The 143,879-nt window shown below is 46.2% G+C and overlaps 2 protein-coding genes across 4 annotated transcripts; one reads left to right on the top strand and one right to left on the bottom strand.

Moving 5' to 3' along the window:
- Positions 1-73,384: 73,384 nt before the first annotated feature.
- Positions 73,385-79,642, bottom strand: SOWAHC (sosondowah ankyrin repeat domain family member C; the record flags this gene model as incomplete). Its single annotated transcript, XM_081253878.1, has 4 exons — positions 73,385-76,214; positions 76,315-78,879; positions 79,009-79,198; positions 79,451-79,642. 3 exons carry the CDS (start codon positions 79,640-79,642, stop codon positions 77,585-77,587), a joined length of 1,677 nt encoding a protein of 558 aa, XP_081110004.1. The 3' UTR covers positions 73,385-76,214; positions 76,315-77,584.
- On the top strand, positions 79,531-135,295 carry SEPTIN10 (septin 10). Of its 3 annotated transcripts, XM_081253701.1 has the most exons (12): positions 79,531-79,667; positions 92,009-92,161; positions 98,149-98,217; positions 104,193-104,313; positions 104,729-104,924; positions 111,994-112,180; positions 115,949-116,110; positions 117,910-118,006; positions 119,126-119,294; positions 125,731-125,863; positions 131,074-131,261; positions 133,094-135,292. In XM_081253701.1, the coding sequence occupies exons 1-12, from the start codon at positions 79,641-79,643 to the stop codon at positions 133,107-133,109; spliced, it is 1,518 nt and encodes a 505-aa protein (XP_081109827.1). In that variant the 5' UTR covers positions 79,531-79,640; the 3' UTR covers positions 133,110-135,292. The 3 variants fall into 3 exon arrangements, with proteins under 3 accessions (XP_081109827.1, XP_081109829.1, XP_081109828.1); XM_081253703.1 differs by lacking the exon at positions 115,949-116,110 and having other exon boundaries at positions 133,094-135,295; XM_081253702.1 differs by lacking the exon at positions 92,009-92,161.
- Positions 135,296-143,879: the final 8,584 nt, after the last annotated feature.

Below are 143,879 nucleotides of genomic sequence, written 5' to 3'. Positions count from 1 at the left end.
AGGGATGGTTTGATTCTCATAACAGAAAACTGTGCGTCACAGATACCTTTTGGGATTTTTTGGCAATCTGGCTTCTGAACCCCTTTTTCTGTTTGGAGTATCCTCACTGCGGGAGCTGAACAAAATCAGATACCACCTTCCCCCCTTTCCTTGCCACCAGAGGACGGGCAGCTGAGCTGGGCCAGTCAGATGCTCCCAGCCCAGGTTCTGCATCAAGAGCCAGGGAGGTGAGGAATCAGGATAGGAGGATCTTCTCTGGTGACGGTGCTGATAAAGCAGCAACACCAGTTCCTGTGGTGGAAGCCGCAGCTGGGGAGGCCCAGCGCCCGATGTGGGGTCATTGGGCCTTTGCTGCTTAAATCAGCCAGTCTGTTCCTGTTGCTCTCAGCCAAGAACATTCCCTGGAGCATATCACTGGACATGGGAGGAAACGCAGCCTGACGTGGAGGAGCTGGAAGGGTGTCTGGGAGCCTCCAGGGCTGCGTGCCTCTGCAGGACTCACAGTCCCTGAATCGGCTTCTCTCTCTACATAGACTTTATTCCCTAAAAAATGAAGTTATCTAATCGTAACCATCACATTGGTTAAGCATAAAAAATCCCAGCCATTCAGAGCTATACTGAGTCAAAAGTACAGTCCCCGGCATCCTTCCAGCTCCCTCTCCCCACTTTGGGGGGTGCTTCTGGCTCTTAGCCAGGTCTTTGGAGCATCACACACCTGTATGTGCACTTGCCCATCAGGGCGGAGCTTAAGCTGGGCATCCTTCAGGGCAGTCCAGCCCTGCAGCGCCGGGCCAGTCCCTGCTGGGAGAGAAGATGGTGGCCAGTGTTCCCTGTGCAGCACCTGTGTCTGTGACCACCTTAGTTACTGGGTGCTCCATCTTCGTCACCCCAGGTGCTCCATCATAAAAACAGGATTATAGGCCACATTAGATGGGAACACGTGCCATGGGGGAGAGCAGAGAAGGGCAGAGGGGGAGTAGCGGTGCTGGAGTGTCAGGGAGGGCGGGTGGTCAGGGCAAGCCTAGTGGAAGACAAGACGGGAACCAAGTCCTAAGGGAGGGAAGCAGTCAGCCACGTAGTTTCTGAGCAAGGGCATTCCCAGCAGAGGAACAGCCAGTGCAAAAGCCCCGAGGCAAGGCTGGCATCTCCAAGGACCAGCAGGGGCCAGTCTATGGAGTGGAAGCCACACTGGAGAAGCCTGAGGGACCTTCCTTCCAGGTAAGACTTGGGCTCCTCATCTGAGGGAATGGGCACCAATACCGGGCGTGAGCAGGGGCAATGTCTGCTGTTCTGAGAACAGACTCTGGGCAGGGACAGGAGGGGCAGCCAGGAGGCCAAAGCGCAGCCCAGGCGAGTGGTGACAGCAGCTCCCCAGCGAGATGGGCTGGGATATCGGACACGTTCTAAGGAATAGTCTGATAGGCTGGGTGCGGGTCCAAGGAGCAGGCTCCTTGTTGTTGGTGTGTGTATGTGAGCAGCTGGCATTCCCTTTATCCGAGAAGGGCCAGGTGGTTAAGTGTTTCTTTCACAGGGGACTGACATTAGGATTTCTGTTTTAGAAGTGTGAATTTGAGGTGGCCATTAGGTAATTACTCCTAAAACCTTGGTCGGTAGAGCTGCAGGGCTGGTGGCCCTGTTTGTACAGTTCCTAGACCTCCCTGGGGACGGAGACTTCAATTCCTGCCCCCAAATTAAAATTTGGAAAAGCCTGCTGGTTTGGACCAGACTGGCTCTGCCTACATCCCAGGCAAGGTCAGGCACAGAAACGTCCCACACGGTGTGCCCTGAGGGTCCTGGAGCCACCCTGATGAGGTCCGTGCTTCAGAGAATGACGGCTGAGCACAGATGTGAACTGCAGGGGCTGTCACTTCAGAGTCTGGGCCTGGAACGGGGACCTGGAACCTCACCCTCGCAGGCAGGTGCACAGGTGTGAGCAGGAACAAGCTCCACAGCAACCCCAGGGCAGCAGCCGTGGGTCAAACCCTGCTGTCTCGGTGTCTGTCTGGTTACGTTTCTTCCTTCTCATCTGTGGTCCTCACCGCATACACTCCACTTTGCTTTTATCTGCTAATCTGACTGGCAGAAAATGAATGTCGTTTCATTTTGCATTTTCGTAATTCCTAGACGGGTTTGAGCATCTTATATGAGTAATGAATTATACCAAATTGTTGTTATTTCTTAGTGATGTTTTGATGCCCACTTTATTCTTTTCTCTCTGGAGGACAGTTCTCTGTGCTGTGTAACGCATGGCGTGCAAACGGGCACGACAGCTCAGTTCAATATGGACCGGGTGGGCTTTCTAAGCCCACTTCCAAGTGTGTCAGAGAGGCCATCCAGCTCACCTGACAGATCTACTTTCTACCCTGGGGCCAATAACTGCTGGTGAGCAGGGTCAGTCCCTGTGACCCACTGCCCTCAGCCGAGGTAGATCCCTGATAAAGAGGCATGGTGGGAGAAATGACTGGCAGCTCCATCACACTGTACAACAAGGATGTGCCCTCCAGATAATCCCAGTGATGCATGGTGCTCACCAGTCCTTACCCCAGAGTGGCCAGTAGGGACTTCACTGCTGGTCCAGTGGTAAAGAATCCTCCTTCTAATGCAGGGGATGCGGGTGCAATCCCTGATCGGGGAACTAAGATCCCACATGCCATGAGAGAGTGAGAGAGCACATGAGGCACAATGAGAGAGCCCATGTGCCGCAAACTACAGAGCCCATGCGCTGGGGAGCCCGCGTGCCACAACTAGAGAGAAGCCCGTGCACCGCAAAGAAGATCCTGCATGCCACAACTAAGATCCAACACAGCGAAAAAAAAAATGTTTTTAAGAAAAAAAATATACATACATACATACACATACACACACACACACACACACACACAAAAGTGGCCAGTTATGTGGCTTGGACTTAACCAACAGGTCATTAGAAACCTTTATGTGTTTTTGAGTGGGGGGAAGAATTTGCAAGGTGGTGTTTTAAGCATTTTATTCTGACAGTGTGTTAGATGGAGGGTGGAAGGTTCAGCTGGAAATACGCTCTAACAGCAAACCAGGAGGCAAAGGACAAGTGCCTTGTAGGAAGGAAAACAGACCCCCATCAGATACTGTAAGGTGGAGTCTGCACGAGTTGGACACATCCTGTTAGGTAACGGATGGGAATCAGAAGACAAGGTGTTGTTTTATCCACGTTCACCACGAGGCTCAGGGTGCAACAAGAAGCGCTAACACCCAAGCCCCAGCATCACCCACCCTCACTGACTAGTCTCCGCCCTGGGGACTCAGCAGGTCCATGTCTAGCCAACCACTCTGAACACTCGGGTCCTAGCTAGTCGCTGTTTGATTAATATGTAGCCACTTTTGCATCATTTTGGCTCTCAAGTTGTTATCTTTCCACAGCCCCAAAAGCCCTCTCTTCAGGATGACAGATCTTCTGCCCAATCCACTCCTAGCCCTGGCCCCAAACCTCATCAACATCGTTGCTGTTTTCCGGCTACAATGATTCTGCTGTTCTGTGGGAGCCTGGGGCGGGGGAGATCGGTAAACATGCTCACAGGGGGGCAGTGGTCTCCTGAAAGAGCCACACCTCTGCTGTCGTACCACAACAGGAGGAGGCGCCGTGCCCAGGACGCAGCCATGATAAAAAGCAACTGATGCAGAAGCCAGAGTACGTAGGGCTGACTTAAGGAAAGGTCGAGGGAAACAAACTGGCCGTGAACCTCAGCTTAGCACTTTCTGAAACCATGGAGCTGTAAAACCCTCTGAGACAGGACTGAGAGGAAGTCTCACAGGACATTCAGTGTCAGGGGAAGGGAAGGTCAAAGCAGGAGGGAGGGAAGCTCTGAAATGAACTGTCTCTTAGCTAAGTTAGGGGCTCATCTTACTGCACGGCTGGAGGTCTGTTATCTCTGTGTGGATGGGGAGAGGCAGGGTTGTGCCGAGGCAGTGTTTGTGCAGCCAGGTGGCATGGGATGCCTTGGCGTACTGCGTGCACCTTTGGCCAGGACGCCAGGTGGGTCAGAGGCAGTTCGGCCCGTGGATGCAGACCAGGCCCTGGACCGGCACCCACCCCCAGCAGGTGCATGGGTGGAGATTATTGCCTCTCTCACCTCTTCTTTCCTGTCTCCAGCTTTAACTCCTCCTACCCTGAGTTTTCAAAGCCTCCACGCTTGTCCCGAGTTGCACTCCTTTCATCCTCCCACCCAACGGGTATTTCTCCACAGCCTGGTCTGAGGCATCTGTCGTGGGGAAAGCAGCTGACATCACGTCCAGTAGAGTGTGACCTCTGGGCAGTGGTCCTCCTTCTGGAAGGCAGTGTGACAGATGCACAGAAGTCACCTTACAGCAAGATAGTCCTTCAGGACCCTCAGATTAAGCCCTTTAGGTGATTATTTCCTTTACTCCATGGAAGCTGCTCAAAGGTGTGACATGAAGTAGCACAGAGCACAGCCTTTAGGGAAACAAAAGAATCAGAAGATGTTCAGGGAACAACTGGCCTTGTGACTTCCCAAACGGAGAAGGTCATGCATCTTGGTCAGCACGAGTCAAGCCTCAGAGTTAAGACACTTGTTCTGGCCCCAAAGGCAAACTCCCTGGGAGAGAATCATTTGTTTCACTAATTTGCTTTCAATGAGAAGCTGCAGGGACTTCCCTGGCGGTCCAGTGGTTAAGACTCCACGCTCCCAATGCAGGGGGCCTGGATTTGATCCCTGGTCAGGGAACTAAGATCCCACATGCATGCCACAACTAAGTCCGCATGCTCTAGAGTCTGCACGCCGCACCTAGAGAAACCCACGCGTCACAACGAAGAGCCCATGTGGCCTAAATAAATAAATAAATAATAAATACATAAAAATACATTTTAAATGAGAAGCTGCATCGATGGCATGCGGAGTCCACGGGATCAGGCTGTATGTCCTGGCTGCAGAAGGTGACGGATTTTCCTGGCTTAGCTTCTTTCTGTAAAACAGGCAGCTATGCTAACCCTGGACCTGGGCCCCTGAGAACTCACCTCCTGCACATGGCTTCCGCAGCCTTCCCTCAGCCCCAAAGGCTGGGATCTAAGCCCATCCCCCTGGGTGGTTGCAAAGTTTCTGTTATACGTACACAAAACTCTTCTGCCGGAGCCTCTCCCAAACTCCCAGCCTTCCTCCTGCGTCACCTTCTGATTTGTTCTCTGCCACTTCTGTAAAGGAGAGGAGTCCTCCAGCATCTGCCCTCCAACTGAACCCACTCCCCTTTGGCTCTGATGGGCCTTTCTTTAACTTTCTGCTTACTGTGTCCTTATTAGCCATGACTACATTTCAGTATAGAAGGGTTTTATTTTCATGGGATGTACAAACAACAGTTAATCCCTCCAACATCCCCTCTGGATTGTCAGGTACTCACACTAGGTTGCAAGTAAGATAATTATTGTTTTTACTTTGACCTTGAACTTATTACAATATAGTCTGGACCCTGAATGCTATTAAACTTTAAATGCACTTGGTATTTTCTTTTGGTGAGAGCTTTGTAAAACAATATAATAGTAACAATTTAAAAAAATATCCAGAACATCTACCTCCATCCATGAAAGAAATTCCTACTACAGGAATTATCTTCCTGCCATCAAAACTAGAAAACAAACAAAATAAATGAAAGGCTATTTTTAGAGACTGAACAACAGGTGATGCATGAAAGCAATCTCTGAGCAAAGATAAGCTCCACAATTGTCTCAGCTCATTTCCTGGAGGCCGTGTTCAGGCTGCAGCACAGAGAAGGGAACCTAAAGCAATCCCAGAGGACTTGCTGACTTGAAAGAAAAAGATTAGTTTGGGAAGGCCAAGGCAGCTGGACTCTGGGGCAGAGTACTAAAATGAAAGGACCTGCAAAGAAAGAGTGCTTCCGAGATCCGCAGGAGCCCCCTTGAGTCTTCGACTACCTAGTGCGTGCATAGAATGAAATCCCATAAGGCATACAAAGAACCAGCAGAAGGTAGCAGATGAACACAACTGCTAGAACTCACCCAGGCAGATAGAGAGACTTCATAGGACACAGGACACTGGGCTGAGTCCTCAGAAGAGTCACACCTTAGTAGTGCAGTTAAAGTAGAAAAGCTACCTCACACCCGTCTAAACAAAGCTTTAAAACCAACCCATAAAATCATCAGCAGGAAACTTAACTTCTTGCCAAAACAAGATGCAACACTTTTTAAAGGAAAAAAACAAAATCCAGCATCCAACAATGTAAAATTGGCAATTAATACAAAGGGGCAATTAATACAAGCAAATCTTAATCAATACACACAAACCCAGAACCTAAACAGATGGTGGAATTAGCACACAAGAACCTTAAAACAGCTAATACAATTATTGTAAATATTGTCAATGATCTAAAAGAAGACATTATGAGGAGAGAAATGAATGATATATTTAAAAGACATAATGGAATATTTAGAGATGGAAAAGACAAGGTCTAGAATGAATAAGTACATTTTGGGTGAGATTAACAGCAGATTAAACATTGCCAAAAATTTGGTAGAGACATAGCATAGATCCAAAGCAATGCACAAAGAAAAAAAATGACTGAAAAAGAGTCAAAGGACCATCAATGACCTATTGGACAATAACAAGTGGTCTAACATATGCACAATTGGAGTCCCAGAAGGAGAGAAGTTGGGGGAAGAGTAAAAAATATTTGAAGAAATAATGGCCACATTTTTTTCAAATCTGATGGAAACCACAAATCTAGAGATGTAAGACCTTCAATGAAACCCAAGCAAAAGAAACAAAGAAAATCAAGGTATGTAAGGTTCTTATACATAAAGCAATATAACATTTGAAGGTTGACTGTGATGAGTTAAAAATGTATATCATAAACTCTAAAACAACCATTATAAAAAAGGTATACCTAATATACCAATAGTGTAGAGAAACCTCTAACCAGACAGATCAAGAAAACAAAATAAAGAACACACAAATTATCAGTATAAGCAATGATAGAGAAGTTATCCCTACAGATCTTAGATATTACAAAGATGATAAAGCAATATCATAAACAACTTTATGCCAATAAGCTCGACAAATTAGATGGCATGACATACTCCTTGAAAGACACAAACTACCGAAGCTCACTCAAGAAAAGGTAGATGAGCTGAATAGCTTTCTATCTAGTTTAAACACTGAATCTGCAGATGAAGACATTGCACCAAGAAAACTTCAGGCCCTAATGGCTTTATTGGTGAAATCTACCAAACATTTTAGGAGGAAATAATGCCAATTCTCTGCCAATGCTTCCAGAAAATAGAGGAGTTAATCCTTTCCAAATAATTTTATGAGGCCAATGTTTTGATACCAAAACATTTGATACCAAAACCAAAGATTTTAAAACAAAATTTAAAAGTACAGACCAATAAACCTCATGAAAATATCTGTAAAAATGCCTAACAAAATATTAGAAAATCAAATCTAGCAACATATATAACATGACCAAGTGGCGTTTGTACCAGAAATACAAGGTTGGGCTAACATTCAAAAGTCAATTAATATAATTTACCATATTATCAAACTAAAAAAAGAAGAAAAAACCCATATATTTAGATGGAGAAAAATTCAAAACATTCAACACCCATTCATGAAAGAAACTCAGCAAATGAGCAGTTGAAGGGAACTTCTTCAACCTGTTAAAAGGATATACAAAAAAAAACAACCTAGAGCTAACATCATATCTAATCATGAAATAATAAATGCTTTCCTCCTGAAATAAGGAGTATGGCAAGGTTGTCTACTCCCACTACTTCTAATTAATATTGTACTAAAGGTCCTAGCTAGTGCAATAAGGCAAAGAAAAGAAACAACAGATAACCACATCAGAAAGAAAGAAGTAAATTAGTTTCCATGTGGGAAATTTCAAAGAATCCAGAAAAAAAGCTAGTAAAACTACTGAGTTTAGCAAAGTCACAGGATACAAGGTCATTATACAAAAATTAATTACATTTCTATAAACTAACAGCAAACATTCAGAGGTTTAAGTTCAGGGGAAAAAATACATTTTATATTGGCATAGATAAATACAAAATGCTTAAGAATAAAATAAACAAAAGAAGTACAAGTCTTATATGCTGAACACTACAAAACACCACTGAGGAAAAATTTTTAAAGATTTATATAAATGGAAAGGTATACCATATCCATGAATCACAAAACTCACTATTGTTAAGATGTAAATTCTCCCCTAACTGACCTATAGATTCAATATAATTCTAATCAAATCTCAGCAGGTTTTAATTTAATTCTAAAATTCATATGGAAGTGCAAAAGACCAAGAATAGTCAAAACAAGTTTAAAAAAGAAATTTAGAGAACATTTTACTACTCAGTCTTGAGACTGCAAACTAAAGTAGCCGAGACTGGAACCGGCATAAAAATAGACATATAGATAAGTAGAACAGAATAAGCGTCCAGAAATGGGCCCACACATATTTAATTAATCTTTGATGTAAGGTGACAAGGTGATACAATAGGCAAAAGATCATCTTTTCAACAAACAGTAATGAAAAAATAAGATATCTATAAGGAAACAAAATGAATCTCAACCCTTCACACATGTAAAAAATTAACTTGAAATAGATCATAGACCTAAATATAAGAGCTAAAATTATACAACTGCTGAAGAAAATCCAAGAAAAAAATCTTTATGACCATGAGATGGGAAAGGATTTTTGCAGAGAGAACACACAAAGCAAGGATCACACTAAAAAATGGACAAATTGAACTTCATCAAAATTAAAACTTTTGGGGACTTCCCTGGTGGTGCAGGGGTTAAGAATCCACCTGCCAATGCAGGGGACATGGGCTCGAGCCCTGGTCCGGGAAGATCCCAAATGCTATGGAGCAACTAAGCCCGTGAGCCACAACTACTGAGCCTGTGCTCTAGAGCCCGTGAGCCACAACTACTGAGCCCACGTGCTATAACTACTTGAAGCCCACGCGCCTAGAGCCCGTGCTCCACAACAAAAGAAGCCACCGCAATGAGAAGCCTGCGCACCACAACGAAGAGAAGCCCCCGCTCGCCGCAACTAGAGAAAGCCCGCGTGCAGCAATGAAGACCCAATGCAGCGAAAAATAAATAAATAAAACTTTTCAAAAAAGATAAATATGTAAGCCTGAGGAAACATTTGCAAAGCATATATTTGAAAAAAGACTGGTATCCTGAATATATAAAGAACACTTACAACTCATTAATGAGAAGACTCACAACTTAAAAAAAATGAAATATTTCCATAGACACTTTGCCAAAGAAGATGTAGAAGTGGCAAATAAGTACATTAAAAGACTCGCAAATTAAAACCATAATAAGCTACCACGTCACACCCACTAGAATGGTTAAAATTTCAAAGACAGACAATACCGAATGCTGGCAAAGATGGTAAGCAGCCAGATTTCTCATACACTGGCTGTGAGACTAAATATGGTACAGTGAGTCTAGAAAACACTTTGGCAGTTTCTCACAAAATTAAACATGTGTTTACCTACCGTGAGTCCAGCAATCTGATGTTTATGTATTATATTTAGCCAAGAGAAATTAAAACATATCATACCAGAAAAAATACCGTTTACAGACATGTTTATAGAAGCTGTATTCAAAATAGCTGAAAGCTGGAAACAATTCAAATGTTCATCAAGTGGTGAATGAATAAAGAGATTGAGGTATATTCATGCAAAGAAATACTGATTATCAATAAAAGGCACAGAAAGGACAGATGCAACAACGTGGATAAATCTCAAAGGCATCAAGGTGAGTAAATGAAGCTGTAGTCAAAATGACCATACGCTGGGTAACCCCACATATGTGCGGTTCTGAAGGTTACAACAACAGCCAATCCATGGTTGCCAGGGGCTGTGGATGGGGGAGGGAATTGACAGAAAAGGAGCAGGAAGGAACTTTTCGGGTTGATGCAAATATTCCATATTTTAATTATGGTTGTAGTTACACAATTGTATGTGTCTGTTAAAAGTTATCAAGTCATACACTTTAAATGGGTGACATCGGTTGGATATAAATTATATATCAATAAAATTGATTAAATTTATTCACATCCTCACTATGCTATCACTGTAATACTTTTTTTTTTTTTTTTTGCGGTACGCAGGCCTCTCACTGTTGTGGCCTCTCCCGCCGCGGAGCACAGGCTCCGGACACGCAGGCTCAGCGGCCACGGCTCACAGGTCCAGCCGCTCCGCAGCATGTGGGATCTTCCCGGACCGGGGCACGAACCCGCAACCCCTGCATCGGCAGGTGGACTCTCAAACGCTGCGCCAGCAGGGAAGCCCAATACTTTTCATTTTTGCAAATTATCTTCCAAACACAAAAGAATGGCTGAGTGGCACATGATATGGCAGTAGATTTTAGGCTGGCAAGACTCATAATTTTTTTAAAAAAATAAGTTAAAAGTAATAAATTAAAAAGAAGTTTGTTGTCTAGTTCTGGATATGGTGGAGTGGCTCCATTCCTTCCAGGTCCTCTGTTTTGTAACTAAAAAACACTGGGCATGACACAACCAAAAAGCATAGGAAGACTGAACAGTGGAAGGTAGAGATGGCCTGCCTGGGGACCTCAGCACTTCAGGGGTAACATGCGGGGGAGTTCCCTGAGTTTCCGTATGCGTCCCATACACACTGGACAGAAAGCTACAGAAGCCTCCAACCTAGAACTAACAACAGTCATCGAAAAAAGGAAACCTTCAAGCAAAGCCTGTTATCCCTAACCAAAGTCTGAGAAAAAGATAGCTTAACAACAGAAAAGAACTTTTGGCAATACCCACCGTACTCCAGCCAAAATTCAATGGAAAACGTCCCTGCCAACTGCAGCTTCAGCAAGACTAAGTAGGAAGCTGGTCTTTCACTCCCCACCACCAACCCCCCACCTTTGGAAGCAGCAGCAATGCTCTGGTCTCCTGCAGGGTGGTGCCAGCAGCGCCGAGCAGGGCGCTAGGCTTCCATCTTCACCCAGCAGACACAGGTGGCATGCCTATCCCCTTCCAAGGTAGTGTCAGCAAGGCTGAACAAAGACTTGATGGCTGAAGTGAAAACCACTGATCTCTCCATCTCTCACCTGGAAGAGGCATATGTCACTCCAGTTTCCTCACCAACATAGTGTTAGTGGGGTCTGGCACTTGTTGGCTGTACTTTTGCTGAAATGGTGTCAGCAGGACCCACGGGAAGCTGAAACTACACACCCATCCAGCCCTCATGCTACATCTCAACAGGGGAACTGCTGGCTACAAATAAGAAAATCAAGTAGGATCCAGATTCTCATAATATAATGCCCAAAATATGCAGAATACAGTAAAAAATAATCATCCATCATACCAAGAAGTGGGAAAATGACAACCTGAGTGAGAAAAGTCAACAGACCTCAATAACAAGATGAATCTACTGTTGAAATTGCCTAACAAGGGTTTTAAAGCAGCTATCATTAAAAAAAAATGCTGCAAAAAGCAATTAGGAATACTCTTAGATGAAAAAAAAAACCAGAAAATCTCAGCAAAGAAATAGAAGTTACATATTTTTTTAAAGAACCAAGTGGAAATTACAGAACTGAAAAAACATAATAGGTAAAATTCTAAAACTCACTGGATGGACTCAGTTGTACAGGGGAGATGAGAGGGTAGAATCAGGGAAGTTGAGGACATCGCAAAAGAATTGACCCAATCTGAGTGACAGAAAGAAAACAGACTCAGCGCAGGCTAGGCTCACTGCAGTGATCATTCTGCAATATGTGCAAATATCGAATCATTATGCTATACACCTGAAACTAATCCAATGTCATATGTTAATTATATATCAATGAGAAAGATATGAGGAGTTATGTTATTTTGCAGACCTTTACAAGTTATTATTTTTTGTTATGAATTATATAGTAATAAGGAGTTCCATGACTTTAACTTTATTGTCACTGAGTTCAGAGGCTCTCCACAGGCACAGGCAAGACCCACAGGGTCACCTGTATGCAGTGAAGTGCCTGCTGAGGATACATTAAATAATACTGTGATTTATCTTTTCTTTCAATAGCACCTTCACGCAAGGGTCAGAAAGCCATTCACTGCTATAATAAATATTCACACTATTCCTTCAGAAGAAAGGAGGCGAAAGGCCGTCTCTATTTGGGGAGGGGGAGGGGGAGGGGGTGGTGTTTAGACTGAGAGGAAGGATGCTGGCCAGATGGTGGGAGTCTCCTGGGCGGTCCCTGTCTGTCACTGACACACGGAGAGTCCGTGGGTAAGACTCCTGGGCTTGGATTGCAATTCTTCATTCGTGACATAACGGTAAGCATCTTCCCAGTCCTTTCTTCATGAGGATGTTCAAAGAATCTTAGCAATTTGAATAGAGTGCTATTTCAGTACACTGCACACAGTGCTTGGTCTCGGAAGGACTTCAGGGCAAGTCCTGGCAATTCTCGTGAATCGATCATAACTTCTCCCTCATCCTGCAGTCACCGCTTCCCCATTTCTGTCCCTCAGTCCAGTCATGATTCCTCACTTGAAATCTCAGGACTGGATGATGGACTTTCCAAAACATACAGCTGGAGGCTTCCCTGGTGGCCCAGTGGTTAAGAATCCGCCTGCCAATGAAGGGGACACAGGTTCCATCCCTGGTCTGGGAAGATCCCACATGCCGCGTAGCAAATAAGCTCATGTGCCACATCTACTGTGCCTGTGCTCTAGAGTCCGTGAGCCACAACTACTGAGCCCGCGCGCCTAGAGCCCGTACTCCACAACAAGAGAAGCCACCGCAATGAGAAGCCCGCGCACTGCAAAGAAGAGTAGCCCCCGCTCGCCGCAACTAGAGAAAGCCCGCGTGCAGCAACAAAGACCCAACACAGCCAAGAATAAATAAATAAATGAATAAATAAATATACAGCCGACAATTAGCATCTCTGCATTCCTTTCTGCCTCTTGGAGATAGTCCTGGTAATTACGAGTCGTGAAAAGGCTGAAGCCTGAAAACCACTTGGAAGATCTTGAAGGAAAACACCAATTTTTCGTTTTGAATCATGACCAGAACACCCACTGAGAAAATACGTGTTTCTTGGTGGGGAGCACACTAACCGGTGGATTGAGGAGGAGGGGGAAACGCAGTAGCCAAAAGCAGGCAAAGGGGCAAGGGTGGAGGGTCAAGGAAGGGACAGAAGGGAGAGGGCAGGAGGGCGGCTCTCAGAGATGACAGGGCTCCTTCAGGCAAGGATACGCTGCACACGTGCTCATCTCGCATGGACCATCCTCCCCGTTCTCTGCAACGTGTTTGCCGCCTTTTGTCTCTGGTTTAAAATACCTTGGAAGAGTTGAACCCCTGTACCAGCAGAAAGACGATCAGAAGAGTGATTCCACAGCCAGGCTGAGGAAAAATTCCCTTCCTCCTTTCCTGGGCCTCACACTCACCAGAAATGGGCTGGGCACCCCAAGGACAGAGGCTGCCTTTGATTTCTCTGGGTCTTTATCTGCTTCCGTGATCTTGGGATGGCTGGAGTGTGACTGATTATCCCACTTTCTAACCAGAACAGTCACAAGTCAGGAAGGAACCTCCTCGATGAAACTGTCAGAATAGTCCCTCCATGGCCTCAGTCCATCATTCCTCAACCCTTACAACCCATTCATTTTCCTCTGGACAAAGTGAGCCTGGAAGGTAGAACAACACCCCAGCTATCCCGAGAGCCACCGGCTGAGTCACAGCCCCACCGAGTCCCAAGCTGGTACAGCTGTGGAGTCAAGTGGGTTCTTCTGGCTGGGAAGACCCGGGCAGGGCTTCTCACTCCAGACCATGATCCCTCCTCCTTGAAGCCCCAGCTCCGAGGCTCAGATTCTGCAGACATCACCCGGCCCCAGCGAGGTTCGCCCGTTTCCCCTGGGTCACCGGGTCTCTCCGAGGGCACACCTGTTCTGAGCTTTCAGGGCACGTGCGGGTGAGTCCTCCCACACCTGGTCCTCTCATTTCCTGCCATTTTTCTCCTCCAGCGACCTACTCAAAACAAGAGCCTGTGCGTTCCCAAATTTCATGGTCAGTTCTCAGTGCTCGCCCCTCAGCAGCATGTGACACAGGTGATCACACCTGGTTCCCTGATGCAGGTGGCCTCCTGACACTACACCCCAGTCCTCCTGGGCTGGCCTGGGGCTTCCCAGGGCCACCTCTCTTTCTCCCTGGGCAGTCTCCTCAGATCCCGTGGCTTGAAATACCTCCCACCTGCTGGCCACTCCCAAGTACACCCAGCTCAGTTTTTCCTCCACGCTCCAAACTCCTGTATCCAGCAGCTTACCTGACACCTCTGCTTGGAGAGCTTATATTCCTCTCCAAGGCAGCATTCCCAGAGCTAAGTTCCTCCCCAAACCTGCTGCATCTCAGTGCAGGCCAGTGCCATCCCTCCTTTGCTCAGGGCAAAACTTGGAGTCACCTGGACTCCTCTTTCTTCCACAGCTGACATTAACTGGGCAGGCTCTGCGCTCACGACGCATCTGATCTGTATCTCTCACCACCTCCGCTGCCCCTACCCTGGCCCAGCACCACTGTCATCACCAGGACAACGCAGCCCTGAGTTTCTTCTGAGCCCGGCAACCAGCATGTCCGCCACAGCCTCCCCTGCTCTGAACCACCCAGGGGTCGCATCTCTCTCAGGGCAGCAGCCAAAGACCCCATCTTCTAAGGGAACCCAGGATTTGTTTTCATCAGGCATGGTAAGACACATAGACATGGGAATCACTGTCATGAAGGAAGATTTTTTTTTAATTAATTTTATTTTTGGCTGTGTTGGGTCTTCTTTGCTGCACGCAGGCTTCCTCTAGTTGCGGCGAGCGGGGGCTACTCTTTCTTGTGGTGCACGGGCTTCTCATTGCCACGGCTTCTCTCGTTGCGGAGCACGGGCTCTAGGTGCGTGGGCTCAGTAGTTGTCGCTCGTGGGCTCAGTAGTTGTGGTGCACGGGCTTAGTTGCTTCGTGGCATGTGGGATCTTCCTGGACCAGGGCTCAATCCCGTGTCCCCTGCATTGGCAGGTGGACTCCCAACCACTGCGCCACCAGGGAAGCCCCATGAAGGAAGACTTTATATTGACAGCTCCCTAGAGTCAGGAGGCACACCACACAGTGCCATGCGAGGAAGCCCCAGGGCTAGTCCAGAGGCTCCCCCTACGCAAAAATGTGGCCAAGAGCCTTTACTGTGGTTCCCACAGGAAGGTGCAGGCAAGGCTGGTAATGGTGTAGGGACAGGGTGGTTTGAATAACTGAATAAGCTGCCCCTAGTTTTCTGGTTCCTGGCCTTAGGGTGAGCAGGGCAGGGGAGCAGTGGCCTGGACAGTGAGAGTCTATGCAGGAGGGGCTGGGAGTGGGCTCTGAATTGGGTGGTTCGCATATTTATTGTCTCTGGGGATTAGCTGACCTGGGAGGAGCAGTCCCTCCAGGGTCAGCAAGGCCCCAAGATGTCAAAGCATCAAAAACACAGAATAAGGAAGACACGGTTAATACCTGTGGTGCCTCCCTGAGCAGTGCCCCCCGCTAGCTTCCTGGCCTCCTTGCCTACTGGCTGCACCTCAGCCGCCGGGCGAGCTCCTGCCCTGGGGCCAAGCCTCGGCAGGCCAGCTCCTCCCCAGCTCCCTGCAGGGCTCTCTCGGGCCTCCTTGTGCTCTTTGCTCGGATGACACCTTCTCAGTGGGTCTGCTCCGACCACCCAGTGGTTTAAACTTGCACCCCTAGCCTGTGCTCCCAACCCCCTACCCTGCTCTGCTTTTCTCTTTTCTAGCACTTAACACCTTCTTATATGCCCCATGATTTACTTTCTTAAATGTTTACTGTGTTTCTGTCTTCTGGACTACGGTGGGAAGATCTGACGTATCCCAAGTGCCCAGAGCAGTGAGTCGCACACAGTTGGCCCAAACCTGGATGAACGATGGGAGTTAAAGGGCCTTGAAGGACAGACAGAGCCCCTGTGCTGCAGCTTTGGAGGCAAATTAACTCAGGCAGCCACTTCACAGCTTCTAAGAGACCCAGGTTCTGACTTAGGGAAGAAGAAAGGGCAAGGAGCCAGCACAGGGAGAGGGACCCCGTCCCTCCTGAGCTGTAGGCTTTTCTCCCACATGGCCAGTAGCCTCCAGCTGAGCCAAAAGCAAAAGCAAAACTCAGGGACTTTCCCACAAGGAGAGCACCATGAGGTGCTCGGCTTCTATTGTGTGTCTCTCGGTCCTGCTGTCACATTTGTTTTTTACTGAGATGCAATTCACATGCCATAAAGTTCACCCTCCTGAAGTGTGCAGTTCAGTGGGTCTTGGTCTATGCCCAGACTTGTGCACCCAACCCCAGGAAGACACTGCACACGCCTTCAACTGGAACCCCCAGCCTCAGGCACCCAGACTCTCTCTCCATCCCTGTGGATCTGCCTGTTCCGCATGCAAACAGAGGTGGGGCTGTACAACACCTGCCATTGTGCTGGCGTTTTTCTGTGGCCACATTTGACCAGCACCTGATCCAGAAGAGAAAGGCCACTTTCCCCGGGCAGTAAGCCTTCAGGAGGTGGATTTGGGCTTGAGAGGCGGAAATTGAAAACTGATCACAAACTCTCCAGGATGCTTGAGGTTGGGGGTGGATTTGTAAGTAAGCAAGGGCTCCTGTGCCTGCAGTGCAGAAAGCCAAACTGTGATGACAGGAGTTTGCAGCAAGGATTTATTAACAGGACACCAACCAAAAAGGAGCGGGAGACAAGCCTCAGTTCCACTCCAGCCTTGTCTTTGAGTTGGGGGTGTTTTAAAGGGGAAGAACAAAGAGGCTGGGATTGCTCATCATCTTGTGACATTGCTGTGACATTACTTAATCATGGTTTCAGGGGTCAAGATGTCTCCGATGGCTCATGGCTCAGGGGTGTGTTAGCTCATCTTGCCCTGGAGAAACAACGTGAGTGTGTATGTTAATGATGATATATCGACAGCAGCAGGGTTTTTTAAAATTTATTTATTTGGCTGCGCCGGGTCTTAGTTGCGGCAATCGGGATCTTCGTTGCCATGTGCGGGATCTTCATTGCAGCACGTGGGATCTTTAGTTGCGGCATGCAAACTTGTAGTTGTGGCATATGGGATCTAGTTCCCTGATGAGGGGTCGAACCCAGGCCCCTTGCACTGGGAGTGCAGAGCCTTAGCCACTGGACCACCAGGGAAGTCCCAGCAGTTTTCATTAGTACGATTGTTAGGTATGATCTTATCAACGCCAGCAACCTTAGTCACCTGACCTTGGTTGATTAGTGTTCAGTGAGCACAGGATTGAGGTCAGAGGGGACAAGAAAGGGAATAAAGTTATGGACAGAGAGATTAATCATAAACGCAGTAGGGGAACTCGGTTTTAGGGGGACTCAGTTCCAGAAATAAGGCTGTGTTCCCCAGGACACCCACCACGGCTCAGTTTCACGGTACAGATTTTCCTTGGGGCTGCTCTGGCCCCATCTCCACCCGCCCCCTGACCCAGGGGCAGGGGAAGCGCAGGAGGAGCCACAGGCTGGGACCCGACATCACTGAGGCAGCCACGAGTTCCACTTCCGGGGCTGGCAGCACTTGGAAAGTGCTCCACAAGGATTGCTCCAGACCTGAACTGGTCCCAGCCTAAGGCTCAGTAGCCCTGCCAAGTGTTAGGTCAACTGAGCTTTCCTGCTTTGGTCCAGCTCAGAGCAGAGCCTGGAAACCGGCCCCGCCTGGCGCGGTCCTGCAGGAGCCGCTCAGCTAATTTATGCCCTCGGCAGTGACTGATCACAGGACCACGCCCCTGGGTGGCTCTCTCCCAGGTTCCCACGTTTAGGCTGAAACCACCATTGTCAGGTGTTGTCTCAGGGAAATTTCTCTCCCGGTCATCGAGAGCTGACTGTGGCTGGTTCTGCTGCTGGACAGTAGGTCTGTTTTTCTTTAAACACATCTGCTGGGCTTCTGGCAGAGCTGCTGTAACGCTTAGACCCCAGGCCTCTGCTCGGCAGGACACTGCTGGTGGCTCAGAACATTGTAAAACTTGCAGAACCGGATGCCTTCTGCCCTGGGGAGGGGCCCCCGCTCTGGTGCAACAGTCAGGCAAAGAGCAAAGCCAAGGCTGAGCTGGGGAGGGACAGTCGCAAAAGCACTGGTGAGAACCCGCTGGTCACTGTGTGGGCAGGAAGGAGGAAGGTAGGTGAAGGGAGGAAAGCCAGGCGGGGTGGCACAGCTCCCGCACGGCGCTCAGGGCACAGTCCCCGATGGGTGCCCTGCTGCTGGGGAGCTGCAGGCGGCCGCCAGGCGGCCGGGCTTCGGAGGGGCTCAGTCGCCCGCTCGCTGCTTCACCCTTAGCTCATCGCCGGCCTCAAGTGCCGCTGAGGTTCTGACACCTGTGCCAGGACCTCCCTCAGCTCTATCATCGGCACATTTCTCTCCCTCATTAGCCTAATAACACCTGGAGACTGGGAACCAGACGGCTTTATGTTTATACCCCAATACGTCCCCGATACAGATTAGGACATTTTATAAATGCTGGTTAAATTGAACGAAATTTTAGGTCAGGGAGACAGGGTGAATTTTGGGAGTTCAGCTGTCACTTTTTCTTGGGAAAACATTTTATGGTTGTTCACAGACACTTGGCGGTGGGATAACTCTTCTAAAGGAGAAGTTTTTATGAGTTAAGTGTAGATGATCCAGCCCATATGGATCAAATTTCCCTGTAAGTACATACTTTTCGAAATGGAGCAGAGATGGGGGGAGGGGCGAAAGAGAGGGCTTTCAGGAGACCGAAGAGGCAGTGCCGCCAAGTCCAGGGTGTGGCTGGATTTTGTCACTGCTAATGAAAAGCAGGTTTGAAAATATGCTACAGCTACTTAAAAATCTCTCCACGAGTGATTTCCTGCTGACCCTTCCCCTCTTCCGGGCCTGTTGACCCCAGTGCTAGCACTGCAAGATAAAGATGAATAGCTTACATTTACGTTCTAACCCGTAGCTTTGTCCTAAATGGATTTGAAAAGAAATGTTAGAGACACTTAGACAGAGACACCATTCTCCACAAAACGGAACCAGGGCTTCTTGGAGAGGACCAGGGATGAGTCAAGGAAACGACCAGATGACCCTAAATAGCTGGTGCTGCTGAAAGGAAAGGTGAGGAGGGGTAGTCGACCTGAAGGAACCCCTGCCGGGGCAATGTAAGCAGCAAAGTAAATAATGATAATTCTGGATTGTGACCCCTGTAAAATAAGCATTCTGGAGTCCAAACCAATGTAAACAAACAGCAGAGCAAGTAACTTAAGGGCATGTGCTGAGCCTAAAGGGGGCCAGGCACACAGGCTGCACGTCCTTGGGCAGGAGGGGAGGCTGCTTCTAAAGAGTAGCCATTCTGACGGGTGTGAGATGATACCTCATTGTAGTTTTGATTTGCATTTCTCTAATGATTAATGATGTTGAGCATTCTTTCATGTGTTTGTTGGCAATCTGTATATCTTCTTTGGAGACATGTCTATTTAGGTCTGCCCATTTTTGGATTGGGTTGTTTGTTTTTTGTTATTGAGCTGCATGGGCTGCTTATAAATTTTGGAGATTAATCCTTTGTCAGTTGCTTCATTTGCAAATATTTTCTCCCATTCTGAGGGTTGTCTTTTGGTCTTGTTTATGGTTTCCTCAAAAAATCTAGAAACAATAAATGCTGGAAAGGGTGTGGAGAAAAGGGAACCCGCTTGCACTGTTGGTGGGAATGTAAATTGATACAGTCACTATGGAGAACAGTATGGAGGTTCCTTAAAAAACTACAAAGAGAACTACCATACGACCCAGCAATCCCACTACTGGGCATATACCCTGAGAAAACCATAATTCAGAAAAAGTCATGTACCGCAATGTTCATTGCAGCTCTATTTACAATAGCCAGGACATGGAAGCAACCTAAGTGTCCATCAACAGATGAATGGGTAAAGAAGATGTGGCCCATATATACAATGGAATATTACTCAGCCACAAAAAGAAACGAAATTGAGTTATTTGTAGTGAGGTGGATGGACCTAGAGTCTGTCATACAGAGTGAAGTAAGTCAAAAAGAGAAAAACAAATACCGTATGCTAACACATATATATGGAATCTAAAAAAAGAAGGGAAAAAAAAAGGTCAGAAGAACCTAGGGGTAAGACGGGAATAAAGACACAGACCTACTAGAGAATGGAGTTGAGGATACGGGGAGGGGGAAGGGTAAGCTGTGACAAAGCGAAAGAGAGGCATGGACATATATACACTACCAAACATAAGGCAGATAGCTAGTGGGAAGCAGCCACATAGCACAGGGAGAGCAGCTCGGTGCTTTGTGACCACCTAGAGGGGTGGGATAGGGAGGGTGGGAGGGAGGGAGACGCAGGAGGGAGGAGATATGGGAACATATGTATATGTATAACTGATTCACTTTGTTATAAAGCAGAAACAAACACACCATTGTAAAGCAACTATACTCCAATAAAGATGTTAAAAAAATAAAATTAAATAAATAAAGGGTAGCCCTCTGCTGCAAAACACTGAGGAGCCTGTGAGCAATTTTATTTACACAGGCGTAGCCCAGGTACAAGCTCTTTCCTGTTCAAACCAGCAGGTTTAAGGTTAGAAACAAAGCAGGCTTATTTGCATCACATATGGGTGTGTTTACATTTAAGCACTGAAACCAGTTTGCTTAATAAGATTTGAGCTTGATTCTGCGGATTTCTCCTAAAAAGCCATTCTGCCTCCTCACAACAGTCCAGAGGTCACTGGTTCAGGGCCTTGACTTGCTCTAGCAAAAATCCAGGGCCCCTGGAACCCCTGTCACAGGCTGCCTCTAACACTGCAAAAGCCCTGAGACAGACACCCAGTTACCACGGGACTGAGCAAAACTGGTGAAACCATCTAAAAACAAGTATTGAGATGTGAAGGCCAGAGGCTGGGAGACAAGGAAATTACAAAATTCACAAAATTAACCATGAATCCCTCTAAAAAATAACTCTTCTGTGATATTTCTTCAGGAATTTTAAAACGCCAAATTCCCCCCATGGTTTAGGTTTCCCCTGCCCCAGACTTGATCTGCTCTCCCGAGTTCCCCCCACCATGCCCCCCGCCGCTGGCCAGCACCCCTCATCCCTCTCCCATCCTCCTCCCTCCTTCACCGTCCCTTCCTGGCCCTGGGAACCGTTTCCCCGTTCTGTGACCCTGAGGTGACCCTTCCCACAAACAGATCAGAACCCAGAGCCCAGGCGCCCAGCCAGACAGGCCCCTAGGACCCATCGATGTGCGACTGCTGATCTCCGGGGTGGGGGAGGGGGCGTCCCGCCTGCTGGCCAGCCTGTCGAGCCACAGGGGCTTTCAGGGGTCCCACCCTCACAGCCCAAGCAGAGCGCTATGCGGGCCTGGTAAGACCAAAAACCCTGCCCGGCTTCTGCAAACCACACGTAACTTGGTGTGGCCTCTACAAAAGCAATGCAGCACTAACTGCCCAAATTTGAAAGAGACACATCCTGAGACCCAGGACTTCTCTTCAGTGATTATCCTTCGCTGGTGCAAGTACAAAACTATGTCTTAAAAGCTATTCAGTGTTACATCATCTGCCCTACAAGCTCACCAGTGGTCACCTGGTTGAATAAATCACGTGCCTCTGCACGTGGACCAGCGCACAGAAAAGCCGCAGGATGTCTGGTAAGTTACGAAAGCAACGCGCTGAGCGTCATGCCATTAGCGAGAAAAATACGTGCTCACAGAAGCCCATAAACACAGAATGTTTCTCGTAGCGTTCCCAAGAAGCCTAGTAGTGGTTGCCTGAGGGAACTAGATGGAAGGAAAAGCCGAGGAGAGAGGGAAACTTGCTTTTCTCTTTCTCCCCAAAACTGTAACTTTACAATTTTGTTCATGTACGTATTTACCTATTCAAAAAATTAAAGTATTAAAAATATGTATAGTTTTGTCTCTAATAAAGTTGGGGGAAGTGAAAGGTTACTGAATTTATTAACCCCGTGGGCCTGGCGCTTATCCCGAAGAAACACAGAGAAGAACACGAAGTGGTCTCTACTCAGAGGGAAAGGGCCGTTGTGGCCCCCAGCAGGGTCCCCCAGGGGTCAGGACGTGGACAGGAGCCGGAGGGCCCTGGGTGTGGCCCGGCCAGCTCAGCTGGACGCCAGCCAGCCGAGTTCTGCCTCGCAAGCCGTGCATTTATTTGCTCAATCTGGCAGCACTTTGGCAGGACGGTCACCGACTGCAGGGCTCGAGGCCAACAGCCTAACAGGACACAGAGGTGACCGGGTCAATGTTCTGGAAGCGATGTTGACTCTGCAGGTCAGGCTGGGCCACTCCCAGTCCTGACACAGCGGAGGGAGGAGCTGCCTGGCCTTGGGCGTGTGAGCTGGTGTCTGAACTTCCCTGGGGCCCCGGTTCTGGGCCCCCAAGTCCTCCGCATCCCGGCCACCCCACGCCCACCGCACCGCCCGTGGCCCTGCCGGCTGTCCGCCCGCTGTCCTCCCCTGCCCCAGCTCATCCCCCGCCCATCCCCTGGCCCAGGCCCTGCACCTGTCACCCCCCCAGTGTGGCCTGCTCAGGAAGGTGCCTCCCCCTCCAGGCCCCCCAGCTCAGGGGTTTTGTGCTGAGGGTCACACAGCTGGACCTCTAACCACTCCTGGTACCCTTCTCCACCTCAGTCCGCTTTCCCTAACGAGTTATGAGCTCTCTGAGGGCCGGGACGACATTATTCCACGTTTTACCAGACTCTCACTCAGGACTTTTCCAACAATCTAATGACTTCATCTCCCCTTCCTGATCATCACCATCCAAGTCAGGCTTGGCTATCCTCACCCAGGCCATCCCGTGGGCAACCCTTAAAGGGATATTTAAAGAGAAAGCACTGTTTGCTTCTTATTTAACTAGGAAAATAAAGGAGAGGGTGATCTGTCCTGGTCACAATCCTTAGAGGCAGTCTGCCAAGGAAATGAGACGGCCAGGTCCTCCCGATGACGACCCGCCTCTGACCTACAGGTCGACATCCCACTGACAGCAATAGCCACTGTCTAGACTGACAGTGAAAAGTCCACTCCCACCACACAGGGACAGGGAACCCCGCCCAGAGCTGTTTCTGGGATGTTGGTTTTTCCTGTCCCCAGTGTCCCATTGTGTGTCCCCATCCCTGCCGTGTCTGCAGGCGGCACATAGCCATCCCATGGTCTCAGAGTTAGGAGCGGAGCCCACCTCACTCCCCAGGTCGGGGGAGCCCTCAGTGCCCCTCCACGCACACACGACCCCACACCAGCCACCTGGGGTCAGGCTTGGTGCAGGCTCACACCACGGTCGGGCCTTCAGTCCCCTCTGGTTTTTCTTCCTGAAAGCCTGTGCTTCCCCAGTTCCAAATAAAGCGCAAACCCCATCTCCCCATCACCAGCACATGCACACACGCATATATGCACGCAATGCACATGTGTGGCACACACGCACACATATGCACGTGTGTATCACACACATGCACACGCGGAGCACACACACTGGCTCTTCCGACTGATGAGGAAATGAGGTCACTTTTATCCAGATCCTGGGTCCACACCTGCCCTAGGTAGCTCTGTGGCAGCTCCCTGTGGACTGCCCACCGCAGGGGCACAAGCTGTTCCTGCTCGGCCCTGACAGCAGCCCAGGACAAGAGGCACAGGCCCACCTTCTGTTTGGCCCCATCTTTGCTCAGCTTTCGGCTTGAAAGGTTCCGAGACAGCTTCTGGACCCCCATTCGTATAACTTTCCTGACGTCAGCGTAGTGGTTCTCAGCCCCATCCCACCTTTCAAATTCCCAGTGCCTTTACCTCCCTCCAGACCAATTAAATCAGGATCTCTGGAAGTGGAACTCAGAAATCAGTGGGATTTTGTTTCGTTCTGTTTTCTTCACAGCTACCAAGTGGGTGTAATTTTCAGCCGCTGTAACTGAGAACCACTGCCTGGCAGTAATTAGCTGTGTCAGGTTAGGACGCTCTGGACTGCAAGAAACAGAAGATCCCAGGTCAACAGTTTAAACACTAAGAAATGTCTTACGTCCTCTAACAACAAGTTCAAAGGTGGAGCAGTTCTGGGGCTGGTTTGGCTCCCTGACGTGATGGCATCACCACCTCTGCGCTGGAAGGGTCCGTCTCACCTCATCAGCCTCTGCCCCGATTCCTGGCACTACATCCTCACACGGACAGGTCCATGGGGCTCGGCAGCAATGGGACGGGGCAGGGGCACGCTGCCTGGGGTATGGCCTCCTCACCTCCCTTCTGGAAGTCAGCTCTGGGCTTGTCACGTGCCCTGGCTCTTTTCAGTGATGTCATTAGCTTATCTGAAACTCACTTATATTTTGATCACTCTGGCCTCAGGGAATTCGATCTGGTAACTCTGATTAAGAGCACGCTTCACTGAGCTCCTCCAAGACTGAATTCCAAACCGGGAGGAGATGACAAAACGGATTTAAAGACGCAGTGGGTGGGGTGACAGCTATAGCCCCTCGATTCCAACGGCCACCCTAAGCAGCACCACCCAGGCTCTCACTGGGGACACACCTGCTGGTTACAAAGTGCGGTTGCCTGCTGGTCCCTTGAGCCCACCTCCTGTGCCTGTCACCCTGTCATCCTGTGGGTCAGCGTACCTCAGCCTCAGCTGCACATCAGAATCATCTGTGGTTGAAAACACACTCATGTCCACCTCCAGAGATGCTGACTCAAGTGGCCTAAAATGCAGTTTGGACAGTGTTATGGGCTGAACTGTGTCCCCTGAAAATTCATATGTCAAAGCTGACCCCCAGGACCTCAGGATGTGACTGTATTTGGAGATGGAGCCTTTAAAGAGGTGACCAAGTTAAATGAGGTTTTTACGGCAGAATGTAATCCAGTAAAACAGGGGTCCTTATACGAGGAGGAGATTAGGACAGACACACAGAGGGAGGACCATTTGAAGACGCAGGGAGAGGACGGCTGTCTACAAACCGAGGAGAGGGTCCACAGAAGGAACCAACCCGGCCCCCACCTTGATCTTGGACTTCCAGCCTCCAGAATCATGAGAAAATAAATTTCTGTTTTTAAACCACCCAATCTGTGGTATTTTGTTACAGCCTCCCAAGCAGACTGATACAGATGATAATATGTCTCACTCGCTAAGTGATTCTCACATGCAGCTGGGTTGAGAGTCAAGTGTTCAAAATAGTGACACCTGGGCCCCACCCATGGGCTTACCTGATCAGGTGTGGTAACAGCTCATTAGTGGTTTTGAAGGTCCCCAGGTAACCCCACCCTGCAGCTGATCCCGGATTATTTGGATGCTCATCTGGGCACAAGTCACAGTGACACCAGCACCCAGGAAGGGGAGGGATGGGCCACATTCCCAAAATTCCCCCCGCTTTGGGATTCAGCACAGTTTATTGGGGTGACTGGGGGTTATTTATACTTTACTTCTTAGCTTGGGTTCCTTGGATTCCTTTCACTAGAATTGCTTTCCTCTTCCTACTAAGATGACATCAATCACCCTGAAAATTATAATTTTGATTGGGGGAGGAAGAAGAGAGTGCAGAAGTATGAAATAAAAAGAAAAATCATACCTCTCTTCCACCCCACCAGCTCTTCCCAAAGATAATAATAGTTACCACTATTAATAATTAACAATGGGGCTTCCCTGGTGGAGCAGTGGTTGAGAGTCCACCTGCTGATGCAGGGGACGCGGGTTCGTGCCCCGGTCTGGGAAGATCCCACATGCCAAAGAGCAGCTGGGCCCGTGAGCCATGGCCGCTGAGCCTGCATGTCCGGAGCCTGTGCTCCGCAAGAGAGGCCGCAGCAGTGAGAGGCCCGCGTACCGCAAAAAAAAAAAAAAAAAAAAAAAAAATTAACAATGGTTACCAATATTAATAATTTCTTATGTGTCCTTCCAGAAAATGTTTATGTATATACCATCATGACTAGCTTCTAAACTTTTACACAAATGGGATCAAACTATACATGCCCCATTACACTCTACAGATATGTGTGTATACACACATCTGTGGCTATTGTTTTTAACTTAATGGCACACTGCAGCTGAATTCTGCCCTTTGGCTTTTCCATATTCAAGTTTCTCCCATTCAAAATGGATCTTGCAGTCCCCTCACCCACCTCCATCCACCGCCTCACTTCTCTCAGTTTCCATAGTTTTCACGTTTCTCTAAACCTTCCTTGACTTTCCCGGTGTCTGCTTTTGAGGCTCTTGGGATTAACTGCTTCTTCCCCAGCACTGTGACCAGAACGTTGTAATTATGGTGACTGTGGGATGAATTCCTCAACGGCAGATGCAGAAAAGAAGAAAAGTGTCTTGGGGAGCTTTCTAGCTCATTCCTTTTAATAGTTAAGTGGAATTTGATTTTGCAAAGAAACTACAGACTATTTAATCATTTCCACATTGACAGACATTGAGGTTTATCGTTTCTGGCTTTTTTACTGTTACACCTAGTGCTGCAGTAAATATCCTTAGGCAGATAATTTGGGTTATGCCGTATGGTGACTTCCTCCAAGAGACCTGGGTCAAAGGGTGCATGTACTTTTACTTTTCACAAATGTTACCAAAATGCCCTCCAAAAATGTGTTCCAAGTCACCCTCTCGCGGGGTGTGAGAGTACCTGTCTCTCAAATCACTACCAGCACTGCCAGTCCTCACCTCTGGCATGCTCGTCAGTCTGACGTGTGAAAAACAGTCCCATGGTTGTGATTTGTGTTTCCTTCATTACGATCCTGTAAGAGTCATGTTTTAATGCTGTGCCTTCATTCACTGCCTGGATGGGGCTGGGGGGAGGGAGGGTGAAGGAAGACCAGTTTCTGTAAAGGCAGGGATGAAACTGGGAAGACCACCGCTGCCAGGAGGATGTCTCGCGTTTCTGAAAAGGTGGAAAGTCTACCCGGGGATGGGCAGTCTCCTGCTGGGCACCAAGTCCTCCCAGACATGCCTCTGCGCCAAACTGACACCCACTGTGAGGTCTACAGTGGGTTCCAGGGACCCTCCTCAGTCCTCAGACTGCCTGGGGGAGGGGGCTGGCCGATGCCTCTTGCTTCCCTGACCAAGTGCTGCTCTGAGTTCTCAGGTCAGTGGCAGGAGCACACGTGGGTGAGACACAGTGGGAGCCGACGGGAGGGTGGCCAGCCCTGGGCAAGGCAGCCGGAAGTTTGAGAAAGATCCGAGGAGAGAGGAGCCAGACCAGTGGGCCCTCACCTTCCACGGAGGGAGGGGAATTCAGGGATCAGAATCTCTGATGAAGTTCTAGAACCAGCACCCCCGTCCCACCACTGTGAGCCCTGGGCCAGCACACGGCAGGTACACAGTCCGTATTAGCCAAACACAGGACGGACGGGGCTGGGGCAGGGACCACCCACGGTGAAGAGCCCCATTTCTGAGAACCCTGGCCTCTCCCTGGTGGCGGCCAGGCTGGCAGCTGGTCCAAGGGCACGGATCACACTGCCTGGATTCCTCACTGCTGTGATTTGGGCCAAGTTACAGCTATCTGCCCCGTTTCCCATCTGTAAAAGGGGGATAAGGATAAACCTGACATCATAGGTTAGGGGAAGCGGTAAATCCACTATATAATGTGAAGTGCTTACGTAACAGTCAATCAATGTTCCCGTCATCATACGAGCCTCTGACTGCCCCTCGGACCCCACCCAACCTGCCGGTTCCCTTCTGCAATGGCCCCAGCAAACATCCTCGGGGTCCTCAACCCCCTCCTGGATGGTGGTCAGATCTAGCGAATAACAATACCGAGCATCCAGCTAAGTATGAATTTCAGATAAACAGTCTAAGAACATCTCATGCATACTTTACTATTATTCATCGTTTATCTGAAATTCAAGTTTTACTGGGCAGCCTGTATTCTTATGTAGAACTTTACTGCTGCACGCATTGGCACGCCTCCCGTTCTCCTTTTCCCCTACAGGAAATTGTAAAATCATCACAATATCTTGGACGATTTTCAAAACGTCATCTCACTATTTACAGTAATGTGTTTATTCTTTTCCAAAGAATGTCCTTTGCACCAGAGCACTGTTTCCTAAACTTGTCTGATTGGAAGAAGAGCCTGGGGTCCTGGATCCCACCCCAGACCAACCAAATCAGAGTCTCCAGGAAACGGCCTTCGGAGTATGTTTTTGGCAAGCACCTCGGTGATGCTAAGACCCAGGACAGGCAGGTCTGGGGAGCACTGGGAAAAAGGCCATCTCTGCTCAGAGAACAGAAGCGATCATCCCCCCAGGGATGTCTTGTCTCCACTGGGCTTGAGGTGGATGGAAGGAGTGAGGAGGAAGAGCTCCGTGAACCTCTGACGGTCAAACAAACGAAGACACGTCCCTGGGAAGCAGACCACAGCCAGGCGAGCCTCCCCGAGCACACGATGGAGGACGGCGGGGCCCCTGCGGTCACTCTGGGGCGCCAGGGCCCCGCACCCCTGCTGTGACTCTCCAGGTCAGCCTCTATGAGTTCCAGAGTTTCTGTGTTTCATCTTTCAAAATTGTCACAGTGAACAGTCCTTGACTTCCTCCCCTTCCTCTTTAATGCCACTTGATTTTTCTCCATCTTTGACATTGATCCCTGCTCCCAGACACACACTTCTTCACAGCCCTGCCTTTCTTTTCTGAGTAAACTTTTATAAGATGTAATACAGGGGCTTCCCTGGTGGCGCAGTGGTTAAGAATCTGCCTGCCAATGCAGGGGACACGGGTTTGTGCCCCGGTCCGGGAAGATCCCACATGCCGTGGAGCGGCTGGCCCTGTGAGCCATGGCCGCTGAGCCTGCGCGTCTGGAGCCTGTGCTCCGCAACGGGAGAGGCCACAGCAGTGAGAGGCCCGCGTACCGCAAAAAAAAAAAAAAAAAAAGCCAGTGAAAAACAGAAAAAAGAAGAGAGCTACTAATTAAAATTCACATAGTTGCATATTTGTGTATATATCTATCAAAAAGGTATTTATTCAGTGCTAACAACCTTGGGTATTATTTTATTCACAAATCCATTATAAAATCTGGTTCCTTATACAGTTTTTTACATTACACTTTAAAATAAATGTCTGGAGAACTCTCTAAAACAGGTTTTAAATAATTGTCACTTTGGTAGGTCAAGTGTAGTAAAAGTTGATGAATGAAAAACAATTTTCACAGTGTGTCTTTTAAAGGCCCATGTCTTCTTAGACTATGCCCAAGTCAGACAATTGGCCCAGTTCCTTAGGGAAGTGAATGTTAGCACCTGTGTGTGACACAGGTCACCCAGCTCCAAATGGAGCTGCGGCTGTCTTCCCAGTCCAAAGACATTCTTCTCTCCCGGAGCCAAATTCAGACTGGTTTCATCTGCTCACAATTTGGGAGTGGGGAGGAAGGGCTGTGGCTTGCCACTTGCCCCCGGCGTCAGGCAAAGTTTCCAGGCTGACGTCTCCCACTGTCTGGGAACCTTCACAGGTGATTCTCAAACTATGAACTTTGAAAACTGTAAAATCCGCCTTCACACTCCTGGGCTCTAGGACTTAGTGAAACCTGATTCTGTTTCACTAAGTCAGGATACAAGCAGGGTTAGTCTGATTGAGATGGTGTGGGACGGTTAGATTTGGAAATTTCTCTCGGAAAACCAAGTAACCAGAAGTTTGCTCCAATCAGCTGATGGAGGCCACCTTTAGGGCCATGCCTCCTCATCGTGAGGTGGGTGGTACAAAGAGTGTAAGCTTTACGTTTTAAAGACAGACAAACATATGCATACGGTTGTCACATGTACCCATGTGTGCGTATATGTCCCACTTTGATAGATACGCCACATACACCCGTACATATATACAGTCGATCCTGTTGTTCACAGAGTCTGTATTTGTGAATTCACCTGCTCTCCAAAACCAATTTGTAACACAAAATCAATGCTCACTGTGCGTTCGTGGGCATTTGTCCACACGCTCAGAGTGGAGAGAAATCTGTCACCTGTCTGCACGTTCCCAGCAGAGGTCAAACAAACAGGGCTCTGCTTTCTGTTTCATGTCACACTGTCAGCAAGTGCCCTTTCTGTGGCCTATTTAGTTTCCGCATGTTTTTCACATTTCATGCTGTTGGAAACGGCCCCAAGCATGCTGCTGGGGTGCTGTCTGGGCAGGAAGGCTGGGATGCGCTGCAGGGAGAATATGCACGTGTGGGATGAGTCTCGTTCAGGCCCGAGTTACGGGGCTGTCACTGAGAGTTCAGTGTTAATGAATCAACAATTTATATTAAATAAGGTGTCTTTAAACAGAAGCACAGGGACTTATCTGGTGGCGCCGTGGTTAAGAATCCACCTGCCAATGCAGGGGACATGGGTTCGATCCCTGGTCCAGGAAGATCCCACATGCCACAGAGCAACTAAGCCCATGCGCCACAACTACTGAAGCCGACACACCTAGAGCCCGTGCTCCGCAACAAGAGAAGCCACCGCAATGAGAAGCCTGCACACCGCAACGAAGAGTAGCCCCCGCTCGCCACGACTAGAGAAAGCCCGCGTGCAGTAACGAAGACCCAACGCAGCCAAAAATTAATTAACTAATTAATTCTTTTTAAAGTGTGAATTAAACAGAAGCGCACAAAACAAGGTTATGTGTTGATTCGCTGATGAAAGTGCTGTGTCACGGAACCTACCCTTGTACTTCCCTTGGGGCAACGAGCCAGTTCCCAGAACAGATGGGCCGCGGAGGCTGTGCGGCCGACCAGACCGAGTGTGGGAGGACCTCTGCCTTTGTCACTCCCGGGTCAGCAAAGGGTGGGCCCTCAGCAGCTGCTGGCTGAGAGCTGAGTGGTGGAAGGTTCCAGGTTTATTCACAGGCTGTGCTCCTACTGTGCGCCGGGTCCACCTAGGGGTCCCGCTCTCGGTGGGTTGCAGCTCCAGAGCTACGGGGCAGCGGGGCTTTCCCTGCACCCACAAGCCCGCAGAGCCCATTGGGTCCCACTCTGCAGCCTGAGTCCAGGCTCCCTTGGGAGCCCGAAGGAAAGAGGACAAGGAAAAACCAAGTGTTTACTGTGTCTCCGGCACCAGGGAAATCTGGTCATTCCTTACTACTATTTGAGTCATGTGCAACATTTTTGATGCAAATCTTCAAGGAACTTAAGTTCACAGGAAGGTCCTGGATGTTTTCTTCCTGGGCTGCGTAAGCCCATCCAGAAGGCATTTCTGTCCCGGTCCAGGCCAGACCACGTGAGCACTGAGTTCAATCCCAGGCCAGAAGCACACCCGCCCCCGCGGACGGGATTTGTCCCTCATGTAGCGGAAGACAGGCTGTGGGCCCCTGGATGGCCTCCCAATATCCTCTGACACAGTTAACCCTCTGATGAAGTAGATTCTTGGGTGTGAATATCTGAGATCCTCAATACTTTTCACCCCTGGGGTCCTTTAAGAATTATGGATTTTGAGCGGAGACAAAAGGAAAGATCGTACCTATTTTTAAGTGAGACCAAAGAGCTAGTCTTGCCCTAAGAATCGTTTGGTCTGTACGTTCTGAGTGACAGGAGAGTGAGGAAATGTTGCTAGGCAACGCTGCACATCCCCCCCAAAGCCCCTCATCCCCAGCCGCAGGCTCCTGCTGGACAGGAACCCCGTAGTGCATCCCCTGAGGGCTGTCCTCTGGTCAGCCATTCTCTCTCAGCAGCTGGACTTACTGGGTGCTTACGAGTCCCCCTGCCAGGTTCTGGGGATGCATGGATCGAAAGAGGAGAGTCCAGCCTGGTTTCAGAGGGAGACACAGAAATGGATGGTTATACGGTAGAGTAGCAGTTGCTCTAGTAAGGAAATAAAAGCTGCTTCATCTACACAGCTGACACCAGAGCTCTCCACTGGGAGGAAACTGACTTTATCTGGGAAGATGACTTGGTAAAACTTCTGGGTCAGGATTTGGAGCACGAGGCCATGGAGGCTGCCTGGGGAAGAGTCCAGGGGTGGGAGGGAGTTCGTGGAAAAGAGGAGAAGAAACGGGAGGGAGGACAGGGATTCAGCTGCGAAAGTCCTGGCTGAGGCCCAGCTCAAGAGCCATGTGGATTTAAGTGCTTTGCTTTTAAAGGCACTTCCTGAGACCCATAAACCTTCAGGAAACTTTCTGCTGCTCCTGGCAGGATTTGGTTCGCTGTTACCGTGGAGGAGTGATCGGAGAGGACAGGCCTTGACTCTTACACGCTGACATCAGGGCAGAGGTGAAGGATGAGCCACATCACAGAGAGAAAGAGCAGACCGCGGGGCCAAGGCTGGAAACCGGCTAGGTTTGACCTTGAGACGACCAATTCAGAGAAAGCTCGGGCGGGGCCCGGGTGCAGTCTGAAAGCTGGGTGACGGGACCTGAGTGCTCCAACCAGGTGTTGGGGTGGTGAGGGCCTGCCGTCCTGTGGGCCATCCTGCAGCACTGGTGAGGGATGAGTCAGGGAAGGTGCCCAGAGGGGCTGCCGCCCAGGAGAGCTCCCAACGGAGGAGCGCGGGGTGCCGATGAGAAGGGCGTGCGCAAAGGCCGTCTGCAAATCGGGGTGTTTGCCTCGGAAAACGGAGAATGTGCCGTAAAGGGATGGGGCCCCATTTAGTGAGGAGCAGAGCAGAGGTAAGGAAACTCAGAGATGACATCTTAGCTTCTGAAAGACAACTGCCCCCTCTGCTAGGATCCAGATCTCACAGAGAAGATGAGAGAGACTGACGCCAAAGAAATGAGGCTGCGTCTCCGCAAGCGCGAGTCCCCAGATGCCCAGAGGGCAGCCTCCACTGCGGGCGGTGAGTCCAGGGCTCACAGGAGAATCAGCCGCCCTGCAAAGACAGGATGAACACCGAGGGGCGTAAGGCAGTGTGCACGTGCTCGTGTTGGTAAAAGCTTGCTGGCTTCCTTATTTTAGGAGGAAAAATGCTTCCTTTTCTTTCCACAGGAAGGCTCACGACCTCTCCTTTGGCTGGAATTTCCTGAGCCTCTCATGTCATGTCAGTTCTCTGGCTTCTGCTCTGACAAAGGTAATTTCAGGGCTTAAGGCAAAACCGGTGCTTCCTCCCTGGCTGTGCTGAATAGGTAGAAAATTTGTCCTGTTGCGACGATGTTGCAGGGCCCAGACTCCGGGCAGGGTGTGTTGGATGTGCCTGCCCACACCCGCCCGCGGATCCCCTGCTTCGCTGTGAGAACCACAGCTAACCTGCGCTCAGCAGTTACTCACTGAATTGAGCAGGGAGGGCAGGGCAGAACACGCCCAGCAAGGAGGTGATGCTGGGGAAGGGCGTCCCGCAAAGGGCCTTGAGATGCTGAGGAAGAGCCTGCCCCGCTTTCACCCGAGCGCCCAGGGCCTCACGGGTGGGAGGAGGAAGGTGGAGGGGGGACCAGGGCTGGAAGGGAGACGGAGCGCCATCCGGCGTGGTCCCTGCAGGGCACGCCGCACAAGAAGCAGGACTCTGACGGTTGTTCCGTGGAGGAACCTCTTCGTTTGTAAATGTTTGTGGAAGGAGAAGCAGCCTGTAATCTTCCTCCTCGGCCCCTGTGGTCCCCCTGCCCCGCCCAGACGCCTGCGTTCCCATAGGAACGAAGCAGTCCGCTCCCAGTGACGCGGAACGGCTGCTGCCTGGAGCCTGAGGGGTGCCCGAGGGCCAGCGATCCGCGGGACCGTTTTCCTACACAGCCTTCAAAGCCCTCGCAGAGGCGCGCAGGCTGCGCCCCGTGCTGGTGGGCAGACGCTGCAGGACGTACTCGGGTCACGGCTTCGCCACCTCATCCTTCGAGTTTGAAGGTAGCAGACATTCTCCAGCATCAGAGGAAATCGACACCTGAGGGCACTTTAAAATGTCACTGAAAATGAAGTGTAAACAACCAAGAGATGAATCAAAATAGAAAATTAAGGGAGGCAGGGGCCACTGTAAAAAGACTGGCAAAGAGGATGACTCCACGTAAACAAAGAGTGAAGCCTGTTCCACGGTACAAAGTGTGGTTTCAGAATAAAACGTAAACCTCGACAGCATAAAGCTGGCAAACTCAGGAGGTTGGGAGAGAGGAGGAAAGGAAATGTGAGAAGTTAATCTCCTTATTCAAATCAAGGCGTTAGTAGATACTATCCAAAGTTATAACAAAGTTATTTTAAAATAAATGCTGGGACTTCCCTGGCAGTCCAGTGGTTAAGACTTTGAGCTTCCAGTGCAGGGGGCGGAGGTTCCATCCCTGGTCGGGGACCTAGGATCCCTCATGCCTCGTGGTGCAGCCAAAGCAAGCAAACAAACAAACAAAAATAACCGCTGCCTATTAATGCTTTCCATAAACCCTTTTCTTAATTTTAGCAGCTTTATTTTTTTATGGTGAGGAAACATCTATCTGAAATTCAGCAATTCCTTCCATTTTACTTCAGTTTTTCTTTCTGTTAAATTCAAGTACAGTGACTCAATATTTAACGTTTAAAAGAGGATGTTTGGGGACTTCCCTGGTGGTCCAGTGGTTAAGACTCTGCGCTCCCAATGCAGAGGGCCTGGGTTCGATCCTGGGTCAGGGAACTAGATCCTGCATGCTGCAACTAAGACCTGGTGCAGCCTAATTAATTAATTAATTAATTAATTAATTAAAATAGGATGGTTGCGCTTCCCGTCATGGAGCAGCATTAAGAGAGTGAAAGGTATCTCACACAGAGCATGAGGCAGTATCTGCAACATAATCCTAACACGTTAATGAGAAGTAGGCCGACAACCCAGCAGAAAAACTGGGCAGAAGACTCAGAGAGACACTTCACAAAACAGACACCCCGAACAGGCAATAAATGCACGGAGAGGCACTCAACCTCATTAGCCTTCAGCAAAACGCAAATTAAAACCACACGAGCTACTACTTTACTCCCAGAATAGCTAAAATGAAGAAAGGACACCAAGCCACGTCGAGGGCAAACAAGGCTGGGCGTCCTAGAACCCTCGTGCACTGTCTGTAAAGGTGAATGGATGCCACTGCCTTGGAAAAGTGGCCTTTCTGACTAAAGTGGAGCATGCATGCTCCGTGACCCAACAACTCCACTCCTGGGAATATCTAACACAACTGTGCACACACGGGGGCTTCCCTGGTGGTCCAGCGGTTAAGAATCCGCCTTCCAATGCAGGGGAGGTGGGTTCGATCCCTGGTCGGGGAACTAAGATCCCACATGCTATGTATGGGGAAACTAAGCCTGTATGCCACAACTAGAGAGAAGCCCACAAGCCACAACGAAGACCCCGTGTGTGACAACTAAGACCCGACGCACCCAAAAATAAATAAATTAATTAATATATATATTTTAAAAAGTGTGTACACACAGGCCGAAACATGGACAGGAATATCTAGAACAGCATTATTTATAACAGTCCCAAACTGAAATACACAAGCGTCCACGGACAACTGAAAGATTTGTGGAATACAATGGAACACTAGACAGCCATGAAAACCAGCTACAGAGACGTACATTGATGTTGATGAATCTCACAAGCATAATTTTTTAAATTTATTTATTTATTTATTTTTGGCTCGTTGGGTCTTCATTGCTGCACATGGGCTTTCTCTAGTTGTGGCGAGCGGAGGCTACTCTTCATTGTGGAGCACGGGCTCTAGGCGTGCAGGCTTCAGTAGTTGCGGCTTGTGGGCTCAGTAGTTGTGGCGCATGGGCTTAGTTGCTCCGCAGCATGTGGGATCTTCCCGGACCAGTGATTGAACCCGTGTCCCCTGCATTGGTAGGCAGATTCTTAACCACAGCGCCACCAGGGAAGTCCCTCACAAGCATAATTTTGAGCCAAAGAAGCCAGAAACAAAGTAATGTCGAACAAACAATTTCTTTTATAAAAAGTTAAAAAGAGGAACTTCCCTGGTGGTCCAGTGGTTAGGACACTGCGCTTCCACTGCAGGGGGCACGGGTTTGATCCCTGGACAGGAAACTAAGATCCCGCATGCCGTGAGGTGTGGCCAAAAAAAAAAAAAAGTTAAAAAGAAAAGGCAAAACTAAGCTATGATGTTAGAAGTCAGGACAGTGGTACTTGGGGGAAGAAGGAGGGAACAGCAATTAGGAGGACTCTTATGGGGGAAGCAGGAGTGGAGCTCTGTGAATGCTGATTCTATTTCTTGACCTAAGCAGAAGTTACACAGATGTATTCATTTTGTGATAATCTGTTGCATTTACAGTTTGGATTTTTTTCCCTTTTCTGTATGTATGCCATACTTAAAAGCAAAGTTTTTTTGTTTTGTTTTGTTTTTTTTTTTTTTGCGGTACGCGGGCCTCTCACTGTTGTGGCCTCTCCCGTTGCGGAGCACAGGCTCCGGACGCGCAGGCTCAGCGGCCATGGCTCACGGGCCTAGCCGCTCCGCGGCATGTGGGATCTTCCCAGACCGGGGCACGAACCCGTGTCCCCTGCATCGGCAGGCGGACTCTCAACCACTGCGCCACCAGGGAAGCCCAAAAGCAAAGTTTTAAAATAAAATTTAAAATGACAAGTAGGATTGTGGTATCTCGTTTTGGTGTACTTAATTTTACCTACATTTAAGTATTCACTGAGAGATTTCTGTAAGAATATTCACTAAATATTCATAAAGGTGCTTTCTGGGTGGGAGATTTGGGGTGATTTAAAATTTTGCACTATTGCTTGAATTTCTAAATGCACACATCATTTCTACAGAAATATAATGATGGCATTTTGCTACAAGCAGAGATCTTGCCCAACAAGAAGGATGGGTAAAAACCAAGATGTTATCAGAAGAGGAATAAATGTAACAAGGCCTGCCCAGCACCAGGACAGGATGGTCAGCTCACAGGAAGTGCCCAAGCAGAAGAGAATGAAGGCTCGTCTTTGGGGACTTTTTCGCCTCGTGCTGCCCCCAGCTCTCAGAGTCAATGTGTCTGGGTCCATGACCGTGCTCAGGTCAGCTGCTGCCCAGTGACCCTGGGGAGGTATCCCAATGTCATAGAGCCTTTTCCCCAAAGCCAAGTGGAAACGGTTCCTGGACAGCCATGTGGACTCATCAGCGTCATCACAAAGGCTGTTCCCTTCATTCTGGGTGTTCCATCAACCTTTCCAACTTTTGTCTCAAGTGTTCTTGGCCTATATTTGTGGCTCACTTCACTTTTGTTGGTGTAGTTATGCAATTTCTGCAGACATTTTGAGCCATAATTCCATTTTTTTTCCTCCCAAGAGAGACGTGTTTCAGCACCGCCATTACCGATGTATTTGGTCAGTAGGTTATTTCAAATAACGATGTCCTTTCAGTATTTACCAGTGAGGCACTTGTCCACATGCAATAACGCCACTCAACATTGGGTCTAAACTAGAACGAAACTCCACAGGGAATGGGATGCTTTTATCTGTCTTGTTGATTTATCCCCAATTCCCAGGACAAGAACTGGGGCACAGTAGATGCTGAATGAATGAATGAATGAAACACCACCCTGCCTTCAGGTCTCTCCACTAGAGGAGGAGATAGACATGCACCTAAGTAAAGAGACACAAGGTAAGAGGTCTGTGCAAAGTGCTGTGAGATCCCAGAAAAGGGGAAAAAATAGGTCTCCGAGGATCAGGAAGGGTTTTGAGCTGGGCTCTCATGAATGAATCGGATTTTGATAGAATGGGAAAGGTGGAAGCCGTTTCAGGTAGAGGGAGGAGCCCAGACCAAGGGGGACAGTACAGGTTAAAGGGAAGGACGTGTTCCTGGTGCAGAAAGGACAGTGGGAGGAGGGGCCGCGGAGGGACGGTGAAGAATTTTGAACCAAGTTCTAAGAAATTTAGGTGGATTCCCTAGGTGGCACGTGGGAACCACTGAAGGCCTTTGGCCAGAAGAGTGACGTGTTAATACCAGCATTGGAAACGGGCTCTGAGGTAGTCTGGACACTTGTTTGAAAAGAAGAGACTGGAGGCCGGGAGGCCATCGGGAGCTTCTGCAGTAGTTCGTGGAGAAGGAGGCGCGCCTGAATCGGGCGGTGGCAGTGGGCGCGAAGGAGGGCAACTCTGAAACGTACAGGCCGGCAGAACAGACTGAACTCAAGACATTTACTGCGGGAAACGCCTGCGAAAGGCAAAGGTGGGAGAGCCTTGGACAAAGCAGAGGTGATCCCGGTGCAGAGAGAAAAACAAGGACAGGTCTGAGAAGCTTCCGCCGGGAGGATGGGGTGTCCTCAAGCTGAAGGAGGGGTGGCCGGGCCACTCAGCCACAGGGGGGAAGTGTGGGCTCAGTGCAAACATAGAGACAGGCCCAGGAGGGGTCTTCAGCTGCCGGGGCCGCAGCCAGTCACACTCCCGAGGAGAAGACACGAGCTGTCGTTTTCATGGCCACCACCCCACCTGACTTTGTAGCGGGCGTCGGAGAGGAAGGAAGGTAGCAGAAAGGACACGATTTACTGGGGACATTAGTGAACTTGACCTTGGTCAGATTTAGCCCTCATCCTGGGGGGCATCTGAGGGATGAGAGTGGGAAAGCAGGGTGATGGGAGCTGCCCACGAGCCCACATCCCCGCCGACCACGCTTTGGGGGGCTCACCACCCGCCTGCACGCGCAGCCCTCCCTGCAGTCAGGGCAGCCCCGTGACCGGGCACGAGGCAGGGGAACAGAAGCAGAAGTGGGTGCCACCTTCACTCCTTGTGCTCCCTCATTCCCCTCCCCTCCGCCAGGGCACAGACAGCACAAGTGCCAAGCCGCATGCTGAAGGTGGCAGAGCCTCCTTCAACTCGGGTCCCTGGACGACCGCGCGGAACAAAGCCACTCTGCCTGCCCGGCATGACCGGGGCTGTTTACCTGCTGTGCTCAGGCCAGTCCCCATTTTTTATAAATCTATGTATTTCAGCAGATAAGCCAGCCCTAAGTAGCCTAATGAACCCTACCTGGTGCACCGAGCTCCAAGGAAGAGGCCAAAGATGCAGCTGAAGGAACAGATGAGGGGATTCAGGTAGAGCCTGGAAGGAGAGGACGGACACGGTTTCCCGCCTTCTCTGCACCCAGGGCCGGTGGCTGGCAAGGAGTCGGGGAAGGAGAAGGAGGTCTTGGCCCAGATGTCAGGAGGTGGAGCTGCTAGAACTGCTGTTCTTTCAGAAGAGGCAGTGGGTCTCCGAGAGCTTGGTTTAACGTCATTTGGGGCAGAACTAGAACCAGCACTCTGCTGCTCGGGCCCTCGACAGTCTGGCCAGCCAGACCCCACCCTTGGCCGCCTGGGTCTGGGGACAGCTTGCTCCCCACTGAGGCTAAGCCCTTTCTGCCTTTCATTTCCCGGGACCAGCCCTGACCCGAGACAAGAGCTGAGGCCCTGCTGCTCCCCCCATGCCCCCACCTGGCACCCCAGTTCAGCCGTCTGTCCACCTGCTTGTGCCTGAGACTCAGCCCCACCCTGGGCCCCCATTCTCATAACTGGGCCGCAGTCGGGACCCCAGCCCCAAGTGCCCTGTCCAACTAATCCAGCCAGAATATCAGTGCCCCCCAACTGGCTTGCTGTCCTCCTCCTGGGTACCGAGGACAGGCAGACCCGTCATTCAGGTGTCCTGGCCCCTCTGCTCCCCTTGCGGTAGAGCTCCCACCATGCCAGGCCGCCTGCATCCCTCTCCCAGCCCCTCCTTCTGTCCAGCCAGCCAGCAACAAGCCTCTGACCACACTCACAGCTGCCCAAGGATAAGTCAGAAGACAGGACTCCGGTACTCGTCACCATTCACTTCTGAAACGGAGCCAAGGCCACTGTGTGGCTGTTACACGAGCTTATTTGATTTTATCTAATTGCCTTCTTGGGATATCACTGATGTCATCGCTCAATATATACTTTTTAATTTATTTATTTTATTTATTTATTTTTGGCTGTGTTGGGTCTTTGTTGCTACGCTTGGGCTTTCTCTAGTTGCGGCGAGTGGGGGCTACTCTTCGTGGCGGTGCATGGGCTTCTCATTGCGGTGGCTTCTCTCGTTGTGGAGCACGGACTCTAGGTGCACGGGCTTCAGTATTTGTGGCACACGGGCTCAGTAGTTGTGGCTCACGGGCTCTAGAGCGCAGACTCAGTAGTTGTGGTGCATGGGCTTAGTTGCTCCGCGGCATGTGGGATCTTCCCAGACCAGGGCTCAAACCCGTGTCCCCTGCATTGGCAGGCGGATTCTTAACCACTGCGCCACCAGGGAAGCCCCCGTTGCTCAATATTTGAACAGCTGTAATACGATCCTTTCACTCAACATTATTCTCAAAGAATCTTAGCACTAGATATCATGGTGTCTGTTTAAATAAGGAGAGAACAGCGCGATTCTGATTTATATTTGTTAGAAATGAAATCATTTTATTCAGGAGAGAAAGTGCAAATCAGCTTATACAACATGAACTCTGATATGTGCTAATTTCAAAGTTATGAACTTGGGTAAGACTTCACGTCAAGTGACTAATGACAAAGGGCTAATCATGCCTTTGGAGACCTCAGTCAACTTGGATTCCCTTCTGAGAGTGCATTCTTCCTCTCCTGTGATACAATGCCATTCTTAGTTATTAAAAGTCACATACACCAGACATGAAGTTAAACATTTATTTCAAGTTGGACATCCCTCTGCACACATGTATGATGTTCTTTCTATGGAAATAGAGAGAAAGAACATAGGTGTGTCCCATTCCACTTAACAAACATCTGTCTGGCATTTGAGATGCAGGGGTGCCTGCATGTCCCACAGGGCTGGCCATTAACCGTCACCAGGTAGGTGAGGTCTAGCTTTGGGCCATTCATGAGAGCAGGCTATCCAGAGGGTGTTTCTAATTTAGCTGAAATGACTTCTTCTCTCAAATCATATCATGAATTTTCTTGGCCCCAATGTTGAAATAATTGGACCAAAGATCAACCTCAGCCTAGAGTTAATTTTTACCATCTGCCTTTTTATTTCTCCACTGGAGATCTTGATTCTTCCTATGAATCTTCCTACTTTTCTAAATTCTTTCCATTTTCTTAACAGAATCATAGACCATGTTTTATCTCTTTCCATCCCCTTCAGGCTTTATTCTTCATTCACTAAAATTTGAGCTGAAGAAAACCCAGAAGACTCACATGACATTAATTAATGCCAGAGGGTAAATGAACTTTACAACTGATAACTAATGATCATATGAGATACACTTCAGAAATGACTGTATATGTTAGGCACCTGAACAAATGAAGCCGGGCTTCCTTTGGGATTTTACTTTTAAGAAAAGGAGTTGAAAATTAAAGGAAAGAAAGTGGCTCTAACGGACTGTGGATGCTTCACTCGTTCCACACCTGCTCCCCGAGAGGCTCTCTGCTGCGCTTGCTGGGGAAAAGGAAGGTTGGATGCGGTCCCGATAGGAAGGCATGTAAATGCGTGTACGAGGTGGAATAGAATGGAACTACGGAGGCCAGTGACGCCATAGGACTTAGAAGGGCTGTGGGTATCACCTGAGCTACTTTGAAGAGTGGGCTGGCAAGTGGACATGGGTAGGTCTGGAAGGGCATTCCAAATGGAATTATTCACTTTACGGTTGAGGAAACCAAGGTGCAGGGAGGTTAAGCCACCCAAGGCCATGAATTTGAACCATGAGCTATCTGATTCTGAAAACAAGTTTTTTTCCAGTCTAGATACACACAACAGTGTATTAGGGGTGTTCTCTTTTTAAAAAAAAAAATAATATATTTATTTATTTATTTGTTTTTGGCTGCATTGGGTCTTCATTGCTGCACGTGGCCTTTCTCCAGTTGTGGCGAGCGGGGGCTACTCTTCGTTGCGGTGCGCAGGCTTCTCATTGCGGTGGCTTCTCTTGTTGCGGAGCACAGGCTCCAGGAACGTGGGTTTCAGTCGTTGTGGCTCACGGGCCCGGTAGTTGTGGCTCGCGGGCTCTAGAGTGCAGGCTCAGTAGTTGTGGCGCACGGGCCTAGCTGCTCCGCGGCATGTGGAATCTTCCCAGACCAGTCGAACCCGTGTCCCCTGAACTGGCAGGCAGATTCCCAACCACTGTGCCACCAGAGGTGTTCTTTCTTCCCCAGGCCAAGACCATGCAAACAGTTCAAGTGAAAGGCAGGGTTTTGTTTTGTTGGCTTTGCTTCTGCTTGCTTGTTTTCGATTTAAATTAAGGCTACGGGGGCCCCTCAGGGAACCCATGCACGCGGGGCGGGAGGTGGGGTGGGATGCTGGCACCGGTGAAGCCCCGTCTCCTGCCAGTCTCCCCAGCCTCCACCTCTACTCTTCTCATCCTTCTCATCCTCTCCTTCTTCAGCACCCCAAACGTTCCCAGTCCTAGGAGCTGCAGGGCCGGCCTCATCCTAATTCTCAAACAAGAGCTTGGACTCCGTCTGGGCGGAGCCCTTCACTGCCAGCCATTCATAAGCTGCTGCCCCGGCGCCCTCCCAGTTCCCAAGAGCTGTGGCTGGAAGCAGTGGGGGTCAGGGTGTACGGCTGCCGGCCACTCAGAGGAGTGCAGCGGTACAGAAATGACACAGCTCCAGGGTACAAACCAGAGCCTCCCAGAGAGGTCATACAGCTAGTTCATCATCAAGGACAAACGCTGCACCCCATCACCACACCACCAGCGTATCTGCTCGGGCTCAGGTGGGTTCCCGGGTGACCCCAGAAGCGGTCCAGGAATTCTGAGATTCAGGAATTCTGTGATTGCTTACCTATTCGAGCTTAAATGTCATCTGTGCTGACTCAGGGTAAAAGGCCAGTGGAAAGCAAGATTTTGGGACATGAAGTAGCTAATATACTTGATAGTTATGGTGGTAAGGAGGGTGGTAGTAGTAATGGTGGTAGCAATGATGGTTAGGGTAGTGGTGGTAGTAATGGTGGTGAAGGTAGCAATGGTGGTTAGGGTAGTAATGGCAGTGGCAATGATAGGGTAGTGATGGTGGTAGTAATGACGGTGATGGTAGTAATGGAGGTAGCAATGATGGTTAGGGTAGAAGTGACGAAGGACTGGTTTCTTCATGTTGCACTACAGGCCTCAGGAAGAGAAAAAAGCTAAGCTCAGGGCTTTAAACTCTTGGCTCAAGTCAAGGCCTGGTCAAAGAAACAGAACTCCCATGGAGGTCCTAAGAGAATTTCTTAGTTTTATATCACAGGCTGAGGACTAGACCCAAAATCTAGTTGTGCAAGCTTCTGAATCACAAGACAGTTCCGCCTTCAGCCTTGTAAAGTCTCTTATGTTAAGGGTTGGAAATTGTTAGTACAGCACGTAGGACCTTGACATTGAGATGAGGACACCTGGATGGGTTTGTAAGAGTCTGACAACCTTGCACCCCAGATCCACCGAGACTTCCTTATCAGTAGCAACATGCCTTCCACAGCACCTGAGGCCACTCACCTGAGGTAAGTGTCTTTTAAGGAAATGCCTATTCTCCTGAAGACTTACTTTCACCTCTGCTCATTACTTCCAAGTCCATAGTTACCGTTGGACCCATGCATCCTAGGTCTGTTCCCAGATAACTTATAAACCAAAACAACTCAAGATTTTGCTAAGTTTATGTCCACAGTCACCTGAGATGGAAAGAAATGTTGCACTGGATAACGGGGACTATTATTCAAGATCCTGGACTTTGTGTGCTGGCTCTAACAATCTGGTTGGTTGGTTGACTGAAATGTGGGCCGGACGGTAGTTTACATTTAACAAGAGAGGCCAGAACTTCCCTGGGATAATGTCAAGGAAGGAATCCAAAGATTTAGGAATATGAGAAAGTTGAAAAGAAATTATTTTGTGCAGCCCACCCCCTCACCACCTGACTGTCTCCCAGGAGGACCTGGAGACTCCCCTTTATTAAGGCTCTGAGAAATGCTTTGGTGAGTAGAGGACCAGCAGCCTTGAAAAGCCCTGTGCGAATGACAGCGGGAGCCTCTGCACGGAAATGGGCTTTCTGACCAGCAGGAATGGCGGGGTCCTGCAGCAATGGGTCCAGCAGACAAATGGGTGCAATTACTGTGACGTGCAAAAGGGGAGAAGACTGTCTGAACTACAGAGATCACAGTCACCTCTGAAACGCAAGGGCACCCTACTAAGGTTACTTCATCCACACGAGCAGAAAAGTTCTAGGTCAGCAGAAGCATGACTGAGTGACCAAAAAAGTAAGTTATTTCTCTTTTGACTCCCAGACCTTTGTCAGCTCACAGGAGCCCCAAACCCTGATGAAGAGGAGGCCGGGTCCTCTTAGGAAGGAATCTTCAGCACTGTCAGAAATATAATAATCTATGAGTCTTCCTCAGAGCCCTCCCCAAAGGGACCTGAGGCCAGTTACCAGGTGACTGTACATCTAGGAAAGGAAACAACCAGACTTTTGAGGGCTGAGTCAGCACTGAAATATGTCACCATGAACCACTGGAAAGCCAAAACACCCCTGTTTCTACCACCCAGAGCAAAGTGATTTTATTCTATCAAGAACTGTAATCCATGCTTTTGAGAAACAGCTGGAGGTTTCCTCTTGGGCTTGTCTAGAGACTGAAAAGTTGACCAGGGGACACCAGATCAGCAGGCACTCAAGCTGCCATCATGAACTGCGTGCTGTGTGAGCCATCAAGCCACACGGCTGTGCACGCACAGCAGGAATCATCAACAAGTGAAAATGACTTACTTCTTTTGATGCATGAGACTCCCTTGGTCAGAGTAAGGTTTTGCAGGATACCATGATGGTAAAGAGAGCATTCTTTGAATCCAAGAATAGTGGGGTTAGCAGAAGCACTGCAGGCAGGGAAAACAAGTCCACAGCCAGAATAGTTGTCTGCTGTAGTGAGGACAAACTGCCACCCTGTCCATGGAGGAAAGGGGTCTAATGCAATCAACCTACGACCATGTAGCTGGCCTGTCACCACCCCCTCTTGGAAGCAGCGCCCTTTCGGGGAAGAAGTGTGGGCTCTGCCACCAGCAGGCTGGGCGCTCAGCAGCAGCAGTGGCCAGACCAGCTTGGGGAGGGGTTGTCCATATGCACAGCCTTCATCCCTGTCACTATGACCACTTTGTACAGGGGGCCACTGAGCAAGTGGGGGCATGGGGAGCTAACATTCACACATTAACGTCATCTTGTTCACCCGACTTCTGAAAGCCTCCTCTGTAGTGGATGCCATTGGAAGCTCTCACAGGGGACACAGACATCACCGTGCTGTGCCCACACCCCAGGCTCCCTGTCAGAGTCCCCAACCAACCAGCCAAGCCATGAGCCGCCATCTATGAACCAGTGCAGATCCTTAGCTCCGGCTCTGTCTCCAGCTGGGCAAGGTGCTCACAGTTCCGTCCACTGGGAAGATCTCTCTCCACGCTGTCCTCCAGGGAGGCCCTGGAGAGGGTCTGAGTGCAGCCGCGGTGCCTTCCGTGCTGGTCCAGCAGGCTGTGCAGAAGCATCTGTAAACCAGACCCAAGCTTTTCTGTCCTCCCATATGGACATAAGGAGCTTCCACGAGGGCTTGAGTTTGGGTGAGGGAGGGAAGGCGATGCAGCAGGAGCTGTTATGGGACCCTAACCTCCTGGACCTGCCTGAGCCCAATCTTATAAATGGTTGGTTAAGGAACCAGCTGGGAAGCAAGGTTGGGTGCTGACCCCGAATGCTTTGCGCCAAGCAGGGTATATGTGCTGTTTCTTCCACAGCAGGGTTCATAGGTCCAGGGGTCAGGGTAGAGATGATAGGGACCCTCTCACCATCACCTGGTAAACCATTTCCAGCCTTGAAAACTGGATCTGCAGGCCTAGAGTTCTTGGCTGTCAAGTGGGGGAGTCTTTGTCAGAGGCTGTAACAAGGTGCCACTGACTCACGCTGAGACCTGGCTACTTGGGGCTCCTCACGCCACTGACCCACCAGGCAGACAGAGAAGGGGACATGCTGAGCTGGCTTTCCCTGGGGACAGGGGGTTGGCCCTAGATCCTGGGGACAAGAGAGGACCAGCTGGGGTGTTCAGGGGTTTAGCGGGTCCTTCTTAATACTTCCATGTCCCAAAGTAAAATCTAAGGGAAAACTACAGGCAGGACCGCAGACGCGTGGAACAACTCAGAAGCAAACATTTCTGTCATCCCACCAGCTAGAGAATGTCAACCATACGATGGCAAAGGGAACTTGGAATGGGGGATGAAAAACAAAAAAAGTGACCGTATCAACCAATGACGGTTACAGAAATGAGAACTGTAGTAGTTTTAAAGAGTAAAATATAATGAATAAATAAATATAAAATAAAACACGTCAGTAAGTGTTAAAATTACACATATGCACATACCTACATTTCCGCTTTATCTCTTGCTTATTATTTTAGATAAGGAAAATGGGTGGTACTTAACCCGTGCAGTCCATAGACCATATTTGAAGCCACATCTGGATCTGACAGAGGGGGCTGTGCATCACCAGAGATCCTGGACTTTGAGATGGATCCAGAGATTGCTGGGACTTTGTGTCTCTCCACTTGGCAGGAGAGGGTACATTAAGGAGAGCTATTCCTGCTGGTTGGACCCATGACGTCATCAAACAGGAGTCAAATACAGGCGGATACAAGAGAACAGATGCTGAGCCACAAATGAGTGCCAGCTATTTGCCGTCTGCTTCCAGGTAGGACTAGACAGTGGGAGGTACTGGCGGGAGATTGGCAGGAGGAGGAGGGAGGCAGGGCTCCTCCCCTCCCCTCCCCCTCCCCCCTGCTCCTCTGGCTGTGTCTCATCTGTGCTGCAGCTCTGCCTGGGCAGCTCCTCCCCCAGGGCCCCAGCCCCACCAGGCAGCCCCGGTGGCTCCAGCTCACACGGTGGTCCTTGCTCTTGGACACCTGGATTCACCCCCTCTCAATGTCCTTTCTGCCTTTCCTGAAATTGCTAATGTCTGGGACAGCTTGCCTTCCACCGTGTTCTGCGGGCTTCCTCAGACATTGCTCCAAACTCCCCAGATCAAATTCCCACTATCAGTCTGTACAGTTCAGGCTGTTTGCTGAGCCTGGCTGCTACCATGTGTGCGGTCACACCACTAGAATGTATAATGAATTTCCATCATCTCCCTCACTTTTGCTTCCCACAAAATCCAAACAAGCACAAATGTTTGTGAATCAATTGAAAAATCAAAGCCACACACAGCAGTGCCCTGCAAGGAACATCCAGAACCGAGACTGTTCCGAGAAGCTTCAGGATCACTGCAGCCTTGCCCTAAGAAAAGGACACAACTGTTTTGCAACAAATGGTTGCATGTCATGTCATCATATCAGTGTGACATGCTGTGAGGGTGGGGTCACAGCCCCCGTGGGCTGTCACGGGTCCCCAAGTTCATCTCTGCCCAAGTAAACACGCAAAGGGGGGAATTTCCATAAAGGACATTTGTGTTCTGGAATTCAGCTCTTAGAAAATGGAATATAAAAAAACTTGGAATTTTAGAACAGATAAATGAGGAGTTAGTCAGATGCTTTACCAAGAAAAATATTATTTTAGGTAAGTATAAAACTCACAATACCTTTAAACACTGAACCCCTGTGATGCATTTCAAGCACCATTTTCGGGAACCCTTGATCATTAGGACTCTTCTGCTGAAGCAAGGAGACAGGTAAATGACTCCTTTCCAAGCCATCCCCAGGCTTTCTGTTCCCAGCTTGAAAGAAGCTTCCCTCCCCCCGCCTCCTTTCTTTTTGGCTGTGCCGCACTGCAGCTTACAGATCTTAGTTCCCCTTCCAGGGTTGAAACCCAAGACCAAGGCAGTGAAAGTCCTAACCACTGGACCGTCAGGGAATTCCCATCCCCCCTTTTTTGAATGCTTAGGTGTTTATTAGGTGTTTATTTTCTAGTTCTCAACAAAAGCTGTAAGATTTTCATTTTTTGGTAAGCACTGTGTCTTACCTTCTTGTTTATGGGTGAAAGTAGCAGTTAACAAGCATGGTTCTAAGTGAAGCAGCAGAAGCCTATTGACTCTAATTAGGGTAGAGGCAGGTCCGGGCCAAGGTGACCTGGCCAGGTTACTCTACTCTTAGGTCACCTGGGCGCTGGTTAGGAGTTAGGGATGTGTATCCCACCACACACCTACTGAATCCGCATTCAACAAGGCTCCCAGGTGATGCACATTCGCGTTGAACGTGGAGAAGCCCCGCACTGTGGTGTAGGGGTTCCCACTAAAGTCATGAAACAGAATGGTTGTGCTTGGTGCACAGACTGGAGGTTTGAACCTGCTGGCTGTCCCTGGCAGGTCCCGCAGGGCTCCCCACATTCCTGGGGCCTCTTCTGAGACTGGGGTCTCCTCTCCTCCCCAGCCCTGCCAGCACAAGGAGCACCTGTGGCCTCAGAAATATGAGGTGACACCCATTGTCTTAATTGACTCACCAAATCTGCATCAAGGACTTTTTGACTCTATGTAATAGAAATCGGGACTTCCCTGACAGTCCAGTGGTTAAGACCCTGCGCTTCCACTGCAGGGGGCACGGGTTTGATCCCTGGCCGGGGCACTAAGATCCCGCATGCCACGTGGTATGGCCAAAAAAAAAGAAAAAAAAAAGAAATCCACTTATACCAGCTGAAGGGGGAAAAAAGGACTTGAGCATAAGGACAGGCATGTAGATGACGCAACTCAAGGCAGCCTCGTTGGGGAATTCCCAGGAATTCCCCCCCGCCAAGCTTGGGGGGACCTGGATTTATTTTAATAAGGCATGGTCTCACTTACTAATGGCTTTACACAGAGAAGGAAATCTCTGGCTAAAAGGGTGAGTTTGAGGCATCACCCACTGACCTTGGCCGATTGCCCACTCGGCCTATTCATAGACTACCCGCTGCTCTAGAAGGAGCTGAAATTACAGACTAAACTGGTGAGGATTTGCAACGTGAACCCCACCTCCTTCCTCCAATCCGCCTCTATAAAGTTCTTTACCTTGGAAGGTTGACCCTGCACTCCTGGCAGTCAAGGCTCAAGAGACAGCAGTCAGGGAGTTAAATCCACAGCCCGTGCAGGCACGCACCAGGGAGAACTTTGCCAACAGACTGAACAGTAACCTTGCTGCTGGCATTTGCACTGACATTTGGGGTCCCACTGGCTTGTGAATGTGGCACTATCCTTTGGGGCCACGCAGTCGGGAAACAAACAAAAGCTGCCCAGTTAGCACTGCGCCGCTCTCCCTAGGGGTGGGTGGGGACCAACAGCAAAGGACCATGGGAAAGTTTCCCAGGTCGACAGCTCGATCAGAGCGGTTTCTGCTGACTTCCTCTTCTGTTTGTTTTAAGTGACAGGCTTGGGGTTTGGCAATACGGGGTCCTGTGATCTGAAAATCAAATATTGACAAGCAGCCGGGGAAGCAGACAGGAAACAAGGTCCAGGTTTAGATGACAGCATTGCTTCTTTGGAAAGTGGAGTGCTGACCACAAGCTTACATTCCACCCCAGGCTGCACCCAGGCCGCACTGCTGTGACTGCCCACCAAGAGTTCCCGATGCCTGTGGGTGTAGAGACACCAGCCAACACAAAGCGCCTGCGGTCTGAGTGTGTGCTTGAATGTGTTACTGCAGAAGCCTGATTTTCCTTTTTGCCTCAGATTTCTTAGTGTTCATCTTAGAGATTCTGGAAAATTCTGGCTCTAACACAAACTCCTTTTCTTTAACCATACTCTCTCCTAGTGAACTTATCCAATCCCCTAGTTTTAATGCTATCTTCTGGCTGATGAGTCCTAAGTGTGTGTCTCCCCTGAGCTCCAGGGCTGGATGTCTGCCTGGGGACCGAGATTTCTAATCCCATCTCAGACTCGGTGTGGCCACAACCGAACTTCGGAGCTCTGCCTACCTCTTCCATCTCCCAGTTTTCTTCAACAAGTTCATGGCCATCCTTCTGGCCGCCGCAGCCAAAAACTGAGGAATCATAATCAATTCCCCCCCCTCGTCGACTGAAACAAATGCACAACCTAAAAGTTGTGAAGTAAGTTTTATTTGGCCAACTTCTGAGGACTTAAGCCTGGGATGCAGCCTCTCAGAGGGCTCTGAGGGACTTCTCTGTAGAGGCAAGGCAGTGGTGGCTAGGTTTCGGGTGGGGGAACGGAGCCAGGATATATAGGAGTTTTTGCAACAAAACCCAGGTCGTCAGAACATCAGAAGATTACTGTTAATGAATGTAGTGCTTTTCTATGTATGGGAAGATGCAAAAGTCTAGGCTCATTGAAATCATTCCTTTGATGTGCACCTTAATGATCTACCAATATCCTGCTTTTCTCCATCCTGAATCTCCTCAGGGTGCACAGTCAAGGCGGCTGCAGTGGCTGGTGGCTTGATGACCACAACATCCTTTGTTTACTGATACGGCAGGTGACATTCTTCATCCTCACACCTTTCCTAATACCACTAGAAAACAGCTCTCTACTTCCCCCAAATATACCCCGAATTGATCGATTCTCGCCATCTGGCTGGATAGAACCAGAGTACAAGGCACCTCTGTCTCCACCTAGACCGTACTGTGAAAGCTTCCCTTCCTCTCCCTCTCTCACTTTTTTATTTTTACTGTTTTTTACGCTTTAAAAAACTTTTTTATTATAGAAAGTTTTAAACAGATAAAAAGAGAGAATAATATAATAAACCTCCTTAAACCTACCACCCAGCTTCAAAAAATCAACATCTTGCATGTGTTATTTTTATATTTTTTCCCCACAAACACTGGTACTTTGTTTTGTTTCAGAATATTTTAAAGCAAGTCTCTTATATCATGACTTTCTTCCTATAAATACTGTAGTATGCCTCTGTAACTGACAAAAAGTTTTCAGGAAACATACCCACTATACTATTATCATATGTCACAAAATTAAGTTTTTTTCATATTGTACATATTGTCTTAAGAACCTATTCTTACAATTGCTCTGGTGGAATCAGGATTCAAACAAATTCCACATAGTATATTTGGCTCATCTGTCCCTTAAGTCTCTTTTGTAACCATCCTTCCCTTCCCTTTTTATGCCATTAATTTTGGGAGGACCTGGTCGCTTGTCCTCTGGAGTTTTCCATATTCTGGATTGATTGATGACATCCTCATGATGTCATTTAAATTGTTTCACTGTCCCTGCCATTTCCTATAAGGGGCAGTTAGTATTACAGGCTTGATGAGATTAGGTTCCATTTTTTCCAGCAGACTATACGTAAGTGGTGCTGAAAGCCTCCAAGTGCCTCACCCAGGGGTACAGTGTCTACTGCCCCAGTTTTAGTGAAGCTATGGTTGATCTGTGGCTTCAAGTGTCTTACTTAATTTTAAATAGTCTAAAATTCAGAACTCCAAGTCAAAATTAGTGAAATGGTGCTCTAAATTCACAGATTCTATGGGAATTCTATTTGGGAATCAAAGCCCAGAGCCTACACAGTACGTGGGATGGGTTGAAGATAAGGGGTGGGGTTGAGACCTGGAGGTGAGGCGTCTGAAAACCACAGGCCACCTGTCTCCCTGCTGGGATCACGTATTGAGTGGACACAGTCCTGAGGGGCCAGGTCTGGCCCTCACCCCCCCCGAAGCAGCCCCTGGCTCCGTGCTGGCCTCCTGGAGCGGGGCCTCTGCTGGAAAGGGGCTGTACCAGGCATCACACTGGTTTTTACTTTCTACTTTAAAGAGAAAATGCCATCTGCTTCGCAAGGACCGAAAAATCCAGGTCTCACAAGAGTGGACCAGGCATCCCTCGCATATTTTAGGAAAATGATGAAACGACCTTTTGAGTTCTGAGAGTTTAAGAAAAAGCTGTCAAGAGAGCACTGGTCAGCAAGAACTTGGGGATGGGGAGGTGGTAGCTCTGCGTTTAGGAGGGGCCATGGCGGGGCAGGTGCTCTCAGCCTTCACGTCTTCTTGACCACCAGCCCCCATCCACCCACTGCAGGCTGTACCCCAAAGTAGACAGGTCGATGGGACTCCCCTAAGGACCCCTATAATGAGGGGTATCCTGTGCGCACTAAGAGGGAGGGGCAGGAAGGAAAGGAAGGAGATAGACTGCACTTCGAGGCTGTTACCTCCCAAGAGCACGTAAGAGCTTATGCACAACTGGTCTAAAACCAAACTACAGCCTGTGACTTGCATTCCAAGCTGTGCAGAGGGACATCTGAGTTAATCGCAGCATGTGCTACCTTGTTAAATTCCTGTAACAAGCCTATGAGATGGTAGGAATCACTCATCTTTACTTTACTGATGAGAAAACTGAGGCTCAGAGAAGTAAATCATATTGATCTAAGTCTTAGAGCTAGTAATATATTTTATTTCTAAAAATGAATTCTGGGACTTCCCTGGTGGCGCAGTGGTTAAGAATCCGCCTGCCGATGCAGGGGACACGGGTTCGAGCCCTGGTCCGGGAAGATCCCACATGCCATGGAGCAACTAAGCCCGTGCGCCACAACTACTGAGCCTGCGCTCTAGAGCCCACGAGCCACAACTACTGAGCCCATGTGCTGCAACTACTGAAGCCTGCACACCTAGAGCCCATGCTCCTCAACAAGAGACGCCACTGCAATGAGAAGCCCATGCACCACAACGAAGACCCAACGCAGCCCAAAATAAATAAATTAATTTAAAAAAAAAAAGAATTCTGTAGCACTGTCCTCTGAAAGACCTAGAAACAATGATAAGCCCAATAGCAGTGAGCACCTTAGAGGTCCTTACAGCATTTCTCACTAAAAAACTAGGCTGCCTTAGAGAAATTTCCGATTCCAGGTATGCGGAAGACAGTGTACCAAGGAACTTGGAAGATATTGTCATATTGGGAAAAAGAAGAGTTGTGTCAAAGGTGTCATCAGCCAACATGAAAGCCAATCAAAGGTTAGAAAAACCCTCTCGAGTTAGCTTATAATATGAAAATTAGAGCATAAAAAATAATTGCAGAGGGCAGAAGCCCAGTAAATGCGTTAAAGCTCAGAACTCATCATGATGTCTTTGTACATACAGATCACTGGTCACCTCTGGAAGATGCTAGGAAACCATTTTGTTGTTCGGAAAACCTGCAAATAAAGGGAAAACCCACGCATGTACCCTTCTTTTCCTATATGAACTATACCTCAGGGTAACCAAATAATTGATGAGAAGAAGTTTCCTTTTACAGGAGTAGACCAGCTAACAATTGAAGAAGGTCAGCATTTTGACCCTCTAATGAAATAACGGGTCTGGGCAGGCACTGATCTTCCACACCCGCTACGTACAAACAACAGCTCTTGTGGGTCTGCTGTTAAAAAGTGTTCTTGCCAAAATGGAGCCTGAGTGTGACTCAGCCTTAGATAGGACACCAATTTTCAGGAAATAAGGAGAGAGAAGATCATGTTAAATGACACTATGGGGATGCAGTTCGCAAAATCTAGACTGTGGGAGCTCGACAGCAAAGATGGGCCAGTTTCTTCAACATCAAAAAAAAAAAAAAAGCTGTTGATGGGTAACTGGGGGAACCTATCAGTTAAAAGAGATTTAAGAGACATAATGACTGATTCAAATGCATGAACCTAATTTTTAAAACAACCAAACTATTTAGAAATACGAGAAAATTGGAGAAATTTGAACACTCTGAGTATTTGATGATATTAAGGAATTCTTGCCAGTACTTTAGGCGTAACAGTATTGTGATTGTCTGTGTGTGCACGTGCACACAAACGCATCTTTTCAATCTTGAATTTTAGTAAGAATTTAAAAATCCAAACATTTCATAGAGGACCAGGAATTTCCAAATTATACACACCCATGTCCTTCACATTCACGCACCCTGGTGACGTGTAACCTGGCAGCACAGTAAGTCCTTTTATTTTTACTAGCTGTAGAAAACTGGCAAATTTATATTACAAAATTACCAGATGCAATTTTAGACATTTCAACAATGCTTATGAACACTTTTTTTTTTTTTTTTTTTTTTTTTGCGGTACGCGGGCCTCTCACTGTTGTGGCCTCTCCCGTTGCGGAGCACAGGCTCCGGACGCGCAGGCTCAGCGGCCATGGCTCACGGGCCCAGCTGCTCCGCGGCATGTGGGATCTTCCTAGACCGGGGCACGAACCCGTGTCCCCTGCGTCGGCAGGCGGACTCTCAACCAGTGCGCCACCAGGGAAGGCCATGAACACTTTTTTTGATGTCTGGGTTTGCTTCACAAAAACATGAGATGGGGAAAGTGGGTAGGGAGATAGATGAAAGACAGTTTCACCAAAACGTTGATAACTGTGGAACTTGGTTTGTGGGGACACTGGGGTTCACATACCTTCCCTTATTTTTAACGTTTTCCAAAATGCAAAGTTAACAACAACATAAAAAACACCCAGAGCCAACCATCTCCTACAAGCTGATGTCTTACTTCTCAGGATCCACTGTCTTTAGACAACAGTTCCCATCTCCTACCTTATCTTCTACTTCTGGATAGTATACACTTTTTGCTCATTTTGTCTCCCCAAATGAGATGCAGATTGCAGACTTGGAGTACATGCGTCCTACTGTCCTGTTGCTAAGACCAACCCTTCCGTCATCTCTCCAGGCATATTATTCCTGGCTCTGTCTCCTTCGATGCCTCCCATTTCGTGATTTCCCTTCTCAACACAACCCATCCATAAACATATATCTCACCTTCAGCACCGATACTGTTAGTTACCTTTCTGTGTGCCTGTGACTGTCCTCCTTACCTGGATTATAAGTCCCTGAGCCCAAAAGCCTTGTCTTGTACTTATTGGTACACACTGAAGACTTAGCACTATGGTCCACCGCAGGTGATTAGTAAATGTGGTTTCGTTAAGTGGCTGTAACCACTCAACTGGGCGCTAGCGGTAGAGCTTTGGAAAAAAAAAGATGATGATGTCTGAAAGCAAAGTGAGGAAAAAAGCAAAGCTAGAAGTGAGGCAGTCTGCCCAGAAGAAAGAACAAGTACCTGATGACAGCCTTCGGGACACTTGGGGCTTAGCGTGGGAAGGTGGTGTCTTAGGACCTTAGCAGGTAACTTCAGCAGATTTCCCCCAGACTCTAACTGAAGTGCCATCTGGTTCAAACACAAGGGGCTTTTATTTCCTGCTTATGGCAGAACACTCCTGCCTGCCCCAAATGTTCAGCTGTCAAAGAGCAGCTGAAATACTGCTGAACATTTTGGCTGAAATACCCTCAATCACTCATTAAGTGGCCAATACTCAGTTACCTTTATTAATCTGAATTCCTTTTTAAAATGTATTTCAAATAGCCAAAGGAAAAGAAAGAAAGGTTATTTGAGAAACGGAAAGCCTGACCCTGCCATTTACGTGACTGCCGTCCCTTTGTTCCCCAATCCATATTTTTTTAGTGTGATAAATATATATAATATATTATATTATATATATATATATAATTTACCATTTTAACCATTTTTTGGTGAACAATTCAGCGGCATTAAGTACACTCCATTGTTGAGCAACTAATCACCACCTTCCGTCTCCAGAACTTTTTCATCTTGCAAAACTGAAACTCTGTCTCCGTTAAACTCCAGCTCCCCAGTCCCCCCTCCCCCAGACCCTGGCCCCCACCATCCTACTTTCTGTCTCTGTGACTCTGGCTCCTTTAGGGCTCTCACATGAGTGGAATCATACAGTATTTGTCCCTTTGTGTCTGGCTTATGTCATTTAGCATGATGTCTTCAAGATTAATCCATGTTGTAGCCTGTGTCAGAATTTCACTCCCTTTTAGGCCCAATGATATTCCACTGTATGTACAGCCCACATCATGTTTATCCAGTCATCCACTGATATCACTTGGGTTGCTTCCACTTTCTGACTATTGTGAATAACACTGCTATAAACACTGGCGTGCAAATACCTGTTCAAGTCACTACTTTCAATTCTCTTGGGTGTGTACCCAGCCGAACTCATGTTTGGAAGCCATTATTTCCAGTTATATATTAAATACTTCTTAGGCATCCCGAGTATTTCCTTTCTTCCCCGTCTCATTTTTAAGGTAATTCTAGAAGATATAGCCTCAATTTCTAGCCTTTGGTAAACCCCATATAAAAGTAACCACCTCTAAGTGTCATAAGATTCTCAGGTTGCTTTGGAAGCAGGATCCAGGCGGGTGTGGACAGGCGGTCGGCCATCTGAGTCAGTCCTTCCCACCACACCTGGGCATGATTTAGAAAAACAGATGCTTCAGTCTCTACGCTTGAGGACTTGGAATGACTGTTCAGTAAACAGCAGTCATACAGGATAGAAACAGAGAGCAGGCACCTGAAGCCCCATGTAGAAAGGGCCCAGTGTGACCGATTCACAGGAGCAGCCCGCAGCCGGAGTTGGGGGTGGGAACAGACCGTGGAGAAGAGGCCTGCGTGGACGCAGTGAGTCATCAGCTCCGCCCTGGCTGCAGTTTACCTGCTTTGGGGAAAGGGATCCTGTAATACATGCTTCCTGTTCAGAGCTGTTGTGAGGAAAGATTAAACATCAAAGGAGATTTGGGCTTTGAAAACACAAGGAATCATATAATTTCTAAATGTTGCTGTGAACCCTCCATTATGCTTAATGCACCCTTTCAGAAAAAAATAGAGGGCAGGAAAAAAGAAAATTCCCAGCCCTTTAAGAGCAGGAAGTTCCTCACTGATACTATGTATAAAATGGACAACTGATGGGAACGTGCTGTTAGCACAGGGAACTCACCTAGTGCACTGTGGTGACCTAAACGGGAGGGAAGTCCAAAAGGGAGGGGAGATCTGTATACATATGGCTGATTCATTTTGTTGTGCAGTGGAGGCTAACACAACCTTGTAAAGCAACCATACTCCAATAAAAATTAATTTAAAAAAAATAGGGACTTCCCTGGTGGCGCAGTGGTTGAGAATCCACCTGCCAATGCAGGGGACACGGGTTCAAGCCCTGGTGCGGGAAGATCCCACATGCCGCAGAGCAGCTAAGCCCATGCGCCACAACTACTGAGCCTGCGCTCTAGAGCCCCCAAGCCACAACTACTGAGCATGCGTGCCACAACTACTGAAGCCCACGCGCCTAGAGCCCGTGCCTAGAGCCGCAATGAGAAGCCCACGCACTGCAACGAAGACCCAACACAGCCAAAAATAAATAAGTAAATAAATTTATATTTTAAAAAAAAGCTCAGCCATCAGGCTGGATTTGGCTCACACACACACCCAATAACAGCAACAAAAAGAGCAGGAAGTTCCTTGGGTTCTCTTTCCCTCTTAACCTTGCACTGCTAGAAAATATGAATGACCTTTTGTAAAAGGCAGGTCAGAGCCTCTAGATTACAACTGATTCCCTCACAGAGTTTCCGAAGTAAGATCACTGTTCCACTGAAGGCTGCAGAAGACTCTGGAGAAATGTCTGGTTTTTTCTTCGAGCAGATTTGGCCTAATGCTTAAATCCATCACTGAGTACAAATACTCTTTGAATTCAGAAGGTAGAGAACAAATGCACTTGAAAAAATCTGAATGAATCCCTACAAAGGGAGAGATGCTGCAGATGAAACCACTTTGACGTGAATGGTCGATGTGACGACAGAAGCGTCCTAAGCATTGGGCAACAAGCTCCTCTTTCCAAGAATACTGGAGAGAAAAGCTAGGGGTGCTGTGGTAGATCGCTCCGTGTCTGCTGGAAAGGGGTTTGGGCAGCAGCGTCATCTTCTGGGTCCAGGCTCTGTTTGGAACATGACCGGAGCACCACTGGAGGTGGGAAAAAGTCTCCAGCCTCTATTTACAGCAAGAAACACCATCGCAGAGGGTTGGCAGAAGAAACAGGGAGTCTTACAAGAACATCATCTCAACAATGCAATACCCCTAGGCATCTGAACTGTTTCTTAACAGTTTTAGTAGTTTTTAACAGTTTAGTGCTTTTTAGGAGAACCAGTCCTAGTAGCTGAGACCAAGTCCTCATAAATGAGCCATTAAAGGAATCTAACAGACAGCAATAGTGTCTTATAACCATCAGTCTTGCTAAGAACTAAATGATTCTTAAGTTCAACTACTACTAAAAAGCCCTGCTGTGGACCACAGTGAGTCATCAGCTCCACCCTGGCTGGAGTTTACCTGCTTTTGGGAAAGGGATCCTGAAATACTACTACTAAAAAGAAAAGATAATTATGCAATGTGATAGAGGTGCTAATTATCGCTACAATGTATAAATGTAACAAAGTAACATGTTGTACACTTTAAATTTATACAATGTTGTATGTCAAATATATTTCAATTAAAAAAGAAAGTAAAAAATTTAAAAAAGACTCTAAATGAGAATTAAACAAAGGAAACCCCGTTGCTGAGATTCCATTAAAACATTTTTTTATTACTGTGCAAACCTACTATACAGTACATGGGGACTCAGGGAATTGATTTGATTAACACATTTGTGAAAGCTAAGTCTAACTGGACTGATTTTTTTTTTTTTTTTTTTTTCCGTTACGCGGGCCTCTCACTGTTGTGGCCTCTCCCGTTGTGGAGCACAGGCTCCGGACGCGCAGGCTCAGCGGCCATGGCTCACGGGCCCAGCCGCTCCGCGGCATGTGGGATCCTCCCGGGCCGGGGCACGAACCCGCGTCCCCTGCATCGGCAGGCGGACTCTCAACCACTGCGCCACCAGGGAAGCCCTGGACTGATTTTTAAATGAGTCAATGGAAGAGGTTGCACAGAAGGCCCAGCCCTGTCACTTTTACCTTTGGCAGGTGGCTTAGTCCCACTCTAGAGATGCCTTCAAAAGCAGGTTCAGGAAAAACAATAACAAAACACTCAGTCCAAACTCATGACTTGCACACCTGGTGGGGAGTCTGGAACTTGAGTTTGCATTTATGGGACATAAAAAAGGAAGTTCCAGGGAATATTAAATCTCATGTTTTCAGAGAGCAACCCAGTGTCTTCCCCTTTAAATGGACTTAACCTGCTTCTAGTGAGTGCTACCAATACTTGAAATGCTTTATCTTAGTTTGAATAATAGTTGAATAACAGTTTTATTGAATAATAGTTTTATTCTGTTACCTTTTTTAAAAAACTGTAAGTTGAAATAAGAGCACAAAGAATTTCCATACATCTTTTGTCCTGATTCTTCAAATGTTAACATTTTGCCACACCTGCCCTGACTTTCTCTGTCTCTTGTTTTTTTCCCTGAATCATATGAGAGTAAGTTGCAGACATGATGTCCTTAAGTGCAGATAGTTAGTGTGTATTTCCCAGAAGCAAGGACAGTCTCTTACATAACCACAGAACAAAGACCAAAACCAGGAAATTATCATCACACAATACCATTATAATCTACAGGCCTTATTCAGATTTGGCCAATTTAGCTTAATAATGATACTGAGCAGGGCCCTGTGGGGCTCCTGGGCACAAAGCCTTTCTGTGTCCCCCACTTCTTTTCTTTCCTTTTCTTTATTTTATTTTATTTTATTATTATTTTTTTTTGCGGTACGCGGGCCTCTCACTGTTGTGGCCTCTCCCGTTGCAGAGCATAGGCTCCGGACGCGCAGGCTCAGTGGCCATGGCTCACGGGCCCAGCTGCTTCGCGGCATGTGGGATCTTCCTGGACCGGGGCACGAACCCGTGTCCCCTGCATTGGCCATCGGCAGGCGGACTCTCAACCACTGTGCCACCAGGGAAGCCCTCCTTTTCTTTTTTTTAGATGGTAGTATTTTTTTTTTTTTTTTTTTGGCTGTGTTGGGTCTTCATTGCTGCGCGCGGGCTTTCTCTAGTTGTGGTGAGCGGGGGTCTCTCATTGCGGTGGCTTCTCGTGGAGCACGGGCTCTAGGCACATGGGCTTCATAGTTGCGGCATGCGGGCTCAGTAGTTGTGGCTTGAGGGCTCTAGAGCACAGGCTCAGTAGTTGTGGTGCACAGGCTTAGTTGCTCCACGGCATGGGGGATCTTCACAGACCAGGGCTCGAACCCATGTCCCCTGCATTGGCAGGCGGATTCTTAACCACTGCGCCACCAGGGAAGGCCCCCCCCCCATTTCTTTGATCACAGGAAACAGACTTCTTCCAGCCCCCGTGACCTTCCCTGAGTTCCAATGGGCAGATTCAAGCAGTTGTTAATTAGTGGAGGGAAGGGATGTGAGACCAGGGAGAAACAAACAGTCAAGAGCAGCCTTGGGGCAGGGTCCTGTTTCCCCATCAACAGATAGACACAACAATATCTTTGAGCTGTTTTGCAGATACTGAAACCCCCTCCAGGTGGGAGAAGTTAACTGTCTGCTGCCCACAAGCATGTAGACCCCAGTCCAGTTGGACCTGAAGGTTGATGATGCCGACTCCCGATTACCTCACCACCAACCCATCAGAAGAATGTCTACGAGCTGACCACGCCCTCTTTGAACAATTACGATAAAACTTCTCACTATCTTCTCCAAGGAGGGGGACACATAGTTTTTCAAGGCAGGAGCCCGTTGTGTCCCCCTTTGCCTGGCAAAGTAATAAAGCTCTCCTTTTCTATTTCACCCAAAACTCTCTCCGAGACTTGATTCAGCACCGCTGCACACTGAAACTGAGCTTTCGGCATCAATAACGTTCTTTTAGCAAAAGAAAAGCCTGGCTCCTGTGCTGCACTTGCTGTCGTATTTCTTGAGTCTCCTTTAATCTGCAACAGCTCTCAGTCTTTGTCTTTCACAGGCTTCACAGTTTTGAAGACCACATTTCAGTACACTGTAGAAATCCCCTCCATTTGGGTTGGTCAGCTGTTTCCTAATGACTCCGTTCAGGTCATGCACCTTTGGCAGAGATTTCATAGAAGCCATGTGTTTTTCTAGTGCATCGTATCAGGAGATGACATATAATAACTGTTAACAGGAAAACTGTATCTTGGTATGCCGTTCTCAGTGAAATAAGAAACCATAAGAATTCTAAACTATCATCGGATTCGTAGTAACTGTAGTACGATTCTTTGATTACGTATCAATTTCCAGTCGTAGGGAGAGTAGAGACTGGGTCCCATCCACGTTTATGACTTAGCAGCAGTGAAGGGCATGACCTCCAGTTGGCACCCACCATGGGAATGAGAACCGCCCGTCTTTCCTTTTGGTTTCCACTGTCTCCCCCCATCTCCGTTTCTTCCTCAGCTCAGACAGGGTCAGAAAGTCCAGTCCAGCTGCAGCTCCCTCTCAGGATGTGCTGTGTGGCTCCACTGGTGAGCAGTGGGTAAAACCTCCTCACCCACCACTTGACAAGGTCGGATCACTGAAACATAAACGATTAAAATTTGAGGGACTTCCCTGGTGGTCCAGTGGTTGAGACTTTGCCTTCCAGTGCAGGGGATGAGGGTTCGATCCCTGGTCTGGGAGCTGGGATCCCACATGCCTCGGGACCAAGAGATCAAGGCATAAAACAGAAGCAGTACTGTAATAAAGTCAATAAAGACTTTAAAAATGGCCCACGTCAAAAAAAAAAATCTTTAAAATACGATATGCCAAATAGTTATCTCGCTTCTGCTAAACACTGAAGTTGTGTAAAGTGGATTAAAGAACTAGATCACAAACAGTCAAAAACTGTTCTTTTTGCAATTTCAGAAAAACTTAGGATAAAACATCATCAGTTTCAGGATTCTCCATAAACTGGTAATAACATTTAGGCTCTTGCCTATGTGCAAGTGGGCGCTGGCAGATGACAAAATAGGTAAACGTATCAGCAATGCAATATTTAACGAGAAAGAGATGATCATGACTGCTTACCAGTGTGAAACACAATTCATATTTTATGGCAAGACAAGAAAAATTTAAACATAAAAAATCCTTCTCTGCCCTTTGGCCTCCTCTCTCCCCTCACTGAGCATTGTGTATCTGCATTAGGCATCCACCAAAGCTCCCCATCAGCAGAAATACCTGCTCAACCATAAAGAGTAACATTCTCCCAGCATCAACAAGACAACTCCTTAAAAGATAACATTCCTTCTTGATCTTGTAAGCGCTCACATGGCCCACCAGGACTGTGCTTAGGCCTGGATTATGTAAACTGTCAATGATATGTCATTGGAAGGGAATTCTCTGGAGATCCAGTGGTTAGAACTCCGCATTTTCACTGCAGGGGCCTGGGTTCGATCCCTGGTCAGGAAGATCCTGCAAGCCACGCGGGGCGGCCAAGTGAAATAAAATAAAATAAAATAAAATAAAATAAAATAAAATAAAATAAATAATGTTATTTGATGTACAGCCCTCTGTCTCAAAAAACTTGACTGTGCCTTGACTTCTAATGGGTGGAAGAATTCTCAGAGCTTTCTGAGATGTTCTTCCCAGATTATAAAATAAATAAAATTTTCCATTTCTTTCTTAGATCGACTGATTAATTTTTCATGGACACCAGTTTTTTATTTCTTCATGGATACTCATTTGTTGTGGTGACTTTATATTATTTGCAAATAACTAATATTATAGCCATCATCCCCCACCTTCTGGCGCTTACTGTGCCATCAAGACATCAGCTCTCAGCCTAACTGTCCATTTCCCAGAGATGATCTGTCTTCTCTCTCTGGTTTGTTTTAATGTCTTCTCTTTGTTTCACGTTCGTCGGTTTAAGTATGTCTCTAGGCCTGGGTTTTTGTGGTTTCTTGGACTTCCTGGTCAATGACTGATGTTTTTCCATCAGCTGGGGAAAATTCCCAGCCATTATTTCTTTCAATATTGCTTCTTCTTTCTCTCTATTCTCTCCTACTGAAATCCTAAATGCATGTATCTTTGATGTCATCCTATCCTTTCTGTGTCTTAACTTCTTTTTTACACTAAAATAAAATCTGTCTCTCTGAGCTATATTCTAGAAAAATTTTTCAAATATGTCTTCCAGTTGACTGTTTTCCTCTCCTGATGTAAGGCTGTCCCTTAAGTTTATTTTTTGTTTAAATTTCAATTATTATACATTTTATTTATGAACATTTTAATTATTTTTCAAGTAATCTTATTCAACTTACAGTCTCTTGTTACTTGCTCACATTTTTGTGCTGACTATTCAGAAAGGAACGTGAGAAAATCCACGCCCTGAAAAAGCTTACCATGTGGTAGGAAAATAGGCAGGTAGAAAAACTAAATCACAGTATCACAGGGGAAATGCAACAGGGAACACGCAACATACAATGTAGCCAGCTCTTCAAAAGCTTCCCGGAAAAAGTGACAAACTGCAATCAAAACCACCAGTTAATCCATATTTCTACAATGGCGTTCATATGGTATCAGCTGCTGCACAAACTAGATTTTTAAGATAATTAAATAGAATCAACTCTCAGCTACAGGAGAAGCACACGTCCACTGACTCTGAAAATCAGCCAGTCGGTGAGAGTCTAGGAAGCTAGCCGTCTCTTAGGCTGAGTCCGACATCCATTTTCTGTGCTGTTAGGTATCATCCGTTTGCCCCCATATTCATTCTCTAGCCAAGTTTCCTTTTTAACCTTGTCTTCACCTCCACCCACCCCTGAGAATCACTGCAGGAGGTAGACGAGGGCTGGACAGCAGTGACATGTCCTTCTGGGGGGCAGGCCCGGGGGGCAGCTCTTCCACAGGCCCAAGGGTGGGGACAGCTTCCCTGGGAGCCTCAGCCTTCCCTGCTGGTTCCCTTCCTCCTGTCTATTCTTTTAAAAATCATTACTTCATTTGAAAGTCTTCTCCAGAATTTTAGCTGAACGTGCCTTCTGACTGCTGCCAGGACCCTGCCTGACGCAGTTCTCCCAAACCGGTTTCCACAGAGCATGAGCACAATAAAAAGGAACGACAGTAAGCTTATGGCAACTTATTACGATTTTGGAGCCGAAAGGAACTGGAATGGAAAGAAATCCAAAATGGTACCTGTGTACTTCACCTTGGACAGCACGTATTGAAGAGATAATGTGACACCTGTTTGCTCCCACCTGGCTGCTGCCCACACCCAGTTCCAGCCACAGGGGTCAGCGTGGGCCCCACGGTCAGGGCGGCCTGGCCTTTAAAAAGGCTTTGCTGAAACCCTTCAGGGAGCTCGAAGCTTTTCAGGTCAAGAGCCACCTAGTCTCCTTGTATGGCCTTGCAATAAACCTTTCTCTGCTCAAACTCTGACGTTTCAGTTTGTCTGGCCTCAGTGTACATCGGGCACATGAACTTGCATTAACATCATATGTGGACAGCAAGAGCTGGAAGAGATGGTACCTGCAAGCCGATGATGACCACGAATCAGCAGTTCACACAACCTTCAGAGAACCAGTGCTCTCAGGGTATTTTCATCCTTATACATCTTTAGCTGTTACCCCACAAGTCTTCCCTGATCCTCCAGATGGAAATGATCTCATTTCTTGAGAAATAAAATATCGCCCGCCATATCAGTAAAGAAAGGATGTCACAGTCATCAGCAATTGCAGCCCTCCAACCATGAGTTGGTGAGCCCTGAGGGGACTCAGGAAGGAAACAAAGAACACCTGCCATCTAGCAGCCATCAGACTGCAGCCACTCTGGTGAGCCTTGAGGAAACTCAGGATGTGAAAACATGGGATACTGGCCCCAGATGGCTGAGGTGCACATCAAAGGAATGATTTCAGTGAGCCCAGACTCTTGCAACTTCCCATACACAGAAAAGCTCTAAATTCATTGAGATATCTGGTTTTCTTTAGTCACAATAATCTTTTGACGTTCAGGCTACCTGCCCTTTGCTGCAAAACTTTTATATAACCTGGCTCTCCCCTCGCCTCCCTGGAGCAGTTCTCTCAGGGTTACTTGAGATGCTGCCTCCCGGGTCTGAGGTCCTAAGAATATCTGCCGAATGTATAACTGATTCACTTTGTTATAAAGCAGAAACTAACACACCATTGTAAAGCAGTTATACTCCAATAAAGATGTAAAAAAAACAAAAACAAAAACAAAAAACAGAACTCTCGGGCTTCCCTGGTGGTGCAGTGGTTGGGGGTCTGCCTGCCGATGCAGGGGACACGGGTTTGAGCCCTGGTCCGGGGGGATCCCGCATGCCGCGGAGCGGCTGGGCCCGTGAGCCACAATTGCTGAGCCTGCGCGTCTGGAGCCTGTGCTCCGCAATGGGAGAGGCCGTGATAGTCAGAGGCCCGCGCACCGTGATGAGGAGTGGCCCCCACTTGCCGCAACTAGAGAAAGCCCTCGCACAGAAACGAAGACCCAACACAGCAAAAATAAATAAATGAATTAATTAATTTAAAAAAAAAAAAAAAAACAGAACTCTCAACTTTTAGGTTGTGTAATTTTTTCAGTCAACATTCTAAACCTCAGCATCACCTTGTCTGAATAAGCCACATAGATGTTTTTCTTATTCGTTCCTGCACTGCAGCTATTTGGGGGCATGTTCTGTTTCACTTCTGACTGGGTCTCTTAAGGGCAGAGCCTGGGACCCTGGATCATTGTTTCCTCAATGGGGGAAGCACACTGCTGCTCTCCCAGTATGAGACCAGTGACCTTTAATGAATAAATATCAGCAAAAAAATATATATACACATACACACTTATACAAATATTTTCATACTTAACACTCAAATTAGTACCAAGTGGGATTAAGATTTCAAAATAAATTCTCTATTAGTAAATATTTATAAAGCTAATTTTTATATTAAGGTAGAGATTTATCATTTTTCAAGCTTGTGGAAGTAAGGCCCAGTAAAATAAAAAATCAGTATAATTTATTTTTCAAAAACTACTTTAGGGCAAGTAATGTTTGTATTTGCTAGTGGCTACTCAGTAGGATTTATATCTAGTAGGACACATAACTGCCAACTTGCTTGCCAAGAACATGAGATTCCTCTAGAGGGAAAGGAATAATGATCTCACTTAAATTTTTTAAGGTTTAAAAATATCTACTGTTTAAAAGTAGACTGAATGTACCACCTGAGCTGTACTGCTGTGCAAAGGTAGCATGTCATCATGTTGGTGAAACGTGTGAAACTGAAAAAGGTATACAGCAAGCAGACAGACTTTGCTGTACAGCAGCTATCGGCACAACATTGTAAATCGACTATACTTCAATAAAGAAAAAAAAAAGAAAATCCATTCCATGTAATTTAAAACAATAAAATAATTAGCACATAAAAAAAGGCAGACAGCTTTGGGGAGAAAAGGATGAGTTTAGCAGAAATTATGAGAATACAAATGTGGACATAAGTGAGGGAAGCATACACGTGTAAACTGATGTGGCCACATTCAGGAAAATAGGAAACACCCTTTTTTAATGGTTAGTGATTAGCTGCCTGTGACAGAAACCAGGAGACGGGACCCCTGCCGTCCCCTGGGCCTCATGAGTGTTAGGGAGCGACCGCAGGCCGTGCTTTGAGGACCCTCCCAGAAAACCACCAAACAGAGGGCCATGAAGCCGCCCCGTCTTCACCGCCCGGAAGACAGAGAAGCAGGAAGTTAGGCCCCGCCGCCGCCCGCACCAGGACCAGCGCTTCACATCACACAGCTGCCCGCGAACAGCAGCGCAGCTCAGGAGGCCCCAAACAAAAGCGCGCATCGACATCAACAGGAGAAGAGAGAAACTGTTACAGTCACGCAACTACACAGCAAGGATAATAAACAATTACCACCATAAGCGAGAACATGGACTTATCTTACAAATACTGTTGAGCAAAAGAGTCAGACACAAGGAGTACAAAACAGTCAAAATGCATCTTTGCCATCAGAGTCACGAGCCAGGAGAGGGTCGCCCTTGTGAGGAGGGCAGGGACTGGAAGGGGCGTGAGAGCGTTTTCTAGGGCTGGTATCGCCTTGTGTCTCATTCTGGGTGACCCGTTACACAACTGCTGTGATGAGTTTATTGAAAAGTCATCACTGTATACATAGAATTGAGTGCTTTCCGTATGCATTTTCTTCACTTCCATATAGAAGTTTGGGTTTTTGCCTCAGCTGTGGATCCAGGCCCGCACTGCCCCAGCCGCGTCCACACCAGGGATGGGTGCGTCCACACCAGGGATGGGTGCCTCCACACGGCTCTAGCATCCCGAGGCTAAGGACCACACCAAGACTCTGCTCCCAGAGGAACCCCACGGCCAGCCTGCCTGTGGGTGACACAGCACTGTAGCCCACACCTCACTTTGATCTTTCTAACCTGCGAGCAGCAGTTTGGAAGTCAGTCTAAGTAAAATTCCCAGATTTGCGGGTCTGACAGGCGTAGCTATGAGTGGGAGAGACGTGAGGCTTGGACGGGGCTGCAATGGAGTTGTGTGACCGCCTGCAGACCAGCCCACTCCCCTTCTGCTCGCTGGTGCTCCTGCCGTGGCCTCTTCCGTGCAATCTCGCCGGGTCTCAGGGACAGTCATGCTTTATCACTTAGATTTTTATGGTGAATGAGTTCAGAGAAGCAGCACAGTGAGGGAGAATGGAAGTGCCGTGACACAGAAGACCAAAGAATGCCTGTCTTGTTCTTTTTTCCCTTGTGCAATATTCCAAACGTATAGAAAAATATAGTAAATGTCTACCCATCACCCAGCTTTATCATATTTAAACATCTTGCTATGTTTGATTCAGATTTTTTTAAAGAAGCAAAACTCCACAGATACAGTTAAGTTTCTCCACTTCATTCTCCTTTTCCCCAGAGGTAAAGATCAGATTAAATTTGGTATACATCACCCTATGCCTTTTTATGATTTTAGAAGAGGAAGAAAACAGCCTGATTTGGTGAGAAAAGAGGGAAAAAGAACTCCTGCTTTAATTCCACTTGTTATGTGGTCAGTACTTTATTTACTATTTTAAACCGTCCTCACAATGTATCATTTGAATCTCAAAACCACTAAGTGTGATGGGCCGCACATACAGCATTTATCACCTCCAATTTATAGATGAACTACTGAGACTCAAAATACATAGCTGCCTAGGTTTAAATGGCAAGTAAATGGCAGATCAATTCTCCAGTTGTAAAGAAATAGCTGTCGCTTTCAAGGAGAAAGTAATCTTAGGTTTTTCATGGGTCAATTATATCTAAGTAAGTATTTTAAAATACTAAAAGCAATACTAATTGGGGGTGAGATCAACATGAACTGATGAAAAATCTGAATTATAAGATGTTACAAGTGCATTTCTATTTAGCAAACTCAAACTAGGCTGACAAATGTCTGCTTCAACATAGGTCCTGGGGTTAGCGAACACTTAGCGTGACCTGCAGCTAGGTTTCTGGGGCAGGAGAATAAGCATCCATATCACACGAGTTTCTAATTAAAATGACCTCAAGGTCTAGCCTGCCCGACTTCCCACTGGTGTTAGGAATTCCCTCTTCAATATCCTGCACTAGTGGCAGAATTAGCCTCGAATGAAAGGCACATGGTGGTGGTTTAAAGTCCCCCTCGCCCCCAGCAACATTTCGCTTAAATACTCCTTTATTCTGTTCACTTGCTCCACAGTTAGTTAAGGGCTTAATTGCAACACAGCCCACACCTGAATAAACAGATGCCTGTGTTCAAGCAAGAGACGGCAGGAAGTGCGTGGAACCCTTGCAAGCAGAAGGGTCACCCAGGGCACAGTCTATTATCCCCGCCAGGGAGCAAGGAGGAGCTGACCTCTGGGAACACAGGGGAGGTTCCCGCAAAACAGTTTTGTGTGATGGGCTGAACCATGGCGCTGTCTTCATCTTAGCCTCAGGCCACATCCAGGCCCCCATGGTCTCCTTTGAACACTTTGGTGCAAAGAGCTGCCAGAGCAGGGGATGCAGAGCCTCGCTCCTGGAGCCTGCAGACTGACAGGGGACGCCGAGCCCTGACGGTGCACAGAAGGGCAACCATCATATTTCTGCAGACTTAAACGGGCACAAAGATGACGCAGGAGAAGATCGCCATCCAGTGCTCCCCACCTCAGGCTCTTCTGGGTCCTCTCTCCCTTCTCCTTTGCTCTCCCCACCCCAACCTTACCTAAATGTTGCTGTGGAGTTTTTTCAGGACGCTAAATTTGTTTTTAAGGTGGTTTTCCAGCTTTTTGATCAAGGAATGTACGGTTTTCTAGTGGCGATTAAGGTTTAACGCGTTACCTCTCCTGGAAGGAACTTTGCCAGGAACAGGCATTGGGCAAGGCCTTGGGAAAGATAACCAGGGTGGGATGGCTTTTAAATGGACAACATGGCCTCACACAGACCCCAGACTCACCTCCTAGCAGCTCTCCACCAGCGCCACTCAGCACAGGTCTGAGGAAAAGCAGCTCCAGATGCATCCCCTTCTTGGAGATCCGAAAGTTGTGGGCAAAGTATAGATGGCGGGAGGGCCAGGCGGCCAGAAGAGCCGTTCATTCCTCAGTCTTTAAACAGCTCCTGAGAGGAAGCACGTTCAGGGTGGCTGGGCGAGACGAAGACATCTGCTCTTGGGAACAGACAGGGGCCAGAAAAGCAGGGCCCCGGGAGCCGGGGGCGCGCGGCGGCAAACTGTCAGCTGGGACGGAGGCAGGGAATGGGCAGCGGCAGGAAGCGACCCCACTGCCTGCGAATCTCGGAGAAGGGTGCCGGGCCTGGACAGGGCCTGCTGTGGGCGGTGAGGTGCCGTAAGTGAGGCAGGAGACCGGAAGACGGCAAGGGCGGCGGCGGCGGAAGCCCTGGGGCGGGGCACGTCTCCCGCTGCAAGGGCGCCCCGGGGGCGGGAAGCCCAATACCAGCTTTTTCTCACCTCTTCAACGTCTGCATTCCATATAACCCAGCAAAAACTGGGTAAATCATTTTAAATCAAGGAGAGAGGCCAGCCTAAATTAAAGAAAAGTCCAATACCCAAAAGTATAGAAGGAACCGTTAGCTGGAGTTACACGGGGATGCAAATTGCGGAGAAATGAGTAGTCTTTACTTTTCACCCTTTCTTCTTCTGTCCATGAGCATACATTTTTTAAAATATAAAAATAGTAAATAAATTAAAGCAAGGCATTTTTATTCATTTGAAGTTCATGCATAGTTAATTGGGTATCAAAGTTGTAGCGAGTAACTTTTTTTTTTTTTTTTTTTTCGGTATGCGGGCCTCTCACCGTCGTGGCCTCTCCCGTTGCGGAGCACAGGCTCCGGACGCGCAGGCTCAGCGGCCATGGCTCACGGGCCCAGCCGCTCCGCGGCACGTGGGATCCTCCCGGACCGGGGCACGAACCCGTGTCCCCTGTATCGGCAGGCGGACTCTCAACCACTGCGCCACCAGGGAAGCCCGAGTAACTCATTTTTTAAGAGTAGTTTGCAAGCAATGAACAAATATCCTTAAAGATTCTGTCCTTGGGACTTCCCTGGTGGCGCAGTGGTTAAGAATCCGCCTGCCAACGCAGGGGCCACCGCTTCGAGCCCTGGTCCGGGAAGATTCCCACAGACCGTGGAGCAACTAAGCCCGTGCGCCACAACTACAGAGCCTGTGCTCTAGAGCCCTCGAGCCACAACTACTGAAGCCCGCGCTCTAGAGCCCTCGAGCCACAACTACTGAAGCCCGCGCTCTAGAGCCCGTGCTCTGCAACATGAGAAGCCACCACAATAAGAAGCTCGCGCACAGCCAGGAAGAGTAGCTCCAGCTTGCCGCCAGCGTGCAGCAACAAAGACCCAAGGCAGCCAAAAAACTAAATTAATTAAATAAATCTATTTTTTTTAAAAGAGAGAAAATTACCTTCTAAAAAAAAATGATTATGTTCTTAAAGACATTCAACCATCTTCAACCATCACCCTTTATCGTAGAGCAAAGGCAAGCGTCTGCCTATTCCAAAATGAGATTCCGAATACAAATTTAGAAATTTTTGGTAAGGAAAGTGGTTGCCGTGTTGGTGGTTCTCCTCCAGGTCCACCTGTAATGCCAGGATTATGCAGAATGGGCCCTTCCACTAGAGCTCAAATGCTCAGACAAGTCAGTGGAGGTTGGGGGAGAGGAAAGAGAGAAACATAACCACACCCTGCACATTTTAGCAACTCCACCACTGGGAGCTAAGGAGATGTTCTTTCCCACTGCAGATGAATTTTACCCTAGGTGAGATGGAAAGGACCAAACACCCAAAAGTCCAGTTCTATTCTTTTCCTGTGTGGAAACAGTATTAAATGTGCAAGTCCAATCTGTCTCGCCCATTAGTGCTTGTCTGTGGTTTGTCTGGTCTCTTCTTCCACAGGGACAGTGCGTTCTCTGCATCACAGGGTGGTAGCCCTGCCTTCTGTGCTCCCAGAGAAGTGGCACAGCTCGTGGTCCCCGTGCGGCCTGGCGCCCAGCTGCCTGAGTTCAAGGCCAGGCTCTGCTGCCAACTCGCTTTGTGAACTTGGGCAAGCAGCCAGTTTCTGCCAGGGACTCCTCATCAACGAAACGTAGATGCTAGAGTTGGGATGGGGGGAGGTGGGAGAACTAAACAGCTTACTTTTCATAAAGTGCTTAAAACCTTGCCTGGCATACACAGCCTGCCTCCTGGGAGAACTGACCGTGTTTACAGCCGAAGAACACCCTCGGCCAGCTTTCAATCCCCTCGGTGCTGACTCAGCCTGCAGCAGGGCATGGAACTGCTGACTGCAACCAAGTAACTGCCTGGTGAATGCAAGCTCGTCATGGACTGAAGGTTTGTGTCCCCCAGAATTCGTGCTGAAACCCAAACCCCAAGCTGATGGTGTGAGGAAGTGGGGCCTTTTGGAGGGCTTCATCTAATGACAGGATTAGTGCCCTTACCAGAGACCCTCTGACACGACAGCGGGAGGCCACAGGGAACAGCTGGCAGTCTGTGAACCAGGAAGTGGGCCCTCACTGGACACCAAATTTGCCAGGGCCTTGATCTTGTGCTCCCGGCTTCCATAACTGTGAAAAACAAACTCAACTTGTAACTGTTGTTTACAAGCCACCTAGTCTACGGGATTCTGTTTCAGCAGCCCGAATGGATGAAGACAAAACTTGAAGATCACATTCATCAATATTGGAAACTTCTGGACAAATCTCAAGGATTCTCAATTATCTTTCTGGAGCATTTAGCTCAAAGTTTCTTAGAGACCCAGAAGAATATTCTAACAGGCACTTCCAGGTTCTTTGATCAGAGCAGCGTAAAGTTTGGTTTAAAAAAAAAACAAACTTTTACGATTCTACTTTACTATTAAACTTCATTCTAAGTCAGACAAATTCGGGCTGAAACTTTGGTCAGAGTGGAAGGCCTAGAGCAATGTTTCTCAATATTGCATCAGTCACAGGGGTGCTTTAAAATGATCTGTTTTAGCTTTTCAGGTCCTCATGTAACCCCTGACCCAATATTTCCAAAGGCTGAGTGTTCTACCTTATGCGACAGTCCGTGGCATGTTTAAAATGATTATTAGAAAGTTCTCTAAGCTGAAATAAACTTCATCTCCCTATTCTCTTGCTTTTTATGGTTTCACAGAATAAGTAGTCATTTGTATGCATGATAATACTTAGAATATTTAAAGCCAGTTAAAGCAGATTCTCCTAGGGATTATGTACTTGAATAAACTTGTAAGGTAAAACTTCTTATAATCAAATTTACTGTTGAAAACCTCTTAAATTGCTTACAAAGTAAAATCCTAATAAAGCCGATTTTACCTCCAGGATTGGAATAGATTGTTCCTTGGGCTGGGCTGCAGATGCAGGGGTTGGCTGGCAGTAGAGCCACATTGTAGAAAAAATTCTTACCTTTATTCAGTTAGAATGAATGCATATTGTTGAAATTATCCATGTGATGCAACATTATGAAAAATTTCCTTAGTGTTTTCCATTAAAACAAAACACTTATTGTGTACCTTCGACATGCCAGGCATTGTGCCTGTGGGGACACTTGTCATTCATTCCCTGATAAATATGGAAGAGCAGACACTTTTATTAGCTGAATGGGGAAGTCACTTCCAGAGACAAAACTGACATTTGAAGAGAAGACTGAGGAGAAAGATATTTGGTAACACGAAAGCAGTGTTCTTCAGAAAAAAGAAATCTGATAGTGTTGCAAACAACTCTGCTGCTATATCTTGAAAAACAGGTTCAGGAAGGGTCACCTTCCAGCCCTCTGATGGTAACTATTTGACTCATCATTGAAGGAACACCGGTTTGCAGCAAATTCCCAAGTACTTTTAGGATTAATTAACAAGAAACTCTAATTAATACCATGTATTTAGCAAAACAAAAAATACTCTTTCACTAGGAAAAATTAAAGATATCTTCATGGGGACCCCTCAATGAATCCTTTTAAGATATGTACTTGTAAGGAAAGAAGTCATTCTAGAAACGGAAACTAGACTTATCTTGTTTTACAAGCTGTCATAAATTAACAGCAACAACAAAAAGCCCCAGCAGCAATCATAGCAGGATCTTCCTGAGAGGGACAGTGGCGGACAGTTACAGCAAAGACTCACGAGTCCCTCGGCCACCCGCTGAACTTGGTTAAAACCAAGATCAAAGGCAACCTTGATGAGGAAATAAATTCATTAATGTCCAATGTTTGATGGACATTAAAGAAAATGGAAAAAGGCATTCCCATCTTCCTTAAGCTCCAGTCTGGGGAGGGTTTATGGTAGCTGGTGTGTGCTTGAGCCATGCGTTTTTAAAATTATTTTAAATTAATTTTTATTGGAGTATAGTTGATTTACAATGTTGTGTTAGTTTGTGCTTTATGGCAAAGTGAATCAGTTACACTCATATACACATCCATTCTTTTTTAGATTTTTTTCCCATATAGGTCATTACAGAGTACTGAATAGAGTTCCCTGTGCTATACAGTAGGTTCTTATTAGTTATCTATTTTATATATAGTAGTGTGTATATGTCAATCCCAATCTCCCAATTTATCCCCCCCCTTTCCCCCTTGGTAACCATGTTTGTTTTCTACATCTGTGACTCTATTTCTGTTTTGTAAATAAGTTCATTTGTACCCCTCTTTTTAGATTCCACATACAAGGGATACCATATATTTGTCTTTCTCTGTCTGACTTACTTCACTCAGTATGACGATCTCTATGTCCATCTATGTTGCTGCAAGTGGCACTATTTCATTCTTTTTTATGGCTGAGTAATATTCCATTGTATATATGTACCACATCTTCTTTAACCATTCCTCTGTTGATGGACACTTTGGTTGCCTCCGTGTCCTGGCTATTGTAAATAGTGCTGCAATGAACATTGGGGTGCGTGTATCTTTTCAAATTACACTTTTCTCCAGATATATGCCTAGGAGTGGGATTGCTGGGTCATATGGTAATTCTATTTTGAGTTTTCCAAGGAACTTCCATACTGTTCTCCATAGTGGCTGCACCAGTTTACCTTCCCACCAACAGTGTAAGAGGGTTCCCTTTTCTCCACACCCTCTCCAGCATTTGTTTGTAGATTTTTTGATGATGGCCATTCTTCCTGGTGTGAGGTGATACCTCATTGTAGTTTTGATTTGCATTTCTCTAATAATTCGTGATGTTGAGCATCTTTTCATATGCTTTTTGGCCAACTGTATGTCTTCTTTGGAGAAATGTCTATTTAGATCTTCCACCTATTTTTTGATTTTTTTTTGATATTGAGTTCTATGAGTTGTTTGCATATTTTGGAGATTAATTCCTTGTCGGTCCTTTCATTTGCAATTTTTTTTAAGGTAGTGGTAGAGGTACTACCCTCTTCCCAAGCTGATTCCTCCACCGCTGGTGCCCAGCTGCAGCACCTTTGCCAAAATTTGGCAGTTCAAAGTGCAGAAAAGATAATGTTGTGGAAAAGCACCAAGTCTTAAGATCTTACTGCCATTGAGTTTGTGACCCTGAACAGCATCAACCTTCATTCCCTTATCTGTAAGTTAAGGATATATGGCCAGTTATTTAAGGGATAGAAAAAGGATCAAATAGATGCAAACTTCAAAAAGCACTGTGTGAAATGTAAAACCCCAGACAGGTAAAAATATAAAGGACTATAGCGATTTAGACAATTCAGAGGAAAAATCTAGTGTGAACGTTTTATTTTGACAAAACAAACTTTACAAATTTTACATTCTAAACTCCCAAAGTTTCACTTATTTGAAAAGTAAGAGACAAGGCATCCTGGACTCCAAGATTTCAGGCATGAATAGACTAGTGCCATATTTTCAAGTTTTATAAGCTAGCTGCACTTTATACACCATAAAAGTGAAGAGAGCTGTGACAAATTCACTAGTGTCCAGTGCACCTGTAAGAAACACACCGACACACCTGGAATTTCTAACCACAGTTTCACATCAACAACCTCAGAGTAACTGATGTGCATATTTCCATTAATGGTAGGCACAACTCCACAAACATCAAATTACACAAATCACTTGCTTTTTATCATCTCAATTTGGAAATTGAAAAAATAAGAGGAACAGAGTTAAGTAGCTGAAAATGTTGCACTTACTGCACACAAGTACATCATGACAAGGAATGCTAAAAGTTCCCCCAGGAATGATTTTTGAAATTTTAAAGTATATTTTATCTGAAAAGTTGAATTCTTTAATGTGAAAAGCAAGTTAAGTATTGACTCAATCCCTAAAGATCTAGCAAGTTATAGATTCTGTGCAATTAGGCACTAACATACACATTTGAGAGATTAACACTGTTCAGTGGAACATGGAGGTGGTTCCGCAGTGTTTTTATGGTTCACTTTGGCTTCACACGTCCTTGAAACCGAAGACTCAGTGAGAAGTTACAACTTATCCCGCACTAGGTACAGGCAATGTGGGTATGATTTGGAACAAATGACTGCTTTTCACCTTCAAGGAACCTAATTTTGATTTATATAAAATTAGATTTTCACCCACATGTATGGATAAAAGTGCTTCTCAAATGTACATATCCCACTTCCATAATCCTAAAACAAAAGTAAAGGCACACAGGGGCTTCCCTGGTGGCACAGTGGTTGAGAGTCCGCCTGCCGATGCAGGGGACACGGGTTCGTGCCCCGATCCCGGAAGATCCCACATGCCGCGGAGCGGCTGGGCCCGCGAGCCATGGCCGCGGAGCCTGTGCGTCTGGAGCCTGTGCTCCGCAACGGGAGAGGCCACAGCAGTGAGAGGCCCGCGTACAGCAAAAAAAAAAAAAAAAGTAAAGGCACACAAATGGACAATAGTTTATATATTTTATGTGACTGTTTTTCATTAGTCTTTAAACAAAATCAATTGCTGTCTAGAGAGGTGTGACCCACTTGTTACAAATTTCTACAACTTTGGAAATTAAAGATCTAAGAACTCTCTAAACACTGCAGTTCTGTGCAATTTATGTATTGGTTCATTCACTCTGCAACCTGTTAACTCACTCTGTCATCACTACAGGCTGCAATATTTATATTTCAGCAACTATGAGACCAAAAAGACCAAGGGAGAAGGACGTTTTGGAATTAGTCTCCCACAAGTCGTTTTGAATCTTGTTACAAGTGAATTTAATATGCCTGTGAGTTAAATTGAACAATAATTATAAAGACATTCACCCTAACACATTTGAACGAAATATAATTAAGAACCACAGTTAAACAAGTCTTTAATTTTAATGACCGATATTTTTTCACTTACATGTGAAGGGATTCAATAGCCAGCAGCATTTAAATATAGAAATAGTCCCATCTATTTTCTTTTCCCTTTTATAAAGTGCTATTTTTAACTGGGTAGATTTACTAGCCAGCTTTCCAATAACTTCACTCCATGTCTCTAATAGATTCAAGGAAACACTGGAAAATTGAAAAGATTGAGTATTTTAAACATTTGCAAAACATTGCTACAAAGTATTGAGACTATGAATGTATTTCATTAGTAAAATTAAAAGTGTACCTTGGGCTTCCCTGGTGGCGCAGTGGTTGAGAGTCCGTCTGCCGATAGAGGGGACACGGGTTCGTGCCCCGGTCCAGGAAGATCCCACATGCCGCGGAGCAGCTAGGCCCGTGAGCCATGGCCGCTGAGCCTGCGTGTCCGGAGGCTGTGCTCCGCAACGGGAGAGGCCACAACACTGAGAGACCCGCGTACCGCGAATAAAAAAAAAAAAAAAAAAAAAAAGTGCACCTTACGTGAGAATCATTAAGTTGATTTAATTATTACTTCACAGAAGCATCAGTTCATTAACATTTATGTCAATTTTTGTTAATAATCTAAACCAGAAACAGTTTCTGTAGGCAATTCAACTCTAAGCACTGTCAAATAGGGTCATGCCAAGTAGAACCAACGGTTAAATGACCCCTAGAATAAAAACTCCGACAAATCAGACTTTTGGAAAAGCAAAACAAGTTAGTGAGAATCAGAAGCAGAGGTAATATTTACTTTAAAGTACCATAGGTTGTTAAAAGTGTTTTCTTTAAATAAAAATTTGTGTAGTTATTAATAATGTACCTTAATACTAAGTGCAGTGGTATTAAAGATAATTAAGAGGAAACCACACAACAGATTAACTCAAAAGTGAATGTTGCCTATTTCTTTAGTTCAGTGACCAAAGCTGAAATTGTTTTTGAAAAGAGGTGAACACTACTTACAAGTAGGGTACCGAGAGATTCCCAATTGTATTCACATTATTCTCAAATTATTATTTGTGCATTTCAACTCTGACCTGACCTTCAGTAGCATCTTAAAAAACAAATGCAATTAGTAAAAACACAGGGTAGTATGTCGGTTTGTTCACACTTACAAACACTACCAGCTTCATTACAATTTGCATTTCCTGTTGCTCTTGGAAGAGTTGCCACTATTAAAAACAGATACGAATGTGCAATGCTCCTGACTCTGCATGGTAGCCGGCAATGTTTCAATCAAAGGGACCCTCAATCATCAACTCAGCACCTGATTTAGATACACTTTCAGTCCTTAGAAACAGGGACTCCAGCGCTGAAGGGCGGCAGGGGGAAAAGAGGCCTAGGTTAAGGTTTGAGGAATCGCTTGGAAATCCACTGCAGCCATAGTGCTAAGGAGAATTCCTCCCCATCCTTTCCAACCCCCCGAAGTAAGAATGCAGCATTTAGCTTAAGTCTTTTCTGGTCTCACTTCCTTGTCTACACCTAGTACCCTATTCCTAAGACGACAAACAAGTCTTAGAACGTTCTAAAAGAAATCATTTTTACCCGAATACATTGGACTTGGGTCTCAATTTAAATGAGGATGAGTGGCCTTTAAAAGACCGGTCCTCCTCTTCGTCCTCCCCCTCCTCCAGGGGCTGCTCCGGGTCTCTGAAAGAGGGTGTGGTGTGGATGATCTGGGTTCGGAAGCGGATTTTGTTGAGTCTGGGTTTCATCCGCCCACTAGAGCTGCCCGAGGCTTTGCGACCCGGCTCCTTCGCTTTGCCCGCAGCCAATCCCTCGGCCAGGTGATGGTGATGGTGATGATGGTGGTGGTCCCCGCCGTCCTCCAGAGCGTGCGAGAGCCTGCCGGAGATGAGGGTCGACGGCCGCACCCTCGAGAGCCTCCAGCGCCCTCCCCCGCTGCCCGCCGCGCTCTCGGCTTCGTCCTCGTCCAGGGCGCCCACCAGGGTCCGGATCTCCTCGGCGGTGCTCGGGCTCAGGTACTGCGAGGGCTTCTTGCCGCTGTAGTCGCGCACGTCCACGTCCGCGTCGTAGGCCCCGACCAGCAGCTTCACCACCTCCACGTGCCCGTGCATGGCCGCCAGGTGCAGCGCGGTGTAGCCGCCGCTTGTGCGCGCGTTGATGTTCACCGGCAGCCGGTGCTGGCCCGCGAAGCGCACCAGCAGGGCCAGCAGCTCCTGCCGGCCGTGCTTGGCCGCCCAGTGCAGGCAGGTGAAGCCGGTGATGAAGTCGCGCTTGGCCAGCAGGCCGGGCTCGCAGGCCAGCAGCCCCTCTAGGCTGTCCCAGCGGCCGTCGGCGGCCGACAGCATCCACGCGTGCTCCAGAGGGTCCAGCGTCAGCGCGCCCGCGCCCTCCTCCTCTGCCGCCGCGCCGTCCGCGCCCCCGGGGCCGCGCCGCAGCTGCGGTGAGCCGCCCGCCGCCTCCCGGGGCGCGGGGCGGCCGGGCCGCGGCGCATCGCCAGGCACCTCGGGCCGCGCGCCCTCTTCCGCGGGGCCGCCGCGGGGCCGCCTCCCTGGGGGAGCGCTCGGGGCGCCGTCCGCGGGGTCGGAGGGGTCGGCGGGGTCTGCCGCCGAGTGCCCCGGCTCCCTGAGGCGGCCGCGGGCGCGCTGTTCGGGCGTCCCGCCCAGGGCGCCGCCGACGGGCTGCTCCAGCTCGGCCTGGTCCCGGGCCCCGCACTCTACTGGACCCTCCATCCGCGGCCGCGCACCTGGCCGGCTCCGGACCAACGCGACTGGCCCCTCCTCAGGATCCTCGCGCGCCGCAGCGGCCTGACTAGCCGCCACCGCCCCCCGGCCGCGCCCGTGGACACGCCCCCGCCGGGCGGACACGCCCACTTCCGGCCTTCACACTGGCCGCCTTACAGCTCCCGCTGGCCCCGCTCCTCTCCGCCCCGCCCCCTTTCAGTCCCCGCGCAGGCCGCAATCAGTGCTCTCCCCGAAGAACACGCCCTGGCTCCACCCACTTCCGGCCCGTGAGCGGTCCGCAATGGCCGCTCCTGCCAGGGGACACGCCCCGACCCCGCCCACTTCCGGCGCCCGCTCCGGCCGCAATCTGTGCTCCAGCCCCACCCCGACGGTCAGAAAAGCAGAGGCCGCTTTTCCGCGCGTCTTTCTCCTCGCGTCCCGAGTGTGCTCCATTCCTTCCCCGGCACTCTAAAAGGTCCGGGCACTCCTGTGACAGGCCCGCTTCGCGCGCGCGGCATCTGGGCGCGGTGGAGATGCGCAGCCCGCCCCGCCCCCCAGCCCACTGAGGCCGCTGGACCCCTCCTCTCATCTCTCCTCCCCTCCCTCTTGGACCCCTGTCCCCCGCGCCATCCCGCCCGGACCCCACGTCACTGAGGCCGCGGGACCCCTCCCCTGAGCTCCCCTCCCTTCCCGACCGGACCCCGCCCCGCGCCATCCTGCCCGGCCCTCCACGTCACTGAGGCCGCCGGACCCCCCTCCGCTGCTCCTCCCTTTCTCCCTCCCGCCCGCCCGCCCCGCCCCGTCCCGTCCCGTCCCGTCCCGCCCCCAGCGCCCCTCCACCGCCGGACGCGCCTCTCGGCCGGCAGCAACCGCCTCGCTGGCCCTCCGCCCGCCCAGCCCCGCTCGTACCATGTCTTCCGAGGTGGCGCGGCACCTGGTGAGTCCCCGATCCCCCTCCCCGCCTCCCCGGGACCCCCGCCCTCCTGCCATGGCCCCTCCCGGCGGCCGAGGCTTCGCGGGGCTTCCCGTCTTGCCTGTAGTTGAGACTGAAGCGGGGGCGTTTTCTGTAACAGTCCGGAACGCGCGAGAGCGTGCCGGTGGCGGGCTGGCCCACTGACTCGGCCTCCCAGGCCTTCAGAAGCCCCCCATTTTACCCAGTATCGACCTCCTTGGGATTGAAGCCTTTTTCTGCCGCCTTGGCGCCCTTTTCCGTTAAAAGAGCTGATGTGGCTGATTTGTTCGGTGTTCTGTACCTTTCAAGTCCCTTTTATGCACTGATCTCATTTCAGAAGTAAGCCGTGGGATGGTCACAGTTGTGTCCTCGGCCATTCCAAGCTGTTCCTTGCCCTTTTCACTCTCATTCTCTTGTGAGTGCCGTGGAGTTTTCCAGACGCTATACGTTGTGGAAGGACCACTTGCCTTTTGAAAATTTTGTTTTAATTTCTGATACTATAAAAATATCAGTGGTCGTAATCCTTGTAAACAAAAGCTCTTCGGGGGCCTGGGACCAAAAAGTTTGAAAAGTGCTGGTCTAAGCAGAATCTCCCAGATTAAAAGTTTAGGTTGTGGGGACCTGAGAGGTTGGGTGATGTTCCCAAGTCACACAGCCCGTTTGTTTGATAGAGCCTGGAGGAGGGTTTTTGTCCTGATTCAGCCCAGGTCTCTTTCCTCTGTGTCCTGTCGTTAGGGAGGTCTCAGCTTTCCTGTCTGGACTGCCTTGTTACCGTTGCTGTGTTGTGTGCACGTGTGGGTGAGGAAAATGTGTTTTAAACTCTTTGGTTCAGAGTGAAGTTCAGTCTTCAGAATTAAACTTGGGCTGGAGAGAGTTTAATCATTTAATTGATGGTGGATTTCTTGTCAGTTGCTGTGCTTATTTTGCAATAAGTTTACCTTTAATTAAACTTTTTGAGATAATTGTAAATTCTTGTGCAACTGTGAGAAGTAACAGAATTCCCCAGCACCCTTTACCCAGTCTTCCTTAATAATAACACGCTGCCAACCACAGTGAAGAGCACACCCAGGACACTGACTCTGCTGTGTGAGGACAGAGCTCTCCTTCGCCCCAGGACCCTTCGCTGCCCTTTTGTAGCCACAGCCGCTTCCTTTCCACTCCACCTCCTCCTTAGCCCCCAGCAACTACTGCAGTCTGTGATTTCTATGAGTTTGTCATTTCGAGACTGTTATATAATGGGATCGCCCAGTGTGTAACCTTTGGGGATTGGATATTTTTCATTCAGCAGCGTCCTCTGGAGGTTCATTCAAGTGTCGCAAGTATCATTAGTTTGTTCCTTTTAATTGCTGAGTAGTATTCCGGGGGTGGATATACCACACTTTGTTTGAAGGACACCTAGGTTGTTTCCAGTGTTGGGCTGGTATGAATAAAGCTGCTTTAGTAATGTAACATGAGGAAGACGTAAGTCGTCAGTTCTCTGGGATTCACATGACAGTTGCATGTTTAGTTTCATAAGAAACTGCCAAACTCTTTCCCAGCGTTTCTGCACCGTTTTTCATTCCCATCAGCAATGTATGCAAGATCAGTTTCTCCACATCCTCCCCAGCGCTTGGTGCTCCTGTTTTTTCATTTTAGACCTTCTGATAGGTATGTAATGATATATTGGGGTTTTAACTTGCATTTTTCTAATGGCTAGTGATGTTAAACATCTTTTCATGTGCTTGTTTGCCATCTGTATATTCTCTTCAGTGAAATGTCTCTTCATTTCTTTTGCACATTGTCTAATTGGATTTTTTTTTACTGCTGATTTTAGACGTTTTTAAAATATATATTCTAGACACCAGTCCTTGCTATGTGGTTTGCAAATGTTTTTTCTCATTCTTTGTGGGGTTTTTTTCATCCTCTTAAAGAACCTTTTGCAGAGCAAACATTTTTAAAAGTTTTAATAACATCCATTTTATCAGTTTTTCGTCATAGGGATTGTACCTTTGTGTCAAGTCTAAGAATCCATTGCCTAACTCAGAATACCAAAGGTTTTCTCTAAATTTTTTCTTAACAGTTTTGTAGTTTGTTTCACATCTAAACCTGTGACCCATTTTGAGTTAATTTTTGTATAAGATACAAGACTTAGGTCAAGGGTCATTTTTGGCTTATGGATGCTCCAGCATTTGTTGAAAAGGCTATCTATCCTCTCTTGAATTGCTTTTGCACTTCTGTCAAAAATCAGTTGAGCGTGTTTCTGTGGATCTCTTTCTGGCATCTCTGTTAGCATGCAGTCTTGATTCCTGTAGCTATATAAATAAGTCTTGAAATAGAGTCGACTGATTCTTCTCACTTTATTCTTATATTTCAAAAAATTTTTTGGCTATTCTAGTTTCTTTGCCTTTCATTATAAATTTTAGAATAGTCTTGTCTACCTACAAAGAATTTTGCTGGGATTTTGATAGATATTACATTAAGTCTACATATTAGTTTACGGAGAGGGACTTTTAAACTTACAAATTTAAATTCCTTAATAGTTATCTGGCTATTCATGTTATTTCACACTGGGTGAGTTGTGATGGTGTGTGGTTTTGTGATCCATTCCTTCCAAGTTGTCAAATTTCTGTATATAGAGTTGTTCATAATATTATCTTATTATCCTTTTGATTTCTTCAGTCTGTAGTGATAGTGCCTGTTTCATTCCTGATATTGGTAATTTGCATCTTCTGCCTTTCTTTGTCAGTCTTGCTAGAAGTTTGTCAATTTCATTGATCTTTTCAAAGAACTATTTGTTTCATTGGTTTTTCTCTATTATTTTTGTATTTTCAATAAACTGATTACTGGTCTTCTCTTTATTTCCTTTGCTTGCTTTTGGTTTATTTTGCTCTTCTTTTTCTAAGTTCTTGAGGGGAGACCTTAGATCACTGATTTGAGACTTTTCCTCCTTTCTAATATATGCACGTGGTGTTAATGAATTTCCCTCTCAGCAAGGCTTTAGCTGTGTTCCACAGATTTTAGCATGTTGTATTTTCATTTTCATTCTACCTTTAGGTTTTAAAGAGCTCTGTGTTAAATCTCACTTGAAACTCTTCAGATTTTCAGACCTTTTTTTTTCATAGAAGAGGACATTAAGACTCAAAGATATGTTGTACAACACAGGGAGTATAGCCAGTATTTTGTAATAACTGTAACTGGAAACTGACCTTCAAAGGTTGTATTAAAAAGACTCAGGGAGGTTTAGTGCATGCTCAAGGAATCACAGCTAGTGATGATGAGGTCTGCTTTTGGCCATATTGTGCCTGCCACTGTCTCCACATGTCCCCCATTAGTAATTGCATAAGTTTTATGATTCAAGAGATCTTGACTGTATAGTTATTTATTGCTGACTCTGATAGTGGATGTTGTAATGATGTTGACAGGTGTCTTTCCAAGGACGGGATACTTTTAGACCATGTGTTTGGAGCATCTGTTTTGAGAAACATGGTGACCATATTCTCTCAGGAGCCATGACTGACTACATTCTAGAATTTTCATATTTCTTTCAGTCTGCTTTTCTGACACTAGAAAAATTTAAATTATGGAATAACTAAATTGTTGGGGCAAATTTAAAAAAATGAACCGGGTATTGAGACTACAAAAGGAAGGTAGAGTCAAACAGAGCATGTGAAAGGTTTTTGAAATGCAGCCTTTGGGAGAAATGAAGTGAAGGAAAATGAACCTAGGTGTCAGAATTTCACTCCCATTTCTTTGTGTTACAAGGGAAGATGCCTGGAGACGCAAGTAAGCGGAAGTGGCAGCTGTGCCATATGAACATGGAGGGCTGAGGCTGTGGAACCTCTGTTAGGGGAGAGGGATAAAGATACACCCTCTCAGCCGTGTTCCATTTAAGGCCATCGGGAATCTTTTCCTATTGAAACAATCCTAAATACTCGGACATCTAGGCCAGAGACAAGTGACAGATGGAAATGTAAGCACATGGCAGTTTAGTAGAGGTTGCATGGTAATCATTTAGTTCACAAAGGATGTGTTTCAGAAATGCTTATTACCAGAAGTAGAAATTATATAGGAGGAATAGGGTTGTTTTCTGGGATGTCAGACCTGAGTAAAACAACTGAAGCAAGTATTAAAATTATGACATATGCTGAAAAAATAAAATATGCATCGTGAGGCATAAGAAGGAGTTAAGGTTGGGGGAAAGGAGAAGAGGCAGTTTCTGTTTGAGACATGTGTGTGGGAGGGACCGGGAGGACGGGCTGGCCCTGCAGGTTCCTGCCAGGTGTGATGGGGTCCCCGGCCCCTCCAAGCCAGTTTCAGGCAGCCTAGCGTCACACAACCACAGGGCTTACCAAAGATGAGGTGCAAGAACTGTGGGACGTCGTCTCTGGTCTCCTTTCCCTCTCCTCTGAAGAACCGGATCAAGGTTATCCTGCCCTCTATTTGGACCATGTTTATGGAGACAGTGAGGAGTCCTTTTGTTCTTATTAGACAGTGTGATTGATATGTGTAGGAAGAGGCCATAAGTAATGAAATGCTAGGTAGAGAGTATATTGATGGATACCATAAATGTTTTGTGAGTGGTCTGTACTTGTTTTTTCATGGACAAATGTAAGTTGTGCACAGTGATATTTTCGCTTAGTTGAGTGTATACTCTTTCACTGGACTATTACTTTGCGTTATTAATTAAGCCAGGATTGCTTGAATGATTTTCAAACATTAAAAGATGTCTTTGTTATAAAGGAGCTTTGTTTTAAGATGAGTTGTTAACTGGGGCCGTCCTGTATGTGTAAGTGGGAAATTGTCCTCATTGGCAAATTGGTAGCTAGGATGCTCAGTCTGCAGGGCAGTGACTCAGGGCTTCAGAAACAAAGGCATTGAGTGTCCCCACCAAGTCTCCTCTTGTGAAAGTATAACTAGCTTAGGGAAGGTTAGTCAGAGGTCACTTTCCTAACCCCTGGTGAGATCTCGGGGAACGGAGAAAGGAGTTTGATTAGCAGTGAAAATGGGCAGTTGATTTAGGACCAACCTGGGTGAAGAGACTGGAGCGCAGGGCAGCGTGGAGAGGGCTGCGGAGGGAGGTGGGAAATGCTGCATGCAAACGTGGCCTGTTTCAGTCTTTGTCTAGAGCAGTAATTATCATTTTTCATGATTGCCCTTTCTGGAGAAAAATGAAATTTAAATCAAATTTAGTTAATTCATAACATTTAATTAGTCTTATTAAATTAATTGATCCAATTAATTAAGTTTTCCCTAATGAGAGGAATTCAGTACTAAAGAATAAATTTTTTCAGATAGGGTTGATTGAGCTTTGGAGGTCCACAAACCACTGATTTTTTTTTTTTTTTTGGTCCCCAAAGAACCAATTTCTACCACCTTTGTGGTGGGGGGGATACCCCCATTGAGAATGCATGATCTAGAGTTAGTTTTTCTAGGAATAGGGCAACAGGTGTACTTTGTCTGCTGATGGATTTGAAAACTTAGTCTAAGACTGTAAATCGTCTGTACAATATGGGTTAAATAAGGCATTTGTGAACCTACTCAGGACCTTAACCATAAAGTTGTTTCATGGAAACTGTATTCTAGATCCAAAAAGCTTACTAAAATGAACTTTTGGAAAATACAACCTATATGTGAGATGGTAGTTTGTGCTAGCTTTAAATTTATATAAAGAGTGGGGCCTTTTTGCCAAAACTCAATATTGAGCTTAGTATTAAAGGAAGAGATGGCCATGGATTAGCAGAGAAGTAACATTTTAGGCAGGAAGAAGATTGTTCATCTCAGACTCAGCCTATATACTCAATCTTAAAATATCACGAGATGCCTTTGAATTGTATTTGCCAATCATGAAAAAAATAGCTTTAAAATTTAATGTATATTTTTTAAAAACTAAAGGAAACTTTAACCATTATTTTCAACTTCTTTAGATGAATCTTTACTTTTTTAGTGGTCTGGTAATCTCTAAAGATCTTTGCAAACACTAAAGTATTCAAGGTATATTTTTGTATGGGACACCACTGGGGTAACTGAATGCTCCCCGTGCTAACATGCGTTCACTGGGGCAAGTGCTTGACTTGCATTATCACATTTCTCCTCCTGACTCCATGAGCCGAGTACTGTTATCTCCGTTTTGGGGGTTGAGGGTTAACTCTCTCAAAATTTGTTAACAGACTGTCTCTTGTTTTGCTCCTGTTTGTGCTGGTGCCTCTTTGGCCCGGGCCCTGGCACATGGCTTTGGCAGTTGCTTACTGCTCCCAACCTTTGTATCTCTTGCAACCATAAGCAGTTAGCTCCAGCAGCCCTCTTTTTAAATTTTATTTATTTATTTATTTTTAATTAATTAATTAATTTATTTATTTTTGGTTGTGTTGGGTCTTCGTTTCTGTGCAAGGCCTTTCTCTAGTTGCGGTGAGCGGGGGCCACTCTTCATTGCGGTGCGCGGGCCTCTCACTATCGTGGTCTCTCTTGTTGCGGAGCACAGGCTCCAGATGCACAGGCTCAGTAGTTGTGGCTCACGGGCCCAGTTGCTCCGCGGCATGTGGGATCTTCCCAGACCAGGGCTCGAACCCGTGTCCCCTGCATTGGCAGGCGGATTCTCAACCACTGTGCCACCAGGGAAGCCCCTATTTTTATTTTTTATTTAATTATTTTTGGTTGCATTGGGTCTTCGTTGCTGTGCGCAGGCTTTCTCTAGTTGTGGAGAGCAGGGGCTACTCTTCGTTGCGATGCAGGGGCTTCTCTTGTTGCGGAGCACGGGCTCCAGGTGCGCGGGCTGCAGTAGTTGGGGCATGCAGGCTCAGTAGTTGTGGCTTGCGGGCCCTAGAGCGCAGGCTCAGTAGTTGTGGCACACAGGCTTAGTTGCTCCGCGGCATGTGGGATCTTCCCGGACCAGGGCTCAAATCTGTGTCCTCTGCACTGGCAGGCGGATTCTTAACCACTGCGCCACCAGGGAAGTCCCAGCAGCCTTCTTAAGCCATACATTTACACTGATGTCATGTTAACCCTTCTCTCTTGTGACCTTGGTCATTGAGACAATTTCTAGGGGCTCTCTGTTTCGGGAAAAGATAGGCTGCTTGTCATATAGTAACAGAGATTCTGTTGTGTGAAAAAGAATTATAATTTACAGTTTCCACGTGACTGAGAGCCAAAAGAACCTAATACTTAATTGTAATTTAAACAATTGGAGAGAATATTTTGTTCTCATTGCATATTTGCATATTTTGTTGAATATTTTCTTTTTTATTGCTTCTCACAAATAATCATACATGTATCATCTAAATCATTTAGTTTGTCTTCAGATATTCTGTTTTTGTTATCTACTGCTTTCCCACGTATTGATTACTTACTTTGACTTTCAAATTTTTGTTATATCTTTAAGAATTAACTTTTTTATTAAGCTACAATTTATGCACAGTGGAATTTACTTTTTTAGTACAAAGTTTCATGAGTTCTGATGAATACATACAGTCATGTAACCACAGCCACAATGAAAAATAGAGAACTGTTCCAGCATCCTCCACCCCACATTCCTTGGTGCTTCTTTGCAGTTCTTCTAGTCTCTATCACTTTTCTGCCCCTATTGCTTTGCCTTTGCCAGAGCATCATGCATATGGGCTTCTCATAGCCTTTGAGCTGGCTTCTTTAGCTAAGAGCAGTGCCTGTGAGATTCATCCATCACGTTGCTCATGTCCCTCTATTGCCAAGTGCTATTCTATTGTGTGGATGGGCCACAGTTTAGTTTGTTCATCCATTTTCCAGTTGAAGAACATCTGCGCTGTTTCCAGTTTTTAATAAAGTTACTACATACATACATTCACATACAGGTTTTTATTTGAATAATAGTTTTCATTGTACTGGGGTTGATATCTAGGAGTAGGATTGCTGAGTATAAGCGTGCGTGTGGTTTTTGTTTTTTGGCTATGTTGGGTCTTTGTTGCTGCGCGCAGGCTTTCTCTAGTTGCGGCGAGCGGGGGCTACTCTTCATTGCGGTGCACGGGCTTCTCATTGCGGCGGCTTCTCTTGTTGCGGAGCACGGGCTCTAGGTGCGCAGGCTCAGTAGTTGTGGCTCGCGGGCTCAGTAGTTGTGGTTTGCGGGCTCTAGAGCGCAGGCTCAGTAGTTGTGGCGCACAGGCTTAGTTGCTCCGTGGCATGTGGGATCTTCCTGGACCAGGGATTGAACCCGTGTCCCCTGCATTGGCAGGCGGATTCTTAACCACCGCGCCACCAGGGAAGCCCGGTAAGTGTGTTTTAACCTTATAAACTGCCAAACTGTTTCTCAAAATGTTTGTGCCAAAATTTGCATTCCCACTAACAATGGTTCTGCATCCTTGCCAGATAGTTTTTTTTTTAAGTCATTCTGATGGGTATGTAGTGATACCTTGTGTTTTAATTTACATTTGTCTGATGACTAATGATGTTGAGCCTCTTGTCATGTGCTTATTTGCCATCCCTATATCTTTGGTGAAGCATCTGTTCCAATTTTTTCCTGTTTTTTTTTAAATTGAGTCATTGTCTTTTGAGTTGTACAAGTTTTTAAAAATATATAGATATTTCTGACATAAGTTCTTCATGAGATAAATGATTTACAAATCTTTTATCCAAGTATGTGTCTTGTTTTTTCATTCTCTTAACAGTGTGTTTTGAAGAGCATAAGTTTTTTAGTTTATTAGGTTCAGTTTATCATTTTTCTCTTGTGGATCATGCTTTTGGTATTGTAGCTAGGAAACCTTTGCCTTCTTCAGACAGAAGCTCCTTGACTGGAGAGGAGGAGCCTCTGTGGGGGACGTAGGGCGGAGGGGACCGGCGGCGGGGGGCTGTGTGTGGAAGCTTCCTGTGGTTCATGGACACCTGGCAGCACAGAGCCCCGAGGGGAGGTGGTCACCACTCCCCATCATTCGCTCTCATCCTGGAAAGTTCCGGGCTTTGACTCTCACGGGCCTGGCATACTGTATGCTCACCGCCTCTGTTCAGCCACCTCTGAAACGCCTCCTGCCGCAGGGCCTGATGGATCTCCAGCGAGTGACCTGTGTGATCGCAGCCCATTTCAGCCTCCTGCCTCCTCTCCTTCAGTGTCCTGCTCTCCACCCTACTTTAGCCTCACCTTCTGGTAGGGAGCACCTTGACCTTGTCATCCATAAGAGCACCCCTGAGATCTCAGTCTGACCACACCTCCCCTCTTCCTGTTCACCCCACCAGGTGCTCCCGGTCCCACGGTTCTCTGATCCCGCCGCCTTTCCCTTCCCCTCACATCCTCCACGCCCTCTTGTCCCTTCGTGGCACGTCTCAGCCGCCTCTCTCGCTTCATCATTCTCCCCCGGCAAACCCACGCCGCCTGCAGTCAAGCGGTGCCGGACTCCGCTCCTGCGTCCTCACAGCCGAATGGGATGGAGGAGCATTGTGCTGAGTGGTCTTCCTTCATGTCGTGACCACTCGGCTCAAGAGGCCTTGATGCTGCCGACAGACTGTACCGCATGTTCCTCGTTTATTCACCGTCTCATCTTTCTAGGTCGACGGTTGGCAAACATTTTCTTTAATGGGTCAAATAGTAAACATTTTTGGCTTTGCGAGCCATGTGGTCTCTGTGTACATTGTGTCCTGAAAGCAGCCGCACACGGTCGGTCAAGGAATGGGGGTGGTACTCGTTCTCTTCCAGTGCTTTCTTCCAGGACTCCATACTTCTCCGGATTTCTTTCACCCTCTTTGACTGTTCCTTCTCAGTCAGTTGGACTGATTACTCCCAGTGCCCCAAACTTGAAGTGTCAGAGTCCCCCCAGGGCTCAGTTCTGGGAGCCCTCTCTTTTCTAAGCACCTTCACTCCCAGGGTGACTCACCTCGTCCCACAGCGCTGAGGACTTGCCGTGTATGGATGACGTCACAATTGTTACCTCCAGTCCGGGTATCTCTGCTCTGTCCACTTGAGCATCCTGCTGCCTACTCGGGACCTTCACTTGAGTGTCCAGCAGGCATCTCCAGTTCCAAGGAGAGCCGCCTTCCCTAACCCCTCCTTCTGCAGTCTTCCCAGTTCCAGGAAGGGAAGCTCCCTCCTCCCCGTTGTTCAAGCCCAGAACTTTGGAACCGTTCTCCACATGACTCCACATTCTACACTGAGCCTTCAGCAAGTTCCGTTGGCTCTGCTGTCGAGGTGGATCCAGAATGTGCCCACGTCTCACCTCTTCCACCACTAACAGACTGCCATGGGTTAATGCAGTAGCCTTGCACCTTGTCTCCTTGCTTCTGCCTTGCCATCCTTCAGTGTCCTCTCAACACAGTAGCTGTAATGAATCTTTTACTACAAAGATAACTCACGTCCCTTTATGCTAAAAGCCCTTCAAAGCCAAGTTCTTCAGTACGCCGTGGGAACCCTGTGAGGTCCGGCGCCACTCTGCCTCTCTCTCCCTCTGCTGCTTCGCCTGCTCGCTCTTCCGGGAACCCAAGAGCGCACACAGCTGCCTCATCTTTGCAGGTGTCCATTCCCTCTGCCAGGAACGCTCTTCCTCCAGGCGCCCCTTCACCGCTCCGCTCCCTGTGCTCCTTCCGGCCTTCGCTGAGCTGCCGTCTCCCTATAACCACCCTGCTCAGAGCGGTCCCCCTGAGCCATGCCTCCTCCTCATTTCCTATACCCATCCCCCTTTGCTGCCTTATTGTTCTGTGCTGCACTTATTATTCTCTGTTATCACGTCAGAGCATGTGTTTCACTTTGATTTCTGCCTTTCTTCCCCTAACTGGAATGGAAGCTCCATAATGACTTAATGTTTTTTCTTCTATTTTACTAAGTTATTCATCCCCAGGGCCTCGGACAGTTCCTGGAATATAGAAGGCACTCAATTCATATCTCTTAAATAAATGCGTTTTTATAGATATTTGAGGAAGACATTCTTTTTTCTACATTAGTCTTTGTTAAATTCACATAAGTAATAATATTAATGGATATCAAGAAAAGGAAATATTCTCCTCCCTTTAGAATCAGACTCTATACATGCTTGCTCATATGTATAAATAATTTTTACTTGTAACCATGGTGTCAACAAAATCTTATATTCTTTTTTTGCCAGTTAATATCACATATAATTTCTCTTTTCATAATTATTGCTTCTAATCTTTGTAAAAATATTCCCTGTAGCCAATATTTCAGTATAGACTCTTAGTATATGCAACTTTATCCTTCCTTTTGAAGATTTATCTTTTTCTGACTTACAAGAATGGGATAATAACTTCTAAACTATTACTAGGAATATAGTACTAAGTAGTATAGTATTAACCATGTTCTGTCTGAAAAGTAAACCTGACTGGCTTGGTGAGCTGGACTGGATTTTTAGTGCTCTCATCTATGTGGAAGAGTACAAGTCTTATGGAATCAGGGGACACTTTAAGAGAAATGGGAACTACCACTGTATTTGTTTCTAATAACCCTGTAAAAATTACCCTAGATTTATTTTACACTTGACTGAAGATTCCAGTGATTAGGTGGAAGCTCCTTGAGGGATCCGGGGCTGTAGGAACCTTAAACTCAAATTTTCTTTCCTGCTAAGCACTGCAGCCTATCAGTTTACCTTTGTCTGAAAGGCATGGAGGTGCTCCTGGCCTCACTGGGAGGCTGAGGGAATGTCACGCCCTGCTGCCTTCTGCTGTCCTCCTCGCGCTTAAACTGAAGCCGCCTTAGGTTACACTGCACTTACTGCAGCTTCCAGCCACGCCAGGGGTGCACTCATGCTTCTGCACACATTGACTCCTTTACGTCCTTTTCTCCTTTGCTAGGAAAATTCCTATTTCTCCCTCAAGGCTCAGCTCAAGCCTTTGCTTGGCAGTGCCATTTCTAACCGTGCAGGGGTCATTTCACCACGAGCCACTCCTGTGCCCTGTCCATAGTTGTACGCACATCTCCTACCTGTGCTCAAATTCAAACCGCAAAGATATGACTTATTCACCTTTGAGCCTCAATGCCTGGGGTCCTGAAAATGTAGGTCTTTTAGTAAATACTGTGTATATTTGTGGAATAAATGAAAAGCAATGTATATTGATAGACTTCCCACTTATTCCTCAGTATTCTTTTCTTCCCCAAATGTTCCTTGTCAATTTTAAGTCCTTTAAATGAGTTCTTCTGCCTTCCCCTGTCCTAAGTAATTGACTTCTCAACTTTGATAGGCTTGTCACCTAGGCTGCCTGGGACATACTTCCTTCCTCTCCCTGGAATGCAAACCATCTACTTTTCATTTAAATAAGCCTTTCCATATCAACTAGGTGTGGTTGTGTTGTGTCTTTCCTTAATCCACCTTGTCTGTACTTGCAGTTTCCCATGACTCATCCTTCATTCTCCATCACATCACATACTTTTCCTCATTGCTTGCTCACAGGTCATACATTCTGAGTTGAAAGCGATATTAGAAGATCAGAGCAGGAACTGGCGCCACAGTTTGCCCGGGTCAGCAGCTGAATCCTTCCCGGGCAGCCCATCCTGTCTTGTTAGACACCTTGAGACCTTCAGAAGTTTCTCTTTGTTGTGTCAGGTCAGCTTCTCTAGTTCATTCATGGGTCCTGCTTTTTCCCTTGGGAGATTCATCTCCATGAGACAGACTATAGATGTTTGAATATGCTTTGCTGTCCCCTGATGCTGCAACAGGCCAACAACATTGGGGAAAAGTACCTCACACAGAACTAGAAAGTAATTTTTAGAAGGCTTAAAAACTTCTGTGTAAGACATGAAGCCATAAGAGAACTCGGAAAAAAAATTAGATTCATGTTTTTCAAAAACTTGGAGTGTGGAAACATTTTCTAAGCTTTACATTTAAGGAAGAATCCATAATAGAAAAGATTGATAGATTGAGCTCTATGGAAACCGAGATCAGTGACAAATCCAGAAAAGACATTTGTAATACACATGACAAGCATGGAGTTACATCCAACAGCTCTCGTTAATAAACAAAAAAGGAATACCCTAATAGGCAAATGGGAAAACGTGAACTGGTGATGAATGAAAATATACTATGTACTTTTTAGGCCAGTTACCTGAAAAAAAATGTTCAGAATACCAGAAATCAAATTAAGATTTCAGTTTTTACCTAACAGATTGACACTTAAAAATTGTTAACACCTGTATTGATGACTATATAATGGAATGATACTTTATTTTTATACTGATTTTGGAAATGTTAAGTTTGGCAATATGTTTATACCTCTGACCAGTAATTACAGTCTAGGGATTTCTTGTGAGAAAACTTATCAGATAGATGTACACAGTGATCGATGGTTGTACAGGTGTGTGTGGGATCCTCAAGGAAGAGCCAGGAGTGTTAGAGATTGACTGAGGGGGTGGGGCCTGGGGCGGGGGAGGGTAACGCCCTGGAGGAGAAAGGGGAGGAAGCAGAATCCACAGAGAGACCCTCAGAGGCCATGCGGATCCGGCAGAGTCTGCACCAGCCCAGTGCCTGCCAGGGCAGCCTGTGCGGGGCAGAAGAGCCCAGGTCCTGACACCGCACCACACTCAGGCCTCAGCTAGGGCTGCCTGGGAAGGCGTGGTGTGGGTCCAGTCCTACAGGCCCAGCTGCTGGAGACCATCAGCTCATTGCATCCTGTGTAGCCAGAGGGCAGTTCTTGTTGGAGGGACACCTGCGGGGCAGCCACCGAGGAGTGTTTATGGTAGTGTTATTAAAGTGACACAATTAGAAAGGGTGTTTTTTTTTCCTGTAATAAACATAAAATACTCCTTTTCTAATTAAGTGGGGGAAAGTAATTTCAAAATAAGATTGCATTTGTATCTGAAGCAGCTACATACACATTACTGTAAGGGTTTTTTTGGAGCTTAAAATCCCTAACTCTTTTTCATATGAATTACTATCAAGAATTTTCCAATCTTGATGATCTTTTGAGGCTGCATATGAGACTTTGTAGTTACCCTTTAACTTTTATGTTTATTGGAGACGGTGGTAAAATTGAAGTGATATTTTGATGGAACTTGGCCTACCCTAAACTGCCGTCAACCAAGACTGTCTTGGAGGGACAGGAGGCCAGCATGTTGCTTCTCGTGACAGTGCCCAGTCTTATTGATTCAATTGGATTGTTTCTTTTTTTCCCTGGTTGTAATTAGTATCCACTTCCAGAATCAGTTTCTGTATAATTTGAATAAGGTAATTTTACTACTTGTTTTTAGGAAACTTTTAGATGAGTATATTAACTTTATTTTTAAAGTTTACTTAAGCTGAAGATTTAATAAAATGATTTTAAATAATGCATCTGTGGAATCTTTCAAAGTATTGTTTTAAGCCAAAGAATGCGGATCTCTTGAAACCCATAAAATAGGCCCAGATAACTATTTTGACCTTTCTGCTCTTCATTCTCTTACTATTTTTTTTTTTTTTTTTGGCCTAAAGAACTCCAAGCAGTACCAGAGGACAATTTGAAAACTGTGGTTCTATTTCTTGGATTAGCTTTACAAAGATAAAAACTGTGGGAGGGCTTCCCTCGTGGCGCAGTGGTTGAGAGTCCGCCTGCCGATTCAGGGGACACGGGTTCGTGCCTCGGTCCGGGAAGATCCCACATACCGCGGAGCGGCTGGGCCCGTGAGCTATGGCCGCTGAGCCTGCGCGTCCAGAGCCTGTGCTCCGCAACGGGAGAGGCCACAACAGTGAGAAGCCCGCGTACCGCAAAAAAAAAAAAAACTGTGGGAAAGTGAAGTTAAAATGAAGCTATTGTAACCCAGGTCATAATTCTGTACCTCCAAAGCTCATTGTTGTACCTAGAGAGGTGATGAGGCATTACAGGACTGTTCCCAGGAGAGTCAGAAGAGTCGTCAGGAAATCTAGGGTCCCATTGTGAAAGAACCACCGAATTTTCCCAACTGACGGGCAGGAAAAGGTCACCTACTACCTGTCTCCAAGGGACTCCAGGACAGATTGTGTGCAGCCTCTGTTGCGTTGCCCATACTCCCCAAACTGATATTTTTAAGAAGGTGGAGAACCTGATCTTCCCCAAAATGTTCTGGCATTTTTTCTGTGATTCGTTATATACTACAACTTTAAAAAAATGTGTTAGACTTTGCCAGGAGTTAAAAGTACTGTATAAAGTTTTTCTTTCTAGGGTGTAGATGTAGAGATTTAAATACATGTGTGTTTGTGTATGTATGACGTATGCTTGTATTTAAAATAAAAGCTACTGACTGTCGTCAAATGTAGATGGTGATTTTGTTAGTTTCCCTGGTGCCTTGGAATGAGATTTGATTGCCTATTATGAGCTTGTGTTTTCTCTGAGATAAGTTCTTAAGATCAAGGGCCGTGTCTTTTCCTCCTGAGACCCAGTTCCCAGCATAGGATTTACTAAGAAGCTAGTCAGTGGTGGAGCAGACTGGAATTCCACTTCCAGATTTTTTTTTAATTTAGTGTTTGCCACTAGAGGGACTGGGTCAACTCTTGTCCATTTGTTATTTTACCTTCAATAATGTCTTGTTAATTTATTAAAAGCTGTTTTCATTCTAAAATGTGTTTTGGAAATTTGACTAGTCAGGTAGTACCAGTGGAAAATACTAAACACAACTATTTATAATACTTTTATGTGACTCATTTTTACTTCCCCATCAAAATATTTATCCACAGAGATTTTAAGTAAGCTTTTTGGCAGGTGTTCAGAAAAACAGGAAATGAATAAACAAAAGTGGATATTTGATATGAACTTACATAAATGACAGAAGTGTAACCTTGGTTATATTAGTCAAAGTTTAAAGTTTAGTCATAAAGGAGTACAAACCCTATCTCATTTTTTCTAAGCAAATTTTACACATCAATGAAACTGCTTCCTAAGCATTTCACAAAAATTTCGATATGCTCTCCATTATATTAAAACCCCAAAAGTACTTTCTTAGTGTAGTTTTTTAAAGATTAATTTTCACTAGAGTTCTGTAGTTGATGAAGTTCAGTTAGACGTGGCGGCACCCGCTCCCATCCCGACGGCAATGGATGGCTGCGCGAAGGCTCTGCTCGCTTTCCCTCCGGGCCTGCGCGGGGCCCTGAGCCGGAGCTTCGAGGGCGCCTGGGTCCTGACAGCAGGTCCCAGCCCAGGCGGACACTCCAGGCCTCAACCCGCAACTCATCTGCCCCTGCTCGGCTTCTCGCCTCTTCGCCTCTTCGTAACTTCGCAGCCAGAGACGATGAGCGTTGTGTTTCCAGCAAACTTTCCCTCACGGTTCACTTTATCCAGATAAGAAATCCGGCCTCCCTTCCGGGGCTCAGGGGTCTTCCCACCTTATGCCGCCTCGCCTGATGCTTGGCCATCTCTTGGCCCAGCGCAGTGTCACTGTCTTTCCTCTTTGTGTGCGTGGCCGTGACCACTGCTCTCTTTTCCCAGTGCTCTCACTCTTTGTGCTGGCTCAGAGTGGGGATGTGCTCTCCGGCTCGTGTGACACACTGTGACAGGGGCTGGGGGGAGTCAGGGAGCTGTGTGTACAGTTAAAACCACACTAGGCCAGTTCTGGTGGGCTTCGTATCATTACGTGCTTTTCACTTTTTAAATGGTAAAAACACAGCCAGTGCTTGTGTGTTCATCCCGAGCCTCGGCTGTGCTCTTATATGGGGCCTCTTCCCACTGGCCAGAGCCACCTGTCGCCACAGTGCACTCAGTTGGCTGCTCAGGGTTTGGACTCGGCAACGTGTCCTGTTAAGTCCCAGGGCCAGTCTTCAAAAGCTTACATCACCCGGAAAGTACCAGAGGAAGGGGGTTGTTAGCGTTGTGTAGAACGCAGTCCCGACGTGCCCCGTGTGTCTGTGTGGTGTTGCGTTGCGTTCACAGCCCAGGGTGGGGGGAGGGGCGGTTCGAGGCGCCAGACATGCCCCTCCTTTGCTGCAGGGTCCAGTCCCCCGTCCCATGTGTGGGCAAAGCTGTTCACTGCAGTGTAGTTCACTGTATTTAAAGACAGTGCATCCGCATGTTGTGTAGTTTACAGAACAGAGCAATGTCCTGTAGAGGGAGCGAGGCAGCTCAGGTTCTGCGGAAACAGTCTGCACCAGAGGTTTTTTTTTTTTAAGAGGGTGTGTTCATTTTTTATTTATTTATTAAACAGAGTCACCGAGTTATTTATTTTTGGCTGCGTTGGGTCTTCATTGCTGTGCGCAGGCTTTCTCTAGTTGTGGCGCACAGGCTTCTCATTGTGGTGGCTTCTCTTGTTGCAGAGCACGGGCTCTAGGCCCATGGGCTCAGTAGTTGTGGCTTGCAGGCTCTAGAGCGCAGGCTCAGTAGTTGTGGTGCACGGGCTTAGGTGCTCCGCGGCATGTGGGATCTTCCCGGACCAGGGCTCGAACCCGTGTCCCCTGCATTGGCAGGTGGATTCCTTTTTTTTTTTTTAATTTTTATTTATTTTATTTCTTATTTTTGGCTGCTTTGGGTCTTCGTTGCTGCGTGTGGGCTTTTTCTAGTTGCAGCGAGCGGGGGCTACTCTTTGTTGTGGTGCACGGGCTTCTCATCACAGTGGCTTCTCTTGTTGTGGAGCACGGGCTCTGGGCTCGCGGGCTTCAGCAGTTGTGGCTCGTGGGCTTAGCTGCTCTGCGACATGTGGGATCTTCCTGGACCAGGGCTTGAACCCGTGTCCCCTGCATTGGCTGGCGGATTCTTAACCACTGCGCCACCAGGGAAGTACCCCCACCATAGATTAAGTGGAAAGGAAACACCCGCTGCAGAGCATGGGTTATGTGCCATGTCTGTGAGCCAAAGAGACTGCATGTTCCCACCATGCGCATCCTCTACCCCCAGGAGGTGGCCTCTGGGGAGAGCACTGCCGAGGTTGCAGGGAATCAGGGGAGGAAGGGAACGTACTTATTCTGCTCTGTGTTCTCATTGGCACCGTTTGCGTTTTTTCTTACTACATCCATGTTCCTGTTACTTTTTTAAAAGGCCATGTTTCCTCCGTGCCTTGCACTGCCCTCCAGAGTAGGGCGGCAGTGCCCTTGAGGCGGCTGCTCGGAAATTAAATTCCCACAGCTTCTCTGGTACTGTCTTCCCCACTCCCTGCATCCAGGTGACTGAGTACTTGGTCTACACTTGGTACAGTAGAACGAACACCAGCTTTGCAGTCAGAGTAGACCTGTGCCTACAGCTTACTGGCTTGTATGGTTTAGGGTGAGTTACTTAACCTTTCAGAATCCTAACTTTCTCGTGCAGGCTGTGGAGTGGTAATGTGTGTAGCTCAGATGTGTCCTGAGGATCACATAAGAGCACGTACTCCGTGAGCCGGCATGGTGATGGGCATGTGGTAGGGGTTCTATACATGATAATTTCTACATTTTTGTGTGTGGGGGTGTAAGTGCAATAATGTGTATCATGTGTTGACTATCACATATTAGTTACCTGTGCAGATATCCTTCCAGCAAGAAAACCACAGTTTTAAACATGAGTCACTTGTGTAGATTACAAGTCAAAGCTTGGTGATAATGACAATACTGGAATTCCTTTTTAATGTAAGTACATTACTTAGATATAGGTTTTTTTTGAGTAATATCTGTGTTTTCTTTTTCAGCTCTTTCAGTCTCACATGGCAACAAAAACAGCTCATATGTCCCCACAAGTATTTGACAATGAAGAGAAAGTGAGTATATCTTTTAAGTAGACCCACCTTGTACTCTGGATGCCTCTGTGGTTTCAGAACAACTACTGAGAGACCTGAAAGACTTTTGTTGCTACTTAACCTTGAATATGAATTAACTGTTATGTTGATCCAAGTTAAAAATCAGTGACGAACTGCATCAGTGTCGACTGTCCACAGCGTCTCTACCCTGCCTGACGTTAAGCAGATGCAGGTTCCAGCTCTGCCACGGCAGGCAGGGGGAGCCTGGCACTGCTGTAGCGAGCGTCCTTGCAGACCTTGGTGATGACAGGGTGGGACGCCACGGGACGGCCCTGTCAGAGCCTTCCTGAGTGCGAAGTCAGACCTTAGTGCTTCTGAGGGCCTTCTGAGTGCCTGCACAGGAAGGATGCGTTTGGGTAATTTGTATTAAAAATTATATTTAGAAAGAGGGAGTAAATTTAATTTGGTGAACGAGGTGAGTTGTCAGTGTTTTAAAAGAGAAAACTGTAACCGTGAGCACGGGTCACGAGATCCCTTTGCTTTAGCTCCGTGCTCCAGCAGCCTCCGCCTCCCCACGCGTGCTGAGGTCCCCCCAGTTCTGATACTTGGTCATCTGGCCACCGAGCTGCCATCATTTTATCTCTGTTCTCTCATTGGTAATTGTAGTCTGTTCCATGTTTATTTTATCACCTCGCAGACTCTGAATTACTCTTAATCTGCCTTGTAACACGTTGCTTTGCTGAAACTACTGTAATTGTTTAGTGATTGATGCACTGAGTGCTCACTGCTTAGTCCTCATCTTCTCCAGCCCCTCTTCTTCATTAAATGATGCTGACCACTCCCACATTTTTGAAAAGCTTCTTTTATTTCCATGACATTAAAATCACATGCTTTAGAACCAGGAGGGATTCTATAGGCCATTTAGTTCAACTTTTGTGCCTCCGATAGGAACTCTAACAAGTACTGTTCTAATCCTCTTGAACGCTCTCACGGCCAGCTGGGAAGCATAGTGTGTTTCTTCATTCTCTCTTCTTTTTAAATCACAGAGATAACAGGCTTACCTGGTAAGAGGGACTCAAAGGGCACAACTCGTTCGTGGACTAGTTTTCTGTTGCTCTGTAACAAATGGCACGGACTGAGCTGCTTAAAACCGCAGCTGTTGATTAGCGCCCAGCCTGCGGGTCGGGAGAGCCAGGCTGGCTCCGCTGGCTTCTCCACCCAGGCCTCACGTGCAGGATGTCGGCTGCTGGTTCCCAGCTGGGACCGCTTCCCACCCCGCCAACCCTGACTCTTCCAGGTTGTCGGCAGAGTTCCGTTCTTTGCTGGCCGGTTGCTGCCAGCTTCCGGAGATCATTCTTAGGTCCTTGCGACCCATACAGCAAGGGGAACTGGAAAGGCAAGGCCCCTTCATGCTTCAAATCCCTTCCACTCGAAAGTGCTCTGGCCCTTTTAAGGGTCCACCCTGGATAATCTCCCTTTCTAAGGTTAACTGATTTGGGACCTTAATGACATCTGTAAAACCCCTTCACTGCAGCACCTGGATTAGTGTTTGAATAACCAGAAGGTGTGGGTACACCCGGTGCCAGCAGTCTTAGGGTCCTCGTGGGAACTCTCCCACCATATACAGTGACAAGCTCGTCTTTCTCACCTCCACCTCCAGGTCCACTCCCAACAGTCTGTCACTACCCTTTGAGACATCTTCATCCATATTCATATATATATGAGAATATATGAAAAGATTTTTTCTTTTTGAAACTCAAATCACAGTGAATAAATCACTGTTTAGATACTTAGCATTTGAGATTCCTCCACGTGTGGAATGTGTCAGTCGTTCAGGATTCCATCCTGTGGATTCACTACAACTTGTTTACCCATTTGCCAGTTGTTGGACCTTTGCTTGTTTCTTGCCACTTCTGACTGTTTGGAGGAAAGCTGCTACGACCATCCGTGCGTCAGTCCTTGTGTGGATGGGTGCTCTTTATCTTGGGTGCTGGCAAGCGGGGTTTTTTGGCTGTGCAGTTATGTGTATTTAACTTTATAAGAAACCACTGCCTGCCTTCCAGGGCGGCTGTGCCACTTTGCATTTGTAGCAGCGAACTTACCAGAGTTCCCATTTTTGTTCATCATCTCCAACACTTGATGTTATCAGCCTTTTAAATTTTTGCCATTTTAGTGGCTGTTCAGGGGTATCTTATTGTAGTTGTGCTTCACATTTTCCTGATAACTGTTAATAATGCTGCACACTCTTTCATTTGCTCATTGGCTATTTTGTTATCTTTTTTGTGAAGTGTCTGTTCAAGTGTTTTACCTATTTTTTTTTAAGTGGGTTGTCTTGTTATTGAATCTTACAAAATTCTTTATGTATTTTGAATACAAGTGCTTTGTCATATATATACTATTTTCTCCCAGTCTGTGACTTGCATATTCCTTGATGACTCTAAGTTTTTAATTTTGATTAAGTAGACAAATAGGTAAATGATAGACTGTCACAATACCACACTCCTTGGTGATTGTAGCCTCAGATTAGGTACTGTAAGTCCTTCAGCTTGTTCTTTTGTACAATCATTGTAGCTGTTCTAAGTCTTCTGCCTTCCCATATGAACTTTACCATCAGCGTGTCGGTTGCTGTATTCATAGCATATATTTGGGTCTTGCTCTTTTATCTAGTCTGACAATTTCCTTTTAATTGAAAAGTTTAGACCTACACTGTCTAGTATGGTGGCCACTAGCCACACATGGCTATTTAAATTTAAATTCGTTAAAATTAAATAAAATTTATAAGTTTCTTCCTCGGTTGCATGCGTCACGTGCAGGTGCTCAGTGTCTGCACGTGGCTGGTGGCTCCTGTTGGCAGCTCAGCATTGTCATGGAAGGTCCTATTGGACAGCTGGCTTAGACCACTTCTGTTTAATTATAGACGCAGCTGGTTGAAGTCTACCACTGGCCATGTGTTTTCTTCTTTTTTTTAATGTTTTTTTTTTGAATTTTATTTTATTTTTTTATACAGCAGGTTCTTACTAATTATCCATTTGATACATATGAGTGTATACATGTCAATCCCAACCTCCCAGTTCATCCCACCACCACTTCCCCCCTTGGTGTCCATACGTTTGTGGCCATGTGTTTTCCATGTGTCGCATTTGTTCTTTCATTTTTTTTTCTTTTCCTGCCTCCTTTTGGATTAATGGAGTATTTTTATGATTGCTTACTAGCTAACCCTCTTTGGTCCTTTATTTTTTTAAACAGTAATTGATGTGGGCTTTAACTTACCACTCACTGCCTTCAGTGCTGCAGCACTTCCTGTATAGTGTAGAAACCTTATGACAGTGTAACTCCATTCCCCTTCCCATCTTTTCTGCTGTCACAGTCATGCATCCTGCTTCTCCACGCATCATAAATCCTGTAATACACGGTTGTTATTGCTTTAGGCAGTCGATCTATGTTTCCAAGAAATTAAAACAAGCAAAAACTTCTCTTACGTTTACCCATACTTTTACCTTCCTGACAGTCTTCATCCTTTTTGTAGGTCTGAGTTTCCGTCTGTTGTCATTTTCCTTTCTCTTGGAGACCTCTGAGCATTTCTTGTCGTGCAGCATTTCTGGTCGTGACATTTCATAAATGCCACTTGTCCATTTAGCACATGTAGCTGTCTTCATCTGCCTTCACCTGTGAGGTGTGTTGTCATTGGATACAGAACTCTGGGCTGTCGCTTCTTCCTTGGTGCTTTGTCCTGTCACCTTTTGGTGCGCGTCTTCTGTTTGACTTGTCTGTAATATGCCTCCCCACCCCTGGTCGCTTGGAAGGCTTTCTTCATCCTTACATTTAGATGGTTTGCTCTGATGTGCCTGGCTGTGATTTTTTCGTTTGTAGTGTGCTGGAATTCTTGGATCTGTGAGTTCATGCTGAAACAATTAGAACGTTTTCAGTCGCTATTACTTAGACATTTCTTTCCTCCCTCCTCTGGCTCCCATTTCTTTCCCACCTGGCGTTCCGATGATAGGTATGTTAGACCATTTGATATTGTGCCAGTTTTTTGAGGCTCTGTTATAGTTTTATCTTTTCTATGAGAGATTTTTAGCTTGGATAAATAAAGATATTTAGCATGGATAATGATATTGAACAAAGCTTCCTTCCATTGTTTGATCTGCTGTTAGTACTATTCAATAACTTTTTAACTTCTGATGTTGCGTTTTTCCATTCTAGGAATTCCATTTGTTGCCTTTCGTTGTGGTTGAGCACGTTCACGTTTCTCTTATAGTTCCCTGTCACGTCACCCATTATATACATCTCTTTTTCCTGTAGAAAAAGAGCACATTTTTCTTCTTCAACATATTTATCAGAGTTCTTTTTAAGTTCTTATCAGCTAGTTCAACATCTGGCTCGTTTGTGGATCTCGTTTTTCTGACTGTTTTTTTCCTTGACTATGAATCACATTTTTTTGCTTCTTCCTATGTAGTGCTTTGATTGTATAGTAGATGTTGTGGATGATACACTGTAGAGGTGCTGGCCTCTGTTGTCTTCTGAGGAGTGTTGGCCTTTGATCTAGCATGCAGTTAAGTCACTGGCTGCTCACACTGATCTGTGTTATGGCAGGTCTATTTCAGTTGTGCCTTCAGTACTAGAGTGGATTTCTGATTCCTGGGATGTGATCCTCACTCCTAAAATGAGGCCCATCTAGGGTTTTGTGTGTTCACTGAGCCCCTGTAACTTACAGACTTTAAACTCAAGCTCCCCAGGCTGGCCCTCTTGGAAACTCTGTTTGGCTCCTTCCAGTTCCCATTTCCCCCATACGTGTGCAGTTCAGCACTCAGCCAAAGATTTGATGGTGTGTATGCAAAGGCTGGACTCGCTCCATTCTGGGATTTTCCCTTTGAGTTTTCAGCTGACCTGCCTGCCCTTGTCTCCACTGGCTTCTGACCCCAGTGAGACTCTTACCTCCATCCTGCACTCTGTCTGCTTGTGCGGCAGTGACCGGGGTCTGCCCTCGGGAAAAGCTAGCAGATGTGTGTGTCTCAGTGACTGAAGGAACTGATTGTAGTTGTTATTAGCAAGGAGGTGGGTGTGACATAAGTTACTGGGGACTGGAACTCTTATCTGTAATTTCATACTGTACTTCTTTCACTTGACTTTTTTTTTTTTTTTGCGGTACGTGGGCCTCTCACTGTTGTGGCCTCTCCCTTTGCGGAGCGCAGGCTCAGCGGCCATGGCTCACGGGCCCAGCCTCTCCGCGGCCTGTGGGATCTTCCCGGACCGGGGCACGAACCCATGTCCCCTGCATCGGCAGACGGACTCTCAACCACTGCGCCACCAGGGAAGCCCTCACTTGACATTTTAATGTGAAAATTTAAGTTCTTAAACATTTATCAAAAACATCTTTCATGACTTTTTAAAATTTATTTATTTATTTATTTTTGGCTGTGTTGGGTCTTCGTTTCTGTGTGAGGGCTTTCTCTAGTTGTGGCAAGCAGGGGCCACTCTTCATCGTGGTGCACGGGCCTCTCACTGTCGCGGCCCCTCTTGTTGCAGAGCACAGGCTGCAGACACGCAGGCTCAGTAGTTGTGGCTCACGGGCCCAGTTGCTCCGCGGCATGTGGAATCTTCCCAGACCAGGGCTCGAACCCGTATCCCCTGCATTGGCAGGCAGATTCTCAACCACTGCGCCACCAGGGAAGCCAATCTTTCATGACTTTTACACACTTCATTTTGTGAATGATTATGCCGTAGTTTACTTGAGTATTTTCCTGTTTTGGGAAATCAAATATTTTTATGTCCTAAGTAGTGCTGGACTCTCATCATAGGAAGATAATAAGAAATATGTGTTTTGAGGGTCTGGACACAGGTTTCTCACAGACTTAACCAGTTGTATCTTGGGGGAGGTATAATGATAAAAAAGTCTTTAATTTTTTTTCTGATAAATTATGTTTATCTCTAATGTGCCTATATCCTGTTTTAGTAAAACTTTAAAAACTGTTGCCGTTGTTTTTGTTTCCTTTCAGCAAAAAAAAGAAAATACTCGTTCTTTAGCCATGTCTGGCCATGTTGGTTTTGAGAGTCTGCCTGATCAGCTGGTCAACAGGTCGATTCAGCAAGGCTTCTGCTTTAATATTCTCTGCGTGGGTAAGTGCCAAGCCCTCCTAGATTCTTCCTTTCTGTTCCTGTGCTCACTTCCTTCTTGTCATGAGAAGCATGGTGCCCACGTTAGCAACTTAAGATCATGATTACAGATTTTTTTTCAGTTATTTAAATTCTTTCAGTTTTGGTTTTCTTAGCTGTACTGCTTTAAACTTTTTGTTTGTTCTTTAAACATTTCAGTGCTTTCTTCAGAGTTCTGAGTAACTTAGCACACGTGATTCATTTTTATGCTCTGCTCGTGAGTCAGTGGACCAGCCTTAGCATGTATTTATTTCAGGGACAATCCAGCCTTTGAAGTATTTGAAATATTTGGATCCGTGAAACCACTGTAAGAGTTTACTGTTCTGTTTTTCTTCATCCATCCTGTGCACCTGTGAAGATGTACCTGCATTTCTTTCAGGGGAGACTGGAATTGGAAAATCAACGCTGATTGACACATTATTTAATACGAAGTTTGAAGACCATGAATCCTCACATTTTTACCCACATGTTAGACTTAAAGCAGAGACATATGAACTCCAGGAAAGTAACGTTCGATTGAAATTGACCATCGTGAATACAGTGGGATTTGGTGACCAAATAAACAAAGAAGAGAGGTACATGCTTTCCTCTTGTAATAAAATAGGTTTTTCTTATTTCAGGATATCTGCCTTCTTGCCCTGTGTGCTGTGATTTGATTTTCAACTGTGGAAACCCATGCCTTTCCTCCCAGACTTAAATTTTTTAAATAATTAAGCAATATTTTATTATTGTTAACAAATTGACACTTTTCTATCCAGTTGTCTAATTTCTTTAGAGTAATTTGAATCACATTTTTTAAATGTGTGTTTCAGCAAAAATAGTTTTAGTTATTTCCTGATATGACAATTTGGTGTATATTAAGTGATTTTAACTAATTTTCAGGCAAGACTTGTCTTGTTGAGAAAAAAAAAAAAGGCATATATGGCTAATATATAATCGCCAAATCCATGGTGCATGAATTGTTTTGTGAAATTCTAACTAAATTAGCCAGGTACATTATTAAGCATTGCAGGAAAGGTTTGATAATGAAATTTTTAATTGTATTTTATATTAGGTCACTACTTTTGGCATTATTTCTATGGTATTCTAATTATTCTTTTTTTAAATTTTATTTATTTATGTGTTTATTTTTATTATTTTTTGGGGGGGGCTGTGACAGGTCTTAGTTGCGGTACACAGGCTCTTTGTTGTGGCGTGTGAGGTTTCTCTCTCTAGTTGTGGTGCATGGGCTCCAAAGCACGTGGGCTCTGTTGTTTGCAGCACGCGGGCTCTCTCGTTGAGGTGCGCGGGCTCAGTAGAGCAGTGCGCAGGCTTAGTTGCTCTGCGACCTGTGGGATCTTAGTTCCCAACCAGGGATCGAACCTGCGTCCCCCACATTGGCAGGCGGACTTTACCATTGGACCAGCAGGGAAGCCCCTCCTATGGTATTACAAAGATTGATTATAAATTCTATATGAAATTTAAACTATAAAAGGAGGAAATAGACTGGGGCAAAGCAATGACTTTTTGTTCTTTCTCCTTTTTGAAAGTTATATATTTTCATTATTAGAGGTAGTTTCCTAGGTCCTAAAAGTTTGCTTTAGAGGGAAAATATGTTGTATCATTGACTGTCTTTATGTGTTAGCCTGTTGAGAACACTTGTGTGTTCTGCTTTAGATTTCAGGAAACAGTTTTGTCGGCTTTCTGAAGGAAGCAGGTCAGTGGAGGAGGCAAAGGCCTTTTCTGTGTAGAAATCACTTACATTTATTCTTAGATATTTGGTAGTTTCGATGATCTTGTAAATGGTATTTTTTACAAATATTTCATTTTCTATTTGGTGTATGGAAATATAATTGATCTTGCATATAGCCACTTCTGTGAATTCTCTGATTAATTCCAATAACTCGTCTCTAAATCTGTTTAGGTTTTCTATGTATGTAATAGTATAATCTGCAAATAATGGCATATTCCTCCTTTCTAATTCTTGTTTCTTCTTTTTAAATAAGTTTTATTGCTGTATAATTTTTTTTAATTTATTTGGTTTTTATTTTTGGCTGTGTTGGGTCTTCATTGCTGCGCGCGGGCTTTCTCTAGTTGCAGCAAGCGGGGGCCACTCTTCCTTGCGGTGCGTGGGCTTCTCATTGCGGTGGCTTCTCTTGTTGCGGCGCACGGGCTCTAGAGTGCAGGCTCAGTAGTTGTGGCTCGCGGGCTCTAGAGCGCAGGCTCAGTAGTTGTGGCGCGCGGGCTCAGTAGTTGTGGTTTGCGGGCTCTAGAGCGCAGGCTCAGTAGTTGTGGCGCACAGGCTTAGTTGCTCCGTGGCATGTGGGATCTTCCCGGACCAGGGCTTGAACCCGTGTCCCCTGCGTTGGCAGGCGGATTCTTAACCACTGCACCACCAAGGAAGCCCTATTGCTGTATAATTTACATAGAATAACACAATGCATTGTTTGCTTAAGTGTACAATTTAGTTACTTTTGACAAATGTGTAGTTCCTACCCACCACCACGACAGTTAAAGAAATGTCCACAGCCTTGAGTCCCCTCACGTGCCCTGCAGGCCACTTCTTCCCCAGGGGCTCCCCCGGGGCAGTGCTTTCTCCTGGGACCTGTACTGTGCCTTCTCCCCAGCGCCCTCTGGTGGAGTCTTGGTGCTTTAGCCTCCCTGAGCGCCTGTCTCTCCTCCGTCCTCAGTGGGTCTGCCAGGCTTTGTGCCCTCTTTTGTGCTGGGCCCCAGAAACTTGTCTGCAGGCAGTGGGCTGGGAGGCTGTAGACTCCCCTCATTCATCTCCCTCCCAGTGATCAGCGTTTTTACTGCCTGTTTTCCTGTGTCTGAAACCCCCTTTCCATATATTTTGTCTGGGCCGGGGCGGGGGCGGGGTGTGGATCCAGTTGCTGCTCCTCCAGCATGGCTGAAGACAGTGGTCTTTACTTCCTTTCTCGCATTTTAATACCTGACTGCACTGGGACTGGCAGTACTCCACTGGAGTCAGTGGAGATAGTGGGCATCTTTGCCTTGCCCTGACTCCAAAGGAAAAGCTTCCTTTTTGCCCTGAATTATGCTGCTTTCTTTTTTTCAGTTAGAATAAGGAAGTTACTTTATATTATTAGTAAGAGTTGTTTTTTTTAAATCATGAATACATATTATTATCAGATTTTTTTTTGTATTCTGTGGAAAAGATTGTAATTTCTCTCCTTTAATCTTTAATAAGATGAATTACAGTAACTGACTTTTTATTGGTAAATTAACCTGGCAGCCTTGGATACCATTTGGTATTCTTTTTATATTGTGCTGTATCTGATTTTTTTTTCCTTTTAGTATTTTTGCATGTTATGTCTATAAGTGAGGTTTCAACCAGTATCTTATACTACCCTTTTTTTTTTTTTTTTTAAATAAAGGTTATGTTAGCCTTCTAAAATGAGTTTCGGGAGTTTTACACTCTGTTTTTTGGAAAATTTTGTGTAAGATTAGAGTTATTCTTCCCTGGAATGATTGGTGGAACCTGCCAGTAAAACCTTCTGGGCCTGGAGTTTTCTGAGAAGATTTTGAGTTATTAATTAATTTTCTTTAATGATTATAGGACAATTTGGAGTTGTTTTTTGAGACAGTTTTGAAAAGTTACAATTTTCCAGGAATCTGTTTCATCCAAATTCCCAAATATATTTACTTAAAGATGTTGATAATATTCTTCTAATATATTTTCATTGTCTTCATCATATGTAATGACATCTACACCTCCTTTCCTGGTACTGGTTATCTGTGCTTGTTTCTTTTCTCCTTGGTCAGCCTCGACAAAATGTGGTAAGTTTACTTGGTCTTCTCAAATTTTGGCTTTGTCGATCCTATCAATTTTATACTTATTGTTTTTCCTATTTTATTAATTTCTGCTCTTACATCTGTAATTACTTTTCTTTGGATTTTGATCTAATTTGCTCTGATTTCTCACTGATTCTCAGCCTTATGTATTTAAGATTATAAATTACCCTCTAAGTATGGCTTTACCCATACTTACCCTCTAAGTGTGGCTGCATCCCACAAATTTTGATATGTAGTATTGATATTTCCAATTTCAATTAACTTTTAATTTTTTCTTTTATTTTATCCTGAAGAATAGACACTTTTATCACTATGTAGCGACCTTTTCCTCTTGTGAGGCTTCTGTCTTGTCAGACGTCACTTTCTTGTGGAGGCGTGTTCTTCTGTTCCTTCACTCCAGCCTCTGGGTACTCTTGTGCTTTAGATGTGCTTCTGATCAAGCATATGGTTTTCTTTTTTAAAATCCACTGTGACAATATTTATTTTTAATTGTGTGCTTAGTCCATTCACAGGTAATATATTTACTGATATTTTAGGTTTAAACTTACCATCTTATTTTGAGTTTTCTGTTTGTCACGAGTTCCATGTTTCTTTTTCCTTTCTTGCTTGATTTCTATTCTTGTAGTTGTTACCCTAGAAATTACAAACATAATCTCTAACCTAATCAAGGTTTAAGGTTAATTAATATTTGTACTTGTCCTCGATGATACAAATAGACAATAAAATGGAATTTTGAAGAGTTAAACTGTTAACCTCCCCCCCCACCCCGCCAACTTACCCTGTCATGTTTTCTCTCTCTTTTTCCTAACCACACAAGACATTATTATTATCATTTTGTATAGCCAGTATTTACTACCCTCTTAACCAAATTTTTCTGTTTTACTCTCATACTTGAAATTTTAGTTGGGTATACAATTCTGGGTGGGCATGTATTTTCTTTCCTCCTATTGAAGATACCATTCCACTGTCTCCTGGCTTCTGTTTTTACTGCTGAGAAGGCAGCTGTCAGTCTGTCTTCCCCTTAAGAGTATCCTCCTTATTTTCCTCCAGTGCTTTTAAGATCTTTGTTTTTGTTGTTCTCCAGTTTTACCATGATATGTCTAGGTTTTTATTTATTTATAATTTATCCTGATTGTGATTTGTTTGACTTCTTGAGTCTGAACAGTATCATCAGGTCTTTTAAAAAATCTGAGACATCATCTCTTCAGATGCTGTTTCTGCCCCTTCTGGAACGGTGTAAAAATGTATGTTAGACCTTCTCGTTGTGTCTTCTGTGTTTATTAATCTCTCTTCTATAGGTTTGTCTTTTTTTTTTCTTCTCTCTATTGTTCTCTGGATAATTAGTTTGGATTTATCCTCCAGTATACTGATTCTCTCTTTAGCTGTGTCCAATATGCTTTTAAACTAATCCATGAGTTTTTCATTCTGGTTATTATAGTTTTCAAATCTGTACATTCTGTGTGGTTCATATTCATATCTGTAGGATCACTTTTTGTTACTTTACTATTCCCAGCACGTATATTCAAGTTCGCCTTTATTTCTATTTCTTTTGTCTCTATTTTGTAACTATATCTTATAATTCCAGTACATTGCAATTTTGCAGTTACTGTACTGATGTTTGTTTTTTCCTTTGGTTCTTATTCATTGTGGCTTTTCTCCCCTATATGCTTGGTTGTTTTTTATTAGCATTCTCATGGTCTTTGAAAAGTTATTTGCAGAGATACTCAGAACAGATTTGGATTTGCTTACATTAGGTCCCTCTGGGTGTTAATACTCAGGATCCTAGTTTAGTGGCTTGAGGTTCTCAGAATCAGAGGCCATGTGTGAACCTGGGCCGTGGATTTGTGCGAGGGCTGACCCCGTGGCCACAAGTTCTTGAGGCTGGTTCTCCCTCTCCGTTTATTTTCCCAACTTCATTTAGTGCCAGGGCAACCTTCCCTCAGAACCTTGGGGAGAGGGGAGGAACTGCGGGTTTACTTCTAGCTCATTCCTGCACTGAAGGTGTAGATCTGAGGACCTCAGCCCAGTGTGGGGAGGCAGTCTCCTGTGTGGACCTGGACTTTGCTTTCTTCCTTCTTGTCCCGCAAATCCTTTGGGAGCAAAGCCGAAGAACCACATTGACAAACTGGCCTCAGGATGAAACTAGCACTGATGCTTTTAGTGCAGGGGCTGGTACACCTTTTCTGTAAAGGCCAGAGAAGTAAATGTCTCAAGCTTTGCAGAACCTACGGCCTCTGTCCAAACTACTCTGCTTGTAGCGAAAAAGCCGCCTCAGACTATGAATAACAAAGGAATGTGGCTGGATTTGGCCCATTTACCAAGCCCGCTCTGGTCCTCTGCTCACCTCCCTGTTTCTACTCTCTTCAGTTTTGACGTGGTTACTTCCTTACCCTTTATGAGTACTTTGAGAAAGGAGGTGGTTTTTGTATTTTAAGCCAGTGTCTTTCATTTCATTGAAGATCGAACCTGCAAGGTACTGGAAATACTGTGGAAAGCCTAGAGGAAAATACTGTGGAAGAATTTCTAATGTTATTATTATTTATTTAACAAAAAATGTTTATGGTTTTCATTTATGACAGGCATTATGCAAAGCATTCAGATAGAGGAGTGTTTATGGCTATTTATCATTGATCTATTTTAAGTCATTAATAGAAGCTTCTTTGGAAATTTTATGTTAAATATGTACTTACGATTAATTTTTACTGTTTTATTATTTTGGGGATGGCATCACGTTGGGTCACATTTAGACCAGTTTCCCAAGGATGGTGTCCCCAGTAGTACATCTGATGTGGTGAAGGTGTGCTGTTGTGTTGTTGTGTGGAGAGCACAGAAGCGTAAGGTCCTGTCTCTGTCCCCAACTGCGTGCCGTCTGCCTGGGGACAACAGGGGTTCTATGAGTTTGAAAGAAGGAGGTGATGATCCTCGAGGACTGGCAGGGCCAGGCGTTCCACTGAATGCACATTTATTAGTACCTCAGCTGCACCGTTACTGCTCCATTTGGGGGCTACAGGTATAAGTGTAAAGGTGTCCAGGGAATTTGATAGAGGATCCGTTTGCTGCTTTTTTCACTTGGAAGCCCAGATTTGCCTGATGAGAATAGTTACGCATAGAAAGTTGAGGTCCACAGACAGTGATTTAGCATACCGAAATGAAGCAGGCCGTTCACAGACTATTGTCTGCAGTGCACCGTGCTGTGAGCTGCACCCTGAAGGGTGAACAGCCGGGAACAGCTGTGGGGGCAGGCGCGCCAGGCGGGAGGAGGGTCCAGGCAAGGACTCGCGTGTCGGCTGCGACGGGCTTTCCCTTGCTTGTAAGTAAATGAGAATAAAGTCATGCCTGCGTCACCAGTTAGGCGCTTCCACATGGGCGTGCCCTTCCTCCTTACTATGTTAATGCTTTCCACGCCTCACAGTCCGATTTCAGAAGCAGGGAGTCATGGAATTTGACTTAAGTATCTTTTAAGTTGTTGATACTCATGCCTTCTCTCAGCAGAATAATATGCCATGTCCAGTTTGGTTGCAATTAGACGCCTAACCTCCTTCAGCAGCCTGGCAAGTGTGGGAAGCCGTGCCAGAAGGGCTCCAGCGTGTGAATGAGTGTGAGAGGGAATTAGTGTATGTTCAGTGTTGTTTCTATAAAATGGTTTAACGCACAGGTTGTTCTGATAGTTTCAAAGTACTGCCTTTGTACCTGCACGTTTGCACATTGTTTTATTACTTAAGTTGTCTGTTTAGCATAGATAGCAACTGTTCACTGGTGAAAATACAGATCTCAAACTTTAGATTTATGCATATACCTTATTAAGGTATCATGAATATATTGTATTAAATATTTAAATAATTGTTTTTTCAGCTACCAACCCATTGTTGACTACATCGACGCTCAGTTTGAGGCCTACCTCCAAGAAGAGCTGAAAATCAAACGCTCCCTCTTTAACTACCACGACTCTCGCATCCACGTGTGCCTCTACTTCATCTCCCCGACAGGCCACTCTCTGAAGACACTGGATCTCTTGACCATGAAGAGCCTGGACAGCAGGGTGGGTTTGGAAAAGGACCAACCATCGTGCTTCAGTTCATTTTAATAGTTCCAAGTTCATTCACTTGGAACTATTAAAATATCTTTATGATATGTACATATGTCATAACTCTTATTCTGTGCATTTTAAAAACATTTGATAATTTTCAGTTTTAGGATATTTTCCAGAGAAATTCAGTTTGGGAGATGAGATGCAAAGAAAAGGCATTAACATAAAATTTTAGTCCTTTTTTAGTGATTAAATTGCATGCCAGAATATGGGTATTCATTTTCATTTAACTATAGAATTTACTTGACACTAACTTTACTGTATGACACTATTAAGTTAGAAGCAGCTCACTGATGAAGATCAAGGTCTGAAGTCTCACCACATATTACAGTAAATTACATTTTTATTTCAACCATATCCAGAAAACCTATTTTTGAATTTCTGAGCCAGTGAGCTATGTATAAATTCAGGGAGCTGTAAAAAATAGTATCCACAAATTAACTCACTTCAGATTTTTTTAATTTGTTTAAAAGATAGTTAAAGACTAGTGTCTTATACTAAAAAAGTCTCCAGGGTTCTCCTGTGACCTCTGATGGTGTGAGGAACGCAGCTCCGTTAACCTGGCTGAGCATTTCGTGAGCTAGGACTGGGAAAGCAAGGGCATCTGGCCACTGCTGCTTTCTAGTACGGAAGTCGGTGTGGAAGGCACACGGGCCAGCGGGTGCAGCGTCGGTGCAGAGACGGGCTGGCTTCTGACCAGCACCGCAGTCCCCAGGCTGTGACGGGCCTGGAGGAAGCTCATGTAAGAGTCTGTTTACCTGATCGGATGTTCTAACCATTTAGCCGGTTGTTTTCCTAGTTGAGTCTGATACAGGAAACCCATCTTATTCAACGGACATAAACGCAAGAGCGCACAGCTCTGTCTCAGGCTGCGCTTGTCTGGTGGCGGCAGAGGTGCCTGCAGTACTCGCTCTGCCACCTAATCGCCCCTTGTTCCTGGCAGGTTTCTACCCTCCGAGCGTCCGTCTCCCTGCCTCTCAAACCAGAACCAGGAGAGTATCTACCTCGAAGGCAGGTGTGAGGGTGGACTAAATCGACAGTGTGTCCTGTTCTTACTACAGGGCTCCGCGGCTCCCTCCACATGGAGAGTTACCTCCTGTGCGGGTGGTGCCACGTCCCCCTCCGCCAGGGCCACTGTCATGGCTGGGCCGGCCCTCTTGGTTCTTAGGGTCCCAGGATGCACATCAGCAACAAGCCTCAGGGGACTCCGAGGAGCAAGGGTTGTCCCTGCGGGTCCTGAGGGCACACAGCACACTCAAGGCCACACGGTGGGGTGAGAATCGGGGGGAGGGAGGGAGGGGTCGTGAACCTGGGCTCAGCCTCTATCAGGGTCTGAGGGTGAGGCATCTGGGGTTTCACAGGTTCCCCCTTTGGTGGTGACTTTAAAGCACTAGCGTGCGAATTGGGGCTGGCAAGGGAGAGGCAGGTCGCTCCAGGCTCAGCCATCTAGGCTTTCTGAAAGGGGCTCCTCCAGGCAGGGCTGCCCGGTTCCTTACCTGATGGTAGCCAGTTGCTATGTCCGCAGCTGCAGTGGGTTTATTCAAATGGATGTCTTTGAAATAGATGCCTCAGCAAAGGTCAGTTTCAGGTGCATATGCTACAGTGAAAAAGCTTAATGTCAGGTATGTACACTGGCCTGCTTCTGCTATTAATAGTGGAATCAATTAGAAGTTACTAACTTGGCATAATTTATTGAATATCTATGTATCAATATTATATGATACCAAAATCAAGAACTTGGCATCAAATTTTTATATACTTTGACTAATTTATCTTCAAAGCTGTTTACCCACAATTGCTGAAAAGTTTATTTCATGGATAGTTGGAAAAATCTTTACCTCCTTTGGAACGTATTTAAGACCAATAAATCCAAATGTGCACAGTATATCAGTGTGAAATTGGAGGAGAAAAATACATTTAAGAATAGAAAAGGAATTATGATATTTAGTTTTCACTTTCATTCTGAAAATTACATTGATAGCTCACTCTCTTGACACACATGACTACTTAGCCTGAAGTCTTTCACTAAAAACAAACTAATAACCCAAAAAACCTATAAACCCCTGAATTTGTGGAGATATCACTCTTTGGTGGGGACATTAATTATACAGAACTAGCGTCGCAGGTCATTTGGTCTTCAGGACCCCACATCTCTTCCTCTTGGGCCAGTGACAGGACTTTTAAATAATGCTGAGAAAGGGGGACTTCCCTGGTGGCACAGTGGTTAAGAATCCACCTGCCAATGCAGGGGACACGGGTTCGATCCCTGATATGGGAAGATCCCACATGCCACGGAGCAACTAAGCCCGTATGCTACAACTACGGAGCCTGCGTTCTAGAGCCCCGCGAGCCACAGCTGCTGAGCCCATGTGCCACAACTACTGAAGCTCATGCGCCTAGAGCCTGTGCTCTGCAACAAGAGAAGCCACCGCAATGAGAAGCCCGTGCACCGCAACGAAGAGCAGCCCCCGCTCGGTGCAACTAGAGAAAGCCTGCGTGCAGCAACGAAGACCCAACGCAGCCAAAAATAAAATAAAATAATTTAAAAAAATAATGCTGAGAAAGTTATTCCTTTGAGTCGTGAATGTTTTTAGTTGGTATTCGTAAAATCTCCTTCTTTCAACATCTGGGTAGGAGTCTGACAATAGGGTGCAGGTCAGATGAAGTCATTGGGAAAAGGGACCTGCTTAAATGAGAGGCAGAAGGAGGCCCTTGGCCTGTTCCGTAGGTCTGCTGAGATCAGTCACCCTGATTACTTAGTGCTTCGAGTATTAAGAAATAAAAAATTCTTAATGAATTATGCAGCTGATTTCAGCTCACGGCTTACATTTTATTTATTTTGTGTATCATGGAATTGTCGGAGACTGAGAGAAGAAAATGTGAGATTTCTAAACCTGAATTCAGATGAAAGATGAACTTTATAAGAGCTGTGCTTTATTTATGTATGTATATATGGATGGATGGATGGGTGGATGGCTGCGTTGGATCTTAGTTGCTGCCCGCAGGCTTTCTCTAGTTGCGGCGAGTGGGGGCTACTCTTCGTTGCGGTGCGCGGGCTTCTCATTGTGGTGGCTTCTCTTGTTGCAGAGCACAGGCTGTAGGCACATGGGCTTCAGTAGTTGTGGCACGTGGGCTCAGTAATTGTGGCTTGAGGGCTCTATAGCGCAGGCTCAGTAGTTGTGGCGCACGGGCTTAGGTGCTCCGCGGCATGTGGGATCTTCCCGGACCAGGGCTTGAACCCGTGTCCTCTGCATTGGCAGGCGGATTCTTAACCACTGTTGTCACCAGGGAAGTGCCAGAGCTCTGCTTTTTAAAAGCAGTTGTCGTAAGGCCAGCATTTGTAGGAGTGGTTGTATACGAGTATCTGGTAAAAATGAAGCCAATGATTCTACGTCAGGAGTCGGCAAGCTTTTCCTGTGAAGGGCCAGGTAGTAAATACTTCAGGCTTCGCAGGTCATGGGCCTCTGATACAACTACTCACTTCTGCTATTATAGAATGAAAGTGGCCACAGGAAATATGTAATGTGTAATGAATGGGCCTAGCTGTGTTCCAGTAACTCTTTATTTATGTAAACAGGCAGTGAGTGGACTGTAGTTTGCCTGTCCTCTGATCTAGGTCAAGGAAATTTGTCAGGGACTGAGTGGTTTTGAATGCAAAAACTTCAGGATTAAAAAATAAATCCTCAATCATGAGATTTTGTTTCTCTTTATTCTTAATAGGTGAACATTATACCAGTGATTGCCAAAGCAGATACAATTTCTAAAACTGAATTACAGAAGTTTAAGATCAAGCTCATGAGTGAATTGGTCAGCAATGGTGTTCAGATATACCAGTTCCCAACAGATGATGAAACTATTGCTAAAATCAATTCTTCAATGAATGTAAGCTTTTAACTGAATATTATTTGTTTTACATATGAAAAAAGTGATTTATAAGTAAGTAACACTGCTACTAATGTATTTTCACCTCTTCCAAAACAAGGTGAATTTTGAAAGAGTCCAGTATAGGGAAATGTTTTATTTTCTAGAGTTGGAAAAGTATAATGAGAATATATTTTTGAGCATTTTTCTTTCCTCCCTACTTTCACCTAAATGAAGTGATACATCTGTGAGACCGGGATTCATCTTTTGTGGAACCATATTTAATTGCCTTAGAAAGATTCCTTTCTGTCCTGTCTTTAAGAACATGAGAAGACGTTATGGCCTCCCTCAGAATGCTTTAGGATCTTAAAATCTTTAAGGAGAGCTTTCTAATCTGGTTCTGAAGCTCATTCTCCCTTACAGGGTCACAGGTACATATGAAATATTCACATAACTTTTTTATATTTTAATATAGAATATATTTAGTATATTTTAATTATACATAACTTAATATGATTGAGGATGACTAAGTTCTTTGTGCTACTTGAGGGAGGCTACCAAATTTCTTAAATACTTGGTTATATTTTGACGGATCATGGGTTTTGGAGTCAGACTTTACCATGTGTTCTTGTGGGAATTATTAACCTCCCTGAGACTGTTAACTTATCTATGAAATTGGGTTAATAATACCTGTCTTAAGGGTTGTTGTGAGGATACAGCTTTTTTTACTGCCTGACACCGTGACATTCAGTACCTGTTTGTTCCATTTCTCTCCTTTTGCTTTTCTGATTTTTTCATACTTTGTTCATATAGAAAGCTGACTAATGTAAAGGAAGTGATATTAATTCCCGTGGGTTAAACTGTCTTTGTATCTACTTTTGTTTTTTGTGCCCACCTGGAATAAGTTTTCAGAGGGGTGCAATTAAGAAACTAAATATTGTCAGTTATTAAATATTAAACATAATACTGTTTACATTAGACTTTTTCCCTACATTAATCCTCAGCTTCAGACAGGACAGTCTACTCACTGCCATTAAATCCGGCTACTGTATCTTTGTTCAGAGTCTTCTCCTTACTCTGCTAGCTCTTCCTATTCCGCTCGATCCGTCTCCAGTTTGGGTTGTCTTCCTGCCCAAAGAGACCTCTCCCTCCTCTAAATTTCTGTAACATTTGTATTTAGCATTAGTTTGGGACTTAAATATTATTTTATATTAGTGTTATATATGTAGATATACACTATATATATATACACTTTGGTTCCATGGGGGGGGGGGGGGGGGGGGGTGTGTGTGTGTGTGTGTGTGTGTGTGTGTGTGTGTGTGTGTGTGTGTGTGTGTGTGTGTGTGTGTGTGTGTGTGTGTGTGTGTGTGTGTGTGTGTGTGTGTGTGTGTGTGTGTGTGTGTGTGTGTGTGTGTGTGTGTGTGTGTGTGTGTGTGTGTGTGTGTGTGTGTGTGTGTGTGTGTGTGTGTGTGTGTGTGTGTGTGTGATTTCCTCAACGTTATCTTTGTCTTTTAGGACCAAGATAATAATGAGGGAAATGATACTTGTGAGGGAAATGAATTCTGTTTTTGTATTCTGGCAGCAAAACAGGAATACGTGTGGGGCCTGCTCAGTAAATAATTCTCTCTCTAGGGCCTGAAGATGACTCTGTAGAACAGTTGGCATACACGTGAACAGCTGTGAACACATGTTCACAGGGCACGTTTTAAAAGCTGAGGCACAGCAGGTCATTTGGCTTTAACACATTTGTTATTTAGTAAATTTTCTCTTCTCTGTTTTGACTGGTATGAGATGTGATTGATGTCCTGGCTCCTTTCCAGGGACACCTGCCGTTTGCTGTGGTAGGAAGTATGGATGAGGTGAAGGTTGGAAATAAGATGGTCAGAGCTCGCCAGTACCCTTGGGGCATCGTACAAGGTAAAGGGGATGAACGAGGATACGTGCGCTACCTGACAGCCTGAAAGCTGCATTTAATGCGTTCTAGGAGGTGATGCTGATTTGGGGTTATGATTGGCTGTCAGAAGGGTTGGCTCTGTTCTGTTTTAGCCACGTCTGCAGAGGCCAGGCACGGCCTCCCTACTTCCTGTCTTAGATCACGTTACCTGCCCAGGTGCACCAGGATGTTCAGAAGGCGGGAAGCACTGGTCGGGTACTTTGAACAGAATTTGAGTGTAAATAGTATTGTTTAAACATAGTATGTAAACTAAGTACTAGATAATTCTGTGACACAATAAACCACTTTGTAAATTTATATATTTTTACTCATCAAAGTATTGCCAACTATTTCCCAAACCAGTAAGCCAACTAAAAATTTTTAGCATTTATCTGTCTCTACAATGAGTAAGTTATTAGCACTGTCTGGCTCATTCATTCATGATGCCAACTAATGGGGAATGGATTACCCCTGCTGGTACTGGTTTCCCAGTGCTGCTTTTTTAAAATTGACACATTTTGTAATTAGTGGAAAATATTGACAAAACTTAACATTTTTAATGTATAGAAAATATAAAGGTAATAATTGTACTTAAAACTATTGGTCACAGTAACATATGTGACTCAGAATCACAAATGTGGCATTGTGTGACAAGAATTTGATGTTTACAGCAGGCACAGATGGTTTTCTCGAGTGTGCAGTTTACCACCTTGAAGTTTTAGTGAAAAAATATTACATACTCTTTTCAGGCGGTATGTGAAATGTCCTGAGGATGGTTTATAAACTGCTAACAAAATGCTAGTGAAATGATTGGAGCATACGGTACAGAATAGAATGTATTTCTTTCCTATTTCCTGTTTGTCCTTGGCTACTAAATTTAAGCAAACCTCTATTAATCAATATCACCTATAGTTCGGTGTGTGTAATACAGGAATTGCTTCCTTGGTTACTTGTATGAAACAACTGTAGCTGTTAATCAGACTGATCATTTTGCTGTTTGGGTTATTTCAAACATGTTTTCATTGACTCGTCCATTCAACAAATACTAATTATATGTCAGGATTAAAAATCGGTGTTGCTGTTTTCTGTTTTCCCGCTATTAGTGGAAAATGAAAGCCACTGCGACTCTGTCAAGCTCCGGGAGATGCTCATCTGTACGAACATGGAGGATCTGCGAGACGAGACGCACACGAGGCATTATGAGCTGTACCGGCGCCGCAAGCTGGAGGAGATGGGCCTCACCGACACGGGCCCCGAGAACAAGCCGCTCAGGTGAGCAGCCAGGGAGGGAGGTGGGTGGGCCTCTCTGTCTGCCCAGGGTGACGGAGAGTCTCCCACATCGTGAGGTAGTGCCACCTGCTACGATTAATGACTCTGCTTTCCATGCTGCTCTCGGAGGTCTTGTCCTTATCCGACTCAGGGAGTTTGAGTAGAAGGGAGGACATAGGGCCGAAGCCCAGGACTTCAGCATCTGGTGAAGTGAGTAACCAAAGGAAAAGTCTCTCATGATTTGGTTTTATTTTTGTATTTATGTGAAGAAGGTGAAAGAGTATTGATTATTATTTTAAAAACCTGGACTATGAATCATATTAAATAAACTACAAAGCTGTTGTTTTTTTATCCTGATGAAAGTTTTGGAATGACCAAACTTAGGAAAATATCTTGTAAAGGAAGCATGAAAGTTCTTGTCGGGAGTCAGAGATAAGACTGAAAATATTACCATAAAGTTACAGGAATCATAACTTGCTCAGTGGTTAGAGTGTGAAGCGTTGTGATAAACTTGCTTGGTAGTTTTATATGCTGCTACCTTCCCGAGGTGTTTGTTTCTTTGTTTGTTTTCATTAAATTATGTAAAGGTGGAACTCTAATCCTTAAGAGACTAAATCAGATTTGTTTTGATGTCACATTCCCAAACGATTTTGCTCGGGACCAACGCTGTTCTGAATCTGTTACGGGACCAAGGGTTCCTCTGCGTTTCACTACTGACGTTCCAGTCGTTCCCTGGGGTCCGCGTCTGCACCAAACACAACAGGAGGGGGGAGCGCTGGGTCCAGCTGCCACTGCACGTGACCTTCAGGAAGGTTTAATAATAGATGAGGCTCAACTTTAAAGTTTTTCCATTCTACAGATGAATGAGCGTTTTAGCTCTGGTAGCGTAATAAATTAAGAATTCTATATACTTCACCCTCCTCACCAATTTTGGGCATGCTGTGCTTCTAGTTATGGGCCAGCTCTGGTAAAGCGATGATTTTCTCTGCTGAAGAGAAAGCATCTAGCATTGGCTTCCCTTTGTGTTTCCCAGGAGGCTTCACTTCTTGCTCTTTCAAGTCTGTGGGTGGTGAGGGGTCCCCACGTGCCTGAAGGAGACGCGGATCCTGAGTGACAGCGGGCGGGGCAGCCTTGCGTGCTGGAGGAGAGGGATTCAGGTGCCTGGTGGATCAGTCATCAGTCACCTGTGGAGAACTCAGAAATGCAGGTTCGCAGTTTCCGGGTATGGAGCCGAAGAATCACATTTAAATGAAAATGCCCACTCAGCCCTTCAGCAGACACTTCCTGCTGGTCACTGGCCAAGTGTGCACCGTGGGTGCAGAGAGGAAGATGCTCTTGCCCTGTGTGGTGAACAGGGGCTGGGGGAGTGAGGAGGCCCAGGCAGGAGGCTGCTGTGGGCATCCAAGTAGGAGCAGACCGAGGCCTGTGCTGGCGTGGCAGTGGTGGAGGTGGTAAGAAGCATGGTCACCACATGGGACTGGAAGGTGATGTCAACGGGACTCTCTGATGGTCTGGATATGGGTGTAAAGGAAAGAGAAATCCAGGGTGGTGGCTCCAGTTACTGTTTTCCACCTGAGAAACTGGGTGAACGGTGGTGATGTTTATTGTTATGAGCAAGACTGGGGAAGGGGTAGATTTCCTGGTGGGTAGTTGAGGAGTTTGGGACATGTTACATTTAAGTTGATTATTAAATACTCAGGTGAAGACTTAGAGTAGGTTATTTCATAAATGAATCTGGAGCCTGGGGAGAAGTGAAGGCTGAGATGATACTTTGGAGTCAACAGTGAATAATACTGCATCTAGTGTTTGCAGTGCTCTAGGCTAAGTGCTGGTGAGGTAATACTGAATGAGACTATATAGTCCTGGCTGTCATGGGGTTTACATTCTCACGGGGAGGGAGGCCAAAACCAAACAACTAACTGCACAACGAATTATGGTTGTGAAATGTGCACGAAAGGAGAGGTGGTGTATCATGGGGGGAGGGCTAGAAAATTAGGGAAGATTTCCTTGAGGCACTTATTGTTCTGAGCTTTTACTACCTGGGGAAAACAGAGGAGACATATGCAGAGACCTGGAAGGCAGAGAGAGAAAGCCATCTTTAAGTCTCTTCAGGAAGATCGGGGGAGCAGGGCAGCCTGGTGGGGATTTGGTCTTTGTCCTCAGGGAAAGGCACAAAGTTTGAAGCAGTGATACCGATACCGTATGTGCACTTAAAAGATCACTCTTGGCTGCAGTGTGAGGGAGGGGTCAGAGGGTGTGCAGAGGTGCTGAGGAGCTAAGTGCCAGCAGCAAGAACAGAACTGGATGTGTTTGAGAGACATCTAGAAGATAAAAGTGAAAGAACTTAGTGACTGTTCAGATATAATGAGGTAAAGGAGCAGAAGATGCCAAAAGAAGACTTCTGCTGGCCTGGATCAGTGGTTTCTTCAGCTCGGCAGGTAGTTGTACCCTCATGAGGTAGTGTCTCTGGAGGAGCACTGGCTGTTCTGTGGGGCAGGATGGAGATCACTAGCTCAGTTGGGACCTGGGGACTTAGAGTTTCTTCTGAAACATCCAAGTGACAGTGTCACATAGGCACTTTGGCTGTTTATCTGGAGCTCAGAGGAGAGAGGAGAGGGCTGGGCCAAAGGGATGAACTTCAGAGTCCCAGGCACTAAGAGGTGGTTAGCTGAACACTGCGTATGGGTGAGATGCCCGGAGAGAGAAGTACATTTGCAAAGAAAGGTGCCATGGAAACAGCCTTGAGTCCGTTGAATGTGTGTCAGCAGGAGAGGCAGACAGAAGCGGTTGAGAAGCCTAGGGTAGAGGAAGGAGGAAACCAGCAGGGTCATGTCTCGGAAGCCAAGCGAAGAAGGTCTCAAGAAGGAAGGGAGAGGGGGCCGTGTTGAAGGCGAGAGGGTTTTGCTGTGGAAGTACAGCAGCGTGATACAGTCCAGTTGCTCCCTTGACCGTTCTTTGACAATAAGGAGGAACACGCCACCTGAGTCAAAAAGGACAGCACAGGCCAGGGCTTGCAGATTTGAAGGGAGAAAACCAGTTTCATTCATGAACAAACCATTTCCAGCCTTCCTTCCAGGAAGGGGGATGTCCAGCGGGCCCAGCTTAGGACATGTGCCCGTGTTCTGGCTGGGTGGGTGTGAGCCTGACTGCCTGTCCCACCAGAATGCATCCCGTGGGAAGAAGTAGCTCTCCAAAGGTAACCAGAATAATAATACAACAGGAGAGAGAGATGGTGGGCGGGCACTCAGAACAGCCGTCTTTTTAGCATTTCTTCAGTTTGGGGAGCGTCTGCCCACTGGACAGGTGAAGAATAGAAAACTGGGAAAGGAGGCTCTTCAGTGGAGGCCAGGTTACAGAGTGGGCAGGAGCAGTGGCTGCAGGTTGCTTGCAGAGGACAAGCAAGAAGGCCGGGGGCTTGAGCTCAGTGTGAGGGAGGCCCTGCCCACTTGCCCAGGACCTGGTGGTCCTGTGCTCTTCCCAGGCCTGCAGTCCTGACGAGATGGGATTCCTTGGGTCAGGCGCAGCAAAATCTCTCTCCTCTTGGTGCTTTCTCATTTGTGAATAAATTATTTGATAAAATTCCTGTAGTTCTTTATAGCCTGAGGTCTAGGAAGGTTTCACCAGTGTGGTTTTAAGAACTTGTATTCTGTTTTCTTAGGAATCTTCCCATTTAATTTGGCATGTGTACAACAGCAGTCACTATAATTTGGTTGGCATGTAAAATCTGTCCCTCAGTATTGTATCCATCAATAAGAACAGTTAAGTTACATGAGCCTGTTAGGCTGCGCCCTGCTCTTTATGGCCTGGCCTTTCTCTCTGCAGCCCCGCAGTGTCTCCATCTCTGTTTCACTTGAATGGTTGTGCTGAGTTATGGTTTGTGTCCCCATGTACCCACACCGATCTCATGCTTGTCATGAGGTCCAGGGGGTTGGCATTATGTGTACCCCTGTAGTCTTAATTAACTGATGTTTAATTATGTAAACTACAGGAAACATGCTTTTATAAACCTCAAATCCCCAAGTTATTTTAGATGAACAGAACTAGTCTCGTTTACCATCAGTGAAGTGCTCTGGGCCTTAAGAGTCTGGAAGGGAGATTTGTGTGGTATTTTTAGAGTTTCTTAAGTGTTTGGCATAATTTTGTGTGTCATAAATTTTGTGTCTTTCTGCACTTGGTCTGTGGTGGACCCTCATCAGGCCTGTGAGAGCTGCACCTGGAGCTCAAGGAGGTCCTGAGTGAGGGGGACGCAGCGGTTTTCCTGATGGGCATGAGCAATCAAGGATGCATTTTCTTCCTCTTTCGTTTTCAGCTCTGCCTTCAATCAGTGATGTTTGCAACTAGGGTCGGATGCTGCATTAAATATCGCGGCAGCAGGAGAGCTCTTTTTCATTCTCAGATCCATGGCAGTCAACAGTGCTTGTATTAGTTTCACAGCCACTCCTTGCAGGCCCTCTCAGAGCTTCATTACCACCTTTCGAAAGACAGCGCGGTCTCTTTCCTTGCAGTTGGCTCTGTAAGTTTACCTGTCACAGTGGGCGTGTGTGATGGATGCAGAACACACGGCAGCAGTGTCTCCTCTTTACCTCTTGCTGAGGCATCACTGTAGGCGGGTTTTATTCTGGTGAGGGGTACAGGCTTTGGAGCACGTCTGATCAAGTTTCAGCCCCAGCTTGGTACTTGCTAACTCTGTCCCTTTGTGCAGGTGACTTTACCTCTCCGAATGTCGCCTTCTTACCTGAAGGACAGTGTTAGTGCTTGTTCTTCATGGCGCTGCGGGAATTAGTGAGCCCAGACCAGTCCCTGCTGGTGGCAGCTATTCCGCAAGCGTTTGGTCTTTTCTCTTTGCCAGGTGGCTTGATTTTCCTCCTGAACAACTCAAGTGCTTGTGTAAGTAGATTAGTGAGAACTTTTTAAAACTTTGATTTGACATGATTTAAATACATTATTTAAACTAAGTTTGCCACTAAAGGCTATCAGTCCAGTGTAGGACCAGTGAAATGTGGGCGAAGGTGGCCTGATCGATTTAGAGGCTTCTTTCAAATAAGACCAAAACAAACACAGAAAAACAAAAAACCTTATAAAAAGTAAAATGCCTCAAGATTAGAGGCATTTATGTGGTCATCTAGGGCATTCTGTACATTTACGAACTTTGCTCTTAGAGACAATGTGTAGGCTTGTTCCTCCTTGGAATACATGCTCTGAGGACCACACGCTCAGGCTCAGCTCTAAGTGCTATGGTGTAACATTTCTTCCTCTGTTTTTCCTTAAATTTATACAGTCCTAGCCATGAAAGATTTCTCCAGTTATAACATTAGTAAAATTCCTGAATTTCATCACATGTAAAATCTATTTAGCTATATTTTTATAAGTAATAGAAATTTCTAACTGTGACACAGCTGGAAAGTGAATCTGTGTTCCCTGTTAAACCTTGGGGATATTCTCCAAATGAGCTGAAATGGAAGGGCCCTGCATTGCCAGATATAAGGTCTGTGGTTCTTCTGAAATGCCACAAGTAAGACAGGCAGGCACTGGCTGTGGAGTTCCAGGATAGTCCCTGCTCTGCTTGGTTAAACTGTGTCTACTTCCCTGCAGTTTCTGTCATTAGATGAACATTTATGAAGAAACCAAAACATCTGGAGGGTTCTACTGGATAGCTGGGTTACAGAGATGCTGAGCTGTTAGGAGAGAGAGGCAGGTGGGGTGTAAATGCCAGGAATAAGTATAAACAAGGAGCCATGGAAGTGCTTGGGAGGAACAGTGGATTCCAGCTGGGGAGACTGGAGAAGCGAGGGACAGGACTAGTGGGTAGAGGGAGGGCTGGGAAGCGGGCAGTGGCTGGAGCATGAAACGTGTGGCACGTCTTAGGAACAATGGTTAGGTTGGTACAGCTGAAACCTTAGGGGGATTGGGTCTGTTGGGCCAGACTGTGAAGTTTCTGAAGTGCTGCTATCCTGTAGATAATATAACTAATGCAGAGGGAAAAGATACGGAGATCTCTCTTTTCGGTGGGAAAATCTTAGGAGTGGCAGGAAGAACAAAATGAAAGAAAGAGGAACTAAAAGCCTAGAGCTCAGCTGGGAGATTATTCCAGTAGCGAAGGCAGAAAAGCGCAAAGATCAAGTTGGGCTGAACACGGTATCTGTAGAAATCAAAACAAGACGGGACTGAAGTGATGCGGGGTCTCAGGCTGAGCTCCCAGAGCCTGGTGATCGCACATGGCAATGAGGGGAGGGGAGGAATCAACAGAGGTCGAAGGAGGAATCCATCTGGGGTGAGATGAGCACCTCTGGGAGCACTGGCAAAGCAGGGACCCGCAGACAGACGTGCGCTCCCTGGAGCCACATGTGCTGTGATGGTCACGGGGCCTAACCCGGACCAAGTGTTCGCAAGTTTGTGATGTAATCTTGCTAACATGAGAGTACCACAAATAATTTTTCAGTCTTCAGGAGACCTACGAAGCCAAAAGACACGAATTTTATGGTGAACGTCAGAGGAAGGAGGAAGAAATGAAGCAGTTGTTTGTGCAGCGTGTGAAGGAGAAAGAAGCCGTATTGAAAGAAGCTGAGAGAGAGGCAAGTGTGCTGGTTTGCTGGGATGTGCACTTATTTGGGGTGTCCTGTTAACCTGGGGATAATTATCTCAAGAATTAGGAGATGGTTTTGAAAATTAGTTGTTCCTTAAAAAGTAGCTATTGTATTTTAATACATACTCTTCGGATGCAGACTTCCCAAAAAAAGCACAGGCTGGAAACAAATTTTTTGCCTTTTTGAACAAGGTGTCTTCCATTAGAAGTGGTTTATTGAGGACTTGTAAAGGACTAGGTTACTAAGAAGCATTTTAAGTACCTTAACCAGGAGCCAGAATTGTTTTAGCTGTGGCTTGATAAAGCCTTCTCTGAGAGTTTTGAGTCCTTGGGATTGTTGTTTGAAGTAGGTGACTCTGAAAGCTGTTAACTAGCCTTTGAGTTTGAAGTCAGGCTTCCTGGAGGTGGGTGGTCTGGGCAGCCTGGGCGCAAAACCGTCTGCAGTGAGTTTGGTTTGCTTCTGGTTCTCCAAGGATCAATTTTAGTTTTACTTGAGTTAAGGTATTTTCTGTAGACTCTACTGCAATGGCTGCTTTTAAATAAGTGGCCACATTTAAGATGAGGGTCAAAAAGGATGAGCTGCAAAAAGGAATCTCTAAGAGAAGACAGAAATGTTAATACAAATGAACTTGCTGATGTAAGAGTTCCTGAAGAGTTATTTGTGAAGTAATTTAATGCTACAAATTTATTATTTTAAGTACCTATATAGTACTTGCTATTTCAATAAACCCTGTAGTAAGTGGTTTTGTAAAATAAATAATCTCTCTTGTTTATAATTTGAATTTTGATCTTTATTTTGAAAAAGTTCAAACAATGGGAAAGTGAAAGTACGGGGTACCTGTGTCCCTGCCCACACCTAGATTTAGAATGGACATTTTGCCGTCTTTAGTGTGTGTGTTTCCCTGGTCGCCTGAAAGCTGGTTGTAGACATCACAACACTTTATCGCAGGCACTTTCATGCATCTCTGAAGCTCAGGTGCATTTTCCTCCATAACCACAGTACCAGTACTACACCTAAGAACAGGAATAGCAATGCCACAGACTCTCCTAATCCCCAGTGCACAATCAAATTTCCCCACTCGTCCCAAGATTATCTTTTGTTGTTGCTTTCTGTTTGGTGATTTTTTGTTTTTGAACCAGAATTCAATGTTAGGTCTCATATTGCATTTGGGTGTTATGTTTTGTTCAGTCTCTTACTTGAAAACAGTCCCTAGTTTTGAGTTATTTTTGTTTATTTATTTTAAAATATTGATTGATTGATTGGCTGTGTCGGGTCTTAGCTGCGGCACGCAGGATCTTTCGTTGTGGCGCACAGGTTCTTCCTTGTGGCGCATGCGTGGGCTCCTCTCTAGTTGTGGCACACGAGCTCAGTAGTTGTGGCATGCAGGCTTAGTTGCCCCGCGCCATGTGGGTTCTTAGTTCCCCGACCAGGGACAGAACCCGTGTCCCCTGCATTGGAAGGCAGATTTTTAACCACTGGACCACCAGGGAAGTCCCTGGAGTTACTTTTAAATACAAATATTGAGGAAGGAGTTGTGATGAGTAGGAAATAGGGTGCTGATTTTTCTTTTGATTAGTAGGTGCTTCTCTTATAAGAGTTTCTCTCTCATACATCATGGTTCTCAGTTTCTCCAGTGAGGAGAGAAGATGTAGAAGTGGTTTATAGTTGAATTTTAATTTTTAAAACCCCACATAAGAATATTTTGCTTAAATGCACATTGTTTAAAAGGAAATTGAAAATTCAGGGTGACCAAATGGTTGAAAGAAAAAGAGAAGTATTTGTCAGTAGGTGCTTCATAGATGTTTATTTTTGTGATTCAAGCGGTTTCGTGTTAAGAACATTGTATTAAAACTAATGAAGTTAGTTCAAATTGTCACAAGAGTTCTAAACTTTTAATTATATAGGTTTAGAAGCAGATTACTGGCCTGTTTCATTAATATTACAATAATATTAGTAAGTTCCCTCATGACCAGTTTCATCCTGCAAGGCTGGTACGTTAGAGTCAGGTCTGATGCAGGGCGTCTGGGGGTCATCTTCACTCGCATGAGTGATGATTAACTCAAGAGCCATCAGTTAGGACTTACCTGGTGGCGCAGTGGTTAAGAACCCACCTGCCAATGCAGGGAACACAGGTTCGAGCCCTGGTCCGGGAAGATCCCACATGCCGCGGAGCAACTAAGCCCGTGTGCCACAGTTACTGAGCCTGCGCTCTAGAACCCGTGAGCCACAATTACTGAGCCCTGGCTCTAGAGCCCACAAGCCACAAGTACTGAAGCCCGCAGGCCTAGAGCCCGTGCTCCGCAACAAGAGAAGCCACCACAATGAGAAGCCTGTGCACCACAATCAAGAGTAGCCCCCACTCACTGCAACTAGAGAAAGCCTGCACATAGCAACAAAGACCCAACACAGCCAAAAATTAAAAAAAAAAAAAAAAGAGCCATCAGTTGAAGGACCAAGGAGGGCCGTATAATTTACCGTCAGTGTAAGTGCAGTTTTAGAGGGAAAGGGGGCTTTTTAGTAGTTAGTTACACTGGACAATAGGTGGGTGTAAACCAGGTCTCTACTGGGCAAAGTGGGACATTCAAAGCTAGTTACGTCGATAAGATACTGGCAGGTAACCCAAACCTTACTTAAGTCTGTATTAGATGGCCTTGTTATTAAAATATCCTTGGCAATATGGTTGTAAACAAATACCTCTTAATTCACCTTTTGTATGAATTTGGCCGATTTTCATGTATAGTACAGAGTTAGCTGAAAATGCAGTGAACGTCAGGTAACTAGAGTAGGGAGATGCACAGGACAGATATCACGTCAGGATACTGTTTAAATGGTTTCTTTTGTGCATCTTTTGTCAACATCATCCTGGATGCACAGCCCTTCCCCAGCACAAGAAAAAGTGCACTTTATATTTATCCCTCAGGTGAAGTGCACGACCAACATTAAAATGTTACTACTTCTGAATTTTATATGCAAGTCTGTTTCTTGGTTAATTGTTCACTTAGTATTTATGCCCCTCCTGTTTCTACAAGTATTCTAGATAATTTTCAGTAAACAAGTACAGCTGCACTAGAACCTGGACGTGGGGAGTCCAGGACGAGCAGCGAGGTTTGCACTCGGTGCAGCTGAGCCGCAGCGCTGGGTGCTTGTCAGTGACACTTCCGGGGTCTCCAGCCAAGTACAGAGGTCAGGTCAAAGACACTGACTAGTTTGGCAAGAGAGGAATGTTGTCTCTGGTATTCACTTTTTAAAACGGATACTTTAAAAAGGATCACTGAACAACAGCATGTATAGTGTCCTTAGAAGCAGGTTTACAAGAGACAGCAGCGTACCACATCGGCCATAGAGGCTTCAGAGCAGCCGCGAGCAGTTTCAACAGCACAGAAGAACTTGCAAATGTGTCTGAGTTAAAGGCCTTGTAGTGAATATTGGAGCCGTGAGTGAGCGCTTCCTGCAGGTGGAGCAGACTGTCACTGACGAAAGCCGTGAACTCCACAGAATGTGAATAAGTCACATTCCCCCTGCCCCCTTTCTAAGACGTTTTTCTCTTCATAGTTTTCCTGGAATTTTTAGTCAACCTCATAAATGATATATGAAGTACTCCATAACCTTTCAGGATATTTAAGGATATAAAGTGTGCACCCTCCGTTTAAGTGTCTGTCAGAGATGTATCTCTGTTCACATAACGTAAATCTGCCCTGTGGCCTCTCTTTCCAGGCGTCACCCGCCAGCTGCCCCGCTCCTCTCCCAAATCCATGGGGTGCACGCATGCTCAGAGAGCTGCCAGTCTGTGTATTTATGCCACCGATTTATTTATGTTTCTTTTTATAAAGAACATGCTTCCTTCCTTTATAAGGAACCACTTACATAAGCAAATACTAAGGAACTGATGCCTCTGGAAATGACACCCTCAGGAATAAGAGAATCTTCGGGCCTTACTTCATCTGTTTCAACCCTACTCTGTAAACTCCGCCGTCAGGGTTGCCGGTTCACTCGCCAGCCCGCTCCGTATCTGGAACATCTGATTTTTATTAGGAGGCAGCATAGCTCTCTGCTCTCTCTGCCCTCAGCCTCTGATGATTTCCTCACTGATTTCCTCAGTGATCATAAGCCATCTTTTCTGGAAACCAAGTCCTACTTTTTGTATAAATGTTAGGTTGCTGCCCAGAACTGAAAATACTAATTGAAAATTTATCTAACCAGACCAGAGAATCAAAAACAAAGTTATTTTTTTTGATGTAGATTCTAGATGTTGTGCTTGTGTTCTTGGCACACAGCTGATTTGTAAGGAACCTGCTGAAGTCTCTAGATCTTTTTTCAGATAAACAACAATCAAACCAGGGAATTTTCATGTTGTACTGTTATAAACTTTGGCAAAACTCATTTTAATGACTGCACTGAGTGTATTTAGCGTAAGTGAATTTTAAAATGTTCTCTCTCTTAGAGACACAGGTGTATTTTCCCAATTATGGTGTAAACCCAGCAAGTGCAGCTGACCCTTGAACCACCTGGGTTTGAGCTGCATGGGCCCATTTATACGTGGATGTTTTTCACTCACTGAGTCCACAGGACTGCACCGTCTGTGCTTACGGAGCTGTGACACACTCGAATCTTCAACCAGCGGGGTTTGGCGTCTTCAACCCTGCAAGGTTCAAGGGTCAACTGTATTTTTATGTATAAAACTTTTATCTAAATTCAGGACTTTTTGATTTAGTTTAGATTTCAAGAAGGTGAATGACCGTGGGAAAAACATAACAGATTTTAAGGTTCTTGATTTAAACTGACACTTGCTTTCCAAACAGGTTCACCAGTATAGTCAACAGCTATTTCACTACCACGTAGTAAATTTATTTGGAAAATAAGGGCTTTTTTCCCTCTTTTTGATAACTTGCTTCTGTAATTTGTCTCTCACTTTTATTAAGAATGGATTTTTGAAACTTTATTTGTGGAGGATTTGTGGGGAAAATGTAGAGCAAAAGAAAAACTCTAAGAGGTCAAATGTTTAAAAAACTGAGGTTTGTGCATGAGGCTGTTTTTATGTTTTGTTCATGCGTTTTTTGCACGGGAGCTCATTCAAAATTAAAGTTAGAGCAATTCCACATGTCGCTGTGCAGGCCGCATGAGCAGGGCTGCAGTGGGGAGGTGCCGGGGCATGGGCTGCCCCAGCACGTCCTCAGCGGGAACCGCACTTCACTTCACAGCTCCAGGCCAAGTTTGAGCACCTTAAGAGAGTACACCAAGAGGAGAAGCTGAGGCTTGAGGAGAAGAGAAGACTTCTGGAAGAAGAAATAATCGCCTTCTCTAAGAAGAAAGCTACCTCTGAGATATACCAAAACCAGCCCTTTATGACCCCAGGTGGTAACGTGAGGAAGGACAAGGACCGCAAGAAGTAAGCGCCCCGCACCCCGCGCCTGTCTCACTGCCCCGACCTTCAGGGCGCTTCACTCTGTCTCCTTACTCCCGTCTGCTCCTGCAGCTAAAACGTCAGTTCCTTGAGAGCAGAGAGCTCATCCCTCTTGCTGTACTGATTGATTCCCCAGCAGCTAGAAGGGCACCTGGCATGGGTTCCGTGCTCTGTGCATCCTTGAGTGAAAGTCTGAAGTGAATGAATGAATGAAATAAAAATCTGCTACAACACCTAAGGGTCAGCGACCTTGGGACCCTGGCTGCTCCAGGGCACGTCCAGTAACTGCTGACCACCCCTCCCCCCATTGGTTATGTCACATTTCATGCCTGACAGAGGCTGTATATTGGGGAATCATAGACATAATAGTTGATAAAAAAAATTAATTCTTAGGTTTACTTTTTTAAAACAAATTCTGATAATGATTTTTTGAGAATTTTTATTTTAATAAGGGAACCAGGCTATCGATCGGAACTCCTGTGCTTTGATGTCAGAGCTTGTGAAACGAGTGGCGGACGTAAAGATGCAGAGGCAGGTAGAGGGGGCCCCCGTGCATCGGGGCGGCCTTGGTAGCAGGTGGAGGATGGTCCCAAGGCTTGTAGGTCTGGGGTATGTGTTAAAGACAACGTAAGCGAAGTCTTAGAAAGTAAGGTTTTTTTCTTCCTTTCTTTTTTTCATTTATTTCTCCCACTTAAATGTCCTCTTCACTTTGCCTGTTTGCTCGCTCTGTTGAGCACCCAGCCCCTCCGCGTGGGGAGCTCAGGTTCTCCCGTGCCCCAAAGGGCAGTCCTCAGGTTTATGACCACACCATATTTCAGACTGATATTTTCAGAATATTGTAAGTCACCTTCAAAAAGGTAGGAGAACATAACATTGCCCATGATGATAGCTTTCCATTTTTGAACTATGGAGAAGTAAATCCACACGGTTTTGGGTGCATTTAATTGGCCTCTGGGTTTTATGGTTTTGGGGAAGAAGGAATTCTCATGTATGATCTTTTCACTTAAGCTCTTCCAGGGAGTGGATCTCTGTTTTGTCTGTTGATGTATCCACCCCCAGAGCCTAGAAAAAAATGAATACACTGAATTTCAAAAGATAAACCACCCTCGTTATCTGTGGGGGGGACTGGTTCCAGGATGCCCCGAGAATACCAAAATCCACAGATGCTCAAGTCCCTCATATACAATGGCACAATTTTTGCAAAGAACCTATGCACATTTTCCTGTACACTTTAAATCATCTACAGATTACTTATAACACCTAATACAATGTAAATAGAATGTAAATGCTAGGTATATAGTTGCCAGCAAGTGGCAAATTCAAGTTTTATTTTTTGGAACTTTCTGTTATTTTTTCCCAAATATTGTATTTTCGATCCTCAGATGTGGAACCCTCGGATCCATAGGACCAAGTGTATAAATATAATTTATAACTTCTTTTCAGTGTGCCTCGAATTATAAAGCTAAGGGGTCTTTTACCTTATCATCTCAACTTAGTCCAGTGTTACTAGATTTGGACTCGCCTGACTTTATTCCATACGTGAAAAACCATTTACAATCACCTTGTGGAAGTAAGGTATGGGCTGTTGTTTGCAAAATCAGGGCCAAGCCCATAGTTTGAGAGCTCAGAAAAATTTCCCTTCAAGAAATTGTGGTGTTTGTTTTTTCTTTTCTTTTCCAGAGTCCCATGGCTAGATATCCTGTCATATCCTCGATGTACATCTGCTCTTTCTGTAAAAGCTTTGAAAAACAAGTGATTTTTATTCCTATATGGTTTTCTGTTGTACCAATCAAAAGGTTTTTTTTTTCTCTTTCCAGCTCCGGTTTTATGTAAAACAAAGGTTCCAGATCACAGAAGATCATCACAAGCAAAGTTATTAAACTGTTAGAAGTATGCTTTGGTTTTCTTGCTGTTTTTATTTGCTGTATCACTTATACTATATCTGGCAAAAGGCCACAGTTAAAGTATGAGGTCAGTACATGAGCCAGACTGGATGATGTTACTCATTCACTGTTAGAAGTTTAAGTTGTTGGTTTGTGAGGAACTGAGGTCATTTCTCCTGCTGCCCAGTGCTTGCTATCACTTGGCTGTAACAAGAGGGTCAGTGCCTTTGAAAGTACAGGACGCGTTTATATTGTGGCTCTGATTGCATACATATTCCAAGATGAACCTTTTGTGTACATACTAAAGGTAAACTTTCGGGAATATGTTTTAATACGTATTATGTACCTGAAACTCCAAGCTCAATAGTTCTATAGAACTTTAAAATTTTTCATAACAGTTATCCAGTTGGTAACATGATCCTAAGCTTTTGCATCAAATTACATAGTATGTGCTTCAGTGTTGTGGTCCATGGGTTGTTGTGATGAAACAACATGTTTAAAGCAGAAACACTCAGGTAAATAAGCCCTTTTCTGGTGATAAGTACCTTTGGAACTGGGTGTCTTCACACTGTTTGCATGAGTCTGTATTACATACTTGTTTCAAACTGTCTTCCAGGGAAAATAAATAATAAAGTTGAATCATCTTATTAAAAATATTTCTTAAAAAAGTTACTATGAACATCTGAATATTAAAGATAAAAATATAGATAATTCGTATTGTAAAGGATATTTGAATTCAGTGCCTCAGTATTTGCAGAACGATTTAATGGCTTCTAACTTTTTCTTAACAGTCATAAGTTTTCATTTTTTGTACTTGAATATTCTAAATGAAACTGATATTTACACTTGACAAATAAAATGTATCTACATATTCACTAAACTGCATTTAAATTACTGTAACTCTTCTTTTGGCAAACTGTGATCTTAAACATCTTACCAGAACTATGAGAATTTAATTATATGTTTGAATTATTTTAAGACAGAGGTATATTACCAGTATTTTTCAGATAACAGAATGTTTTACTTAGCCCATGTCGGATTCTGAACAGTGTATTTTTTTCAGGAATTTGTGTAAGTTGCAAATAAAACCTTTCATTTTGTAGCACAGCTTATCTGGACCAACACTTTAAATTCCATTTTTGCATTTCTGCAGTTTAGTAAAGTAAGTTACAAGCATCACAGAAAAAGCTCTGCACTTTCTTCTCAGGATCAGTAATGCCCAGCCTCTGGCAGGTGGGAGCGGGAGAGTTGGTGAGTCCCTGAGGGCAGGTAGCCTGGCCTCCCAAGCCCGGCCAGTGCTGCAGCGCTGAGCCTTAGCCCAGGAGCGACGCTGCGAGCTCGGTGATGTGCTGCGTGTGAGTTGTGGTTGTTCGTAGCCTATTATATCAAGCTGTGTATAACCAGCTATCCTGAACTTTCATAAAGTTACTTTTAAATGCCAGAGTGGTTGCTGGCATGTTAAAACAGTTATTCAATTCCTAGTTGAAAAGGTCACGGAAACCTACCTCAGACCCGGAGCTGAACAGAAGGGCCGTCACCTTGGGCTGCTAGTGACTCTGCTGTGAGGAAGACTCGCCACACGTTCACGCCCACAGTGTGAATCCTGAATTCACTTCGTGTATCTGGGATTCCACATAAGATTTTATTTTAGAAGAGTTGCACTGCAAAGAACAAAAATGTTTTTAAACAATTACAGTACAGGCAGACCTCGGAGATAGTGCGGGCTCGGGTCCAGACCACCCAATGAAGCGAGTATCGAAATAAAGTCAGTCACATGAATTTTGGTTTCCCAGTGCATATAAAAGTTATGTTTACACTGTGCTTTAGTCTGTCAAGTGTGCAATAGCTTATGTCTAAAGAACAGTGCACATACCTTGGTTAATAATTGCTAAAAAAAAATGCTAACCATCCCAAGCCTTCAGCAAGCAGCAAGCCGTGGTAGTAACATTAAGATCGCCGATCACAGATCACCGTAACGAATATAATGATGAGGAAGTTTGAAATACTGTGAGAATTACCAACACAGACACGAAGTGAGCAAATGCTGTTGGAAAAATGGCACCAATCGGCACAGGATATGCAAATACAGTGAGATCTGCCTGGGTAACGCTCAGCTTCTCCTTACAAAGCTTATTAATTCTCCAAGGTCACAGTGAGGTATTATCCACTGATGCTTAAGTTAATAAATTTCCTGGGAACAAAATAAAGCTAGACATGTTTTATTTTTTTTCCATAAAGCATGTAAAACAGAATTGCCTTTCACCGCCAACCATTAAGCTTTGTACCGACGACTCTGAATTTTTAAGCTCTTTCATACAGACCATGATTTCAGCTTCCAGGCACCACAGGGATGAGTACTATCCCCATTTTGAAGATGAACTCATTTTAGGCCCCATTTTCCCATTTGGCCAGGAAATGGGAGCACAAACTGATGAGGCCCCTGTGGAGCGGCCTGAGAAGTGCTCCTGCCCCTGGCCGTGGAGCACAGGGAAGCAAGGGGGTGGGTGTGACTGGGCCTTGAAGGACTGAAGCAGCTTCAGAAGCAGGAGGGGAGGAGGGCCACCCGGATACTGGGGACAGCAGGCTCCCAACGAAGCCTGTGCACCCGGGGGGCGGAGAGGTTCAGTGAACAGAGAACACCGGGAAGACGGAGGCAGGGAACAGACAAGGGGTTCATAAGCCTAGCCCAGCGAGCAGGCGGAAGTCTGACTCACAGGCCAGATGCTCACGGAGCAGAGGGAGAGGTGTGTTGGGGGGAGGGGCCAGGCCAGGGGCCGGCGGACGTGGACTCAAGTCCAGGCCAGGAGTCCTACTACTGCATATGCAGGAGGATAACTAGGTCACGTTTCAAAAACACTGACACACAAAGGAATACGTTGTGTAAAACCATGAAAATGTCCTGTGGAGCTAGAAATATAGAGGGAACAAAAATTCAAGACTGAAGCGGCATGTTAAGTTGGGAGACTGGGACGCATGCAGTGAGGAGGTTCTTGCATTAACTGGGAAGAGGATAAAAGTCCCATCAGCCGGGTAACGTGAGACTCAGGAAGGACCACGTATGCATGGGAACACGTGCCTTTCAAGCCAGTAGAAGGAAAACTGGTGTCATAAATGATAATCCAAAAGGAAGCAAGGACATAAAGGGAATAAAATAGGTGTGACAGCTAAAAAGCATTTAGTAATATGGTAGATTTAGACCCAAATAAATCAGTAATCACATGCTCTGATTTTTCTAGATAGAAGTTTTTAAAAATCAGCTGCGTCACTTTACAAGAGTGAGCTAAAGCTTCCTGTCCTGATAGGAAAAGGTGCATCGTGTACGCTGAGCCAAAAGTAGCTACGTTTTCGGCCAAGGGCAGCGTTAGGGAAGAAGACAGCCCTGCTGGGGGGCGGCCTGGCCTCCGAGTCAGGAGGGCATCTGACAGCTGGTGCAGGTCCCCAGACCCGTGGCATGAGGGGGCTGCGTGGCTACCGACGTTCGTAAAGCACGTGCAAGTGGCCACGTCAGCAACCTCTTCCTCTCTGTACATTATGCCTCAGTAAGCCGGTCTTTTTTCTTAAAGGCTGAAAGTTAAAAGGCAAGAGCGGGGAATGAGAAAAGAGGGTTCCCTACAGATCCTGGGCCATTAAAGTGTCACTGATAAATCAGAAAATACAGAAGCATCAACAGAAAATAATTTAAAAAGTTAATTTACTGATATAAGAAATACAAAATGTCTTAATAAAAGACAATTTATAATTAAAATCCCCCTACAGTTTGGGCCGCGAATCCTCTCAGGTGTCTCAAGAGGAAAGGCATTTGACCAGCTCTCCTGTGGTAGGTGGGACACTGCCCCCACCCCAGAGATGCCCACGCCCTCGGTCCTGGGCCTGCGAGTGTGCTTCCTCACCTGGCAGCAGGCTGCAGAGGACCTGAGACCGGGAGGTGGTCCTGGGTGGTCTTAGGGGGCCCGCTGGAGGGACGTGTGGCTGGCGAAGCAGGGTCGGAGGGGCAGCACTGCTGGCTGCGATGCGGAAGAGGCCAAAAGCCTTGGAACGTGGGCGCTTCCAGGGGCTAGAAACGGCAGACAGGGTTTCTCCCCTGGAGGCTCCAGAGGCGCACAGCTGTGCCTGACACTTAGATTTTAGTCCGGTTCTGACTACCAACATCGTAAGATAAATAAATTTGTACTGTTCAAAGCCACTACATTTGTGGTAATTTGTTACAGCAGCAATAGGAAACAAATACATTCCCTAAAAATGGATAAAAGAAACATCCCAAACTCATTTTACAAGGCCAACATGGCTTTCATTTCAAAGCCTAATAAAGACATTCTGAGAAAGGACAATTATAGTCTGATCTCATACATAAACAAACATGCAAAAATCCTAAACAAATTACTAACAAACTGAATCCAGGGACATATATTTAAAAAGATAGTTCCTCGGGCCTCCCTGGTGGCGCAGTGGTTGAGAGTCCGCCTGCCGATGCAGGGGATACGGGTTCGTGCCCCGGTCTGGGAGGATCCCATATGCCGCGGAGCGGCTGGGCCCGTGAGCCATGGCCGCTGGGCCTGCGCATCCGGAGCCTGTGCTCCGCAACGGGAGAGGCCACAACAGTGAGAGGCCCGCATACTGCAAAAAGAAAAAAAAAAAAAAAAAAAAAAAAGATAGTTCCTCATATCCAGGAAGGCAATGACGTTTTAACATTAGAAAATTAACTAGTGTAACTCACAGCATGAATATTAAAAGAAAAATCATATGGTCATCCCTGTAGAATCAGAAAATATTTATAAAATTTAGCATCTTTGAGATTTAAGAGAACAACAGACTCTTAGAATATCAAATAGAAGGAAACTTCCTTAACTTGATAAAGGGTATCTGCAAACAGTAACCAGCGCAGGCATCACACTTACGATGCAACACTGAAAGCACCTTTAAGGTTGGGGGCAAGGAAGGCTGGCACAATCGTCCCCTTCCATTAGACACGTCACCGGAGCTGGCAGCCCCCTCACAGGAGGCAAAAAATAAAGATAGGCTGGGCCTCAGTCCTCACAGGTGACACGGCTGTGTATGCAGCGAGTCCACATACAGCTGTGGCCAGAGCACTGGGATCAGGAGTCCACAGGGTCATGGCACAGATGCCCACCGATGACGGGAGGGGGTCGGCCACCGGGCAGGCTCGAGTGTCTCACCGAGCAAAGAATCTCAGCTCCCGAAGGTGTGTCCTGGGCTCTGTCCCGCCTGCCCCCTCTGGCCTCAACCACTGCCCTTTTGTTAACTGGCTTGTGCTCAGGCTCTGCTGCCCCCAGGCCTGTCTAACTGTGGTTTGGGGTCAAGGTCAAGGTCCTCCACAAGGCCCACCCACTCTCAGGTGCCTGCAAGTGGCCTGTGCCTCAGTGAGGGAGGCCCAAGCAGCCTTTCCTTAAATTCCTGCCTCTGTGGTAACCGTCGCTTGTGTGGACAGAGCCACCGCAAGCCGTGGTCACCCATGAGGTCAAAGCCGCGTGGCCCCAAACCTCCAGTTCTCCTGCCCAGGCCCCCGGGAGGAGACAACCGCACAAGTAAACCACCCCAGGGCACCGGCCCCCGCACGGCGGCCTCAGGTCCCAACGGTGGTGGTTCCAGGTCAGGAGTGGTGACCTGGGAGCCTGGGGGGAGGCCGAGCACCTGGTCCCACGAAGCCTCGCCCTGGCTCACTCGGTCGGCACCGTCCTTGGTGCCGTTTCTCCACATTCATGACGGCTGCCCCGAGGGTCAGCTTCCTACCCCGAAGTTCTGGAGAAACAAAGTGAAAATGCAGCTGCTGGAGGATGAGTGTCCCTTTACTGCTGACAAAGGCTACTCAGTGTGGGACCGGAGGGGGTTGTGAGACGAAACCCAGAACTAGGGCACTGGCCCTGCTCAGGCAGAACTGCACCCAGACAGCCTGACAGGAAACAGAAACACCTGCTCCGTGACGGTCACGGGCAGGGCCATGTCCAGCTGCTCCTCCTGGGGCCGCCCACTCCGGCGGCTTCTGAGGCTCCTGGGAGCCCTCCGACGCCCCTCGGGCTCCCGTGTGAACTCTGGGGAGCAGGCAGGCTGTGCTGCTGCCCAAGCGGACCGGGAGGAGGGTGAGGCCCAGAGGAGAGCGGCCGGAGTCCGAGGCTGCCCTGCCTCCCTGTGAGGCCAGCCCGGCTGGGGGAGCCCTGGCGTCCCTGAGTCTTTCCAAGCGAGAGGGAAGCCATTCGTAAACAATACTTGGCGCTGAGCGCCTGTCAGGTCGGCACAGGCTGGTGCCCAGAAAGCACGTCTGCAGCTGCCGGGGCGCTGACCTCCGGCATCAGGAAGCCGCTTGGCAGGCCCGGGCGAGACAACATGAGGAGAGGGCGGCAGCCTCCGCAGCAACGCCTGGAGTGCTCACCAGGGCCGCGCGGTTCCTTATTTACCCTCTTTATTCCCCATTTCCCTGCCGAGTCGTTAATCTCAGCGTTTAAGGTGTTACCCGACGTGGGGAAAATACTAGCTTTAAAAAGAGATGCTTATAGAAGGAAACATCTTGCAGACTCCAGAGAGTCTGAATGATGGTGTTACCCAGTCCAAGCTCGTCCTGCTCACCACACAACAGGCCAATAAGCTGAGAGGTGAGTTGCTGGGCAAAGAATAGCGGCTTTATCTAGAAAGCCAGCAGACCAAGAGGGCGGGCCCGTGGCCCAAAGAACCCTCTTGCTGAATTAGATTCAGGCTCCTTTTATACTAAAAGGGGCGGGACTAAAGCCAAGCACTTCCTGGTTCCCGTCAGCCTCCGGAGGGGAGGTGTTAATTGCTCCTTCCTGCAGTCATTCACAGGTGGGCCTGCTCAGGAGGTTTCCCAGAAGCTAAATACAGGTATTTTAGCTGAATGCTCATTATCTGGGAGGCAGGGGTCCCAGAGATGTGCCGTTATGTAGAATTTAAGCTTATAGGCAGAATCCCTTTAGTGATTAACTGGTAACAGGATACAAAGGTTCTTCCCGATTACAAGAGAAACTAGGTTAACAATAAACAAACACATCTTATCAAGAACAATGCAAACCAAAAGACAATACCTTTTCAAATGCTGAATAAAAATAAGTCAACCTAGAATTCCATGCCAGTGAAAGTATCTTTCAAAAATATGGGCAAAATAAAGACATTAAGACAAACAACAGCTGAAAAACTCCACTGCTAGCACACTTGGATTACATGAAATGTTAAAGGAAATGCTTCAGACGGAAGAAAAATGAAACCTAAAGGAAATTCAAATCTACACAAAGTAACTGGAAAGAGTAAACACATAACATAAAAGACTGTTTTTCTCCACTTTATATATTGCCTTGGGATTTCCCTGGTGGCACAGTGGTTAAGAATCCACCTGCCAATGCAGGGGACTCGGGTTCGAGCCCTGGTCCTGGAAGATCCCGCCTGTCGCAGAGCAACTAAGCCCGTGTGCCACAACTACTGAGCCTGCGCTCTAGAGCCTGAGCTCCGCAACAAGAGAAGCCACTGCAATGAGAAGCACATGCACCGCAATGAAGAGTAGACCCCACTCGCCACAATTAGAGAAAGCCCGCATGCAGCAACAAAGACCCAACGTAGCCAAAAATAAATAAATAAATTTATTTTTAAAAATTGCTTTAATATTATACTACTATATATAAAACAGATAACCTAAAAAGACCTACCGTATAGCACAGGGAACTATACTCAATATTTTGTAATATAAGGAGAAAGAATCTGAAAAATATAGATATAATTGTATGTGTAACTGAATCACTTTGCTGTACACTTGAAACTAACACAACACTATAGATCAACCATACTCCAATAAAAAAATTTCTTTTAAATTGCTTTAAGATAATCAACTGTTTAAAGCAAAATCAAAATAAATTGTGGGCCTCTGTAACAGATGATACGGAGCAGGGCCCTGTGGGCTCCTGGGCACAAAAGCCTTTCTGTGTCCCCCATTTCTTGATTACAGGAAATGGGCTTCATTTGGCCTCCAGGACCTTCCCTTAGTTCCAAGGAGCAGGTTCAAACAGATGCTAATCAGGGAAGGGAGGGGATGCAGAGACCAGGGAGGAGCAGTCAGGAAACAATAGTGCAGCCCTGGGGCAGGGTCCTGGTTCCCCTCAAGGGATACACACAGCAATATCTTTGAGCTGTTTTGCAGACACTGAAACCCCCTCCAGGTGGTAGAAGTTAACTGTCTGCTGCTCACAAGCACGGAGACCCCAGACCAGTTGGAACCAGAAGGTTGACGATGCTGACTCCCAATTACCTCACCGCCAACCAATCAGAAGAGTGTCCACGAGCTGATCACACCCTCTTTGAACCATTACTATGAAACTCCGCACTACCCTCTCGAAAGGGAGCACAGTTCGAGGCCCTAGCCAGCTGTGTTCCCTCTCTGCCTGGCAAAGAATAAAGCTATTCTTTCCCTTCCTCCAAAACTCTGTCTCTGTATTTCTGTTGAGCATTGGTGCACACAGAGCCAAGATTTTTGGCACAAACATAGAAGTAAAATGTATGAAAACAGTGGCACAAAGGCTGAGGAGGGTAGAATCAGCGTATTCGAATAATAAATGCTCACAAAATTTGTGAAGAGACATAATGTGTATCTTTAATATTGTGATAACTATCAATGACAACTAAATACACATACTTCAAACTCTAGATCAATCACAAAATTTTAAAATGAAGTATGCCTCTTGAGTCAAAAAAGGAAATAAAATGGAAACATAAAAAATACTAAATTAATCCAAAGGAGTCAGGAAAAGAGGGAGAAAAAAGACATAATGAAAGGATGAAACAACAAAAAATTGCAAAATTATAGCTTGAAACCCAATCACATTACTGTGAATGGTCAGAACACTCCAATGTTAACAGGCGGAGACTGGCAGGTTGGATTTTAAAAGTAAGATACAGCTATCTGAAACACTACTTTACTAAAACGCTACTTTAAAGATGAAGACAGACTAAAAGGATAGAAAAAACATATCTCATGGGAATAGGAATGAGACAAAAGCTAAAGTGGCAGCATAACTAAGACAACGTCAATTCAGAACAAGGAACTGCACCAGGGAGAAAAGGGGTCATTTCTAAATGATAAAGGGGCCAATTCACCACGAGAACCTATCCATCTTACGTGTGTTTGCACCTAATAACCGAGTCAAAATACGTGACACAAAAAACTGATAGAACTAAAGAGACTTGCAGATACCACAGACGTTAAAAGGACAAATCCACCGTTGTAAATGGAAACTTCAACAATGTTCTCTCTGTAACCGACAGAACAAGTCGAAAGGAGATCTATAAAGATAGAGAAGGCTTAAGAAACACTATCAATCAATTTGATCTAACTGACATTTAGAGATCACAGCCAACCCACAGCAGCAGGACACACGTTCTTTTCAAGTGTACACAGAACATTCACCAACAAAGAACATATTTTGGACCATAAAACCAGCCTCAATAAATTTAAGAGGGCTGCAATTGTATAAAGTATGTCCTCTGACCACAATGGAATTAAACTAGCAATCAACAATGGACAGATACCTGGGAAATTCCTAAATATTCAGAAATTAAATAACATACTTCTTAAAAAAAAACCCTACAGGCCCCCCCAAAAAAGGCAAATTTACAAAATATTTTTATAAATTTGAAAACAGACAAAAACAGACAAAAAGTTTTGTGTGATGCAGCTGAAACATGCGGTCGTGTTTTGTGTCAGGCCTTTAAAGAGGTGGGTAAGGCAAATGAGGTCACATGCGTGGGCTTGAATCCAACAGGACTGCTGTCCTTATAAAAGGAGGAGATCAGGACACAGACGCACAGAGGCAGCCACATGAGGACCCAAGGAGAGAGGCCTCGGGAGGAACCAGCCCTGCTGACACCTTGATCTCAGACTTCCAGCCTCCAGAGCTGTGGGAAATTAAACTTGCTGTTTAAGCCCCCCGGCTGTGATGGCAGCCCACACTCACTAAAGGGCCCCTTCTTCCCGAGTATCACTGTTCTGTGGCGCCTGTGTTCCAATGTCCTGTGTTTTGTCTGGTTTCCTAGTTGTGTCAGGCGGAAGGGTAAATCCAATGCTGTTTTTCCATTATGTCCATAAGCAGAAGTCAGAACTGGGTTTTGGTCACTCAGCAATGCCTGCTCCATCTGTGATCCACAGAGAGACGACCATTCTAGAACGTCAGGTTACAAGGCAACCCAGTGGAGATGGTAAAAAAAAAAAAAAAACACAGGTGTAAGAGGAAGAAGAGCCTCCCAGTGATGGCGGCTTAAACAGACAAACATTTACTTCTCTCTCCCGTGGGTAGGCCATCCACCGTGGCTTGGCTGGTCAGAGCCCCTCCTGCTCCTCCTTCTCTGCTGTCCACAGACTTTGCTCCTGTCTTCGTGGCCGGAGGTGGCTTTGACACATCCATGCCCCAGCTTTCGGAAAGCCGGGAAGAAGGGGGGTCCCCACTCGTGGCCTGGGCTGGCTGCAGGGCAGTCTGGGAAATGCATTTTGCGGGAGGGCGGGGGAAGTGGCAGCTGTCGATGCCCCCCGTCCGGGGAGAGAAAGGCAGCCGTCCCAGTGGGACGCAGGCGCGAACTCCCCTCCACCCGGGGACAGTGGCCACGCCTGTCTCCACCGCCTCGAGGCTGTGAAGTGGCTGCATAGGGAAGCCCCTGACAGTGGCCTCACGCCTGGCACCGATAAAGAGGAGAAATGAGCAGCGCTAAGACACTGGGC

This window comes from Mesoplodon bidens (assembly GCF_964165515.1).
Source record: "Mesoplodon bidens genome assembly, chromosome: 14".
In the NCBI taxonomy this organism is placed as follows: Eukaryota; Metazoa; Chordata; class Mammalia; order Artiodactyla; family Ziphiidae; genus Mesoplodon; species Mesoplodon bidens.
The sequence above is the reverse complement of the archived record's forward strand: the minus strand, read 5'-3'. Positions and strand labels throughout refer to the sequence as shown.

What these genes read in the sequence shown, in the direction of transcription:
- SEPTIN10 (XM_081253701.1), top strand. Translation starts at nt 79,641, where the DNA reads ATGTCTTCCGAGGTGGCGCGGCACCTG. An exon ending in CCGAGGTGGCGCGGCACCTG is followed by an intron (nt 79,668 to 92,008) that starts GTGAGTCCCCGA and finishes GCTTGCTCACAG; the next exon opens with GTCATACATTCTGAGTTGAA. An exon ending in CCCGAGAACAAGCCGCTCAG is followed by an intron (nt 119,295 to 125,730) that starts GTGAGCAGCCAG and finishes ATAATTTTTCAG; the next exon opens with TCTTCAGGAGACCTACGAAG.